General features: G+C 38.3%; 2 protein-coding genes across 5 annotated transcripts; both read left to right on the top strand.

The window, feature by feature from the left end:
* Positions 1-5,049: 5,049 nt before the first annotated feature.
* Positions 5,050-79,144, top strand: LOC132124167 (myosin-IIIa-like). 4 transcript variants are annotated; one of them, XM_059535048.1, is made up of 37 exons: positions 5,050-5,171; positions 9,239-9,422; positions 10,363-10,497; positions 23,490-23,594; positions 23,698-23,797; positions 30,908-30,984; positions 32,316-32,461; positions 35,039-35,104; positions 35,316-35,471; positions 37,577-37,615; positions 38,791-38,890; positions 39,621-39,737; positions 41,508-41,612; positions 42,107-42,190; positions 42,428-42,630; positions 43,292-43,390; positions 43,491-43,605; positions 45,783-45,909; positions 46,937-47,147; positions 47,359-47,506; positions 56,720-56,873; positions 57,333-57,421; positions 57,992-58,121; positions 59,598-59,683; positions 62,855-62,896; positions 64,368-64,439; positions 64,618-64,698; positions 64,793-64,998; positions 65,445-65,556; positions 65,650-65,812; positions 67,549-67,672; positions 68,363-69,518; positions 69,847-69,991; positions 71,964-72,055; positions 72,147-72,187; positions 78,558-78,725; positions 78,948-79,144. In XM_059535048.1, coding segments are annotated over exons 1-37 (5,304 nt in total). In that variant the 5' UTR covers positions 5,050-5,169; the 3' UTR covers positions 79,072-79,144. The 4 variants fall into 4 exon arrangements, with proteins under 4 accessions (XP_059391031.1, XP_059391032.1, XP_059391033.1 ...); XM_059535049.1 differs by lacking the exon at positions 37,577-37,615; XM_059535050.1 differs by lacking the exon at positions 64,368-64,439.
* Positions 79,145-81,318: 2,174 nt separating this feature from the next.
* Positions 81,319-94,801, top strand: LOC132124145 (glutamate decarboxylase 2-like). Its single transcript, XM_059535002.1, has 16 exons — positions 81,319-81,982; positions 82,249-82,311; positions 82,645-82,788; positions 83,177-83,410; positions 84,110-84,200; positions 84,810-84,922; positions 85,261-85,376; positions 85,612-85,691; positions 85,795-85,849; positions 85,972-86,088; positions 87,535-87,599; positions 88,203-88,281; positions 90,294-90,443; positions 90,900-91,007; positions 92,398-92,487; positions 93,630-94,801. The coding sequence occupies exons 1-16, from the start codon at positions 81,910-81,912 to the stop codon at positions 93,801-93,803; spliced, it is 1,752 nt and encodes a 583-aa protein (XP_059390985.1). The 5' UTR covers positions 81,319-81,909; the 3' UTR covers positions 93,804-94,801.
* Positions 94,802-122,585: the final 27,784 nt, after the last annotated feature.

Genomic DNA, 122,585 nt, shown 5'->3' with positions numbered 1-122,585 from the left:
TCTGTATGATTACCATCTATTAGGGAGGCAATCAGCATGTGATTACAGACTGTTTGAGTGTCTAACAGTGTAAATGCTGTATTTCTAGCTATCTCAGGATGTACTGTAATTGGCACAGGCCCATAGTTAATTCTTCTTATTTATTTATTTATTTATTTATTTATTATTACTCAAATTATTATTTTTGTATTTTTCTAGTGGTCAAATAAATCACTTATACAATGTTGCAGATTCTGTCTATTGTTTTATAATTGACAAACTATGCAGTGGTATGTTTAAGGACTAAACTAGTTTTCATTGGTAGATATTTACATGGGGGTGGGGGACTAGACATAGTCTCAGAAAAATAGTTGCAGGAATCTCATTTTTCATGGTATCTTCTTCAGATTTGAAAGAGAAACTCATGAGACATGTGACTTTCAACCCATTACTTTTCTGGATTGCTCCAGGAAATTTATGTGGAGTTTGCATGTAATCCTTGTTTTGGACTAGGTGCTCTGGTTTCCCCTATAATCCAAAAACATGCAGTACATGTATATGTGTGTATGTTTGTGTGTGTTAGCCATGTGATGGGCTGGCCATTCATCCTTCCAGAGTGTTTTCCTGCTTTTAGACCGAGACACTGGAACAAGCTTCTGCATCCCTACAATCCCACATAAGACAAATAGTCTTTTTTTTTCTTCTTCTTTTTTTTTACTTTAAAAAAAAAAAACAGTTTGCCCGAAATGTTCTATGAAATGATACAAATAAATACAGCAACTAACTATATATCTATATAGTGTTCCTGTAGCTCAAGCGCAAGGTTGGGGGTTTGATTCCCCGAGAACACATGATATGATATTATATGTAAAAATTGATAGCCTGAATGCACTGTAAGACGCTTTGGATAAAAGCGTCTGCTAAATGCATAAATTTAATTTAATTTAATTTAATTTAAAATTAATATCTAGTTACCATACTGTTACTGAAATAACCCTGTCTGCTAGGTAATGGTGTTGTCATTGACAGAAGCAGAGACACTAGATGTCTCTCTAAGATAGATTAGTCGCATTAAATCATCAGCAGTGTAGGCTTAAATGTAGTAGCAATCACAGAACCATCTGCTGCACTGTTAGTCATTGTGTTTTGAGTCAGAACAGAACAATAGTGTAAACCTCAAAGAAACCAAGCCTGTCCGTCCTTACCCAGCTCTTACCTAGTGCCTGCACTGTAGGTAGAAAAACTGTTATATAGCTTAGTGTCATTCCCCATCACAGCTATTACAGTATAGGTGTCCAAGCAGTTGCCTGTTTTAATCTGTCATCTGCAAGTGATTTTGCATGCCTTCGTCCATAGGTCACCTCAGCCTAACAGCAACACTGAGGTGACATTAAAGCAAGAGTTAGAAGCCTAGCATGTTGGGATATTGTACAATATTGTGTTACTTTTTGTTGATGAATAATACATAATACAGAGAGATAACCTAACTGTAGGCAGTAACTAGCACAGTCTCTTTCCTCAGTGATGGGAGACTATGACTGATTGATACCTAAGCATGTAGAAGCAGCGGCGAACTGTAAGTTGAAGTTTGTATACTTGCATGGTGTGGGCTTTTACCTTTTGTTTGAACTATTGCATCTTAAAACAGATTTTTCTAGGTTGTTGTAGTATTATAGGCACTGTTGTATTAGTTAAATACATTGTAATTCTTTGCATATAAAGAAAAACATGGTTTTAACTTTTTTTACAAAAGGCAAGCATTCTTCAACCATCTGTGGAACTGGCTTTATTGCATTTGAGTTGTATTAGTTATGTTAAATGCATTTCTTTGTAATGCCTTAGATTAACTTAGTAAGGTGTGGGGTTGGCTGTAATTCAGTGCTTTGAATGTGTGCGTGCATGTGCCTTTGTGTAATACACATTTTAGTCACAATGAGACTTTATAGGGATGTGGTTATAATTTGCATCTAAAGTTTCAGGTAAACATCAGTTCATGATTCAACAATCTTATTTGATTTAACCTTGTTTTTTTTGTTGTTTGTTTTTTTATTTGGCAGTAGCATGGTGAATGATCCTAATAATATAATAATAATAATAATAATAATAATATAACATGTTAAATATATTATATTTGGAGTAACATGAAAAAATACCAAAATGTTTTGTGTCATGTGCTATTGTCGACTTCTTAATATGCATATTCATAAATGGTTGGATTTTCTATTTGAATCCCACCATTTTGGTGCATGATACAATGCTTAAATTTATCTTGATGTTTATTTTTTTGGCTTAAGAATAATTTGATGTCGATATCTTAAAATGAGTCTTTCAACTTATTTTTCCTCTGCATGCTTTGCCCTGCAAAGGTTAAACTGAAACTTCAATCCACTCACAGCCTCGTAAATTAGCTCAGGTCTTCTTTCTTACCCTGGCAGACCTGTCTCCTGTTTCCTTACTCTCCTCAAGTTGCTTCAACTTTTGTTCTTTAAAAAGGTGAAATAAGGCGACTTAACATAGTGCAAAATGTATTATCTTGAAATGTTTCAGAGTGCTGAGCACTTTCATAACGTTGCTCTCTGGATGCAAAGCAGGCAAAGATGACATCTGGGCAAAACAGGTATGCCTGTATTGTATGCATTGTATTCACATTTGTTGAAGGTAATGACTGAAAAGTAGTTTGACCAATAGTGTTAATGGACTGATGAATTGTAGCATGCAAGAAGGTGGGATCTACTAAGAATGGTCAAAGCAATGCAAATATGCTTACATATAATGAATGAGGACTGAGTGAGAGAACGTCAAATTGTATAAACAAAGACAAAATCTGGACATTTTGGGCAATTTGGAAATCTTGGCCAGGAAATGTCTGGGGAAAAAAGGACATACGGTCAACTGACGGAATGTTGCTACGTAATGTTAAATGGATACTCAACCCTAAAATGAAAATTTTGTCAGTAAAATCACTTACCCCCATGTTGTTCCAAACCCGTATACGCTTTGTTCATCTTCAGAACACAATTTTAGATATTTTGAATGAAAATCGGGAGGCTTGTGACTATTCCATAGACTGCCAAGTAAGTTACACTGTCAAGATCCAGAAAGACATCGTCAGAATAGTCCATCTGCCATCAGTGGTTCAACCAAGTTATGAAGCGACGAGAATACTTTTTGTACGCGAAGAAAACAAAACTAACTTTATTCAACAATTTGTCTCCTCTGTGTCTCTCCGCTTCACCCTTTGCGTACAAAAAGTATTCTTGTCGCTTCATAACATTACGGTTGAAACACTGATAGCAAATGGACTATTCTGACGATGTCTTTCTTACTTTTCTGGACCTTGACTGTGTAACTTACTTGGCAGTTAATGGGATAGTCACAAGCCTCCCGGTTTTCATGCAAAATATCTCAAATTGTGTTCCAAAGACGAACTAAGCTTTAGAACGACATGGCGGCTAAGTGATTAATGACAATATTTTCATTTTGGGGTGGAACTGTCCTTATGTGCCAGCATAGTTTAAGCGAATAATGTACAAAATTAATGCATACATGCATAAACTTTCAAATTGTACTTTTTGAGTTACAATAGTTTTGCAATGGGGAAGTACCCTTAATAGTACCATAAGAGGTTATACTGTTATACCTTAAGATTACCTATTTATTCTCTAAAGTATTAATATGTTAATAGCCTTAATTTATAATTCTTGGCCTAGTTCTTTACACATATTATTTGCAAACACAATAATTTATTTATCTATTTATTATTACTATTATTTATTTATTTTTTGGGAAATAGTAAGTATTGCTTGCGAAGTCAAACTTTATGCCAAAATGTTAAGGTGGTCTAGGAGGTTGCTAGGTGGTTACTTTCCCGCTCAAATGAAAAGGGTCCATTATCCTTAATGCCTCAAACCTGTATGAGCAGTAACAGTGATGCTTGCTTGGCGAGGCCCACTTAAAAATTCATACACTAATGCACCTCATAACTTCTAAGTACCTTAGGTAGGGAAGGTCATCTTACACACTCACACCCAATGTCTTGTAATTTGTGAGTGATGAGGTGGGCTAGTCTTATCTTTCAGTTTCTCCTGTGTCTCTGTGTCATGGAGTTTTGTAACATATAGAATCTCAATTCATTATTGAACATCTGTGGGAGATCCTTGGGGCACTTTACATTGAGCTGTACTTGTCCTCAGTTACATGCTGTGTGGCCTCGCTGTTTAGAAGGCTAATGACTTGGCATAAGTAATGATGATAATGTCCTATCATGCTTAAATTTGATTTTATAACAGAACTTGTGCAGGTTTCTACCAGAAAGCATGTAGGCAAACATGCTCCTTTTGATTGTATATCCTGAAAGATAGTAACTTAATTACCACTTTCTGGAAATGGGTACAAAAATGTGGCTTGAAAGTAAAGGTGGAGTTTTGTTCTTTTAACAAAGGGTGAAAGGAACCAATGCCAGGAGAAAAATGTTGCAGGAGCAGAAAACAGGATTGAAGATTTAGATCTTAACACAATAACTGATGTTTGAGCTAGACAAATTCAGCCAGAAAGACAATTTGTCTGAAAATTTAGAAAATGGAATGAGATTATTTACTTGTCCTTCCACCACATATAAAATGAATCAAAGAATGCTCCAAATGCTGTTACTTCCTTTGCATTTCAAGTTTAAGAAATCTTCCAAAATACCTAATAGTTATTGCTCCTTGTGCCATTTTTGCAATAAAAAAGTAATAGGACACCAATTTCTACCATATTCATAGAAAAGATGTCAATTTCAATAAAAAAGCATAGATTTTTATAAATACCACAAAACAGCATGAAAGAAAGTTATCTGGTGTAAAACCCCAAACAAAGGATAAAGATTCTTCCTAAGCTACTCTGTCTAGTTACTTTATTTGGGTTAGAGAGGTAGTTCCCCTGGCATAGTATTCTTAGTTGTTGTTACTAGCTTGGCGCCTGTATCAATGAGAATCTAAATGAGGAAAGGCTCATGGCGTAGTCGACTAATTCCTCTTAATCCCAACATATCTTCTGCTGCTTAGCATTTTTTCTGGTGCAAGGCATGGTTCGCTGAGATTAGCTTTAGCTGTGGTTAACTCCTTCACAAGTGTTCACACACCACGACTGCTTCCGCGGGGTCAATATGGACTTAATCAACAAAATGTTCATCGACCATTTTAGAAAGGAATGTAAGTGATATGTTGAATTTTACAATTTTTATCTTGAAAGTGGGTTTAATTGCAATTAGAGTAGAGAAAGAGCTGGTTGAACTTCTACCCAGTAGGGTTTACAAGTGGTGAGTCCGGTTGAGAGACAGTATAATAAGATCAGTGATTACTAAAAGTAGTAACATAATTTCAAGTTTGATTAAATATTGTCTGGGATTAATGTGATTTTCATATTACTTTTAAATAATAGTGTTTACGACTGATTTTGCTGGCATGAATTTGGCTACGAGTTGGGTTGGTCCAAAATAATGTCATTATTTAAAAGAAAAAAAAAGTTTTTATTCTGTAGAGCACAACATCCAAATAATGTTTATACATTTCTTTACCACACAATTCTGTAAAGTAATATTGTTTATTTTTCTAACAGTAGGTTGTAATATTTAATGTGATGGGAATGGGACGGATGAGGAGACATGGAGATTTCACAGAACGAGAGTCTTTAAAGCCACATTTCCACCACTGGAATTTAACCCAGGAACTAGGGACTTTGGGCTGGTACTCGGTGTGTTTCCACCGCATGAACCAGGATCTAAATAAAGTTCTGGGTAAAATATTGCCCCTCAGAAAGTCCCTGCATGCGAGGTAGTACTTTTTCAAAGGTCTGGAACTTTCAGGGGCGGGTCTTGAGCGCTAAACATGCTGATTAGTTGAGTTCACGCAGCATTGTGATTTCAACCACCATTTATTAGGATAGTTTTACAAATATTACTGTTTATTGTGTCATGAAATTTAGTTTTTTTAAACTATTTCAGGCGAGAATGTTGTTAAAACTCAAATCTGTGGTTTATTTATAAAGACAATGTCTATTTAAAAATCTGTTTTGCCTATTTTGGAGACGATCAGCTCCATGCGATCAGTGGGAGCTTAGTGCTCATGTTTACCGATGAGAGCAGTCTCACCTCAGCTAGCCCTTCTGACATTTGCTGCTGGCTCTGATGTCTCTTTAGTGGTTAAAATACTAAGTACATTTCTGCGGCTATTATTCTGTTTAAAATGAAAGGAGGCATTGGTATTTGATATCCTATTCATCTTTTTGTAAATATACAGTAAGGACAATAGCAGTAGCCAAGACGAGCTGACTGATGTTATCAAGCACGTTGCTGTTTGCAGAATTACCGGATTTGCGTCATCCCGTCTGCGGGAGATCACACTCCCAAGTCGAACACGCAAAGTCCGAACTACTGAGGATGCAAGTCCGAAATTTGCATACTATGTATTGAGAAATGCGCTCAGATCTACGTCACCAGACTAATTGCCTAATCTTCACGGTACTTTAGACAGCAGTTGAAATGCAGAAAGCAACAGGTCAGGGGCAGGGGGGATAGTTCCTGGGGGAAAAAAATCCTGGTACAATTGATCTGGGTCATTTCAGTGGAAACGCGGCATAATAATCCAACTGGGAGCACAAGGAAGGCATTCAACAAGCATACCCGACGAAGAACTAAGGAACAGACAGGAAACAGGTCCATGATTCTGACACAGAGTGGTTCACATTGTACAGAAAACAAAAAAAAGGTCATAAAAGTAGCTTGAATCAGGGTCTTCGTTACTCTATCACATTAGAAAAGTCTGCCCGCATTCTCAATCACAACAAAATGAGACTCTTATTTACATTTATATTTCAATTTATTCATTTGCCAGCTTTTATCCAAAGCCACTTACAATTGAGGAATAAAACAAGCAATGTATCATAAGATGGCAATAAACATGAGAAATGTCTGTTATAGGTTTCAGTCACTGCTCAAAATAGTAAAAAGCTAAGACAGGAGAAAAATAAGAGAGCATAGAATGCAGAGATGTATTATTATTATTAGTAGTAGTAGTAGAAGTAGTAGTAGTATTGAAGGCAGTTAGATGTTTATGGAAGAGAGAAGTTTTCAGTTGTTTCTTGAATATTGTGAGGGATTTAGCTGTCCGGATGGAGTTAGGCAGGTCATTCCACCAACAGGGTGTGGTGTAAGAAAATGTTCTTAAGGGTGATTTTGTGCTTCCATGTGTGATGTGACCACTAGCCACCACTCATTTACTGACTGTAGGCTTCTGGAGGGGGTTCATAGGAGAGAGCGGAGGTAGGAGTGTGCAGAACCTGTTACAGTTCTGTAAGCAAACAGCAATGTCTTGAACTTGATGCAAGCCATGACTGGAGGCCAGTCAGGCAGTCTAAGATCAGAGCAGGTACCGCTGAATCATCTGGTTGAAATCATAGAGCATGTCATCAGAATAGCAATGATAGGAAAAACCATGCACCTGAGTTATGGGTACTATGAGTGATCAGTCTTATAAGGCACTTAACCCACAGGGAGCAAGAGCTTTGTTGGAACTATTTAAATGAAAGGAAGGGATGCAACAATCCTCTTATTTACTTCAGTTTTATCTTTGAATGTTATAACTAGGGCTGTCAAAATTAATACATTAATAATGCGTTGATGCACATTAATTTGAACAGCACTAATTTTATTAATGCGCAATTAACGCAGCGCACATTTTCTGTTTGACCCGTGGCCTAGCCCATACTCTTAGAAATGGGTGGAGATGCTGACAGTGTTGCCAAATTATGGATTTTCCAGACCCCTTTAGCAACCTTTTTTTTTTTTTTTTAACCACCTATCGACCAATCTTTAGGGTGTCCCCAAGCCTTATTTAGTTTCCCACACAAGCGCAAGGTCTCTCTTTCCCACTGCGCACACATCTCTCTTTCTCTCTGAATCTGCTCTGTTCTGCGAGCGACTGAGAGGAGAAACACTTTCACTTAAAACATATATTATGTTGCTTCTCTAATTTTGCAAGCAAATATAGCCAAAATCTCAGCACAGCTTTAGTCTTTATCTTATGTGTTTAATTTAGCTGCATCAAAATAGAGTATGTGGGCACAATCCTGCAACTGAAAGATTCCTAGCTGTGTCCCAATTCAGAGGCTGTATCTTTGTTTCCTTCATAGCCAAAGAAACATCTTTGTTGCAATGCTGTGATGCATTCAGTCTTCGAATACAGCCTCTATATTGGGACACAGTTACTTTCCTGTAGATTGTAGCTACAAAGCACCTGCTTGGAAGATCCAAGTGATTCTGAAGACCACAATTAGCTGGAAGGTAGCCCTCCAGCAGCAGAACTGGATGCCACTTTGGCAAAAAATGTGCATTGTACAAAGGACCTCCTAGTCACATTAAGAGACCAGAATTACATAAAAACTTGAAGATCAATTCTTTTTATTTAGGATAGTGAGCAACCACCTAGCAAAAACCCAGAAAACATCAGCCTCTCAAAAGCAATGTTCTGGCAACCATCAGAATACATAATGCTTTGCACAGACAAGCACCATTCAAGCTTTATTCAGAACTTTTGAAACTCTGCTACTGTGTTTCTTTTAAGAAGTATGTTTCTGTCAAAACGTTTTTGTTAATGTTTTCTTTCACTAAGTCATAGATACTGCTAAGATTTGATGAGCAGATAATGTTGTCTTTGAAGGAACAGAACTTTTCACCCTTTGGTAAATTGGTTCACTGGATCCTCAGATCTTTCACACTTGATCATATCTTTGTGCTTTTCTCAGCCATTGTTTTCTGAAGAGGGATTCACAAATTTTGATATCAAAACCCTGGAGATGTAAATTCAACCAAAGCATTTTAGTCCAAAGATTTCCATCCCCAATGACAGGCAAAAGGCTGCAGCTTTTGCAAAAATTCTGAGGGATATGCTTTGTCAGACATGATAAAGGGTAATCTTGTCAAGTAGGACATGTCACTACTGTATATGTGGATTTTTTTAATCCTGGAGCAACATTGCCATCATGCAAAAGTAGTCCTAACTGTGCCGAGGCTAATTTTAAAACCCTTTTATACATATTAGTGTGCATTTTCATGAGGTTCTTTTACTCATCACATGGTTGTTAAGATGTGTTATCTCTTGTGTGCAGGCATCACAAGTGAATAAAAAAACAACTTCCAAGTTAACTATCATAAGTCAAATGTAAAAAACAGCAAGCAATCATCTATAACTCAAGATTCAATAAATGTGCTCTTTTTCCTCAGGAGATCACTCGAGAAGATGTTTCCTCACTCAGGGAAATCCATCGTCTTTGACAGCTTTCCAGATCCATCTGACACCTGGGAGATCATTGAGACTATTGGTAAAGGGACTTATGGGAAAGTTTATAAAGTGCTTAACAGGGTCAATGGCAGCAAAGCCGCCGTAAAAATACTGGATCCAATCCATGTGAGTAAAACCATACTAGATCAAACTTGTGTGTGGTATATGTTTTTAGGTCGCAAAGAGAGACAACATGCACAACACAAAGTAAGATTTGCACAGAACTGAGGCTAAGGGCAGAGTCATGGTAGGCCCTTAAGGTTCAGTCATTTCACATTTGTGTGCATATGTATGTATTTGCACACTTGTGTGTACCCGTGAGAGTGTTTATGCCTTAAGAGAGGCCTTGCAGTTAATTACTGAACACTGAGAACAACTACTCGCCACTATCAGATTAAGAACATCTATATATATATATATATATATATATATATATATATATATATATATATATATCCTGCAGATAATGTCAAAAGGCTCTCTGTGCCTCTCTTTCTCATCATTTCTCCAGCCACACACTTTTTCTTTTAGTAATGGGGCAAATAAAAGCAGCCCTAACAGCACATACCCAGACTAATCATGAAGAGATGGCTTTTCAGAAAATGTGCAATTTGTGTTCATTTACTTCACCAGAGACTCTCCAGGTCACCCTTTCAAGGTCCAGAAAGGAGGCTTGGAAGTATTTCAATGGCCTTTGGCTGCCAGTATATTTAAATTACTCATCTAGATCGAATAAATCTAGGCTTAATTGAATAGACTGCAGCTGTTATGGTCATTGTACCTAAGACATTTACAAATATTTATTTTCTTTGCTTTCCAAGCACAGGAAATGCAGTAATCATGTTTAGTAATAGAAATATGGAGCACTTTTGAAGCCAAAAGGCATCACATAAAAGACCTGTGCACCATATCCATTAAAATTCTACACTCCTAGGTTCTAGTAGTATTCTATGGCTTTATTAATGCTGACATTTCATGGCCTTTCTGGTTTTGCTAAGTTCAATAGATAAAATGACTTCCAAAAGGAGAATGGAAGTTTGAACCATTGCCTGTGTTTTTCTTTCAGGACATTGATGAGGAAATTGAAGCTGAATATAACATTCTGAAAGCTCTCTCAGACCATCCCAATGTTGTCAAGTTCTTTGGAATGTTCTACAAAAAGGATGTCAAGATTGGAGACCAGCTATGGCTAGTGCTAGAGGTGAAGTTCTGTTCCATGTCATGCACATGGGCCTCATTTATTTAAACTTGTTGTACAGTATATCACATACTTGTTAAATTGGGCTAGTGACATTATCTGCAAAACACTTTTAAATGCCATAATCAATCACAGTTATTATTTCTGCACATACATATGCTGGTGTTTGTAAATAAGTAAAAGAAAAGTGTATTAAATGCTATTTCATCACATTATGGATTTATTGCTTCCGTCACAGTGTGGGCTGATGGGTATGTATGAAAGCAGTGGAAATCTGTTCATAGAGGATTAGCAAATTATGCTGCTATTAAAAGGTTATTAGTATCACCACCTCTGTGTTTTATAGGAGCACATTTAAATTGGAAGATACAGACAGAACATTTCTCAAAGCTGTGAAATGTCAGGGTGAATCTCTCTTTTAAAATCACATAAGGCCTACAGTAAACACTGTGACCTTTGTGTGGTTTGACTGCTTGAGAACAGATAACAAAAGTGTGCGTTGTGGAAATGCGATAAGATGAGTGTTATATAAGAGATTTTATTTCAGCAGTAGGTCAGCAGAGTTTTTGTGGAAAGATAGGTATGGGGGGTAAAGGGGTGAATACTAATGTGGATTGGCTGTGTCCTTCTAAGATGAGCAAGTTCAAATACCAATTTTGTATTGAGACACAGAGTTTTAGCAGGAAATAGATGGTCTGCCTCTGTAATGGGTTCTGACAGTGAAGTCGCTTTATATTGAACCAAACTGTAACTATGTATTGATGGATAATCCCCAGTAGTTATGTCTTTCAGCAGTAATTATCCAGCAAAGAATGTGTTCAGACAAGCCCATAGAGGCTTTTGCGCAGCTGAATCAGACCTTGGATTGTGTTTAGTATATTAGACCTGTCTGAAGAGATTAAGTCATGTTTACCTGGTGTGAAACTTTGCCTTGGTCTCAAGATGTAGGGTTTGAGGAGGGTTAGTTAACATGTCCACGTTGTCCTGTAACCTTATCGCAGAAGACCATGACTTTCTGAGTCAGTCTTTGTAAATTATTGATTGATTGATTGATTGATTGATTGGTTGGTTGGTTGATTTGTTGATTAAATGATTTATTTATTAATTGATTGATTGATTTGTTAATTTGTAGTTTTTTATGATTGATTGATTGATTGATTGATTAAAAACACCTTTCTATGAAAACGTGAATTCCAGAATTAAAATATAATAAATATAATAAACTTTTTTAAACAAATTTTCTATTTGTTTAACACAGATTTTTAAATAAAATAATTTTAAAAAAGGTTACGTCTCAGAGAATTGCTCTAGAATTATTTGTGTACAAATATCACTTGGTTTAAGAATTCATCCAATCAATCAAATCTCCAGCTAGATTTCATATAAAGCGATACCATTTAGAGTGTCTTGTTCAAATAGTGTCTGGATTCACTGGAGACGCCCACCCAAAAAAATAAAAAAATAAAAATAAAGTAAAATAAAGAAAATAAATCATTAAATCATTTGCTTATAAAGATTTCTGCATATTAGGGGTGTGCGATGCAATGCCATATAGCTAATTTACGTTCCCTAGAGTGCTCAACAACACCACCACAACCCAATAGGTGTGTTCGACTTGAAGCAGCACTGTGCAGACTGATCGGTGTATGACATCAAAGTATCGTGACAGCTGTTCTAGAGCATGTTCGACCGCACATTGGCTTCTTCGCCCGAAAACGGGCGAAAACTTGAACGTTTTGAAATGTTTAATTTTTTTGCTTCATCGGATGGGGATGAAACTTGGTGACTTTTGTTGTATTACCTATATGAACACACAAAAAAATCAAGGAGATGATTCTGATATGTTAAAGGGTCGTAAAAAAAAAAGTCACACTTAGCTTCCTCCCGCCCGAAAACGGGCGACATAGGAAATGAATGGGAAATACGAAAAAATAGGAAAACTCAGAGAAACTTTTGGTGGTACAAGCTACAGATCAGCAACTGTGCTGAAAAAAAGTGTACAGCAATGAAGGGGTGACACTCTAGAACATCAAGAGTGCAAATAAGACCCCCCCCCCCCCCACACACACACACACACACCCACGCACACAAACACACACACACATACACAGATAAACTGGCGACTGCAACAGCAAATTTGTAGAATATTCCACATAAAATCAATAAATGAAAAAAAAAACTTGCTCAAATGCACACACACACAGACGCACACACACAGAGAGAGAGAGAGAGAGAGAGAGAGAGAGAGAGAGAGAGAGAGAGAGAGAGAGAAAGAGAGAGACTGGTAAGACTGCAACAGCAAATTTTGAGAATATGCAAAAATAAATAAATAAAAAATACAAAAAGAGACTCTCGCTCAAATGCAAAACACACACACACACACACACACACACATTCACTCACACACACACATTCACTCACACACACACATTCACTCACACACACACACATTGTGTTCCCTTTCTAACCAAATGCTATAGTTTGATTGTAATCATAATGCAAAACCTGATACTTATCTAAACATTTTTGTTAAGAAAATAAAGTAATCATCTTTTAGAATATCTAAATGTATATCTAAATAAAAAAACGAATAAGATAGAGAAATCATGTCTAAAACAACAAAAGGAATCAAAAAGCCTTTCTATATAGGATATATAGGAAGCTATAGACAGCCTACAGGCTGGTACAGGACATTACACAAAAGTGGCTATTTTTTAAAGCCACTAGATGAAGTTCTTCTCCTGGAACATTTTTTTTTTAGGCTGGCACTCTATTTTGATGTGAAATGCTGTATTTATTGAATTTTTTTTTTAATAAATATAAAATAAAAAATGATATATTAATTCTAATGGAAAAAATAGCTCATAAAAATTATATAATTAATTCAAAGTATCATTAAAAATTCTAAATAATAATCAGAAAACATTATAGAACAAAAATATATTTGATTGGTTATCCTGGGAAAAAGTAAAGTACAATTTTAAGGCTTCGCCCGTTTTCGGGCGGGAGGAAGCTAAGTGTGACCCATTTACGAAGAAGCCCAGAGGGTTAAATCACTTTCACGCGTGTTTTGACGCGTTTTGACGTCATACACTGATCGGCCTGCTTCAACTTAGTCTCAACCTCAGATGTCACACCCACGGACTGTTGGTTAAACTTCTGATGCATATGGGAAACAAAAGTGGAAACACTTGAGGAGTGTCAAAGTCATCATTGGATTGGTTGAATTCTACAGGATTTCTACGCCTCGAAATTTGACAATGAATGAGACGAAATGATTGGTTGTTTGATGTCAATAAAATGGCCAATGAAAGCTGCCATGAATTCCAGACCTACAGTCTTAAGGTCTGGCTATGCGAGACTAGCTTCAAGTCAAACACACAGCAGCTTTTGTCACCTTATGACAATAGATTTACAAAGACAGTAGCACACTGGGAAAAAATGGAAAATGCCATTCATTTTGTTTGCACTTATAAATGCTGCTGCCTGCCAGCTGCAATCACCAATAAAATGTTGTTCCATATTTTTTTTTTATATATCATCATAAATATATAATTATCGCAAATGTTCTTGAAATATCGTGATATAATTTTGAGGCCATATTGCCCACCCCTACTGCATATTTCAACTGAATTTGAAACCTATTTTTGATTAACATGTAAAAGTATAGCACGTTTCTCTCACCCCCTGTGAAGAAACCACATTGTTGTTGTTGTTTTTTTCAAACACAGTTACCACACATTACAAAAGTTTTCTTCCTTTTCTAAGCTTTAGGCAAGTTTCTTAGGCTGCAGGAGAAGGAATTATATTTTTTTCTTGTTTGTGTTTCCCTAAAAACCTTTGCATTTATGTATGCAAACTCCTTCATGCAAAATCCGCTGTCAGCAATCCAAATATGTAAGTTAATCCTCTGGCTGGAATCACAGCTGAGCACTGAAGCTGTCAGCAGCAAGTTAGCAGCCAAGGAGATGAGGGAACGCAGGGGGGTAAATTGCCATGCTTACAGTCGTCCCCTCAGAACTGTAATTTTTTGTATTTCAGTAGGATCCGAGAAGAAGGCTCCTCCACACTGAGTGACCTCTGATTACAGAGAGGACTCGCATATTGCATCCTCCACTTGCTGGCTGCTCATCAGGCCTGGTGCTTGTTTTAGTTCTCTTTTGTGTTGTGCGTTATAATTGTGGATATAAAGGGAACCACTTTCATCTGTACTTACCCTGTTCCTCGTCATATAAGGAGCTGTATATTCAGTTTTGTTCAAGTTGGCTCATAGGCTTCAGTTGGTGGTTAATGGCTGGGATAGGACTGACAACAGCGGTTCATTGCTGTAGTTTCAAATGAAACATAATGACTCTGTGCCACTGTTATTCATATAGTTCATTTAGAATGCCTGGCTTTTTGCAGATACTGTATGTAGTTTTTAAAAGCCTGCTTGTGGATTTTTTGACTGGATTCTTAAAATCTGGAGACAATAAATATAAAATATAAAATAGTTATTTGCAAAAATTTAATATGATTCTAAAGGTAACATTAGTTAATGCAATGGCTAACATGAAATAGCAGTGAATAGCAATGACATTTTTGCATATGCGTTTTACACATTTTAACATTTTTATCTGCATAAATTAACATTAATGTAAAAGAAAACACTAATTATAGCAGTTGGCAGTGGGATATTTACACCGTTTTTCAAAAAAATAATTTTGTTAATTATTTTTTTCTTATACTACTGTTCAAATGTCTGGAGTCAGCAAGAAATTTGACAGCAAAGTATTTTGACAGCAAAGACTTTTTCATTGTTATGAGAGAGAGAGAGAGAGAGAGAGAGAGAGAGAGAAAGAGAGAGAGAGAGAGAGAGAGAAACAATATTATAAAAAAATGGCTGCTAATAAAATTCAGCTTTGCCATCAAAAGGACAAGTTGCATTAATATAATTATATATATATATATATATATATATATATATATATATATATATATATATATATATATATATATATATATATATATATATAATTATTTTTCTTTTTATTATTGTAGAAAACAAATATTTTAAATTGTAACAATATTTCACAATTTAATATATTTTTCCTGTATTTTTAATTCAAATAAACACAGTTTTGCTGAACATGAGTGTTATTTTTATTTTTTTATCCATAAATAAAAATACTCACTGTAAAAAATTGTTATTTGTGTTTTGCCCCCTCAATAATTTTCAGTGAAAGAACCCACTGATTTTATGCATTTGTGAAGTCAAAATAGCTTATTTTGCATCCCATTTTCATAAAGTATTTTTTATGTCACAGGCACAATGCATCTCAGTGATGCTTGTCTATGTAGTGAATCAGCTCAAAGGGGAAATATGAATAATCAATCATAACTAGTTATGTGTAATTATAAATATTTAGATCTGCTGTAAGTATTTAGTTGACCTCTCAGTATCAACTGTCTGTCAATTCTTAGAACGTTATTTTCCTGTTTAAGGAAAATAACTTTCTTACTGTACAATACTACTCAGAGCATGTAGCTAAAATCTGCATGATTAGGGACTTCAGTTATGAGCAAACAATGAACAACCTCCAGTGTGATACAAGTTAGACTTTATTAACTACCTAAACACTTAGTCTAACATATACACACATACACTCGCATACAGTACGCAAAAAGGGTTAAAGCTTAAGCAGTGAAGAGAAGAGAAATACAACACATTAAGCTGTCATACAATGTGATATTCAGCAGATCTACAGCCTGAAGGAAACATCAATTCCTTAGTTCAAACACACCTTTGTAAATGGTGCATATGATACTTAAAGTATCAATTCATAAGAGTAAGTTTGATATTTGCTCGTCTCGCTTGTTTTAAAAAGAGTCCTGATGCAATTTGGGGCTCTAGTTGGTCTCTGATGAAGTGAGTTGGTGAGACCAGTTTGAATCAGAGGATATTGATGAATGGAAAATCAAGTCTGAAGGCCTGGCGCAAGCTTAGGCTGTTTTTTTAAGGCTCTTAGCTCAGCATCTTCTCCCAGAATTCCTGAATCTAAAAGAACCACCCTGATCTGGTGATCAGTGATCTATATAGGCTGGTGATGTCACACCCTCAGGATTTCAGTGAGCAATGAGTACTTTTTGGAGGGAAGTTTTACAACATTTTGTCCTCAGGCATATGTTTCACATCTTGGTCTTTGATTGGATGTTGTTGAAGAAACCATTAAAGATTCTGTTAACACAAATACCTTTCATAGGTACCAACACATAATATAAATAAACATTTAGACCATTAAAAATGCAGCCGAAAGATACCAAACATGGCATACCTGTGACCTCTGTTAACAATAGTATGCAATTCTAAAATGTTAATTTAAAAAAGTTTGTATCAATACATAAGTGAAACACTTTAAGAGGAAAAATAATGAAATGGGGAAATTGGGTACATGTACCTACATTTCTCAAGTGGTTAAATCTAGGGGGAGATATAATTAGGATGGACTGTATAGTACAAGTGTATATTTGTCTGTTTCAAAGTGAATTTAGAGTGAAAAGGAGGTCTTTGGTTAGATGAGGGGATGTTAGATATTATTTGTTAAATATAACAAATAGTTGTGTGTCTGATTGGTCCAAATGCTAGATCTATTAGTATGCCTCATCAAGACACACTCACATTCATACACTTCCTATACTCTGCCCCAGTGCTAAGGTGTTGTGAGTAGTTGCCAGTGTATTGTTATGCTATGTGTTTTTATAAAATTACTTTGATGTTCAAGTCTCTATTATTAAAATGGCTGGGGTACATCCAATATATTTAATAAAGTACTTAACATAAAGAAGAAGAATTATCTGAAGTTCAATCATCATTGACCCTTGGAACAACTCCAATGTAGTTACTATAGGTCAGTTTTATTGCAACACATTGTTTCAAACTGTTATTGCCAATGTAATATATGTAATTATATTCAACCTAACACATTGTGGTTAAAGCAACAGATCAAATGGCACATTGCCCTTCTGTTTAATAATATGGTCAAAGTGGTGGCTGTGTTTTTTTTTGGCCTTGTCTCCTGTATTGAATGGCAGGTTCTTTGGCACACCCTTTGAAACAAAGCCCTTTTTGAACCATGTCTGATGTGTCTAGCTTGTGCCCATCATTAATTCACAATGAGGTTTAAAATCCCAGTGTTTGTCAGGGCTTTTTCATTAAACGTTGAGGGAAAGCAGACACCAAGCTCATTATTTGACTGTAAATGATAAGGTTTCTTGAACAAAAGAGGTGTTTTTCTATGAAGGTGTGAGGGCCACACACAGAGAGCTTAAAGAAAGCTATGATTTGATTGTCTACTGCACTTAACAAAACATTCAGCTCAAATTAAATATTCAGTCAGAAGGTCCAGTTATGTTACTCCAAGTAACTAGGAGGACTTAAGGGGATATTATTATTGAGTCTTCTCATCGGTATATAAGGAATTATGTTGATGAAACATCAGTTGATGACATTAATAACGTCCTTTGCAGCCTGAGGTATTCCAGAGTGATACAGTTAAAAAAAAAAAAAAAAAAAAAAAAAACCTTATCAGGAAGAAATTAAATGAACAGGTTTAATTTAAAAGGTTCCACTTTTTAATTCCCGTAAGGAATAAATTATTTTATTATGTTATTTCAAACCAACATTTCTTTTTTATGTGAAACACAGCATAAAATTGTTTAGCAGAATGTTCATACTCATATTTTCATTCAGTGGAAGTGAATGGAGGCTATTTTTTTTTTTCTATTAAACATGAACACACAGGAGACTTGCTTTATAGTACTAATTGAAGTTGTAATGGTAATTGAAAGTAACACTGACACTTTGTCCATGTTTAATATTGTAAAGCGATTTGCTTTAAATCAGTCTATTGAATAAAGTGCTATAAAATTAAATGTGGCTTGACATGACTGCCGAATTGCTATGATCAGATGCTTTCTTAACTGCTGTTTTCTCACCACTGTCATTTTGTGTCTGTGTGTGTGTGTGTGTGTGTGTGTGTGTGTGTGTGTGTGTGTGTGCATTTATCTCTTAATAACCTGTCCTCTTCTTTTTTCATGCAGCTACTGATTCTCTCATTGCCTCCTTTGGTAAAGCACAAAAAAGTGTCTCACATTGATTACATTTTACTCTCTTATTTATTTATTTTATTTTATTCTGTTAGAAAAAATTTTTATGAGTACAGTCTTTCTATGAATGGCACCATTCAGATAACTATGGTGACCCAACAGTGCACAACACAATAAAATGTCCACAGCACAATGGAAACAAGCCGCTATTAGCACAACATAATGGTAACTTTTCATTTTCAGCAGTTCAATTCCAGACTGCAGCAAAGTCAGATTGTGCAGAAGAATTCTCTGTTTCCTGTGGTCTTGTCCTGGTGGTCGTCTGAGACAAGGTCTTTACAGGGAATCTATATCTTGGGCTCATCTAGTTGTCCTGGTCTACGCTGTCTTTCAGGGCTGTAGAGGTCCTTTCTAGGTGCTGATCCACCATCTGGGCTGGATACGTACTGGATCCGGGTGACTGCAGTGACCCTCTGATTTAGATACAGACTAGATCTGGTGGCTATGGTGACCTCAGAATAAGAGAGAAACAGACTAATATTAGCGTAGATGCCATTCTTCTAACGATGTAGCAAGTACATCGAGTGTTATAGGAAGTGTTCCCGGTTCCGGTTTACTTAATTAATGAGGTCAAAAAAATCCTTTAACAGATTTGGATATTAGAAGTGTATTAGTGTGTTATGTGAAGGCTAGGTTAAAGACATAGGTCTTTAATTGAGATTTAAACTGCAAGAGTGTGTCTGCCTCTCGAACAATGTTAGGTAGGTTATTCCAGAGTTTAGGTGCTAAATAAGAAAAGTATCTGCCGCCCGCAGTTGATTTTGATATTATACGTATTATCATATTGCCAGAGTTTTGAGAATGCAGCGGACGTGGAGACCTTTAATGTAACGAGAGCTTGTTCAAATACTGAGGTGCTAAACCATTCAGGGCTTTATACGTAATAAGCTCTTTTAGGAGCTTAGATTGAATAGGGTCTAACATATCTGTTGTTGGTTTAGATGATTTAACAAGTTTATACAATTCTTCCTCTCGTATAGTAGAGAATGAGTGGAACTGTTCCTCAGGGGATCTATAGTGCAATGTCTGATGCGATACTGTAACTGACGGCTGCATGGGTACAATTTTATCTCTAAAGCCCCTTTCACACTACGATTCCAGCAAATACACGGGTAAAGTGTTCCGGTAATTGTTCCCGGGTCGCTAGATTTTGCACTTTCACACTGCCAGTGATTACCTGGGATATGTGCGTGCTTTCACACACAACGCGTAAAGGTCCCGTAATGACATGTGACATCAGGGCGTGACATGTAATGTACGAGTCGAAAACGTTAGGCACGTTATACTTTCACTGATGCAAGTGAACGATCTCGGTGTCAGCGCGGTAAGTGAGGAACTAACTGATCTCTGCTTCATTACACATTTTTGCACATATTTTTTTGTGGCGAACGTTGATCTTCCTTCAAAACAGCCAGTAAAAGAGTCGCGCGATAACGTGCGTCATCACTAAGACACTGCATTAGATCTGGCTTTTGTTCACACAGCACTCGTCCCGGGATTTAACCTGGCAACGTTACTAGGTCCCAGACCCGGGTTCATTGCCGGAATCAATCCCGGGACGTGTTTGCTTTCACACAGAAGGCGACCTGGCAATGTTCTGGCAATTTGCCGGGTCCGACGTGCAGTGTGAAAGGGGCATAATAGTATCGATCTTAGAAGTAAAGTAGTTCATAAAGTCATTACTGCTGTGATGTTGGGAAATGTCAACACTTGTTGATGCTTTATTTTTCGTTAATTTAGCCACTGTATTGAATAAATACCTGGGGTTATGTTTGTTTTCCTTAATCTTCCTTAGTTGGAAAGGAGCAACTGTACTAGAAAAGAAAGAGGCCAATAGTTTCTGTTACATCATCAATTTGTTCTGAGGTTTTGGATATGCTAAGGAATTTGAATACATCAGGAAGATTACTTAAAAAAACAGTCTTTTTGTGGAAGAAGTAATGGTTCTAACATACTTGTAACAAGAAGTAGAATTTAAAGTTTTAGCTATATGAAGTTTGTACAAAACTAAATAGTGATCTGAAATATCATCGCTTGGCTGCATAATTTCAACACAATTGACATCAATTCCATGTGACAGTATTAAATCTAGAATAGACCTGATCCTGGTCATTAAAGGGTTCACCCAAAAATGACAATTTGATGTTTATCTGCTTACCCCCAGGGCATTCAAGATGTATGTGACTTTGTTTCTTTAGTAGAACATAAAAGAAGATTTTTAACTCAAGCCATTGCAGGTTGTCAGTCATGTAATGGAAGTGAATGTGAATCAGGGCTTTGAAAGTAAAAAAACAAACAAAAACAAAAAAAAAAAAATTAAACCCTGTGGCTCATGACAATACATTGATGTATAAAGACATGAAATGATCAGTCTGTGCAAGAAACTATTTAGTTTTTGTATCGGTTTTTTTTTTGTTGTTGTTGTTGTTGTTTTTTCCTCTGATTCACCGTGATGTCCAAACTGTATTTGAAAAATTTGTTTGTGTTTTACTAAAGAAACAAAGTCACCTAAATCTTGGGTGCCCTCGGGGTAAGAGGATAAACATCAAATTGTCATTTTTGGGTGAACTAACCCTGTTGCAGTCCTGAAGGAAGTGTTTAGTAAAAAAAAAAAAAATCAAGTTGCTCTCTGTTAAATAAATGTCTCACTCTCTCTCTCTGTCTGTGTCAGGGTGAAATTTAATGATGGCAGGTGATCTCTGGCTGATGTGGCCATGACATGATAAGGTCAGCTTTGCTTTTTAGTCTTCATGGCACTCTGAAGCACTGTACAAGTTTAACAGTAGGAAATGAGATTCAGAATAATTTTGAATGATTTATGTCTGTGATTTTAGTGCTGGCATTATTATTATTATTTATTTATTTATAAAATTTTTCTAATTGTGGATATTTTTAATGACTGTGTTATGCAGGTGCTTTTCAATAAATTAGTGTGTCAAGGAATAGTTCATTTATTTGAGTAATTCAACACATCTCACCTTTCTTTAACCCAATGATAAATGACCCTTTCAGCCCACCACTTACCAAACTTGGATGTCCAGAACAAATTAAATTGAATGCTTTGTTGCCCTTTCTGAGAGGTTTTATAAAGGAAAAAAAAAGAATAAAAGAGACATCCTGTCTTTTCTTCTTCTTCTTCTTTTTTAATGAGTAATATGGGGTCATTCACACAGACCATATTTTGTGTTCCAATGTACTGCTTTTCTATTGTTTTTCTATGTAAATATGCACTAGACGGATGTTTGAACATTGCGCTTCTGTCTTGCATCTTCTTGCACAAGTATTCACAGCATTCTAAAAACATGGTGCTCAAGTTGATTTTAGGGAGGGGTAGGGGGATGGGCAAGAAGCACATCACTAGACCTGTTTCTTTCTATTTCTATTTCACTTTCTTGCACTTTGTGTTTTAGAACACAAAAAAATTATTTTGTGTGCATGGACACCAAGTACTACATTTTGAGATGTAAATCCATACAGGTTTGTGCTACGGACATAAATGATACCTCAAACTGGCTTAGAGTGCTTTTGCAAAAATTGTATCAAATACAGTTTTCCCCTGACAGAAAATGTAAAACGTAAAATGAATATCATATATATCATGTTTGAATCCCACCTACGAACAATGCATAACACCCTGGCAATCACATAGCAATGTGTTAAAACAACTCAAAAGCAGCTCCTTGCCCACAATTATGTTTGGTGTTACCGTGACACAGAAATGACCAGCTTCAGCTTTACATATTTGCAGTTCTGCAGATGTTTGAGCTTTATGCATAATCAGGGAAATCAAGTCTATCCACCCACTCATCAAAACCCCTTGGGATGAGTCTTGGCAATAGAAGTAAATGTTTTTGAAAATGTAAATGACCTCTCAGGACATAAAGTGATGTGAGTCATTGATGTTCCCTTTGAAGTGATCAGTGTTCTGCTGAGAGGAGGGATCAAGCAGATTGTTTTCAAAGGTTTTGTAATTGGTTGCATTAATAAATGTTTTTTTTTTCTTTTCTCTTAAATTTCAAGGTGCACATCAATGCCTCTTTCAAAATAGGGAATAGATTTTGGGATATTGTGAATAGGAGACTGTTTGTCTTTGGTCGATTAAATGGCTCTAAATAAAGGGGTATTGTTGTTGCCTTGGCAACAAGCTAGACAATTTAATTTTAAGGGGACTTGCTTTAGGAAAAAAAAAAATCTCTCTACATTACAAACAGCTGCAACCTTTGTAAACTTCCCTCTGTATATTTCAGAACTTCCATGAGGAACCTATTACTTGACCTGCTTGGTCTCTTGATGAAAGGGGGAAATAGATGTAATGTAGTGTTGAATTTGTCATGAAAAATCAGAAATGGGAGGCATTTTAAAAGCAAGTGCTCTGAAGAGTGTTTCACCTTTTAGGATTGATTGATAGATTGATCACAAAAAGGATTTATTGTTATACATAAGTTGTGCCTTTTGCTTGCATAACTGTATTTTTGTGTATGTCTGTTTTCCTTTCTCTTTCTTTTTTTGTCCCTCCCTCCTTCCCTAGAAATAGATTTGTTTGTTTATTGAAAAAATATATATATTTATTACCATATAACGGGTTGCACTCTATATGTTTGCATAAATATTTTTAAATAATGTACATATACATTTTTATTTTATTTAAAAATCGCTTTATTTTATTATTTTCCATGTGATTTGATTTTTCCATTTGATTTTATTATTATTATTTTACCAAAGACAAGTGGTATTACTATATATATATATATATATATATATATATATATATATATATATATATATATATATATATATATATATATATATAATTATTATTTTAATGAATTCATGTATTCAATTGTTTGCAGTTGTGCAATGGAGGGTCTGTCACAGATCTGGCTAAAGGTATGCTGAAAAGAGGAGACCGCGTGGAAGAACCCATCATTGCCTACATCCTACACGAAGCACTCATGGTAAAATCCCAAACCAGCCTCGATCCTCTATTTTTTAAAATGTATACACAAGTGTATAATTTCAGTGAGCTTTTGTCAGTAGCATGTGCTCTTGTCTCCAAAGGGTCTCCAGCATTTACACATCAATAAGACCATCCATCGAGACATCAAGGGCAACAACATCCTGCTCACCACAGAAGGAGGAATCAAGATGGTTGACTTTGGTGAGGAAGTTGTTCTTTTATTGGGAAGGGACTGCTGGCTGTGAAAGAGAAAGCCTGAATGATTGATTGTGTGTGCTTGTGTGTGAGTGAGAGCCCAGATAGCTTGAAAACAGTGTTTTTTTTCACGGGTCAAAGCCATTACATTACATTCTGTGTCTGTCACACGACTCTGTTCCCCTCTCGGACTCGAACTGATCATAAAACTAAGGCCATTATTAACGTCTAAGGTTACGTATGTAACCCTGGTTCCTCGAAGGAACAAGACGCTGCGTCGAGAACGAATCGGGAACGCGTGCAGCGTGACGTCTCTAAATAACGTGTATAATCAGTCCAATGGAAGGGCGAGACGTCATAGGCAGGCGACGTCAGAGACCAGGAAGCATAAAATCATGAGTGGCGAAGCCGGTAATCAGCTTCAAAGGATGAAGCAAGTGCCGGCCAGAGATGCCGGAAGTGTGGCACTGCGACGCAGCATCTCGTTCCTTCGAGGAACCGGGTTTTACATACGTAACCTTAGACGTTCCTTTTCAGGAACTCGAGCTGCGTCGAGAACGAATGGGGAACAAGAATGCCCACGCCACCAGACTTTCAAATCTCTGCCAATGTGGAAGAGCACAGCTAAAGCAAGAGAAGGAGCCTGACAGAATTCAGGGACAACCTGTCCAATGGCCAGGAGTCTTGACCCCCAGGAGAGGGGAGATAAGAGGACTCGAGGCTTAGGATAGCATCCTGATCACCGCTTAGCATAAGCTTCTTCTGGCCGGAGGCCTCAGCCTCAGCGCAACATGGAGTAAACATGTAATCAGAGGGTTTCTGCTCACTGACTGGCCACCGAGAGGGGCGCGGTAGGCCACCATGGCCGCCACGTAGACCTTCAGGGGGGAGTGGGTCAACCCTGCGTAGAGCCTGCAGGAACTCCAGCACTGTACCATCCGGGCAGTTAACTGGGTCGAGCTGGCGGTCTCTGCACCAAGAAGTGAAAAGCTTCCACTTCAAGGCATACAGTTTCCTCATTGAGGGAGAACGGATTGGAGAACGGTCTTACAACCTCGGTTGAGAGACCGGAAGCTAGGAGTTGTGCCTCCTCAGAAAGAACACCTACAGCCTCTAAGCTCCATGCGGGGGTGCACCCTCCGCCTGCGAGAGAAGATCTCTCTTGACGGGAACCTCCCATGGAGTGCCGTCAAAAAGAGAAATCAGGCAAAGGAACCATACCCGGCCCGTCCAGAACGAGCTACTAACAGCAGCCGGACTCCGTCCCGGCGCACTCTCTCCAGAACTCCCGAGAACAGAGCCCTCGGCCCCTGCCTCAACAGGATGTCTGCTCCCATATTAAGATGCCCAGGAATGTGAACTGATCTGAGCGAGAGGAATTCGTCCTGGGCCCACACAAGGATCTAGTGCAGACCTCCTTGGTGGTTGATATAAGAGACCACCGCTGTGTTGTCGGTGCGCACCAAAACATGGTGACCTCTTAGGTCTGGGAGAAAATAACGAAGTGCACGAAGCACGGCCAGCATCTCCAGGCAGTTGATGTGCCATGTCAGATGGCGACCACTCCACAGACTGAGGGCAGGTTGGCCACTCATGACCGCACCCCAGCTGGTGAGGGACACGTCCGTCGCTAGCATCACGCGGCGACAAGGAGCTCCCAGCACCGGGCCCTGAGACAAGAACCAAGGCTTCCTCCACATATCCAAGGCACGTAGGCAGCGCCGCATGACCTTTAGCATGTGAAGTGGGTTTCCCCTCAGGGAGAACCCCTTGGTCTTGAGCCACCACTGTAGGGGTCTCATGTACAGCAGGCCAATAGTATTCACGTTGGACGCAGCTGCCATCAGACCCAGCAATCTCCGTAACTACTTGACAGTGAGTGACCAGCCTTCTCTCACTCTCGCGACTGCAGTGAGGATCGACTCGATCCGAGCAGGTGACATACGTGCCTGCATCGTGGTCGAATCCCACACCATGCCCAGGTAAGTGGTTCTCTGAACTGGAGAAAGCACACTTTTCTTGGCGTTAAGTCTTAACCCCAGCTCTTTTTTATGTCCCCTGACTGAGAGGTTCAAAAAGCACAGATCTAGAAAAGGACACAACTAATCATCCTTCCTCGGAACAGTGAAGTACCGGCTGTAGGACCCGGACTCTCAAGACTTATCTCTGGTGGCATCAGAGCAATTAGCTCGGTGCCCTGAAGCGGCGCACCGGCAGGAGACGGCCGAACTAGCTGCTCTGGAAACCTCCCAGGAGGTTGCGAGCCTCTTAGCACCGCTACGTTTCGGGGCGGTAACTGAGAGAAGCGCTCGCTGGAGACCGCTGCGCCCTGGAACACCGGCAGGGTTGGCAGATCGATCTCCTGAGGGCACTGAGGAGAGACGGGCACCGTGGAATGCGGTATACACTGCTCTTCCCCAGAGGGGCCTGCCCTCCGAGGTCCTGAGCCGCAGCATCAGGACTCTCGTAGCTGAAGTCTCCTAAAAACGATGGTCCTCAGACCCACATCGTCTGCTAGGAAGACTAGACCAGAGCCTGCTCGGGGCAGGACCCCGTGAAGTACACTTGGCAGGGGCTCCCACACCGCCATGTGACCTCCTAAGGGAACCAGTCTCGCGAGACTGGCCGCTGGTGCGCCTAGAGCCACTAGCTCGGTGCCCTGAAGCGGTGGACCGGCAGGGGATGACCGCACTAGCTGCTCTAGGGACCTCCGTAGAGGTAGCGACCCTCTCAGCACCGCTAAGTTTCCGGGCGGTAACTGAGAGACGTGCTCGCCGGAGATCGCTGCGCCCTGGAACATTGGCAGGGTTGGCAGAACGATCTCCTGAGGGCACTGAGGAGAGACGGGCACCATGTAATGCGGTGTACACAACTCTTCCCCAGAGGGAGCAGGCCCTCAAAACGTCTTAGGCCTAGGCGTCAGGACGTTATGATGAAGGCTATCCAGCGAAAACAATGGTCCGTAGAACTGCTTTCCACTAGAAGCCTTCGGCCTGGGAGCACCACTTTAACTCTGGCGTCTGCGGAGTACAAAAGTGACACCCCCGGTACGAGGGGCTGGAACACGGTTGGGACTGCGCCGCCCAGCAGCCCCCTGACCGCCTCAACCTCTTCAGAGGAAGGGCATAGAGGCAAAAATTTGAACTTAAAAGTCTTAAACAAAAATGTGAAATAATTGCACACTACATGAAAATAAGCTAAAGCTGAAGTACAAAAATTACAAATAATAATAATAATAATGAAATAAAAATAAAAATAAAATATTTTTAAAAGAACTAAAAACTAAAATTTAAATATCAAGTTATACTAAAATGATACTAAAATAACACTGGTGTATATATGTTATATTTTACAGTGGCTTTCAGATTAGTCTGAAGTCATTACCCATTATATATATATATATATATATATAATTTTTTTTTTTTTTTTTTTTCAGTGAAGTGTTACATTATGGCTGCACTTGCACCAGATTCAGTCAGTCAGTCAATCAATCAATAAAATTTTCTCAATATCTCAGTGTATTTGTGTACAGTGTATGTGTAGACTTTACAAATGTACTATTCACAATATAACACTGCCTCTCATTATTTATTACTTAATAAATCTGTCCTCATCTGTGAAAAAATCTGTTAATCTGTCCTTTTTTCAAAAACTATTCAAATTAAAGCCATCTCTTGATTTCCAAGCATAAATATAACAATGAAACAGACCATTCCTGAACGCCTCTTTTCAATACTCATGAAAAAAAACAAAAAACTTTTATTGAGGCAGTAAGTGCAGCATTTTTAAGAGCCTCTTCCAGAACAACGTACGGGAGCTTATAAACCTTTAGAAAGCCAGTAAATGCTTTCCCTGGGAATAAACAGCCAATCACATGCTTCTGTGATGTGACACAGACTAATGTTTGCTATGATCCACATGTTCCCTTCATCCCCTTTATTATTAGTTTCCCAGCCTAAAATCCACTCTAAATGTAATCTCTTCTTAGGTTATTCTCTATTCTCTGATTTAGCTCCTGAGAAGCAATAGTTACACCTCAACAGTTCCGAAGACCCCCTCATAAGGGTATCAGCCCCAGAGCAGGGGCACATAAAGGACATAATTACTCAACTGCATCCAAGGGAGATAACAGGACCTCCTCCTCTTTTTAGGGAGGGGTAGGGGGATGGGCAAATATAGAGAGAGAAGAGGTGAAAGCGAGAGAAGAGAGAATAGATGAGAGTGATGAGTCATGCCAGAAACTCAAAACTGTTATAGCAAAGTTACTTTCAGCAGAAAGAGCTTGTAAAGGACATTGACTTGAGCTCCTCAGTGACATCACAGAAATGTGACCAATATATATATACATATATACACACATATATATATATATATATATATATATAATAAAAATCTCTTTATTACTCTTTCTTAACACATTTGAGTATACTTTAACATCAATCTAAAACTATATTACATTTTTTTCTGTATTTTTGATCAAATAAATGCAGGCTTGATGAGCAGAAGAAACTTCTTTCAAAAACATTAAAAATAGTAATGTTTCCAAACTTTTGGTCTGTACTGTATGTATATATATATATATATATATATATATATATATAGCTATGACTATATTCACAACACAGCAAGTCATCGATTATAATATACAACATTGCCAAGAAAATGCTAGTGAGTGATTTTTTTTTTTTAACTAAAACCACTGTTGTTTTTGTCTTGTGGCTATGCTATTGAAACAGTATATATATGTGTGTGTGTGTGTGTGTGTGTGTGTGTGTGTGTGTGTGTGTGTGTGTTTACAGATTTCCCCATTTTGTTTCCATTGTAAAGTGCCTCAGTGCAACTCAGATTTTCGATTATTTATTTATGTAAAAAAAAAAATATTCTTTGAAGTCCCAATGAAACTGAAGCAGCAACAGAACAAAGTGTGAAGTATATCTTAGTGAAATGGGAAATTATGAAAGAAAAAGATGTAGGACAGGGAGTATTTATCGATTGTTGATTGGATGGATGCAGATCTGATATGAGCTTGCAGTCAGCTATAAAAAAGGGGCGGGGTTTAAGTTGAGGATACATATAAATGAAAAAGAAAATATATTGGACATAATGGAGTATGTTTTACAAGAAAATACTATTTCAGTCGTTCTACCTCATTTTCACATTTAATTCGATGTTGATAGTCGCTGTTCCTTTGTAATTATTGGTTCAATTTACTAGCAATTTCTGAGTGAAAAATAAGTCAAAGTAAATCCTTCATGATTTATTTATTCATTTATTTATTTATTCATCTGAACTCAATTTGCCAGCTTGGAAAACAATATTGACCAATACGCATTAAGGATCACAACAATCCATTTTATAATTGACTATAATCTGTATAACCTTAAATTTAAAAATAAATAAATATTTATTTATTTAATTTGAGAAGGTATTGATTGATGCCAACAAAGCAGGGAATTAATTATTTTCTATTCTCTGTCTGCATCAAACCACACAAATCTAACTAGAACATTGCTCTTTTTTTACCGTCAACCTAATTTTTCCAAAAAGAGTGCATTTGTTGAGTGCCTGGCCGGAGACATGCTGGGGGCGATGTATGTCTCCCACTGTCAGGAATGGAGCCACTGTGGGTGGGTGGCTGTTGGACCACGGCTGTATGCAAAAGTTCCTTGTGCCCATGTCTCAGAGCACTCAGAGTCACGCTGGGCTAATGTGTTATCTGTGTGAATGGACTCACGCTATCCTGAGCAGATAAAACCCCCACACTGACTCATCTGAGGGGAAAAAAATCTCAATTATTAGACAAAAAGAGCGAGAGGAAGGGGGAAATGGAGGAGGGCACTTTAGTGGCTTTGTCATGAATATTCTAATTGGAAGTGTTATCTCTGATGATTAAAACTGGCCCCGGGGCCCTGTGCTGTGCAGATCTAATGTAGCAGAAAGGGAACAGCCACAGGAGACTGTTTAGTGCTCGCTCGCTCTCTCTCTCTCTCTCTCTCTCTCTCTCTCTCTCTTTCTCTTTCTCTTATTCTCTTTTCTGTTGTCCATTTACAGTCCATATGTGAATCCATGTTTCTTTATTTGTCTCTGGCCTAGTGGGGATTTGATGTGTTTGTGAGTCTTGGGAGTGCAACAAATCATTTTTGATACTGCCAAGAATGGGTTGTTTGCTGGTGATTCAAAATATAATCCGATCAGAAATTGAAAGAAGATTACTTTGAAAACATACCAAATATGAATCATGTGTTCACAGTTAAATTCAGCTCTAATCTAAACATTTCAGATTCTTTGTGATTTACAGGTTTTAATTAAATTTGTGTTTCTTCACAACAGAAAACCAATTTTCTAATAATCTTGTTTCCCAGGACAAATATTTACATATTGATGTATGTGCTTGGAACACGTGACACTACACTGTGAACACACACCCAGAGTAGTTGTCAGCCATTTTTGCTGCGGTGCCCAGGGAGATGGGGGTTCGGTGTCTTGCTCAAGGGTCTCACCTTAGTCTTGGGTATTGAAGGTGGAAGAGAGCGCTATACATTCACTTCCCCCATCTACAATTCCTGCTGTTACTGAAACCCGAACCATTGATTTTTGGGTTACAAGTCCTAACCATTAGGCCATGACTGCCCCTAAATACAATATGCAAACAGATATAGGAAGAGACCAATCAGATGTTGGTGAGATTTATTTTAAAGTAAGCACATAAGAGCCTTACAAAATTCAGTCTTCTTTCAAAATTCTTCCTTTACGATCCATCATGTCTTTTGAAACCCTTTTGACTTATAGCATAATGTCCGTTCTGCTCTTACAGTGATAGGGAATGGTGACCACAGCTCTTGAAAAAGATTTTGAAGTCAAGTTTTTAGGTAAATAATGACTTCAGTCTCAGAAGGCTTAAGTGTCAGTGCTGGGTTGCTATGATCACTGCATCCAAGACAACACATTATTCTTTCTTTGTGACCTTGTTTGATCTCAATTCAAATTGTGTTTACATTGCCTCTCAGCTAAACGCCAAAACAGACAAACCAAAGACATTCCTTAGTTCCATAAGTCATCCATTGAATCTGTACAGATAACTACCTTACATAAAGTAGTGTTTCTTCCTCTCATCAGGGGTATCAGCCCAGCTTACAAACACCCGGCTAAGGAGGAACACTTCAGTCGGAACACCATTCTGGATGGCACCTGAGGTAGGAATGTCGGCAAGTAGTTTGCAAAGTATCGAGGTGACTTTGTAAGTGCAAATGTTTTTCTTTACTTAGTTTTTCCATACTATTTCCATATGAGATAGGGGATGAGGACTACAGCTCTGAAGTTGTTTTGAGAGTCAACATTTTCATATGACTCAAGGGTAGAGGCTTACCTGCCTCAATTGTCCTAGGTGTCAATACAATCAAAACACAGAGATTTACTATTAGTGCACATTTAGACTTCTAAACATCTGCGGTGAACATTCTGAGTTCATTTCTGGACTAATTGGATGAAATACTAAAGACACTGGAAAGTTTATGTTTCTGAGGTAAGACCACCTGTATTCAATTTCGTGTTTTTTCTATCTGCATAAGGTTTACTGTACAATAATATAGGTTAATGTAGAGGTCTATCTTAACAGATTTTTTAAATGGAGAAATAAGTTTGTTTTGCAGCGTTTTTGCTTTAGATTTTTTATATTTCTCTCGTCCCTGATTAGTCTCTCTCTCTAAAAATATAATATCAACATCGTTTTAGTGTGTGCAGTATTCTTATGTATTTTCTGTATTATTAAACTATTACTAATCTGCACTATAAGGTCCTAGTTTCAGTTGCTTCTGTAGTACAACATACTGAATGTGCAAAACATAATATAAAATATATGGTGGAAGAACAATTTATTTCATAGAATTACTTTACTAGTGTAGAATCATTTAATTTAATAAAATCCTTTTTCTATCATTCTAATTCTAATTCATTATTCCAACTGGTGCCACCTCTTAAATTCTGAATTTTATCCAGGACTGCACATTTGAAAACTGGCTTTTATTGACGTTTTCTATCCCCAGTTTTAAATATAAAAATATGAACATTTAATTTTATGTGACTTCTGTGGTAGCTAGTTAGATTTAAGATGGAAATGTATTTTAATATACATATTACAAAAAAAAAATGAATTCACTGTGCTCAACCAATGCTTAGGGTCAATAGATCCTTGTAATAACACCAAATGGAAAAAAAAGGATCAACACTCACTTGAAAAAATATTTTATTGTATTTTTTATTACACATGAAGCACAAATGGATCATCAGGATCATAAATATACATATTACATAATAATAATAATAAAAATAATAATCATAGAAATATGCTCTTCACCTTTTGGTGGAAGTCATTTTTTTTAAAAAGTGTATTTATTGTCAGATTATGACCAATACATAAGACAATAAAATATGTGTTATTTCTGTGCTCTGGTGACAGTGTTCAGCAGTCAGTGTCCGTTATAAACATTTGCAGTTCAGTAATGACTGTGTTTGTGTCTTTGACCAGGTCATAGCCTGTGAGCAGCAGCTCGACTCCACGTATGACGAGCGCTGTGACGTGTGGTCTCTTGGTATCACAGCCATAGAGCTGGGTGATGGAGACCCGCCCCTGGCTGATCTTCATCCAATGAGAGCTCTCTTCAAAATTCCAAGGTGACCCGCCTTCATGTTTGCATGTTTGACTCTTGTTGTACACAAACGCTGATTTGCGTGTCTACTGTACACGATATTCAAATGATATTCAAAAAGGGACAGGTTTTTTCCAGTATATGGAATAATTTGTGATTTTAGCATGCTGATGGATGGTACTGTTGCTTATTTGGGCCTTGGAGCTCAGAATCCAGGCTGATTTCAGTCAGATCTTTTTTGGAGGGTTAAAGCAGCTTGAAAGTATGTCAGGTTTTTTTTTTTTTTTATTATTATTTTTTTTAGACGCTTTATCTGTCAGGTTTGTTTCGGTATATGGAATCATTTGTGATTTTAGCATGCAGATGGATGGTACTGTTGCTTATTTGGGCCTTGGAGCTCAGAATCCAGGCTGATTTCAGTCAGATCTTTTTTGGAGGGTTAAAGCAGCTTGAAAGTATGTCAGGTTTTTTTTTTTTTTTTTTTAAGACGCTTTATCTGTTTAAGTTTTACTAGTATCTGATTTTACAGATAAAAAAGTTTACACAATATAAAGTACTTGCTCTGGCTCTTGTTTTAAAAGATTTTTGTTCCGTTGTTGTCCTTCTTGTTGTCTGTAGCTGTAAAAGCAGGATGTGGAGGTTGGTAGCTGTGGAATTTGTCCCGCCCCTCCTCTACTGTGATTGGATGCAGAAGCGTCAAATGTGTGGCTACTGTAGATCATATGATACACTGGTACCCACCCACCCCCAATACTAAGTGCCTGATGCCCCTGATTGGATGGCTGACTAAAAAGTGATAGTGATGAGTGCTGTGTTTAACCAAAGTTGGACATTCTTCAGCGCCTCATCACACTTCTGCCATTTTAAAAACATGGCGCTCCCACTGAAAACAACTGAAAAAAAATATATATATTTATATAAATAAATAATAATACACTAACATCTCTGAAACTATTGGCAGATGTTATGATAGACAACATTTTAGTGATTGGCTTTTCATTCAGAAGGCGGGGCTTCCTGTGATTTAGTTGGCATTTTGAGCGTTTCATTTTTCCCCATTCAAAACTTTATGAGTGACACGTCTTGGGTATTCTATAGTCTTTGATTTAGGTCTGTGCCGGCAGAATGCATGTAGTGGCATCGCCACTCAGGATTGGTCACTTGTTTGTTGTATGGCTAGTTATTATTATTATTATTATTATTATTTTATTGCAAAATCTGGCAGAATTTTGTCTTTTTATTACTAAATCTAGAATTTTTATTAATTTATTTTTTATTTTTTTGCTAAATCACTCTCATGTTTCAGGATGACATAAGCCAGGTTTGAACTTGCAGCACTTATGTTGAATGATTCTGTCTTGGGTAGAATCAGAGGAGATCTGGTAGGACTTTGGTGTTGTAGGTTTTGAGAGCTGGTACATGCCCAGTGAACGGCAGTAGGCCAGTGGCACATGCTGATGGCATATTAAGTGTTACATTTGTGTGACCTAGATTAAGCCAGACAAAGCCTCGAGCCCTGGGCCCAAAATATCTGTTTTCAATCCCCCTCCCACCAACAGACAGGAATACACACATTTAGCCTACGGACAGGAGAAACATTAACCAGAAATAAACACATCCCATGATAGAGCTGATACACAACCTGAATATGCCTGTTGTTGTTGTCTCGTGGGTTTTGAATGCTGTGCTTTTAACATTGTGCTTTAAATTGCAGAAGGCTTGTTGTTTTCATCTGTAATGTTCTATTTTTGCTGCTGCATTTCAGATAAGGATCCAATTTAATAGTGTTTCTCCAGCCTCTTCCATCTAAGCGTCTAACATCCGCTGTTTGTGTGGGGTGCGGCGCCTGATAAGTAGAGATGTATGCCCCCCATTAGGGTAATTAATCACCGTCAGAGGCACAGAGTGCTCATGACGTGCTAGCCGTTGGGCTGGAGTACACCTCCTCAACCCTGCTCTCCCTCTCCTAAAAGCCCCCTTCACCAGGACACCAAATGATGGCTAATTAGCTCTATTGTTCCAGAGCAGGGAACGCTTGTCAGGTCCTCTGTGACAACATTAAGTGTCTATCTACTTACTTATCTACATGTACAGGGAAAAGCTTTCTGGCAGCCTTCATAGACAAAGCTTTTTCACATCAGCACACACTTACTTAAAAAAAATAATAATAATCATTTTCATTCGTGCAACATCAAATAAAAATAAAAAAACGACAAATAAAAACACACAGAGACCACAGAAAAATGTCTGTATTTTTACCTCACTGAATAATATATATATATATATATAATTTTTTTATTTTTTTTTTAAAGGAGACAAACCATTAAATAGTAGTATTAGCAGTAGTAGTAGTCTGCAGTTTTTATTACAATATAAACATTAAACAAATCAACAAAGAAATATTGTAAAAAAAGAAAATACTACTACTTTTAATAATATATTATTTTATTCTTATTTTAATAAATTAATAATAAATTAATCTTGTCAAGTGAGAAGTGTCTTTTCCCTTTAAAGTTAATGGGATCAATTTGATGTGAACTGTTGTCTCCTCATTTCTTTCACACACTTATCTTTGTCTATCTATTTGTTGTTCTCTGAACAGAAATCCTCCACCTACCCTACACCAACCAGAGCTCTGGTCAACCGATTTTAACGATTTTATATGCAAGTAAGTAACATAGGTTAAATGTATTTGTATTTATATGTACAGCAGTGGCAAATCCAAAGTTTCTCTTTTCAACGCTGATTTTGTGAGATAACTACTCTCATAAAGAGCCATGTCTGAGTTTCTCATAATGCCTCTTCATACTCCTCCTGCTGTTTGACCAGTACACTGTTTGTAACTGAAATCTCCCATTTTTTGACTGTGTCCTCTTCAGGTGTCTGATAAAGGATTTTGAGCTCAGGCCCAATGTGTTTGACCTTCTTCAGCATGTCTTCATCAAACAGATTGTGGGCCGAGAGAAGACGCTGCAGAAGCAGCTGATGGAGCTAATCGACCTCAACCAACAAATGGGCATTATCGAGAAAACCAGGTACAATAGTTAGACACGAAAATCAGCTCTAGTGCTTTTTCAGAGTCATACAATGTGTTTAATATGACAAAAAACAAAGTGTTTAAAATGCCACAAGTTTTAGTAAATTTAAAAAAAAAGGAGAATAAGATGAAGCCTCCAGCCATGTGACCTAGAACAAGTATCATTCTACATTTTCTTTTGAAAAAGAAGTGCACTTCATTGTATTAAAGTGTTGTAAAAGTATACTACTCAAAACGTGAGGTATATTAATGAAATTACTAGTTTAGTGTTTCTAATGGGAGTACACTTTCTTAACACACTTTAAGGTGCACTTAGCATTTTTTGCCAATCAAAAACAAACAAACACGCCCATACTGTACCTTAAAAGTACCTCGTCCCTATTTCAATAACTCCGCCCCACGACGATGGTGCTGCTGTGCTATGCCTGCCAGTTGCAGGATATTCAAGCAAAAGCCAAAAAAGTATAGTTGCGTGAAAAGGCAAAATCATCTCCCCTATCAAGAAGACACCTTGCAACCTCTGACCCCACGCCTTTCTGCTCCTTGAGTTTCTCCACCACTGGATGTTGCTCCAATATTTACACGGGTCCTACCTCTTGCCTGATCGTGATCCTTCTTTTTAATGTTTCGTTCCTCCAAAATTTTGTTGTTTATTTTTTTATCTGACTGTCTATAGTCGATCTGCTAATATCCATCCTGTGTACTCAATGAGCGCTCTCTTCGACCTATGATTACTAGAAACGTATGGAAGTAAAATAATGACTTATGTCTTTGAAACAAAAAAGCAAAAAATGAAAAAATAATGCATTGAATTAACAGTACTTGCATTTTAATGCCTTGTATTTCCAAGGCTTGCATCTTTAGGTCCTGAAATTTAATATAGTTGTTCGTTTAAGCTGTGAATAATTCAATTAAAAATATTTCACCTATTTTTTCATAATTAAAAAGTCAATAATTCATATTCACGTTCCAGAATTCACTTCCAAAATATGAAATCGGTAAAAAAATACGATGTATAATATTCGACAGGCAAATTTCGGTCCATTTTATTTCACTTTCCAAATTCGCTTCCACAAATTCAGTGGTTAAAATTCATTATTTTACTTCCATAGACACGCCCCTTACTGCTGACTGGCAGCAAGTGTGTTTTGGGACTCAAATGTCAAATGAAAAGTTATACTTTAAAATTCATTTGAACTTTCATTTGAAATAAGTACACTTGTCTGACATTCTATTGCACATGTGATGTGCTTGATTATCATTTTAACTGTAGTGCATTCAACATTTAAAGATAATGTATTTTAATTGTAATAAATCACAACTTCATAATAATGTGTAATTAAATATTTTTTAATACCTGACATACAAGTTTTATTAGAAATTAATTTACAGTGTTTTATGTTTGTCAGGGCATTCAGCAGTATATTTTATCTACAATAGAAGTAATTATGAAATCACATGTAACGATTGAATTACTTATGGTATGTCCTACTTAAAGGGATAGTTCACCCAAAAATGAAATTTTGATGTTTATCTGCTTACCCCCAGGGCATCCAAGGTGACTTTGTTTCTTCAGTAGAACACAAAAAAACAATGATGTTTAACTCAAACGCTTGCAGTCTGTCAGTCATATAATGAAAGTGAATGGGAATCACGGCTTTGAGTGTCAACAAAACATACACAAATAAAACCGAATTAGACCCTCCCGCTCGTGATGATACATTGATGTGTAAAGACATGAAACGATCGGTCTGTGCAAGAAACGAAATAGTATTTATATAGTTTGTTTACCTCTGATTTCCCGCAATGTCCGAACTGTCCTGAGCATGTTCGCGTCTCCTTCTTCAGTCGGCATGTGAAGCGTCTTCTTCTTCTTCTTCTTGCTTTACGGCAGATCACAGACTTATAAGTGCATTATCATCACCTATCTCTCAGATGGACCATTGACACTATCTACAATCTCAATTAGAAGTGTCAATGGTCCATTTGAGAAATAAAGGATCTCTGCTGACTGCAGTACTAGCCATTATGGCTGTACCAGAGACACCTCACAACAACCACTGCTATGCCTCTAAGATATTAACATCATTTTTATTATTTAAGCCGTCTTGGAATAACTCAAAGGAGAGACAGTGATTCCAGGTATGATATATTTATGGTCAGTCACATGGGTTAGATCGAGTGGATGTACTTCCTGTGGATGTAGCAGTAGCAGCTTCCTGTCTCTGAACATTATGTTGTGGCAACTTCCCTTGAAACTTTCCCAAAAGCTTTTATTGTGTACCCAGTGGTGTGTTCTTGTGTTTCGCAAAATGTCTTGTGAGGCAGCTAGTTAATGTACAATAACAGTATCACTGAGAATATTTGCTTGTATCTTGTGCTTTTCTTGGCTCTGTAATTTCTGATCTTAAGAGTGCTTAGGATGTAGGGGTTATTCAGGAGTTGCTCTTTCAAATGTGTAATTACATGGTTTGGACCAATGTGCTGGGCTTTCTTACTTTACCTAACATTTGTTCAATAACATCACAACCATAAGCTCTGTTCATGTTTGCAGTCAACTGTCTACATACATTGGTAGCTTCCTTTTAAGACAACATGTGTTAATCACAAGAGGCATGTGAGGGCTTTCCATTAGCATGTTGCTAAGCTAACAACATTCATATTTAGTGTGAAAGGTCTTAGCAAGCATAAAAATACATAACACAGATACTGAGTAAATAAGTTCATCTAGGTTATTCATGGGTAAATCTAGTTTGAACTATTTTTAATAATACTTTTTATTATTTAAAAATGTTGGTTAGTCTGCATTTCTTTGTCAGTCATTTGAGAAGTCTCTTACGGTAAAAATATGGTAAAAAACTAAATATTATTATGAAGTAAAATAAAATGTTTCTATTTGAATGTATTTTAAAATTTTATTTATTCCTCAGATGGTAATTGTGAATTTTCAGCGACCATAACTCTGGTCATCATTAAAACAGTTGTGTTACTTAATATTTTAATGTAAACTGTGATAGAAACATTTATTAATTAATTAATTAATTATTTTTTTATTATTATTATTTTTTTGAACAACATAAAAGTCTTTGCTGTCATTTTTATTTTTTATAACATTTTGTATTTTAATTCAAAAGTATTTATTTATTTTGGGGAATTAAAAAGGGCTTTTTGAATTGTGCAATAACTACCTATTGATTTTTATTTCATCATTCCCTTTAATGTCTTTATCAAAAGATTCAACAAGGTAATTTGTGAGTAATTTCTGTAATTTTAACTTTCATGGTTGCTTTTCAAAAGACTATAATCTTGTGTTGCAGGCATGAGCGTATCCATACCAAAAAAGGCAGCTACATGAAGTCTCAAAGTCAAACTTGTGATGACGTGGAGGATCTGGCAACCCTAGAGGTTCTAGATGAAGTAAGAATGTATAGAGGCCCCACAAGAGAAAGGCCACAGTGAACACACACACACACACAATGGTTTTAAACATCACAGACTCAGGAAAGTCTTCAGGAAATTGTCCATCCTTTTGCCAGACTTTTGTTCATTCCAGCTGGATTTGTTATTATTATTATTATTATTATTATTATTATTATTATTATTATTATTATTATTATTATTATTTGTACTAACATTTTCCAGTAACATTTTCAAAGAGACTGTCAAATGACCATAACTCATCCAACCAGTCTCATATTTTAACTGTCAACTGATTAAATAACAAGATTAGAGAAAAATAACAGAGTTTGTATAGAAACACATTAAAGGTGATTTATCAGTGAGGAGGGCTCTCATTGACACTAGATATATTTTTTCATCAATTATGGTAGCAGTGCTGACAGAAAGGACTTGTATTATGCCTGTGTCCTTGGACTGATATCACCAGATGGAGACCTGTGATGTGTGTAACTGTCTTGTATAGCCATATTAGCAACATATGGCAGCAAAATGTACATAGTGTGCAATAAAAACAATGTAAATCCATGAATGCATTAGTCTAGATAATGAATCATCTCACCGTGTCTAGGTTTGGTCATGCATGAAATCTGAGACATTTGCATGGTATTAGATGGTTATGTTGTTGTGTATCGGTGTGCAGTGGTTTGATGAGATGGCCACCTGTGATGTTTAATTGTCTCTCTGTTAGAACACAATCACCGAACAGCTACAGAAACGTTATGCAAAGGAGCAGATCTACACCTACGTTGGAGACATCCTCATAGCGGTTAATCCATTCCAGAAAACGGAACTGTACACGCCGGAGGTGTGTGTGTGTGGGGGGGGGGGTGTATTTCATTATGGATGCCATCAACCTTTCATAGTCTCCTATATTCCATTTACTACCACTCGCATTTGCTTTCTTCCTCACCTGTCAATTTATTGTCTGTTTACTTTAAAACATGGTTAAAAATGCTGACAAATTTACTTACAACCATTTCTGATAGCCTAATTTACACTTTCATGTAATTTCTATTGAAACGTGAATGTTTTGTATTTAAATATATTTGTAATTAAACAATTGCAATGATGAAATTTCAATTTTGTACATTTAAAATATATCAACTTTAAATGTAATATCCAAATAACACATTACAGTTAAAATTATAATCACGTACTTAACACGTGCTTTAGTACGTTTGTCAGCAAATCAAAACAAGAGTACTTATTTAAAGCACAACAAAAGATTTTTATAACGTGATTTAAAAAGTACATTAAAGAAAAAAGAAAAATTACAAAGTCCACTTTTAAAAGTGTACTTAAATGTGTTAAGAAACATTTACTTAAGTGACCTTTTATTTAATTAATTTCATATTATTTGAAAGTACTGTTTTTCTAATATTCTTTAAAAAATGTAAGTGCATTACAAGCGTGTGTTCAATACAATTAAGCACACTTCTTTTTCACAAGAGTTTCCCAGCTTATTTTATTAATTAGTGGTGTTTGCTTTTTGATTTCAAAGCAGTCAGGCTTATGATTGTAACCTTGCAGAAGAGCAAAAATAAACTTGCATTAATGGCGAGCCCATTACAAACACAATGACAAACACTCAGAACACTCAGAACACTTGTCCAAAAATATAGACTTAACCCAATCCCTACCCCTAAATCTAACCATACCCATAATTTCTCCTAAAATCAGTGCAAAATGAAAGATGATTAACAAGGGCGTAGAAGCACCTAACCCTGATTGTAAGCCTAAAACAAATATTTCCTGAAAACTTATATCTCAATTCTGATTGGTTGATTGAATTGTTGTTCCAGGATCAATAAGGATGTTGATCCAAGAACATGTTGTGCTTAGTGAAATCACGCTCACAATGCCCTGGCAACCTCCTTGAACACCCTAGCTACTGCTTAGCATAACCCCAGCAACCATTCAGAACATCTTCGCAACATCAATATTAAGGAGCTAACAACTACTTCAAACATCTAAGCAGCCATATAGCAATGCTAGATGCACCCAGAATACCTGAGCAACCACATGGGAACATGCTAAAACACCTTAGAAACTGCTTAGCAAAGTGCCAAAAACCACTCAGATCACCCCAGCAACCGCACTGTAATACACTGACGTCATACATTTCTGTCATCATTCATTCACCCTCAAGTTGTTTCAAACTTGAGTTTCTTTCTTCTGATGAATAAAATAAAAAAAATTGACTTCCATACAATTTGTCCTCCATGCTATGGGAGTCAATGGGGACCAGCAACTGTTTGGTTACCTTCAGTAAGTTCTTCAAAATATCTTCTTTTCTGTTCATCAGAAGAAACCAAGTCATACAGGTTTGGAACAACTCGAGGGTGATTAAATGATGACAGAATTGTAATTTTTGGGAGAACTATCGCTTTAAGAAACTGCATACAAATGCAATTTATGACATCCTAGAAACCACATAGCAATTCCCTGTCAACAACCTATTCAAGGATCATAGGGATTGCGTGTTTTGTATGGACAAGCACCACTTTTGTTTCATAAAATGGAAATGATGAATGATGAATTAGTCAAACACGGTACTCTTTTGTCTCTCTGACAGCATTCTAAGATTTACGTTGAAGCCAAAAGAACATCCAACCCTCCTCATATATATGCAGTTGCAGACATTTCATATCAGTCCATGGTCTCCTATAATACTGATCAGGTAGAGTATGTTCCTCAATGAACTTCTGAACTGTATACTGGAAAAGTGCTAAACTGCAACTGTTCCTTTAAAGAGATATTTCTACCTGATTTAACCCATAAAAGAGTAATGCATTTAGGTTGATTCAGTGATATTAAATAATATTTTAATATTTAGATGTTACCATTTTTTTTTTTTTTTGGTAACACTTTATTCTTAATAGTCCAATTCTAACTATTAAATACAACTTCTGTCTCAAAAAACTCCTAATTTGCTGCTTATTAATAGTTAGTATGGTAGTTGTTAAGTTGGGTAGGATTAGGGATGCTGAATATTATGTTCATGCAGAATATGTGCTTTATAAGTACTAATAAACAGTCATTATGCTAGTAATATGCATGTTAATAAGCAACAAGTTAATAGTCAAAGTGTTCCGTATACTAAAGTGTTACTTTTTTTTTTTAATGTCTGAGTATATCAATCATGTTCTGAACTGCGTTTGTTTCTGTGAGCAGTGTATTGTCATCAGTGGAGAGAGTGGTGCTGGGAAAACAGAAAGCGCCCACCTATTAGTCCAACAGCTGACCGTCCTCGGAAAGGTTCGGAGGCAGCTTTATGTTCTCAGTCTTATGTTATGATATGTTTTTGTCATATCACTTAATGCTTTATTCTTCTCACATAATAAAATAATTTCTACTGAATTCAGTTTTTGCGATGTCTGCTGTTGATTTTTTTTTTGGGGGGGGGAGTATCTGTGGAATAAGAGTGTGTTCGATCTTGATCACTTTTGTTTAGCAATAATGGCTAAATGACCAGTTCTCTCTCTCTCTCTTCAGGCAAACAATCAGACCCTCCAAGAGAAGATTTTGCTGGTCAATAGTCTGGTGGAGGCCTTTGGAAATGCCTGTACTGTGATCAATGATAACTCCAGTCGCTTTGGGAAGTATCTGGAGATGAAGTTCACATGTGGAGGCACAGTTGTGGGAGCTCAGATCTCAGAATACCTCCTGGAGAAATCCCGGGTCATACACCGGGCCGTGTAAGAGACCATCTCTCTGCATATGACATATTAGCTGCAGCAAAACCCAGCATGAATACTGAATTAAATATCAAATGATTAGGAGTGACTGAAATGACCAAACACATTTTTATGTTTAATAGTTATCCTGTTTTATCAATTAGCCCAGTAGGGTACAAATCATTTGCTGAAAAAAAAAAAAGATAATTTTGAGCAACAACAAATCAAGCATAATGGAAAAAAAAAAAAAAAAAAAAATTTACAATTGTTTACAGAAATTGCAAATTAATTTCAAAATGATCTATAAATAAATGGAAGATTACGCATTGTAGTAAAAATTAGATGTTGTAGAAAGATTGAAGTAGTATTTTTTTTTTGCAAATCATACTGAAATAATGTGTTTTACTTATAACTTAAATATATATATATAAATATATAAATATATATATATATATATATATATATATATATATATATATATATATATATATATATATATATACATATATATTTTTTTTTTTCCAGTGCTAGTTTGATGGCAAATGCTTGTTTGTATTGTTGTATAGAAGTATATGCTTTTCTTTTCATTGCGTTTACTTGCCATTATTTTTCACCAGCACTTTTTCTCAATTGCTTGGATACCAAAATCCCTTTTATAACCAAACATCTTTCTTTTTTTCAGAGGGGAACGTAATTTCCACATCTTCTATTACATCTATGCCGGTCTGGCAGAAAGGAAGAAACTTGGCCACTATAAGCTGTCAGACAGCAAAACACCAAAGTAAGTTCTTGAGCTCCTGATAACAGCCTGCTGTTTTTATCTGGATCCACATCTGACGTGCTTATTTCTATTTTGTACTCTTTGTTTTTCTCACTTCCAGGTATCTCCACAATGAGAATGTTAAATTAGTGCCTGACATTGTGGGCAATGCCTTCTATAAGGAGCAGTTTGAGACAGTGGAGCAGTGCTTCAAAGTCATTGGCTTCACACTAGAGGTACACAAAACTATCACAATAGTGCTTACAGTCTTTAAAATAGTGGTTCAAGAATACCATATTGACTTTTTTATCTCCAAATAACTTTTACTTTGTACTCACTTCAAAGTAGAATTACCTTTTTAATAATTAGTGACATTTAGCATGTTACTTTAAATTTGACATAATTAGAGTTTTTAAATTGGAGATTGGTGATAGACTGTCATTATACTAAAATGCAAATGTAGTTTCTTTTGGATAAGGGGCTAAAATGCCTTTTGATTTCTATATAATTAAGTGCACTAAACAAGAAGCATGCTGTGGTGCAGGGACCGTGAGAATAGCCTGCCTGTGCATTCAGGTCCAGTGCTCTGAATGCTGCTGATGGCCTGTGTGAAGGGTGGTGTAGAAGCTGTGACCCAGTGCTCTAATGCCATCAGTCTTCACAATTAGCATCAGGCGAATCAATAATGCATGTCAGAATACATTACAGGGGCCCATTTTTTCTGGATGGCCGCATCAAAGCTTATAAGTAAAATAATATATTAGATATACCTAGATTGTGAGCGCAACGTCTGGTTCTGGAAGTAACTTAATTAATTGTCTTTATAGAGAAAGTGATGTTTAACCCTTTACTGTAGATGCACCATGAATAATGTGTTTAAGTTAAAAACATAATCTGTAGAAGCTACAAATAAGAAATTAAGTTTAACAGTCAATTTTTTGTGAAGAACAGCACAGTCCATAATTTTGGCGAGAGATCAACCAATCTGAGAAGTTGCTGTTGCCATGAAAACAGAATTCACTGCAAAAGCACAGCCGTAAATGTCCTCTACCATAAATTTTCAAATGTGTAAATATATATATATATATATATATGTATATATATATATTAGAAAACTACAACCTAATTTTCAGACCATCCAAGATGCAGATGATGCAGATTGTTTCTTCATCCGAATAGATTTAGTGAAATGTAACATTTAATTACTTGTTCACCAATGGATCCTCTGCAGTGAATGGGTGCTGTCAGAATAAGAGTACAAACAGCTGCTAAAAACATCACAATTATCCACAAGTAATCCACACAACTCCAGTCCATCAATGAATATCTTGTTAGGTGAAAAGATGTGTGTTTCTACAAAACAAATACATCATTAAGGCAAAACAAGAGTCCATAATTCATAATACGGCTTTCTCCTTCGCAAAACGTCAATCCCCTATTGTCCTCTCACATCAAAATATGCCAACATATTTGTTTATATCTGTTATCTGTTTCATATCTGTTTCAACTTAGGTTTTGGACTGTTTTCACCTGTGTGTAAATGGTGCTTCATCTGTGTCAAAATCTCTATTGATTTAGACAGCTTTTTCACTGAAGAAAGCAAAATAATGGATAGAGGGCTTGTATTTTAGCCAGAAGCTTGTGGATTATTGTGATGTTTTATCAGCTGTTTACACTCATTCTGACGGCACCCATTCACTACAGAGGATCTTTTGGTGAGCAAGTGATGGAATGCTAAATTTCTCCAAATTTGTTCCAATGAAGAAACAAACTCATCTATATCTTAAATGGCCAAGTCTTTAGCAAATTTTCATCTTTCAATCTTACAAAAGCCTGTACTTGCAGATTATCTAAAATTAATGAAATAAAAAGCCACTTAAGTGTTTTTTTTAAGTGAGTACACTTTCATCACTATTTTTATGTTACATTTAAAACTATATTATTTCCCTCATAAATATTCCTTGATAAATGCTAAGATGTACTGAGAAACCACTAAAGAAGTGGTCACTCATTCTTGTGAATTATACCACTAAACTACCACCAGGCCAACATCTAAATCTTTTTAGAGAACTTACTCATGTCAGTTTAGTTTCCGATTTCTCGAGGGAGACAGGACTAATCAGAGGCCTGTGAGTGACATGACTTTGACATTATGGAACACTTTACTCTTTAGGGAATTAATCTAATGGAATAGACAGATGTGGCAGTGTGTCACTAGATATTAACCGCTTTGCTACATTTGCAGAAATATGAAGCAGTTTCATTCTTCTTAGCTGGGATGCTTAAACATAGATGTTATTAGATGTGATGTGATAAATCATTCTATTTATGCCTGGCATCTCTTCTGTGGGTTGTTCATTGGAATGCATTTTTTATCCATTGATATGACATTTTTATGTCATAATTTCATTAGGAGCTTGGAAGCGTTTACAGTACCTTAGCCGGGATCCTAAATGCAGGTGATGTTGAGTTCACATCAGTGGCTTCGGAACATCAGACGGACAAAAGCAATATTTCCAACATGGCAGTACTAGAGAGTGGTAAGTTTTTTATACTGTATAAGTTTTCAGGCTGACATTTCAATCTTTTTTATCTGAGCCAGAGCACAGTTATATAATCAATCAGTCATGAGTGTTGTGTTTATGTTGACTTTTTTTACACCGTTAGCATGGTACTGTTTGATTTTAAATAGTATGCCTTTTTAGGGTTTTAGTGCATATGAAATTATACTGTGATGATTTCATAAAGTGTCTTGGCTAATATAGCTCACAACCCCTGGGGGAGCGGAGCTTGCAATACTTTCACCATAGACATTTCTGTTGCAGGAAATAAATAAAAAAATATTGTGAGGCAGGAGAGGCAGTTTTAAATGTACTAGTGACATGCACAATTACTGATGAGTGTACGTATGTAAATTGGTATGCAGCCCCAGCCATGTACTATATAGAATTCCGATGTAAGATTATTGTGTCCCAAATTTAGTGCTGTTATAGTGAACTAAATGTATTAAAAATAGTTTTCGTAATTGAAATAAGATAAAATATAAATATAAACCTAAAACCAAAACTTGGCAGCTAAATAAAATAAATACAGAAAGTTGAAGATGAAGAATGAAAATGACTAAAACCAAAACTGTAATAAAAACAAAATAAAACTATATAGAATTATTTGAAAATAAAAAATATGACAAAAAACATAACAAAGTTGCTAAAAATTTAACTAAAATTAAAACTATAAATATAAAAATAAAAGCTAATTCATGTTAGTAAATACTATGGTAACACAATAAGTTCCCATTGCATTCATTAACAATGGCCAATGCATTTGTTACAGTATATATTAATCTTTGTCAATGTTAGTTTATAGTGAACTTTTGTTCGTTGTATACAATTTTGCTGCAGTTTCATGAAATGGTAGCAAACTGGTGTTCTCACTTGTTACATGTACTAAAAGTGTACTTTAAAATGAGCAGTGCAGTACATACTGTATGTATTCAGTAGAAGTGGCATGCATTCCTGTATACCTAAAGAAGCACATTGTTATGTTTCTATGTGTTTGTATGTTCAGCTGCATCGCTGCTGTGTATCCGTGCGGATGAGCTCCAGGAAGCGCTGACTTCTCACTGTGTGGTCACACGGGGCGAAACCATCGTCAGGTCAAACACAGTGGAGAAGGCCATTGAGGTTCGGGATGCCATGGGCAAAGCCCTCTACGGACGCCTGTTCAGCTGGATCGTCAACCGCATCAACTCTCTCCTGAAACTAGATAGCCTGTCAGGGTAAGAGAGAAGAGAGTCTTCTCAAACTGTTTAGATTTGACAATATTTCAAAGTTGCAATCAAAGGTCTCAATGTATCGCATCCTAATTGATCAGAAACTAGAAGGAAATAGTTCCATCCAGTGTATTAATGTGTGAATGACAAAACCAAAAAAATTTTTTTTTTTAAATCTTATACATTTTTTAAATTTTATACTTGAATTTCTCTCCAGGGAGGAAGACAAAGGTCTGAACATTGGTATTCTGGACATTTTTGGCTTTGAAAACTTTAAGAGGAACTCTTTTGAGCAGCTGTGCATCAACATCGCCAATGAACAGATCCAGTTCTACTTCAACCAGCACATCTTCGCCTGGGAACAGGTACATCATGACTCTGATAAAGTCATTGTATCTAATCTGCAATGGTTTGGGAGCTGTTCTATGCCTTTTGGGAGCATTTTTATTTGTCTTCCTCAGCACAACCTTATTTCCATCTTAATGGTGGTAACACTTCATCATTTATTGTATTACAGTGTTGTCAAAAATGGAGGGAAGGGGTTTTGAATAATCAGTTTTCATTTTATGCAGACAAGCATGGCAATTCCCCAGACTGATGAGGCTAACTGTAGCCTTGAGGGGGAAAGTGATTTTATGCCTCTAAACGTTTGCGACAAACCCACATTAGTGTCTTCATAATTCATCTGAAACAAGGGTTACGTCAGTTTGCTATGCAGTTCCTAGGGTGTTCTATGAGGGAGCAAGGGCATTGCTATGTGGCTGCTAGGCATTGATATAATAATTTTACTATTAAGTAAAGTATAGTGCTTTGCAATGGTAAGCACCACTCACACTTTGTGTACATACATTTTTATCTAGTTATTATTATTATTATTATTATTATTAATAATAATTAAAGTTATTTATTTATTTATTTATTTATATTTTTTCTAAGTGATGATTCTCATAAATTCCCAAAGAGTCTAATTAGTGTAATACAGTATTACACAATCTATTAATATTGTCACATATCATTCAGTTTGGACTTTCTTTTCCTCTTGCACCATTGCCCTTCATTGTGTTAATTGTATCATTCTCTTCGGGTGTGTGTAGTTAATTGCTGATTTTGTATGTTTGCCATCTTACAAAGAAATTAAGGGTCTGTAATTTTTTTTTTCGGTAATGGCCCGAACCTAGAGTACCCCCTCCTCCCCGTCTAGTTGTAATGTGAACTCGAAGTGAGGAGATGGGGTGGAGGAGGGATGCTGATAAACCATCAATGGATAGAGGTAAGTCAGTGGTATTTATATTATGGTATTAATTGCTTGATTGTGGTCCACCGGTGTTGATTAGGCTAAGTATCTGAACCTCATTTCACAAGTTCACGCTTACATATAATTAGCTGAGGTATGGTGTGCGTATTTGGCGTGCTGTCCGGGGAAGGGCTCCGACTGGACTATGTGTTTAGGGGCGCCCAGTCGCTACCAGCCTATGAGGAGGAGCAGCGTGGTTGTATAGCCCAACCGGGAGGGCCCGAGTTGCCTCGACTGGAATAGGTCACAGTGTTGGCGTACGGGCCCTACCAGCTGAAAAGCCCCTGCTATTCACTGGGCAAAGGGCACTGGCTGACTGAGAGGGCCCATGAAGCCTCCGACTGGAGATTAACATTTAGGACGATGGATGTAGGGGTCCTCAGTTTGGCAGATAAAAAGGTTTTTGGGCTGACTGACAAGGAGACTCTTGCGACATCCGACGGGAGGTTGATAGTCAAGGCATCGGATGGATGAGACTCGCTTGCGGGCAGCAAATATGGAACCCGACCAGGAGAACTCTCACCGACGTCTCACGGGAGCACACGCATCAGACGGGTAAGCCTCGCCGGACGGGGAGAGGAAAAGAAAACCCGTGCTGGGAGGCTCTCGCTGCATCTGATGGGGTATCAACTCATAACATCGAATGGGTAAGCCTCGCCAGGCGGGGGAAAAAGATGTGAGGATAGTGAGAGAGAGTTTAGACAGTATTTGAAGGGAGGTCAAGACGCATGGCGTCGGACGGTTAAGCCTTGCCTACCGTCGAATGGGAAGGTAAAGTAATGTGGCCAGGAGACTCTCGCTGACATCCAACAGGAGCACACACGATCGAACAGGTAAGTCTCGCCAACCATAGATTGGAAAAGTAAGATTGTTTGACCAGGAGGCTCTCGCCGACATCTGACGGGAGCACACATGATTGAACGGGTAAGCCTCTGTGACCATAAAAAAGGAAAAGGTAAGTTTGTCTAGCCGGGAGACTCTCGCCGACATCCGACGGGAGCTTGTACTCACGGCATCGAACGGGTAAGCCTCTCGGGATGTAAGACTGAAAGGAAAAGTTGTTTGGCCAGGAGGCTTTCACCAGCATCCAACAGGAACTTTATGCTCGCTGTATTGGCTGGGTCAGCATTGCAGGCCGTAGGATGGAAGAGGTAAGTTTGGGTGGTCGTGAGGCTCTCACCGATGTCCGATGGGAGCTTGTACTTGCGGCATCGGACGGGTAAGCCTCGACGACCGTAGAATGGAAAAGGAGGTTCTCACCGGCCTCCCAGGGGAGCTGGATATTCGCAAAATGGATAGGTCAGCTTGGCGGCTGTAAAAAGGAAAGGAAAGGTTTTCTGGCCAGGAGGCTCTCGCCGGCATCCAATGGGAGCACACGCATCGAATAGGTAAGCTTCACTGGCCGAAGGATGGAAAAGGTAAGTTTGTCTAGCCGAGAGGTTCTCGCCGACATCCGATGGGAGCTTCCTACTCACGGCATCGAATGAGTAAATCTCGCTGGACGTAGGAAAGAAAAGGTAAGGTTATCTAGCCTGGAGGCTCTCGCCAATACCCAATGGGATCACACGCATCGAATGGGTAAGCCTTGCTGGCTGTAGAGTAGAAAGGTAAATATGTCTGGCCGGGAGGCTCTCGTCGGCATCTGGTGGGAGCTCAATACTCGCAGCACCAGATGGGTAAGTCTCGCCGACCAATAAAAGGGGACAGTTGTGGTAGACTAATTGGAAGGTCTCTCCGACATTTGATGGGAGCCCACGGCATCAAACGGGTAAGCCTTCTGGTCATAAAATATGAAAAGGTAAAGTTTTTTAGCCGGGGGGCTCTCGCCGGCATCTTGTGGGAGCACAATACTCTCGGCACCAGATGGGTAAGTCTCGACTACCGTCAAAGGGGAAGATAAGGTTGTAGCTGGGAGGTTCTCGCCGATGTACGATCGGAGCACACGGCATCGAACGGGTAAGCCTTGCTGGCCGTAAAATAGAAGATGTTTTCTAGCCGGGAGGCTCCCGCCGGCATCTAGTGGGATCTCAATACTCGCGGCACTAGATGGGTAAGTCTCAACGACCATAAATGGGAAGTTAAGGTTGTTTAGCTGGGAGGTTCTCACCTACATACGATGGAGCACGCGGCATCAAAAGGGTAAGCCTATGCTGGCCATAAAATAGAAAAGGTAAGGTTGTCTAACCAGGAGGCTCTCGCCGTCATTCGGTGGGAGCTCAATGCTTGCGGCACTAGATGGGTACACCTGTAGTCGGACGGAAAGGCCAAGAATGCTTGAACGGGAGTGCTCTTGCAGCCTTTGACGAGAGTTCAATATTCGCGCACGGACGGGTAAGTGATGCTGTTAGTTGAAGGGAAACATTCACTCCACAGTGAAAGCTCTTGCGGCATCTGACGGGATTTAAATACTCACTGTATCGGATGGGTGAGCCTTGCCGGTAGTTGGAGAAATATTTACTATGCTGGGAGCACTTTGCAGCACCTGACAGGAAGTTCAATACTCAGAGCAATTTGGGTGTCTAAAGGGGATGCTATGAGGATTACTTGCATTGTTGTTTTAGCAAATCCAATAAGATGCTTCTGATAACGTCAGAAAATCTTTGATCAGCATGCATTCGAAGTTAAGCGTACGATGAAATAGAATTTCCTGTCCTGTCAGTGTACCTCAAATAAGTGCCCTGAATCTGGATGCATGGGCATAGCTTAAAAGCTGAGGTGATGTCAAATTTTGTCAGCCAAGAGCTTAAGAATTTAGTATTTTATTTTTATTTTGTTTTGCCACATATAGGGGAAATCTGAACAGATTACTTCAGTGAATAGCTGAAATGTAATGAAAAAATGGCAACATTTGAGGTCACGTTCAAGGACTTTGATTGCTGTAGCATGCCTGTCATAAAGAATTGTCCAATATTAAAGATAGTGTACATTTGAATTAAATGTTTAGCAAAATGAGGACTAGATTGTACAGTGACATGTAGAAACTATTGTCGGGACGTTGGTGCCCTTGAAGGCTTTTGATATAATGAGCATGTACATTAGATTTTTAGCGATGCATTACGTTAAGTTTGTTCCATGGAACAGTATAATTAATTGCTTTTCGGGGATTAGTGGTGTCGTGCTGGTTATTTTTTCATTTATTTTTTTAGAGGCTTCTGAGGGAGCAAGAACTGCTGCAGCAGTAGGGAAGGACGGAAAGGCTCCTGCGGGAGCAGCAACTGCTGCGGCAGTAGGGAAAGGCAGATAAGGCTCTTGCGGGAGCAGACACTGCTGCGGCAGTGGGGAGATACAGAAAAGGCTCCTGCGGGAACAGACATTGCTGCAGCAGTGGGGAGATACAGAAAAGGTTCCTGCAGGAGCAGACACTGCTGTGGGGAGATACAGAAAAGGCTCCTGCGGGCAGTGAGGAAATATGGGAAAAGGCTCCTGCGGGGGCGGACACTGGTGTGGCAGTGGGGTAAAATCAGATAGAGGCTCCTCCGGGAGCGGGCACTGCTGGGATGGCTGGAGTGAGGAAGGGCTGTTATACATGGATAGGGGGATGTTAAAGAGGGTTGGCTATGGTAGATCATGAGTTTGAGTGAACGGGGATGGGCTGACGTTAGAGGGGTTGGCTGATAAGGGTTCGGTGAGCTTCTTTGATATGGAATCGGTCTGACAGATAATAGGTCTTGGTGCCCTCTGCATTCTGACAAAATCTGTGCCCTGATTTTGCTGGCTACAGTGGTGGGGGGGAGGTGTTCGGAAGGAATCGTCAGGGTGTGGCGGAACATAGAGAAGTAAAGGGGAGCATGAGAGAAGGAGGAGAGATAGCTGCTTGAGCCACCTGCGGAGCTTGCTTCGGCTGCTGTAGTTGTTGGCTGTGGGAAAAGTAGAAGGGTTATTTACATTTGATGGAGCAAGATAAAAGTGCCAAGGTAGCCTACAGTGTTGCCAGCTTAGCAATTGGTTGCCTGATTTGACAATTCCTCAAGTCTTGTCCGCATTAGTACATTCCTGTTGGAAAAACATATTTTCCTCTCGTTTCTCGTTCCTTTCGTTTTTTTTAACGGCCTCCAGAGCGGATAAATTTGGAATGTTGTTTTCACGTTGTAGTATGGACTGTGGAAACAGTGGCTTTTGTAAACGATGACGCATGTTTAGTCTTTTGTACCAATAGACATTATTATAGCAGTAACATTAATTGCAGTTATGTGCTTATTCACTTTCAAGTGGTTTCTAAAGATATTTACTTTGCATGCTTTTCGTATTACAGTCCTAAAAAGACAACAGAAATTTTACTCACACTTGCTGTCCTGCGGCAAAACACGAGGGTCGTTGCGTTTTAGATCAATTCTGAGTGATCATGCCAGTAAATGGTGAAATATGTCCCTAAATAAATTGGTCCTTCCAGAATAATTGCATGAAACCTATGTCTGTATCATCTCAGTGAGGTTTAAACATGCACAGTAAGGCAAATGTAATGTCTTCAGACATTTCAGTGTGGATGACGACTCTGGAAAAAAATGCATTGGCTTTGTGGTTAAAAATAGCATCGTCATCCGATAGAATTACGTCATAACGTCATTTAACAAACTTTAGCCGCGAAACCTGCATTTAGCATCTTCACCTGAAAATGTATTGATTTATAACATGTGGTCTGCGCAGCTAGTGGAGGCAGCCTCAAACTGCGCCATGGCCGGAAAATGCTCAGCCTTTCACCGCGGCGGGAAGCGAGAGAGGCTTGCTGCGGTGAGAACTGCCCATGTGGAACACAGATTAGTCCTGTCACTTTAAGAAGTTACTCCAAACAATCTGTATATTCCATTCCAACCTCAAGACCAAAGAGCTGTCAAAGGATGTCAGAGACAAGATTGTAGATCTGCACAAGGCTTGAATGGGGTACAAGAAGCTTGGTGAGAAGGCGACAACTGTTGATGCGATTATTCAGAAATGGAAGAAATACAAAATAACCATCAATCGGCCTTGGTCTGGAGCTCCGTGCAAGATCTCGCCTCATGAGGTAAGGATGATCACAAGAAAGGTGAGAGGTCGGCCCTGGACTACACAGGAGGAGCTTGTTAATGATCTTAAGGTAGTTGGGACCACAGTCACCAAGCAAAGCATTGGTAAAGCACTACGCCGCAATGGACGGAAATCCAGCAGCGTCCGCAAGATTCCACTGATCATAAGTCACATATACAGGCCAGTTTAAAGTTTGCCAATGAACATCTAAATGACTCAGAGAAGGCTTAGGAGAAAGTGCTGTGGTAAGATGAGGCCAAAATTGAGCTCTTTGGCATTAACTTGACTCACCGTGTTTGCCCATTGGGGCTGTTTTTTTGCTAAGGGTACAGGATGACTTCACCGCATTGAGGGGCAAATGGATGGGGCCATTTTTGTCTTGGACAAAAACCACCTCCCCTCAGCCAGAACACTGAAGATGGGTCATGGATTGGTCTTCCATCATGGCAATGATCCAAAACATATTGCCAAGGCAACAAAAGAGTGGCTCTAGAAGAAGCAGATTAAGGTCATGGAGTGGCCTACCAGTCTCCGGACCTAAATTCTGAATATTTGGGGTTTGTATTCTGTCCCTATCCATTAAAATAAACCTACCATAAAAATTACAGACAGTTTTTTTTCCTTTTTTCATTTTTTTTTCAATTGACCACTTTGCCACTGTCCAGCTGCTCCCTAGAGAAGCATGATGAGAAATTCCTTGGTCTCGCCAATCAGACCCTAGACAACTGTCTGAGCACGTTTCTGCATGCAGAACTGAACACCGCCACCAAGAAGCAGAGAGGGACCTCAAGGGAGCTTTGCTGACTATGTGTAGTGGGTGCTGTTATCCTGTCGATCATCTCTGACTGTCAGACCAGCTGATGACGACACCAAAACCACTCCTAGTTCAGCGCCCAGCCAGAAACCCTCCCGCTGCATGGAGCGACAGGAAGAGACAACCGCAAACCAAGAGCCAAACTCTGCCGCTATATTTAATGACGCACCAAGAGAATCATTTGAGCAGGACATCACCAGGGAACCTGAGCTATCCGCACCTTACCAGTTGTGTGAGGTGGCTGCCCCATCCATCACCATGGGAGCTCTTGTGTAGTACAAGGTAAAGGAAGTGAATGCCACCCACCGTCCTGCCACAGATAGTGGCTGTTTGTTGGACTTGGACACTGTTTTTCAGTTTGAAGAGGTAGAGACTTTGCTTCTCCTAAGCCTGCCTCAATCTATTATTCTGTATGATTCTCTGGTCCTGCTTAGCCTCCCTCTCCCATTTCCTCTCCAAGCTGCTTTAAGACACTTTATTTTTGTTTGGATCTTGTGCATTTCTTCATTCTCCTCAGTCCTCAGCCACTTCTGCTGTCCAGTCATCTTTATGCCCTGTCAGTCCCTCTATGTCACCTCCTCTCAGTGGTGGGTCTCCATCTCAGGCCTGCCGGGAGTCTTCATCTCCTGGACCTGAGGAGCCCATGGCTCCGTCTCTGGCCTCGGATGGCTCCACTCTACCTCATCCTGCCATCCTGACTTCTGCGCTTCTCCTACCCTCGATTCCGGAGTGGACCATCAGCCATTTGGCCTCACTGGATTCCCTAAACCAGTCAGCTCCATCTGAGTCAGAATTCTCCACGGAATTCTGGTCCTCCACCTCATCGGAGACGGCTCGCTCCTTCCTCAGGCTTCGCTTCTTTCCTCAGTCACTCCAGCTCACCCTCTGGCATTCGGATCCCCACCTCGGTGAATATCGCTCCACCTCTTCTGCTCTCTGTCTGCATAGTGGGCTCCATTGCCGTCATCACCTCCAATCATCCCCATGGTGGGGTGTGTTCCTGTCACACCTTGGCCCCTCCCTCTATCGAAGCAGCCATGAAGTGCAGTCCTGTCTGTGGCCTGGGAACATGCCATCACGCCCCTGATCAAGGCTTCTCCCTGGCTATTACCACAATCATCACCACCCTATGCCATCCCTTCACCATCTCCTCATCATCCTCTCTCTATGGTTCTATGTCATGCCTTCCAGTAGAGGGGGCTATATGTCACATGTCATTCAGTTTGGATTTTGATTTCCTCTTGCACCTTTCCTCTATATTGTGTTAATTGTGACATTCTGTTCAGGTATGTGTAGTTAATTATCGTTGTTTCATCTGTGCATTTAAGATAATTTGTGTTGAGTTTTAGTTTGTCCTGTCTCGTGTGAGTTTATGATGCCTGTGTGATGGATTACCTGTTTGTTGGATTGCCTATGTGTAAGATTGTTTGAAAACTTCTTAAATAATATACATATTAATGAGATTTAGATTTTTATTAAACTAATAAGAATACAATGTCTTCTTCTTCTTCTTCTTCTTCATAATAATAATAATAATAATAATAATAATAATAATTCCGGACTGGAATTTGACCCAGACATTGCTTTGTGAACTTTACCTGTAAAATTTATTTATAATATATTTGTAGATTTGTATTCTCCTTATTATTATTTTTATTTTATTTATTTATTTATTTTTGTGCCCATGTTACTTCAAATTTTGTTTTCTTGTTTCAAGTTTCTGTATGTGTTTTGATGGATTTCACCATTGAATAATTTAGGTCCATGTGTGTATTGTAATTTTTAAACATCTAGAGTCTAGACACAAAACAGACATGACATTTGTGCTTTGGGTTGAGTGCTCTGCTCATAGAAGTCATTGTGTAGCAGCAGGAATTGTCTGACACTGTGCTCAGATTTAGGAAGTTACGGAGCTCTAGGCAACAGCTAGCAGAAGTCAGCAGTGTTTTTGGGAGCTTACAAATATTTGTGGAGAGATGAACATAATTACTTTCCCCAAGGAGAAATTCAGATGCAAAACAATAGCAGTGTCAAGTGTAAAGGTCACAGATTGATGTTTTGTTACAATTCAAAATAACTGTATTCTATTTGAATATATTTTAAAATGTTATTTATTCCTGATGGCACAGCTGAATTTTCAGCATCATTGCTCCATTCTTAAGTGCCACACAATCCTTTGAAAATCATTCTAATGTGCTGATTTGCTGCTTAAGAAGCATTTATTCTTCTTATTATTTTATTTGTTTATTTATTTTGAGGATTCTTTGATTAATAGAAAGTTCAAAGAAAAAAAATTACTTATGCTTTTGGTGACTTTTTTTGCATCCTTGCTGAATAAAAAACATTAATTGTTAAAAAATAAAAATAAAAAAGTAAGCCCAAACTTTTGAATGGTAGTGTATAAATCATTCAGAGATTTGATCCCGATAACCTCATGAAAGTTCATCAAATCATTTGGTTTCTCTGCAGGATGAGTATCTGAACGAAGATGTGGACGCTCGAGTGATTGAATATGAAGACAACCGGCCGCTGCTGGACCTCTTCCTCCAGAAGCCCATGGGCATGTTAGCACTACTGGATGAGGAGAGTCGCTTCCCTCAGGCTACTGACCAGACCCTCGTCGGCAAGTTCCTCCCAACATCTGACCTTCTTCCTGAAACATCATAGAGCTTTTAGCTTCAGTGTTGTTCACCTGGTGTCCTATGACCCAGGATACTTACGCTGTCTCTCACAAAAATGCACACAATGTAACTTTTGGCTGACAGCTGAATAATTCAACATGCCAAGACTAGACACCTAGCTGTTTTTCCATGACTTAGCCTTATTGCTTTATACTGAAGGAAATGGGTGGATGAATCAATTCAGGTGTATCTCATGTTACCAAGAATGGCTAAATTCGCCATGAGGGTTGGGTCAGTAAAATAACAAATTTATGAACAAATGAGCAAATGAATAAATGAACTGATATAAATGATGAATGATTAAATGTACAAACTAAGTACACAAGCAGATTAATTATTGAAATAATGAACTTCAATTAAATTAATTGCAATTAACAATCAGTTGTCATTTGTTCATTCAGAGAAATTTGAGGACAACTTAAAATCCAAAAACTTCTGGAGACCAAAGAGGGTTGATCTTGGCTTTGGAATTCATCACTACGCAGGCAAGGTAGAAATATTTTTTCAATATTTATTTATGCATCAAACACATTACAAAAACAAAGATATGAAAGAGAATTAAAGGAATTGTTTACCCAAAAACAGGATCTTTCTGACATCATTCACACAAATAAAGGATCCAAACAGAGTTTTCACAGCAATGCCATTAAAGAACAATTTTGGGTTCCCCAAAGAACATTCTATTGAACAGTTATCAAAAGAATTATTTTATTATTATTATTTTTATTAGTGTGAAGAACATTTTTAATAATTTGAAGAACGTTTTTCCACTATAAAGAACTTTTTTTCTGCAATGGAAAGGTTCTGTGAATGTTTTACTGTATGATTTTCTTTTTTCTTCTCAAAAATTTCATATTTTAAACAATGTTAGTAACCAAGCAGTTTTTTGCCCAATGTATAGAAAAAGAAACATGTTTCTTAAAATATCCATTATTTTATGTACGTGGAGTGAATGATGATAGAATTTTTATTTTTGGTTGAACTAAACCTTTAAGTCAAGTTCATCTGTAAGGATAATAGCCTATTGAATGTAAATGAGTCTTGTTTCTTGTGTGGTTAGGTGATCTATAATGCCAGTGGTTTTCTGGCTAAGAACAGAAATGCTCTGCCCGCTGATATTGTTCTCTTGTTGAGGTCTTCAGAGAATGAACTGATCCGTAAACTGGTTACTCACCCGCTCACCAAAACAGGTTTGCTTTTTCCTCTGTACAAATATTTAATTCCTTTGGTTTGTCTTCTGTTTAGTTTCTGTATTCATATATATCTATATCTATATCTATATCTATCTATCTATCTATCTATATATATATATATATATATATATATATATATATATATATATATATAGATATATATATATATATGTGTGTATATATGTATATGTGTATATATGTATGTGTATATATGTATATATATGTATATATGTATATATGTATATATATATATATATATGTGTATATATATATATATATATGTATATATGTATATATATATATATATATATATTTATTTATTTTTTTAATGTTGCTGAGGAACTTACAAATCCACGCCATTTATCCAGACTTGCACTTATAAAGCTTTAGGCGTCTGTATATCATTAGCCCTCTCTGTATCAGTCCGAATTTCTAAACGGTGACCTCTAACAATGGGTCAGTCAACCCGATCATTGTGTAATTACCTCAGTCAATAACAAATTTTTGTCCAAACCTTTTGAAGAACATTTTCTTGCTTTGAGTACATCCACCAGTTACTTTTCATTGGCAAAGCAAGAAACTAACTGAAGCCTGAAACACATGACCCCTAGATTTGGATAGGCGATACATCCATGAATATTTATTTGAAAAAATAAATCCACAATGTGATTAAAAAAAACAAAAACAAAAAAAATAAAAAATTACAAATTTTTGTACATTTCTGCTTTTAAACCCTCTAGTCAACATGCGCCTTAGGCTATCATTACAAGCACAAACATTTATCCTTTCGACTAAGGGGCAGGTGACGAAGGTTCCTAACAGTATGACACATATGCTGTTGATAGATCTTAAGTTGCATTTAAACCTAAATATTCTTCTAGCTGGTGCTCCTCTACGTGACCCACTAGTGAAAGCAATATTACTGTTGTCTGACTAAGCATAAATTTCATGAGCAGCCAAATGATCAGTAAAGTCACATTCTATTAGATTACACTGCATTATATGCCACACCTCAATCTCACAGAATGGAAATGACCTTCCTGCCTTAAACGTTAAAAAGGGATTTTTATTTATTTGTCAAAGCGAATGTATGTAGCACTCTCTCTAGAAAAGAAAACGTGCTCACTCCCATGTGATCTGATGTGATGAAAGGAGGTCATCTGACTGACACAGTCCATTACGTCCAGTGAGATTCACTGGGGATTGTTTCCAGGAATTCTGCTGGGATTTCAAACCTAGGCTTCATTTGTTAGGTTTTTGTTAGCTACTTGAACATTGTGAATCTTATTTATCTGTGAGCACTGACCTCTAAAGTCTGTATATCTCAGTGCCCTTGAAATGGTTAACTTTGCAATAAATGGTAAATTATCTTTGAAGAACATCTAATCTAATGAAGTATCAACAACAGATTTCTAATATGTGTGGTTATCGCATTGAGAGCAGATATTTCCCCTGACCTCTCTCTTTGTGCAGGTAACCTGGCTCACACTAAGGGCAAGGCTGCTAGCTCTGCTCGTATGTGCACACAACAATCACAGCCCACCATTAACTTTGCCAAGGTATGTTGTTTTGCCCACTTCTCCTCTCTGTACTACAGAGCTCCTAAGGGTGACATGGTGATAAAAAATGAGAGAAGAACATATTTCAATGTTTTTGCATTTCCTTGTAAAACTTTTGTGTTTGTTCACAAACCATTGCATTCTCCTGATAAACTTCATATGGAAATAATATGAGGTGTAAGGGAAAATGAAATAAAAATTCACAATATTCAGTTTTGTGAGTGAATGCAAAGTTCCTCAGGCAATGCAATTCTTTTGCAAGAGAACGCACGCACGTCTATCTGGTGAACCAATAGTTTTGCAAGAAAATGTAAATCTTTTGTGAGTAAATGTAAAGTTTTTCAGGGAAATGCAATAGTTGCAATGTAATGCAGTCTCAGCACTATGATATGGTTTAAAACCTGACTGGAAATCCTCACAGATACCATTTTTTGGGGTATCTGAACATAGTTGAGAGGATACTGCCTTTTCTAGTATCTTTGACAGAAATCGGTCTGTAATCAACTAATTGTCTAGGATCAAGTTATATTTTTATAATGAGAGACTTTAATAGAAGCCAGTTTTAAGGTTTTGGGGGCATATCCCAGTGGCAGTGACAAATGAATAATTCAGCAGAGGGTCTATGATTTCCGGAAACAACTCTTTTAGCAGCTTAAATGGTATCGGGTCTACATTAAAAAAGATGTTGTTGGTTAGAAGATTTAACAACTTTATACAGTTCTTCCTCTCCTATAGCAGAGAATTAGTGGAATTTTTCCTCATATGACCTATATTATAGTGCATATAGTTGATACGTCATCTGATGCGATACTGTAACTGATAGCTGCAAAGTTATATTTTTATCTCATATAGTATAGATCTTGGAAGTAAAGAGTAAAAAAGTAATTACCGCTATGCTGCTGGGAAATGTTAGAGCCTTTTGATGCTTTATTTTTCATTAAGTTAGCCACTGTACTGAATAAATACTGGGGGTTATATTTGTTTTTTGCTTAAAGAGATGAAAAGTAAGCAGATCTAGCAGGAGGAAGTACTTTCCTTCCATGCAATACAAAATACCTTTATTTTGTTTTCTTCCATCTGCCCTCCATTTTCCAGACTGCTCTCTTTAGATCATGAGTATGCTTGTTATACCATGATGTCAGAATGTTTACCTTAATCTTCTTCATGTCATAAAAGTTTTTTTTTTTTTTTCGGAGGAACAGACACAGTGTATTTAGTATGATATCTAGGTGACATGAGGCAGCTAGCAGACGGTCGGCTTAGCCAGTCTGTCTGCTTTCTGGCCTTGAGCCCAGCTAGTTAAGTACCAACTCTAAGACTATGTACCATATTTCTAGAAAGAAAAGTGTCATTGCCCCTGTAAGGATTAATACCATTTCTTTTCAACATGTCAGGTTTGTTCCCCTAAAACTTTACCAATTGTCTATGAAACCTATGCTATTCTGCAGACACCACTTAGACTTCCATACATAGCAGCGTTTACTTGTTACCACGGTAAACAAGAATGCGTGCAATGCCTACACATCAACTGCCTAGAGATCCTATGGGCACAGCGCAATCCACTCTCACTGAGGAAAGTTCACGTGCCGGCCAGACTGAACCAGGGAGTGGACATGCTTTCCTTGGACAATGAAGCTCCAGGAGGATGGAGACTACATTCCCAAGTGGTTCAAACTATTTGGTCTGCCTTTAGGCAGGCAGAGGTAGACCTCTTTCCCTCAGAAGAAAACTTTCACTGCCCAACATATTTCTTGAAGGAGTAGAATGATCTGACCCACGAATGGCTCAACTCTCACTTGTATGCTTTCCTTCTGATTGCTCCCTCAGGTCATCAGACAGGTCAGGGAAGTCAGGGGCTCGGCCCTCCTGGTGGCCTCACTCTGGAGGAATTAGACGTGGTTCCCCTAGATGATCCAGATACTATTGGCAGCCTTCACATTTGCCCCCTTAATAGGCATCTTTACAGCTTCCATTAAGGGTGACTAAACCCATTCTGGAGGCTAGAGTCCCATCTACAAGATGCCTCTATGCCCTGAAATTGTGAGTCTTTTCTGACTGGTGTGCGTCACATCATGACCCATCCTCTTCCACTAGGGGAATGGCCTCCTCCTGGGCTTGATCCAGCAGCATTTCTATTAGTGATATTTGTGTGGCTGCCAGGTAGTCTTCACTGTCTACCTTCACCAGGTATTATAACTTGGATGTCCCTACTGGTTACTAAAGTAACCTCGGTTCCCTGAGATAAGGGAAAGAGTGTTGGATAAGCTGCCATTCTATGCGGCTGCATGGGAATGGATGACTGTCTCTATCAGTTGAGAGATTCTGATGAAATGGTGCTCAGAGCCGACTTATATAATAGTTTGCCCCACCCCTTTTGGTGGGCTGAAGTGCCATTTGTTTGTGCAGCTACACAAATGTGAACAAATCAGGCTTCGGTATTCAGAGGAGTTTCACCAGGAGTTTCCAGGAGCATGCTACACAGTGCTCTTTCCCTTATCTCAGAGAACTGAGGTTATGTCAGTAAACATAGCATACTGTATCTCTTAGGAACACAATAGTTTTAGAAGATAATGCATAGGTTTTGGAGTGAATACGAAGTTTCTCGACAGAATGAAAATGTTTTGTGAGCGAGCGCAAAATTTATTGTTGAAACGCAATAGTTTTAGAAGAGATTGCAAGTGTTTTGGACCAAATGCAAAGTTTCTTGAGAGAACGCAATAGTTTTAGGAGAGAATGCAAATGTCTTGGAGCAAACAATTTCTCAGGGACACACAATACTTTGGCAAGAGAATGCAATTCATTGAAATATAATTTTTTCTCCCAACTCTTTTTTTTCCATCACCATGTCCTCTTAGTGGCTATGATTTTTTCTGTTGATGTTACTTTACATTTAAGACTTCCAAATGTAAATGACTTCTGTTATGATTGGCTTACCTCACTGCATATAAAATGATCAACAAGAAGTTGCTGAAGTTGCTTAGTGTTGATATATAAATGTAGGCATTCATAAGTTAGTGATTTTTTATTTTCTTTGATAGGTGTGTCAGTAGTTTCACTATTTTGAATGAACTAATTTTCTTTCCACCTCTGTTTTATCTCTCCATCTCTCCACACTCCATACCCCTCAATGACTTATCCATTCCTCCTTCCTATAATGTCTTCTGTCTAAAGTTGGAAGGTCTTATGTTGTTCAGTACTGTATCATTCAGTGAGGTAATGATCATGTAGTATTTGTATTGTACATTAGAGATGTGCACATAGAGGATAGGCAGCTTTTGCGAGTCAACACTGTGCTCACATTTTAAATGTCTGTTTGTCTATATGTGGGTCTTTCTCAGAAAGGACGGCATTTATGTGCCTGTATATTTTACAGGTTTTAAACATATATTGTGATCTAATATAGGGATATAATGTTAATTATTTCACTATATTATAAGTGATGTAATGTTATTATACTAATCTACCTATCAAACTAATCAACAATTCGACTATTCTGCTTTCTATCTTCAAATGTACTGATAAAAAAAGTGGTAACTTGCTATTGTTATTTAAAGATCTTTTTCTACCTGTGCACAAAGACAAAGCACCATCAGGGTAACACACATGACACTAAAGTAATGCAATAAACAGTAACTAAATTACAGAAAGTGTAACACAAAACACCTCATGTACATTACAGATAACAAAAATGACAACAAACTAAACCATTATGGGTGATTCTGTAAAATATATTCATATTGATATTAATATGTTTAATGAAGTCAATAAACAATAAAATACTGATAAATACTAAAAGACAAATTCACAGTCTGGTCAAAAAGAAATGTATAAGGTTTATGTCAGCAGACCCAAATATGCATATTTTGAAACATATTTTAACGACTTATTTTATGAAAATCAAACAATTATCAAGTAAAATTTTGTTTAGTTCAGTCAGTAAGATCTATCAAATAATGCAACTAAGGTCTGTTAATTGCATCAGTAATCACAGAGAGACACGCTTGGCACCATTTCCTGAAAATGACCCATGTCTGTGAGAATGAAAGACCAGATCTTCTCATATGACCCTACCGGATATCTAATGGCTAATGCTTGTGTAGACTGACTGATTTACAGCTTGATTAGTTAATATAGTACACGTTAGAATTGCGTGTCCCTGTGTGTTTTTTTTTTTTTTTTTTTTTTAGTTTTTTTTGTAGTTAGTTCATTATCCCTAATGGAATTATTAAGAGAACACATACGCTACTTAGAGCTCACATTCAGTTTGCACTCCGAAATGAATAAGGGTTTTCAACATATTAAAAATACATCTTTGATGAAGACCTGCATACATTTTTTTTTTGCATATTTAAGCATACTGTCTTTAGAACATTTAAGATGAAATATTCCATCCATTTTAGCCCACATAAAACAAAAGCACCTCTGTCAGTGTGTGATTCTGCTTTGTGTTCAATGCTGAAACACCTTGATAATATAACTTGGTGAAATATTCATAACTTTTAAAGAAGGATTTTGGCCCCATTGATGACTGGCAAAAGTTCCACATAAATAAATGCTTTTTAGATTGCTTTGCTAATGAATCCTGCAATTAATTGTATCTATATTATTCCTTTACAAATTAAAAATAAATAGTATTAAACAAATCTTACTGTCTTATCACAATCTTTATGTATTTCTTTTTCAGTCTTCCTCCCGGAAATTAACTCCCACCAATGACAAAACAATGCTTGCCTTGCCAGTTGACACTGTACAAACGGTGATTGTGTGTTTACCCTGACCTTTGGCTCTGTCGTAAAACTTTTCTCCATGAAGCAACATGCATAAATTTATTATAAACAGACAATTTTATGTTTATAAAAAAGACCCCAATATCCCTTCTGTAAATTTTCATGACCACAAGTTTTCAGCATGCTGAATATTTTGTGTTTGCAAAGGCGGAGAGCACGGGAGACACCATACATCACCCCAGAGAGACCACCAACATGAAGACTCAGACTGTAGCCTCTTACTTCAGAGTAAGTCTTTTGAAGACCTAATAATGAAAAGAACAAATAAAAACCATCACATTCATGTTCACAGTCTTGCTTTTTTTTCAACTATACTTTGCAGTATTCTCTAATGGATCTGTTATCAAAGATGGTGGCGGGCCAGCCTCACTTTGTACGTTGCATAAAACCCAACAATGATCGTCAAGCCCACAAGTTCGACAGGGAGAAGGTTTTGATTCAACTACGCTACACTGGTATTCTAGAGACAGCTAAGATACGCAGACAGGGCTACTCTCATCGCATTATCTTCGATAACTTCATTGAGAGGTTGAACAGATACTACGTATTACTATAAATCCATGTGCATGAACCCCTTTTCCACCTAAATGATTTCTATGTTAGTGCTGGAGCCAATACTCTGCCAAGGGCCCTGTCTCATAACTGGCCTGTTTTTTTTTTTCAAATTATTTGAGAAATGAACAATGATATTATGTGTCTACATAACCCCACCTACAAACAAAGCCATCATGGAACCCATTATAGCTCATCATGATCTTTGGTCTTAGTTTTGAAAACTTATTTTAACATCCAATGTAACAGCCATCAAAAACTAGCAAAAACCTACATGTTTGTCTGTGGAAATGCATAGAATGGACCACCACTTCAGATACCAGCACTAGCACATTGCTGGTGGAAAAGATTGCCTCCTTAGTCTATAATTTCTCAGTTGTTATGTTCAGTGTTGCCTTTTACTAACCATTGGTCTATTTCAGGTACTCTATATTAGCATTTAGAGCCAATGAGGAGCCACCAATGAATCCAGAGACATGTGTTGCTATTTTGGAGAAGGTCAAACTAGAAAACTGGGTTCTGGGCAAAACAAAGGTTTGTGAATGAAAGGTGTTAATGTTCAGCTGTTAATGTTGAACTGCTGTTGTTGTTCAGCAAACTTCATAAGTCTGATGGTTATGTGTTCAGGTCTTTCTTAAGTACTATCATGTAGAGCAACTGAATCTGATGGTGAGACAGACCACAGACCGGATTGTTCTAGTCCAAGCACATGTACGAGGCTGGCTGGCATTCAGACAATACCGTTTGATGCTTGAAAAGAGAAAACAAAGTGTGGTGCTTTTGCAGTCAGGTAAGTTCATGTTGTTGACTAGATGTTAAAAAGCTGAATACTCTGCTTAACCAGCTCTAAAATCTTCTGATGAGCAAAGCAAATTTAGAAGCTGTTATTACACTATTACAAGCAGGTAAGACAAAAAAATCACAAAAGTATTGAGGACACTGCATTAAGCAGTGGTGGTAAGTAACGAAGTAAAAATTCTTTGCTACTTTACTTAAGTATTTTTTTGGGATCTGTACTTTACTTGAGTATGTTTTATTTGCATCTACCTTCACTCTTACTCCACTACTATATTAAAGACAAAGTTTACTTTTTACTCCGATAAATTTCCCCATGCCCGCTCCAAGTATTTATTACACTGATTTTACAAACCAATAAAAAACGTGGTTTTCTTTTGAAAAAAAAAAGAATGCGCGACTTCGCGAGTTCTTTGCCAACATACGCTCACGCAGCAGTTAGTTCGAGGTGGAAGATGACCGCTAAAACAGGTGATAGTGCAGCGCTTGCTGCCCGCAATGATCCCGAGATTCCCGACAGGGATCACCCATGGCCATATCTCAAGGATATGTTTGAATTCACTGAAGTCAAGGGAGATTCTTATCGGCTGAAATGTCTTCTTTGCCTGCCACGGGTGAATGAAATTTCAGTAGGGCTGTGCAAAACATCAAATACGATTTTCATGCGCATCTCATTAGTAAAGATGCTCCTGTAATTAGTAGTATATCTCCAGCACATGCGTTCAGATCAGGGTTGGCAGGTTTTCACAACAAATCCTTACCAGTTGCTTCTCAAAACTAGTCCAAAACTAGCCCAAGCGCGTTTCCAAGAGGTTACCTGATAAAAAATGGCTTCCCGGGGTTAAAAATATACATTTGTTGGAAGGGTTGCCTTTCTAAAAATCACATTTTAGGAGCTAAATATCAAGTTATTGGGATTGTGGTTTCTTCGACCCGCGGACATGAAAAACAACCACGGACTTGGCAACACTGGTTCAGGTGGAGCGGCAGTTACTACACAGAGCCGTAGTCCACCGGCGACTAACAAAAAATTGTTTCAAAATTGAGAAAAAAATCGATTTTGTGTAGTTTGTCAGTGAATTATGGCTCTGTGTAGTAGTATATGCCAACCAGCGTTGCCAAGTCTGTGGTTGTTTTTCATGTCCGCGGGTCGAAGCGACAATACCAATAACGTGATATTTAGCCCCTAAAATGTGAATGACAGAATTTTCATTTTTGGGTGAACTAACATTTTAAAGAGGTGGTTCTTCCTCATTGATATTCCGAAACAGTCTTACCTTGTATCTTGCACATCTTCTGTTTGATGCAGCTATAATGTTATGGATCATGTCTATTGAAAGTTCAACACCTATACTGCGATAAGGTGCTTCATTGTCTCTTTTGATTGTAAATGTAATAAATTCTTAAGTATCTAATCTCATCATTTGTTCAATTAAAACACTGCATATCACTCCCAAACTCCACAACTGATCTGCTTAATTAATGATATTTACAGTTAATTTGAATATTTACTTTTTACTTCCGGTACTTAAGTATGTTTTAAATCGGTTAATTTTTTACTTTTACTCAAGTGATGTTTGAATGGAGGACTTTCTACTTTTACTGGAGACATATTTTATTTAGATACATCTACTTTTACTTGAGTATTACTTTTGAGTACTTTTACCACCCCTGGCAATAAGTGAGTTTTGAAGGCAAAGACTTACACTAAATCATGATCTCTTCATACAGTGTGCAGGGGATATCTAGCAAGGCAGAAATACAAGGAGTTACAAGAGGAGAAGAACAAAGCTGCTGCAAAAATCCAGGCCCATTACAGGGGACACAAAGAGAGGAAAAGCTTCAAGAGGAAAAAGTAAGTCCCGTTCTTCTTCTAGATGAATTAACCTCTTACTTGGATTTTATTTCTAAGCTAATCTACATCATTTTTAATCAAAGGTCTGTCAGTTAAATTATCTCTTATCAAGCTTTGTCCTACTGATTCCTTCTAGCTATCTAACAAAATGCTGACCATAACATTAATACTGAAGTCCTGCAAGGCAATTTTACCAAATTTGCAGGATAGTGTCACTTGCAAAACTATTCCAACTTGTGTTGGTATGAAAAGGGAGAAGGCGTGAAGTGATACAAGAGGCAACAGGACACTGGTATATTGACATGAACAACTTTGAAGGGTCATGAAGGTCATTGGTTTAAGTCCTGGTTGAGTTAGTGTAGCTTTCACTTTCTGCCCTGCATCCTGAGAGTGGTCTGGTTTCCCTGAGAATACATCCAATACGTTCGGGATAGGTGAATTGGTGACACTAATTTGTCCATAGATGTGAAGGTCTATCTGTCTGCATGTAGTGGACTAGCCTACCATCCATGGTGTTTCCCTGGGATGGGCTCCAGCATCCCAGCAACCCTTTATTTGACAAGTGGTTTGGAAGATAGATGAATATACTGGAATCTTAGACTGCTTAATGCTGCAAATGACCATTCAGAGCAAGGTAGAATCAAGAATTCAATAGTGCTATGGATGTATAAACTGATTTATTTTACACAGGGAAGCCATGCAAAAGGAAAAAGCTGAGAAGACAGAAGAAGTGGAGGAGACCCCATCAGAAGCAGATGGTCCAGTTTCCGAGGAACTTCCACGGGAAGGAGATGAAGCAGTAACGGATGATGCTGATGAAAAGGCTGCTGTGGTACTCCAGAGCAACTACCGAGGTTACAGAGAAAGGAAGAAATACAAGGAGCATCAGGAACGGAATAAGACCTTGACCGGGGATGAGCTGGCCATTTCTTCATCTACCCATGAAGAAGTCACTTCGGGAGAAAATTTGGATTATGTTCAAGAGGTAGTACAGGAGAATATGGAAAAGGAAGGGAGGGAGGCTGAGGAAGAGGCTGCAAGTGGAGAAGATGAGAACAATGAACAAGAAACCAAGGCAGCCACTGTTATCCAGAGCAACTTCAGAGGTCATAAAGAACGTAAAAGACTCCAAGGGGAGGGGAAGATGCCAGTTAGAGGGAAGAAGGAGACAGAGAGTCCTCCAGTTGATGAGGAGTTTCCTATTCCAGATCCACCACCCCCAGAAGAACTGCTGGAATTCACTGAGGACATGGAACAGGAAGATGAGACTCCAGCTCAACCACCAGGAGAAGATGAAGAAGCCAAAGCCGCTGTGGTTCTTCAGAGCAACTTCCGTGGCCACAAAGAGCGTAAAAGACTCCAAGAGGAAGGCAAAATCCCCAAGAAAAAGACAAATGTAGAAATGGCTAACCCAGACACTTCAGAACTAGACATTTCTCTTGAAGAACTTCCACCACCTCCATTAGAATTTGAGCAAGACCAAGAGCTAGATTTCAGTCAAACTCCAGATGAAGAACATGCTGCAACTGTTTTACAGAGCAATTTCAGAGGACACCAGGAGAGAAAGCGATTGAGAGCCGAGAGAGAAGGAGCCATAGGAAATGAACAAGAAATGGCACTAGAGGTGGAGGAGCAGGTGAATGACAAAGTTCTGGACATCACAAATGTTCAGCTGGAACGGAAGAGGGTAGAAGAAGAGGAGAACACTCAGGCAGAGGACGGCCAATATGATGAGGAGCAGGCAGCCATTAAAATCCAGAGCAATTTTAGAGGTTACAAAGACAGAAAGAACCTGAAAGCTACATCACACAAACAGGATGAGGAAGTGGAGTCACTCTTCAAACAGGTTATTGTTTTTTTGTGTGTGTTTATGTAGGTTTATCCTCAAATTACAAATCTGTCATCATTTAATCACCTGGATTATCAATTCAAGATTGATATGAATAATTAAATTGAGAATTTCTAAAAATGAAAAAGAGTGGTATTGTATTGGTAGATAAAATAATATCTATGAATAGATATGAAGAAGTGTAAATGATGACCTTTTATTTTTCAATGGACTAATCTGTCAAAGAGTAGCATAATATAAAATGTGATTTAAGATATACATTATTTGCCTCGTCAATTTTGAGGCTTTTACATTCAGTTGATGAGCTTCTTTGTAATTTGCTCAGGTAACCAGTGCCTCTGAAGATTACTTATCACTGCAGAAGAAGTTAAATGAAATCATCCTTGCCCATCAGCTCAACCCCAGTGAAAATGGAATGTTTGTGAAAGGAAAACCTATGAATGGCTACATGGGCGGTTACCAGCCACCAGGTAAAAGGCCTTCATGAATTATTTCCATTCATATCTGAAGTTTCCTTTTCTCCGACAGTGACTGATCTTAATGCAAGTTGGGCTCAACAAGATGTGTCATAAAATTTCCCCCAGCTGAGCAAATCTGCTGTTCATTTGATATTTCTTATAACATTTGGGGTGATAATTTTTGCAGATTCGATTATTCCTGATATTCACATTCTGTCTAAATGAAACCAGATTATTATGTCAGAAGTGATTATGGATTCTGGGTTAACAGAAATGACCTCCTGATCTGTTTTCTTCCGTCAAATAGTCTTAATCTCATCTGTGAAAGCTGAACTTCTACAAAAATCTTGCTAAAGGGATTATATTTGCTTCGTAAATACTATGGTCATCTGTCACATGTTTATTAATGATTTATTGTCATTGTAAAATGTCTTTGGAAGCTCCACAGTCATAATAAATTAAAGTTTTTCTGTGTGGAAACAATTATTATTGTGCCATTATTATTGTTTCCACATAGAAGTGGCCTTTGAATTTCAGTCACATTTCCATGTACTGTACATGAAAGGTCTTTAAATGCTAATCGCATTGCATGCAAAAGTGCCCCAGCAATTACAGAAAGCATTAATATAAGAGCTGCAAATTGGCTTTATACCTCTGAGCAATCAAGAATTGCTGATGACCTTTCAAGGGACACTTTCAATAAATATAACACACTCTCCAGCCGTACCCACTGGTCCTGGTGGACATTGATTAATTTTCTTTACACTGAAACTTTCTACATGATAAACAGTGCTTGAGTTAGCAGATATTATTCAAATAAACCAAAGGTCATTTGTGTACCTTTTGGTGTTGATCACTAAGAAAAATCATATTTGATGAGGAAGTATTCTTATGCTTGTATTTAAAGTGTACTTACTAAGAAAATACTGGTAACATAAGATAACTTAAGGTTAAGGTTAGTTTTAGAGGTAGCTTCAGGGTTAGTTCCTAATTAATATTACCCAGTTATTGTAAATACTATAATAAGTACGTGCACGTGACACAGGATTAAAATGGTGCTATTTGTTGCTGTATTTCGTGCTGCATTTAAATACATTTATGCCTAAATTTAATGTATTTTAAGTATTCGCTTATCCATATTTTAGCCTCATTAAAAAATAATTTGATTTAATGCATTCTGAAAATATTATTTATGAATTATGATTTAATTGCAAAGAGTTAATAATAAACTAAGGGTTTTTTTTGTACATAGATTACATAAAGTACATACATTTTACCACATATTGACTGACAAATATTAATCTCATCAAGTTTATTAGTTTTTTTATTTTAAAACTGTAATCCATATGGATGGAAACTTTATATGCAAATACATATATCTTAAATTCATATTTTTTTGAGTGGATGGTGGACAAAGGAAGAGGAATGAGAGAAATTATAAATGTATTTACTATGCAGTTCAAGTGAGGCCACATTGAGCGTTTCAATTCAGGAATGTATGAGGTTCAGTGCTGGGGAGGTTAGGATTATTCCATGGGCCCGGAACGCAATTTCTACTGAGGGGATTTGCTGTTTTGGGGGCCCAGAAACCATAGCTGTGCCCCTGCTAGGGTTTAGAACAGAGCTTCATTCTCATTCTTACGTTTTCATGTGTGTGTTAGTATAGGAACACGCTTTGACTAGTAGGGCATTTCTGATTGATTGTTAGTGGATAATTACAAATAGCAAGCCCCAAGGGTTAAACCATGCCTTATGGTTTGTTTGATAAAAGCAAAGGGGTCAAAGGTCAGTTGTATGTTGTGTGCTGATCCTATTCTTCAATGGGGCTCCCCACCAGGAATCTATTTTTTATATTCTCTTTGCATAAGAACAATCCTGAATAGGTTTAAAAGTATTGGATTCAAGGTCAAATATCACAATGCACCATTTATTTGTTGATTGGATTTTCCTTTTGTTTTTCACATTTTATTTTTCTGATCCACAGCCGACACAATGCAGTCACGAACATCTCGCCGCACACAACAACCAAAGACCCTGAACACACCAGAGGACTCCACATACTACACACTCATTCATGTGAGTCAGCAACACACAATATCACTCACTTTATCTAAGGATTATCTGGGCTTCAGTTTTAATGATCTTTCTAATGCCGGGTCTTTTCCAGAGGTCTGTCCAGGACAATAAAAGGAGGTCAAGAAAACAAAGGTAAATCAATTAGCAGAAATGTTATACTAAACAACAATGTGCCCTCTCTCGTAGCAGCTTTGCAGACAGATTGACAAAAACTGTTTGGGAAGGACTACTAGTGTACCACATACTGCATATGACGCACTAGTATTTGAAAACAGCATGTGGTTTGCAATGAAATCGTACTCTATTTATTTTTCATATGCTAGCCAATGCTCCATTCCAAAATATTATAACAACTTAAAATAACTGTTTTCTATTGTAATATATTTTAAAAAGTAATGTATTATTTTGATGGCAAAGCTTAATTTTCATCATCATTAATCCAATCTTCAGTGTCACATGATTATTTTAATGCAAATCGCACCCTGTATATATATATAATATATATACAGGGTGCGATTTGCCGGTGGGGGATGTGTGGGATTTCGCCCTTTCTGGTCAATGTATCCCTGCCTCTGCTTAATTATTTTTATTTTTAATTAAATTTATCCCCCCCTCAAAGTGATCAGTGCTACTACACTAGTGGCGAGACGAATCACGGATCCGTGGTTTGATTAAAGTACATTTTATTTTAAAATGCGCTACTTTGGCTGGCTCTGCCGTGCAGCCTCTCTGTATTCTAGTGATGTGTCGTTCTTGAACGATTCGTTCATTTTGAACGAATCTTTAATGTGACTAGGGAAGAACGAGTCGTCTCGGGGAGTGATTCGTTCAGTCGCGCATGCGCATTATTCTATAGGTTCTGTTCTAGTAGTAGTGATTCACCATACATGTCTATGGATTCACCTGTCAGTCAATGGAGTCTTGAGCCGGAAAGAGAATTGATTAGTTCATAGTTCGGGTCTATCGGGTTTTTGACTCGTTCCTTAATCACGTGACAGCCCCATACGCTAACCCAATGCAGTCTGAGCCGGAAAGAGAATTGATTAGTTCATAGTTCGGGTCTATCGGGTTTTTGACTCGTTCCTTAATCACGTGACAGCCACATACGCTAAAACCAATGCAATATGAGCCGGAAAGAGAATTGATTAGTTCATAGTTCGGGTCTATCGGGTTTTTGACTCGTTCCTTAATCACGTGACAGCCACATACGCTAAAACCAATGCAATATGAGCCGGAAAGAGAATTGATTAGTTCATCTCATGAGTCTTCGGGTCGGGTCGAGTCATTCCTTAATCACGTGACAGCCCCGTACGCTAAAAAAAAAAAAATAGTGAAGTGACATTCAGCCAAGTATGGTGACCCATACTCGGAATTTGTGCTCTGCATTTAACCCATCCGAAATGCACACACACAGAGCAGTGAACACACACACACACACTGTGAGCACACACCCGGAGCAGTGGGCAGCCATTTATGCCCGGGGAGCAGTTGGGGGTTCGATGCCTTGCTCAAGGGCACCTAAGTCGTGGTATTGAAGGTGGAGAGAGAACTGTACATGCACTCCCCCCACCCACAATTCCTGCCGGCCCGGGACTCGAACCCACAACCTTTCGATTGGGAGTCCGACTCTCTAACCATTAGGCCACGACTTCCCAATAAAAACAGCTGGCCAGTACGGGGATCGAACCCACAACCTTGTCGTTATTAGCACCACGCTCTAACCAGCTGAGCTAACCGGGGCCTTACTGTCTAAAACCATAGACAGTAAAAGAATGCAGTATTGAGTCGGAGAGAGAATTGATTAGTTAATCTTTCGGTTCTTCGGGTTGTTCGTTCTTTTGTCCCGTGATGTGACAACATTGGCTAGAGTAATTATTAAATCAGATTGTCTGTATAAACCATACTTTTGTAACATATGACACTTTATAAACATTAAAAAACACTGTGTACATACTTTTGAATTGTTGTTTATTGTTTATTTTTGTGCCATTAAAGCTTTGTAACAAAGAGGACAACTATTCCAAAATAAATCAAAATAATAAAAAAGTATAATAAAGATAAAACTAAAAGATAATAAAGCCACAGGGTCTAATAACCTTAACAAATGAACTTTAAAAGTACAATATAAAAAAAGAAAAAAAAGAAAAACTAAATATTGCACAACAAGCTTTGCTTTTTTCATATATAATAATTTAAAATGAATACATTTTAAAATAAATAACACTTTTGTGCCAAAATAAAAACTTTATATCAAAGAGTATAACTATTCCCCAAATAATTTTAAACCATTTAAATAAAAATAAATGAAAATGAAGAGATACTAAAGCTACGGAGCCTTATAGCAATAACAAATTACCTTTAAAATCACAACAACAACAAAAATATTGCACAACAAGCTAGTCTTTTTCTAAATAAATAAAAATAAATAAGCTTTAAAATAAATAACACACTGTGGCTATATTTTTAGGACTTGCTTTAAGGCATGTTTGCATTAAAAAAAAACAAGCTCCCTGACCTTGGATGGGCTGAGTCTGTTTCTTCTATCTGAGATAATCTGCCCAGTTTTAGAAAAAATTCTTTCAGATGGCACAGATGTGGCCACAATGCAAAGTCTTGTCTTTGTGACTTCAGAAAGGCTTTTGTATACTGGTGAACATCTCCTCCACCAGGCCAGGGGGTCTGATGTGTGGGGTAAGAGTGGCTCTGCAAGGTAGGCCTGCACCTTTATAGCATCTGAGGTCTTAGAAGAGGTAGCAGAAGGCCTCAAGCTTGCTACCCTCTCGTCAAAGTCTTCCCAAAACATGGCCCCTGCACTGGCAGTAGCACCAGGATCTGAAGTATCCTCCTCACTCTGAGCTGGGTTAAAACTGTTAAAGCTGAAGTTATCATAACCTTAATGTTTTAAACTAACATTAATAATTCAAATTCAAAATTTTATTTGCTTTTAATGTATATGTCATTATGTCCTTTTTTGAGCAATCTTCTTATACATATATTACACCAATATGTCAAGTCTGCCTAGGAAAAGCAATTATTATACTAGCAAACTCAAAATTGGAGTAAAAATGAACAAACTAGTATAAATACTTTTTATTGTAAGCTTGAATTATTATATTATTATATAGCCTAGTGTTTATTTACCGATAGACAGTCAAAAAGACAAATTAATCAATATTTTATTTATAACAGGGTTTTATTTATTTATAAAATAATAACAAACCACAGATCCTCAACAAACAGTAACAAAAACACAGTGACAGAAATGTCAGAAATAGCGTATGGGTCTGTCACGTGATTAAGGAACGAGTCAAACTCGACCCGAGACCGGAAAGACTCATGAGATGAACTAATCAATTCTCTTTCCGGCTCAAGACTGCGTTAGTTTTGCGTATGGGTCTGTCATGTGATTAAGGAACGAGTCAAACTCGACCCGAGACCCGAAAGACTCATGAGATGAACTAATCAATTCTCTTTCCGGCTCAAGACTGCGTTAGTTTTGCGTATGGGTCTGTCATGTGATTAAGGAACGAGTCAAACTCGACCCGAGACCCGAAAGACTCATGAGATGAACTAATCAATTCTCTTTCCGGCTCAAGACTGCGTTAGTTATGCGTATGTGGCTGTCACGTGATTAAGGAACGAGTCAAACTCGACCCGAGACCCGAAAGACTCATGAGATGAACTAATCAATTCTCTTTCCGGCTCAAGACTGCGTTAGTTTTGCGTATGGGTCTGTCACGTGATTAAGGAACGAGTCAAACTCGACCCGAGACCCGAAAGACTCATGAGATGAACTAATCAATTCTCTTTCCGGCTCAAGACTGCGTTAGTTTTGCGTATGGGTCTGTCACGTGATTAAGGAACGAGTCAAACTCGACCCGAGACCCGAAAGACTCATGAGATGAACTAATCAATTCTCTTTCCGGCTCAAGACTGCATTAGTTCTGCGTATGGGTCTGTCATGTGATTAAGGAACGAGTCAAACTCGACCCGAGACCCGAAAGACTCATGAGATGAACTAATCAATTCTCTTTCCGACTCAAGACTGCGTTAGTTTTGCGTATGTGGCTGTCACGTGATTAAGGAATGACTTAAACCCGTGGACTCTTGTCAGATAAGAGGTGAGGTGAGCTAATCACAGACTGAAGACCCAGGTAAAGAAGGAATTTTTTTTTTCTGTATCTTATAGCATTTTAGTTTTGTATTGTTTTTAGTGGGATCAACGTTTGCATAAGTACTAGATGTGTTGGGGAAGTAACACATAACATTTTCATTAAATTTAGCTAAAATGAACGAAATGACTCGAAAAAAGATTCGTTCATTTTGCTGAACGAGACTCAAAAGTCCGAGTCGGTAAAATGATCCGAACTTCCCATCACTACTGTATTCACCACTCTGCAGACTTGCTCAATGTCCCGCCCATGGCGCTATCTGATTTGCTTACACCTCACGAGTAATAGCCAATCAACACTTGCGAGACGGTTGAAGCTGGTCCACTGGGCAGTAGAGTTGCCAACTTAGCGACTTTGTCGCTAGATTTAGCGACTTTTTTCCAAAAAAGCGACTAGCGACAAATCTAGCGACTTTTTGGACAATCATTATTTAGTCTCTGAGACTCTCTGGTGCTGCCGCATGAGCGCGCGGTCTCTCTTTCCCAGCGCGAGCCTCTCTCTCTGCATCTGCTGTGTACAGCGAGCGCAGAGAGGAACAGCACTTTCAGTAAAAAAAAAAAAAAAAGAAAGATATTCTGTTGCTTCTAACTCTATTTTACAAGCAAGTATAGCAGTCACAGCACAACCACTGACTTTATCGTATGTGTATTTGATTTCATTAGTGCAGATAATGTTTGAGAGCTGGTTAATGGACTGTGTTTCAGTCATTATAATATTCATTCCGTTGTCTGACAACAGAAACATAAAAATTTAGCAATAAAAACAGTTTTATTGAGAATTAAATTAAATGGCTGAATTAAAATGCAGTATGTGAGCAAAGGGAGGCAGTGTAACAGTGTAAAAGTATTCACTCTTATTTTTGATCAGATTAATGCATCCTTGCTAAATATGTTTTAATTTCTTAAAAAATTAAATAATAAAATATCTGACCCCAAAATGTTGTACGATAGTGTACATTTCACATTTTAATTTTGTACTTTTAAATTTATTTTTGTATAACCCAGTAATCCATTGTCTTTATTTTGTGGGGTCTGATCTAATGAAGAGGTAGAAGAGAGATGATCAGTCTAATCAAACACAGGTCTTATCAAACTATGCATAGTGCGATGTTGTGCACAAAGTAGAAATGTAACATGTCTTTATTGCGTATGAACATTTGCATACTTGCACAATACTAAAACTTGTGAAATAATGCAGGTGGTATTATAGAATGCTTTTCCTAATTTAAATTTAATTTAATTTAAATTTAGGCATTTAGCAGATGCTTTTATCCAAAGCAATTTACAGTGCATTCAGGCAAAAATATTTTACCTAACATGTGTTCCCTGGAAATCAAACCCACAAACTTGTGATTGCTAACACAATGCATTACCACTTGAGCTACAGGAACACTTTTCCTAATATAGCCCATAAAAATATAGCTGTCTGATAGCAGATGTTCTGTCTGAGAGAAATAGAGGAAGAGATTGGCTGTTGAAAGAGAGAACGCAGAGAAAGATGGGGGACCAATAAGGTATCTTGAGAGAAAAAAAGGGGCAAGCTGAGCACATACAGTTGATGAAGGTGTACTGCAATACAAATGTGCCGAACTAGAGAGATAGAGCAAACAGATCTAGCAAAACACTGTTTTCCCAGGACTGTGAAGCTGCCACATGAATGAGTCACCTCAGAACAATACCCAAGTCACATTTTACCTCAAAATCTAAATAAAGTAAAAATAAATTGTATTCTGCTTTGAGAAAATAAGGATTGTTTAATTTTGGCATTAATACTATTTATTTATTTATTTATTTATTTACTTATTTATTTATGTAACTGTTTGTTTGGAAGTGCATCACTAGGCCAGTGGGGCTGACTGATATAATTGCATCAGCGTTCTGGCTGGCAGGCCTTGGCTCTTATCTTCACTGGTTTCATAGATGGCTGTTTTCATTACATAATGTTTCTGATAAGCCCTGAGACAGTCAGTAAAGTCCAAAGTCTGAAAGAACATTTCCATTTGACACTGCCGAAATACCGGTCATGAATCAGAGCCTGTCTGAAGGCCAGCTCTTACATACTGCAGAACAGCCATGAAATACAGTCAATACGGCATAATGGCCACGCATTAATAGAAGCCTGCTATGAGCAAATAGATTTTATTTATGTTCAAGAGCAATAAACTTTGGTTGAAGTAAAAGGTGTGTGTGTGTGTGTGTGTGTGTGTGTGTGTGTGTGTGTGTGTGTGTGTGTGCGCGTGCTTGCGTGCGTGTGTGTGTGTGTGTGTGTGTATATGGTTCCTCACAAGAAGCTTAAAGTTAGAAAATCATCTTTTTCTCTGTACCCACCAGCCCCAAAAGGCTGGACAATGATGACCAGTACTACCAGGGCTTGTCCAGCACTAAGTCCACAAGCCTTTTCAGTGACAGACGGCGCTCGAGCAAACGCAGATCCTCTTCCGAGAGACCACTGTCTGATGTCCCTAAATCTGATCTCCCTAAGGACCCGACTGAGAAGAGGTGAAAGAACATTACACATTTGCATCATTCTGTGAGTTTAACAAATAGCATCTTCAAACCATTGACCTCAGTGCAGTACACAGCATAGTAGACATGATAAATGTGTTTGAGCAGAAGATGCAGATATCAAAATGTAAAAACCTCTGCGCTTTCTTTCCCTTTCTCACTTGTGTCTTCATTTCCTTGTGAAGTCATGCTTTATCTGCCCCTTTCTGTCCACAGGCACTCGTTCTCTAGAATGCCCTCTACAGAGAGTCAAAGTGAGGACAACCCTTATGACTACAGAAAGATACTGAGGAAGACCTCCCAGAGACGAAGGCTTATAACACAGCCTGTCAGTGACTGATGAGGTCAGCGAAAAACATTTTACTTAAAGCTCGGGTTCACCCAAAAATGTATTTTCTGGCATAATTTTCTCGCCATTATGTAATTTCAAACCCACATGAAAGGAGTTCATGTACCACCCACTCTTTTCCATTGAAATACTATAATCTAAGGCTTTCAGTCTTCAAAAAGAGCACAAAGTAATGTTTGATTCCTCAAAGAATCATTCGTTTGAGTCAGATCTGAATCAGTTGGGAAGATTGTTCACAAATCAGACTGATCTGGTTCAACTCCGTGATCCAGTACAGCTCACTGGAGGGATGTCCTATTTCTTTAAGTAATACATCATGTTTTCAGTTCATTTTGATTTGGTTTCCCAAAGAACCTCAGCATTATTTCAGAAAGCGCTGACTTTAGTTAAAGTAGTTACATAAATAACCGATAGCGCCGAAGAGCTGATAGTGACAGGACTTGTGTGCTGTCCTTGCTTGATTTTTAACTCTGGTTTAGCAGTTGATGTTTTCTGAATGTTGATCTTTCTGTGAATAAAGATGTTTTTTAAAAGACATGCATTTGGACCACTTGGGTTATATTGGAATTAATGTCTGTTCTGGATTCTTTATTGAGTCAGACTCGCTGCATCATTTCTGCATAAAACAATAACAGATGCATTATAATAATTTCCCACTTGTATCTACACTTGTATCTGCACATCTAAATTGTATCTTAATATATACTTTTTATTTAATATGTATATGTATAGATGTGTATTCTTGAAATGTCACATATGTAAATATGTTTTTCTAACTATTTAATTATGTAATTAGTCTAATTAAATGATAAAATTCTTAAATTGTACATAATGATGATGTTAAACCCAGTTCAGATTAAAGTTACAATAAAATGTGATAATTACTAGACCAGTTTCATTTTCTTAAGCCCTTCTCAGCTCATTCCATTTATATGCCCTTTTTGATGTAAAATACATTATATGATATTAAAATGTTCTGGATAAAATGTTCATGTTTAGGTAACAATGATGAAATGAAAATATGGTTTAGGGATGTAGATTATTATATTAAAAGCAGCTTCCTAACATAAATTCTGAATTTAATTTTATAACTGATCGACTGAATCAATTTATGTTTGTGTCTATTTTAGTGTGATGCTGATTTTATAGACTAGTGTCCAAATGGATTGCCATTGAGCAACGTATTATATTTTATTTTTTAGATGCAACTTTCTTGACCTGCTCTTTGTGATTTGTCTCATTTGCTCCACACCAATCTAACATGAGTGGGAAAAAACTATTACTTTCTATTTTTATTATTATTACCTGTTATTTTCTACATCCTATAATATAATTTCAGACAGAACCACTTTGGCAAGTTACTTCAGTTTATTAAAAACAATTTATCTTTGGCGGTATGGTTCCTTATGGGGGTTCCTGCTCCCAAATTAATTGAACATACAAGAGCTTAAACATTAACCCCTGGAACCATCAGCTTGAAAATACATGACAATTAAGACACTTAATAAATGTCTTTAAAAGCAAACAGTGGTAATCATGTAGATGTGGCAGTGGGACCTCTATCCTGTAGCCTGGTTATGAGGATGAGTGTTTCTCAGCAGTGAGGTCCATGCCAACCCGGACTTGAAAGCCTTAGTGATCTGAAACAAAGAGACGACAACCAGAAGGTGCACAGTAATATGCTCATGCTTAAAATAGGGAGTGAGGGAGGGTTGCAAAACATTTGAGCATACTTACGGAGCAGTAGGGCCATGTATATATGTCCCGTGTCTAATTGGAGAATGGTAGTGATTGGAGCTATTTGACAGCTGACCGCATCAGCTGGTCGCAGCATATGCATCCGTGGCCTGACTGAACTATTATTATTTTTATTAATTTATTTATTCTTTATTTAGGCTTTCATTTTATTATATGCATGCGAGATAGACGACTTGAGCCATAGCCACACACAATTGAGAATGGTATTGAGAATAAATACATTCACTGTTTTTTTTTTTATTAATCATAGGTTTTCCTGTTCAGGTCTGAACTGGATCACCAGTTTCCTTTTTAATTATAAATGGTTTGATTATAAAAAACGGTCATGGCATGTGGACCGCAGATCTGAATGTCATGGTCCATTGAGCAGCCCGGCTGCTCCTCCTGCTTCTGATGAAGTCTGTCTGGAGTAAAAAAAATAAAAAAAAAAACCACACACACACTTTTGCTTTCAGCACAGATGCGGGTGGTGCGCCAGGAGGGGCATAGACTAGTGTGTGTGGTCAAGATTTGCTACGCAAAATAGTTCGTCATGACCTAAATCGCCTCGGAATTTCACTGGTGACGTGAAGCGGATTATCTTTATGCAATAAGAAGCTTGTAATACCACTAAAGTTGCAAATTTGCATGTTGGAGAGCCCGCGCAAGGTATTGCAAGTGTTTTGTGTACCTTCAACTTGCATTTGCACCTGAGGTATGTGAAAGAGAATGAGAACCATTGGATGCCTGTATCTCCATCAGTACCAGCGTTTCTTCAAGCGTTCAGTGACGGACTCTGGCTGCTCCAAATCATTGCGCACGGCACACCACCTGAATATAGAGGCTCTGTTTCGGCTGTTCTCCGTCTGAGGGATTTGGATATCTTTTAAGAGCTACTTAGCTATTAAAGCACATTATTCGACGCATTTGGACAGGTGTGAGTGTTAATACATCGCGCACGCAACTGGATTTCCGGCGCGTTGGACAGGATTCAGCACCACGGCTGCGGACAGCTCCCGTTCCCCCGTGACACACGTCTGGATGGCTGCTGCTCGGGTTTCTCTGTCGCTGCTCTGATCCACTCTGTACGCGATGGCATCTCACGGGTTTTGGTTTATGGGTGCTGAAAACGCGTCTGGAAACGGCAGTCAAAGCCCGAACACTCGTAAGTGACATGACGTTCAAAAAGAAGCTTGAAAATGTGCAGCAAGATTGTGTTTCATGTATTAGTGGCTGTGAGACAAAGAAATGCGACATTGTTTTGTCAATGTTAATTTAAAACCTTAAAATGTCAGCTTTGCCGTATGATAATGAACAACAGAATTTAGCTCGGTATTTTAAGGCCAGTTCCACGCCATGGATTACTGGTGTTCTTAATGGAAGTTTTACGATGGATATGGTGTTCAAATCACACGCGCTTGATCGTTTCAGCCAGAGCATGGTGTCAGGCGGCGGCCCAGAAATTCTCCGGAGGCATCAGCTCCAAATTATGTGGTAGGTTTATTTTTAACATGTGGTCTAAATGTAAAATCTTTATTCGTCTCTTACCTACCTTCCCAAAAGGTGATATGGTTGTAAACAGCGCGAGATTAGAACATTTAATGTTTTCATGGTTCTACAGTGAACATTTAAAGCTTGGTTTTTGTTTTGTTTTGTTTTGTTTCTTATTTTTTATTTATTTCTTTATTTTAAAAAAATCTAGACTCTGAAAGGCCCGAAACAAATTAGGTGCAGTTAAAAAAAAAAAAAAGAAAAGAAAGAAAGAAAGAAAAGAAAAGAAAAGTGTGTGACATTTTTTAATTAATAGAGTAATCGTTTCTTCTGTAGCTCTGTTAAATGTCGGGGAGGCTGAGAAAACAGCTCAAGCTCCAGTTAAAGCAGAGGATGGGTCTACAGCCGAGAGCTGCGGCTGTAATAAACCCTGTAACTGCTCCAAAGACACCGTGTGTTTCTCTGATCTCTATTCAACAGGTAAACTATATCACGTCGCTATCACAACTGAAAAAAACGGGCCAGATTTTGGTTTCATGGTTGGTTATATTATTCGACTTATTTATTATTGTATTTCTAGTTATTTTTGTTTTGTAGTATGTTTATTCAGACTTTATTATTCGTTAAAAAGCGTTGTAATATATAAGCCAATATTTTTACATATTTATTGATTGTGCACGTCGTCTGTATACTGAAAAAAAAAAATAGACCCTGCCTGTGCATTGTAGTGGATAAAATTGTTATAGTGTAAAAATGTAAACTAACGATGCATCTCGGAAATGTTGTCCTTCGTTTCTTTTTCAAGGTTAAATGAAGCTGTTTTACACTTGATTCAGTTATTCTAATACAACTGCGTTGTTGTTTACAGATCTTTTACCTGCACTGAATGGGGACGCGAAGACTATGAATTTTCTGCAGGAGGTTGTGGATATAATGCTGGCTTATATAGTGGAATCTTTTGACAGGTCGACGAAAGTGATCGATTTTCACTATCCAAACGAATTGCTCCAAAGGAATAATTGGGAGCTTTCGGACGAACCCGAGACTCTAGATGATATTCTGATCAGCTGTCGAGCCACGCTAAAATACGCAATAAAAACTGGTAAAAAAAAAAAATTCATCTGTGATTTGTAAGCAATATACACCGTAAAAAGTGGCATCCTGCGAATGTTACCTTAAAATAGTTTATATTGTATCAAACCAATAAAATGCGTTTTGCTGGTATAAATCAATGTATTTATGTTATATCAGAGATGTTAAGATATATTTTTAACTATATCAATTAATACAGATGTTAGCCTACCATATCCCCCCAGCGTACAATAGTTTTAATACTAGGATATATGTTATTGTGTATTGCATTATTCATCTTCATTACATATCTATAGGTAAAAGCGAACATACATTACATAAATTCTGCTTCTCTATTGTCTCGCAAAATATATAGGCTTTATTTATATATATGTCTGCGCCTGAAGGCGAAACGAATCAGACCAGAACATGACGTGATATTAAATGTATGCGTCTAAGGACAATTTTATTTGTCTCTGATGACATTATGACTGGGGGCATTATTTTAAAAAGTGATTTTCTTTTTGGGAATAACTATGAATGATCAGAAAGACTGATTGATTTCCTTGCTGTCTGCGCCGGTCAGAGATTCATTTGAGCTCCTTCTGAAGTGGTTCACATCAAGCCGCAAGTGAGCCATAAATAGATTATAGATTAGCGGGGCATGAATATTCTTCCATGTAAAATGTATTAATTTTGCATTTTTTCACTATGTTATCTATACCTTCAGCACACCCCAGATATTTCAATCAGCTCTCCACTGGGTTGGACATGGTTGGGTTGGCTGCAGATTGGCTAACCTCCACAGCCAACACCAATATGTGAGTGTGTCTCCATCCATTAAAATACAAAGAGCATTCCCGTTTCCATACGCATTATTTTGGCTTGGTCTTTGTGGTGGCTTGCTTAACCTCACAGATATCAGTTGAAAGGAATAAAATGAAAGGCTAATGAATTAAGACCAGCAAATATAAACTCCACTCTCTCATCTTGTGCCATTCATAGAAAGAAAATGAGATTAGATTTAATCTAAGGAATTAAAGGTTAGATTTAACAGATGCTTAAAAAAACAATGTGATAACATTGTAATAACAATGTAACAGTTTTGTTAAATTGGTTATATTAGAAATCAAATGTTATATACAGTATGTAATTTTATGGGGGGAAAAAGTATCTATCTATATATATATATATATATATATATATATATATTTTTTTTTTTTTTTTATTATTATTTTTTTTAATTCACGCCAGAAATAATTAAATTTCCACCGTTGTCTTAAGCTGACAGTCACACCCTGCTGTATAACCTGCAGACTGTTGCAGAATCCCCTCAAACATCAGAGGCGAAACAGGTTATTGTAATGTTTGCTTATCGTGACATTTTTTCTGGCTTGTGTAACTGAGTCACGTGATCTCTGTGCAAAAAGGTTTACCTATGAGGTGGCTCCAGTCTTTGTGCTGCTGGAATATGTCACGCTGAAGAAGATGAGGGAGATCATTGGCTGGCAAGATGGCCATGGTGATGGAATATTCTCCCCGGGTAAGCAGCTGTCAATCTGCGTGACCTGCCTTAATATGCGCTCTGTGAGTGCAAGCACAGGAATTGACTAAAGGTGTGAAGTTATTAGAAGAAAATGTCTCCATTAATCTTTGATGATCTTAAAAAAAGGCAATATCTGTTATTTGTGTTCTTGGGTTGTAAAATTATTATCCAACAGTGAATATGATTCCAGCCACACCAGTAAAAAAAAAAAAATTATATATATATATATATAGTGTGGGCAGTTACACCAAAGTAAATCAGGGCCTGAGTAAAAACTGAACAGAGGTCAAGCTTTACCTGTGATGGAATGAGAAGTTTAGTTTATTGTCCTCTAGGTGGCGCCATTTCAAACATGTATGCCATGCTGCTGGCTCGCTATAAAATGTTCCCTGAGGTCAAGGATAAAGGAATGTCATCCGCACCAAGACTGGTGGCCTTCACATCTGAACATGTATGTCCGTCTTATTCTCTTATCATATTTTATTTTTCTTTAAAGACAGCACAATTGCATGGGTGTGTGTGTGTGTGTGTGTGTGTGTGTGTGTGTGTGTGTGTGTATATATATATATATATATATATATATATATATATATATATATATATATATATATATATATATATATATAGTGACAGAGATTTATGTTTATGTGCAGTTTAGTGCATTGATGATTGATTATGCCTTTCAGAGCCATTTCTCAATCAAGAAAGGAGCAGCCGCACTTGGAATTGGTACAGAAAGTGTCATCTGTATTAAAGCTGATGAAAGGTTAATCTGAATTACCTCTACTTGATGCACAATTGAGAAATGCAAGTCTTAACATCATAATCGCTAAACCATATGACTTCTTTACTTCTCTCATTTCTTCTAGGGGTAAAATGATTCCTTCCGATCTTGAGAGGAGAGTTATTGAAGCCAAGCAGAAGGTAATTTAAGTGACCGTGTCTCCATGACCACCTCATGTGTCTCTTTTGGGTTTGTTTAAATAATCTTTGTGGTTCTTTGGCAAAATGGACCCTTGAATAATGCACTGATTTCTTTCTCACAGGGATTCGTGCCGTTCTTTGTCAGCGCCACAGCTGGCACCACGGTTTATGGTGCCTTTGATCCCCTGATGTCTATAGCGGACATCTGTAAGAAGCATGATATCTGGATGCATGTGGATGTGAGTAGATCTGCTTCCCTGAACTTACATGAACTTCCTGAATGCTTCACCTGTGAAATACAGACAGTGGACAGGGATCCAAGAGTGATCTCAGTTTTGGCACAGCCAAATTATTGTTCTTTTGGGACAGAACTGAGGACCTTCTCAACTGAACTCCTTTAGTTCTCTTAAAGGGGTTCTATTATGCCCTTTTACAAAGTCTTGATTTGGTTTTTGGTGTGTACTAGAACAGGTTTTCACTCTTGAACCTTTGCAAGCATGAATTTAACAGGACCATTCACTGTTTTTTAAACAGTCTATGGACTCTTATGCAGCTCAACCAGACCTCGTCCCCCTTTTTGTGTATTCTATTAGCGGGAATTATTTAAATGAGTAACATTACGACTTCACAAGAACACGCTGTAGTCTGAGCAAGCCATTTCTTTTAATTCTTGAAAAGTGTTATCTGTTAAAGAAAATATCTTCTTTTAGAATGGACTTTGAGCATTGCAGATCTTTTTTATGCTCAAATCGTAACATTACACTCTAAATAAGACTAAGTTGAAAAAGTAAATTGAATCCTAAAAATCAGCTTCCTAACAACCAATCTGAACAGCCTAGAAACTGCATAGATATGTCATAGTAACCACCCAGAACAACAGCACCCTAGCAGCTGGTTAGTAATGTAATAGCACTCAGAACACCATAGCAACCATATTGCAGTGCCCTAACAACCAACAAGAACACCCTAGAAACCACCTAGCAATTCACTGGAAAATACCCAGAACACCTCAGTTAGCAAGGAAACACTTTGCAATCCTCTACCACCACCCAGAATTTTTGGTTGCAGCATATTTTGCACAAAAATAATCTTCAGGAAAATTTAAAAATAATTTGGTAATGTTGAACCAGCCGTGTCTGAAAGGTGGCATGGCAGGTGAATTTAGCAAGCATGTATTAAATGGCCTCCTTTAGATGTGTAGCTAGCTCTTAATATTTCCTATTAGAGGAATTACATTCAATTAGTCTGTGTGAGTCTGTACATGTGTGTATTCATTCCCATGGGGCTGACAAGATTAATAGCGATATCCTATTCCTAATTATTATTCATTTTTCCCTGGTGATGCTGTCGCCACAGACATATTATGGCGGCATGTTGAAGCTCAAACACATGCATTACTTTTGACTCCACTCAGCATCATTAATCTGACCTAAAGGCTGCAGCTGTACGGTCTCAAATGGGCTGAGAATATAATGTACACACACACACATATATATATAGCTGAATGTACTGCAAACGAATGTACTATAATATCTACTTTTGAAAATATAATTGAGATCAGTATTATACTTTGGGTCAGATCTCATATATCTGTATCTAGTATCTATTAAACCTTTTTTACCATGAGAAATACCTACATGTTTCTGTTTAATAAAAAAATGAATAATGTCTCTGTGTTTATACAGGGAGCATGGGGCGGAAGTTTGCTAATGTCCCGGAAACATCGGTGGAAGCTGAATGGAGTCGAGAGGTCAGTACATTCTGCAGTTTCTATGGATTAAATGGCTCAGTCATGAAACACTATCACATATGAAACACATGCACTGATTGGTTCTCTCTGGACTGTTGCAGCAGCCTATCAGCTGCACTTCTTCATCTACATAACTCTTTAGTATTCTAATTTAACTAGCCGTACACGGTCTCTAGGAATTCTCCTTTTTAGCCCTCCTCCTCCCCAGCACCACCTGTCTAGAGCTGCTATGTTTGTTTTTTTTCCTTTACAGTTTGCCGCAGACTATTTCCTGATATCTTTATGTCTAAGCAGGTTTAACAGAGCAAGCATTTGTACTTGCTCAGCACTGTAGCATATCTAGTCAGTCAAGACCAAACACAATTAATATTCACCTCAATTCTTATCAATAAATGCTTGTGAAATTTATTCAGAGAGTAGTCATGGCTGAAATATTAGTCCACCTGTGGGTTTCTTTTGACTTGTTTCACTGCACAGCACAGTGTCTCAGGAAGAAATCTTAGCAGAATCAAGATAAGTGATAATATAGCTATTCATTTATTTCAAGGACAATGTCTTGGTATTTTAATTATTTCCTGTCTAAACCGAACATGACAATTTTAGGGCTAATTCTATGACCTGGAACCCTCATAAAATGATGGCTGTACCCTTGCAGTGCTCAGCTCTACTGGTTCGAGAGGAGGTGAGACTGTCTGCTTTCTTCATCAAAACCAAAACATATTAACAAATCAGGGACCGGTTCCCCGAGAACGGTCACTCTTAGCGCGCTAAGAAGACCTCGAAAGATATATCTTACCAAAGTTGTTTATGTTCCTAAGTGTGTTCCCCGAAGTGTCCCTTAGGAAGCTTCTTAGCATGCTGCCTCTTACGTCCGACGTTACAAGAGCGCTGTCCAAAGTGAGGGTGCTGAATTAGTTGGCATCGATTGCTCAGTAATCGATTTTCCACTTCACGCGACGGTGCAATACAGCGTTAAGAAAGACAACACGTTCTATACAAATGAAACATTCCTCAAATTATTACAGTAACATTTATTTTAACATAGTTTAAGTTATCAGTAGAATATAGACTATAAATTAAATTATCAAATGGTCAGTAATATGTTCACACGATATGTTGTGAAGGTTAGACGAACCGGGTATCCCTCACTTATCATCCACCCTCCTTATCCCGTTGTGCCACTTGTACCGCTTCTTGTCATGGGTTTAACGACTTCTAAAAATTATATAATACACTTTTATATTAATGGTAAGGTACTTTACAATCAGAATTGATTGGCAAGCAGCTGCAGTTACTTCTATTTAATGCGGTATTAATTGCCATTGGTAATTGTTTTCAATAAAAAGCAACCTATCTACAATGAACAGAGAGAGAGAGTTATATACAGAATATGCTGGGGAAGCAATGTAAAAAAGGGCACCAAGCTTCTCGTCAGAGGAACTTGAAGTTTTGCTGGACCTTGCCACCAAGTCGAAGATCACACTCCTATGGTCCACTATAACCTGCACGTTTATGGCTGCGTATCCCTTTCGCGATATGTACGCCTGATCAATCACTGATGAATTGGCGATAGGGATGAAAGTGTGTGCCATCCACCAGGATGTCCCCGGCATGGTGCACAAGGGCGTTGGTGACAGTGTGGACGCACCTCCACACCTAGGTCTTGATTAGGCCATAGCCCTCTCCCACGACCTCGATGAAGCTCTCTGTAGCAAAAAAATAAAAAATAAAATAAATTAACATAATTTAGCAGCTGGACTTCAGGGCTTAAAGCAAAATTTTGCCGTGTTAAGCTGGCAAGCGCAGGTCTGAGAAGGTCCAGCAGCTCCATAATGAGCTGTCTTTGAGGCATTTTTTTTTTTAATATAGCCACATCAGGCAAAATGTCAAAAGGGCTTAAGTTTTGCCGAATAAAAAAATTGACATGGACTAAACAGCTCCGCGTCCGGCTCCGTCTTTGATTCAATACAAGGACACGTTGGAACTGGACACCACCATGCTTACCCATTTATAAATCTTAGCCATTTAGAGCCAATTTTTGTTTTAATTTTAAATATCAAAAGTGATTGCCAATTCGCTTTAATTACATTATGAAAAAGCCTAGGCTAATTACCACCATATTAGTTCTGATACCACATAAAGTCAACTTCATAAATAGGCCTGTATCCATTGCGAACATAATTTATTATGAGTCTTAAAATGTCCATAACATAAAATCATTGTTGAGCCACAATATTGTCAACATACCATAGTTTGACTCGTACTGCGCTGCGCTGATTTCTAAACACTGCTTCACAGTGGCGGAGACTAGCGTCTTGAGCTCAAACAATGCTAAGAGAGAGCTTACGAATGGTCCAGACCAACCTTACGAAATTGTGACTTACAAAAGATATACTTAGCGTACGAACGTGTCGGGAATCGTGCCATAACGTTAAGAGAGAGGTTAAGGAATAGGTTAAGAACTACTTAGCGATAAGAACGTTTTGGGGAACCGGGCCCAGATTATTACAGTAGCCAGTATTAAACCACTAAGTCAAACTTTAAAAAGTGTGAACACGTGACATCTGCCAGCAAATGCTGCTGGGGGACTTAAAGTCACTTTCCTAAACAACTTTTTTAATGACTTTTAACTGACTATGGTTAAGCCATTTAATTATTTGTAATTTTCTGCCCTTTTCATGTTATGTGTTCCAGGGTCTGATGCAGGGCTGCAATCAGATGCAGGCCTGTTATCTGTTCCAGCAGGACAAGCACTATGATCTGTCCTATGACACAGGGGACAAGGCCCTGCAGTGCGGCCGCCATGTGGACATCTTCAAACTATGGCTAATGTGGCGAGCTAAGGTATTGTAGAGGTTTATGTTTTGTGTTTTACAGCTGCAAAATATAACATGGGCAAGTTATTAGTAATTATTATAAAGTTTCTAGTAGTATTCAGAGTTTTAAGTTATTTAGCAATTTTAATTTTGTGTAATATGATATTGTACTGCTGTATTAAGTAGTATGCTAATATGACTATTATTTGTATTATTGCTGCTTCAGCATGTGCACTGTACACAGGAATAAAATAACCAAGATAACTGGATGCCATTTACTGAATTAAAGTAGTAAACCAATATTCTATTCTCATAAAAAGTGAACATTTATTATCAGCACATTTACTGGGCTGCTAGCCTGCCTTAAACAACTGCTATAAGGCATTTGGGACAGTAGCTCATCCATATTGTTTGATTGCATAGTGAGGTTTATTTAGGTTTATTGTGTTATCAGAATGGTCATCCTTTTTCTTCTCTTCTAAAGGGCACTATTGGTTTTGAGGCTCAGATTGACAAATGTCTGGAGCTTTCAGAGTATCTCTACAACAAGATCAAGGACAGGGAAGGATACAAGATGGTGTTTGATGGAAAAGTAAGTCTTATTAGATATATTTAATTATTTTGGCATTCTGCTGCATCTTGTCATCAGTACTTTTTATGTGGTAGAGACTGAGAAATTAGAAAGTAAAGGAAATTGGGCGAATGTTTAAAGGAGTAAACAGGCCTTTTCTGCTGTTGTTTAGTTTGAGTGAACAGAACATGTTATCTCAGAGGGCACATAAATGTACCTAGTGTTATAGTCTGAGTACCATCAGCATATTACCCACAATAATGCCAATAATAATGTCACAATATAGCCATAATAATGGACAGACAGAAATTCTGACATTTTCTCTTTTGTTTTGTTTTTTTACAGTGAGGTACTGCGATATTATCACAATATAATATAACCCACCCCTATATGGCATATATTAAAGTGGGCTCTTGTTTAAATATGCTGCAATGTTGATTAGACTTCATGTTGATGGTCAAAAGTGAATGGGTTGAACTAAAAATGAAAATCAAACAATAAATCAATCAAATCTTATTCTGGAATGTTCTGGAATTATTATTATTATTATTTTTAATACGTAAAATTGAATGTGGTTTATTTAAGAATTATTTAAATGTATGCTGAATGATAAAAAGCTATTCAAATTAAAGCAGTTCATTTCATTTATTCCATTTATTCATAAATTATTATATTAAACAAAGATCCTCTCTGATTTTAAATGCAGGTCCTGTATTTCTAATAATTTTGTCAAATGCAGAACTGATTGTGTGCACTAATTCATCTATCATGAGATGTTTCACCCTTAAAATGACTGAGCAGTCGTTCAGGACTCATTTCAATGTAAATTGTGCCTGGAACAACAAAATGATTTGGCTGGAGGCTCCTTGCTGAACTCAGGGCAGTGCAGGGCGAGGAGGGTTGCAGTGTTGCAGTATGATCGAATAGCATTTAACAAAACAGTTCAGCTTTCAATTTCATGTTTATCCAGCTCTTTTTGGTTTCAGCAAGCTGAGGTATGACTCAATCTGTGTTTTGTCTCCGTGTCCCACCATCTGAATTGCAAATGAGTCCTTTTCACTGGTGCATAGAGGCATTCTTCTCTACTGTATCCCCTAGAGCCTCACAATGAGGATGAGGGCCTCTAATGGACTGTAGTGTCTGTCTATGAGCTACCTGCTCAACCGCTAAAAGTCCTCACAGCAAAGCCTTTTGATTGAACAGATTACATGGCTGCTTCCAACCTGATGGCAACAAAAATTCCCATTATGGCCCCAGACAGCCCGAAATCACATGTTCTTTCACGGATCTTTAATGGACTCCCCAGAGTGCTCTATTTATGCAAGTGTGTGTTGTATGTTAAATCGAGTGATAGGTGTGTGTATTGTGTGAATTTAAGCTGATGCTATCTGGTGTTCTTATGTCCTTGCAGCCTCAGCATACCAATGTGTGTTTCTGGTACCTTCCACCGGGTGTACGCTACTTGGAGGACAAAGTGGAGAAAATTAAGCGTCTGCACAAGGTGAGAAAAATTGGATTCGATCAGTTGATATGAACTGAGCTTTGCCATTTCAGAAGGATGGCTTGTTTCATAGAGATGGAAACGATTATAAGTGCTGCTGTTGATAATAGCAGGGCACCTGCCAAGGTTTTATGAGGAGGTGAGTGTAATTATGTGGAAATGAGCAGTTGTGTGTTTATTCAGATTACAGTCCCACATACTGTACAAAGCTACTGATCTAATCAAGCTTGTTCTGCTCAAGCTAAGTCAAGGACAGAACACCAGGAAGTATGCTTATAAGGAAGAACTGGAGTGATATTACTGGTTGACATTCTGATTAGGCTTTAGTCTAAAGGACTAAAGTGCTGCAATGAATTTAGCTGGAACTTATTAATGTACAGACTCTGCTTTGTTATGAAGATACTTTGAGTCTTTATACAATATTAAACTATTCTATTAATATAACTTTTATTATTAAATGTACAATCCAAATAAATGCAAATTTATCATGTGCTTTGCATTATTAAAATATTTCACAATTAAAAAATTTACTCATGCTTATGTTGTTCCAAACTTGATTCTCTTTCTTTTTTGGAACCCAAAATAAGATATTTTCAAAAATGTATGTTTGTTATTTTGTCTATACAATGAAAGCAAAACACATTCTGGTGTTGTTTTGAGACCCTTTTGACTATCATTATATAGGCAAAAAAAAAAAAATATTAACCAACTGTGGAATGACAGGAGGGTGAGTGAATAATGACAGAGTCTGAGTGATCTATCTCTTTAAGTATGAAGATTTTAGTGGTTTCCTTGAAAGTATGCAGAAAGTACATATCATTGTTACATACAAGTAAAACACATCAAATGTTTGGGATTATTTGTCAGTTTTTTTAGGAACTACTTCTTTTATTGCCATCACAGGAATAAATTACATTTGAAATTATGAAAAACTAATAAAATCTTAACAAACCCAAGCTTTTCAATAGTATAAAGATGTAGTATAAAGTGTGTGTGTGTGTGTGTGTGTGTGTGTTTATATATATAGTACAGACCAAAAGTTTGTATATATATATATATATATATATATATATATATACATATATATATAATTTATTTTATTTTTTTATTGTACCCAAAGCTAATAAAATTTTCTCTTAAAGGTTGCCCCTTTAATTAAAGCCAAAATGATGGAGTATGGAACGACCATGGTGAGCTATCAACCGCAGGGAGACAAGGTCAACTTCTTTCGTATGGTCATCTCCAACCCAGCTGCTACCTTTGCAGACATTGACTTCCTCCTTGAAGAGATTGAGCGACTGGGACAGGATCTTTAAAAACTTTAGATGCCAAAACTTCTTATTCTTGTGTCCTTGGAAGGAACGGATATTTGTTGTGAATGTAACGGTAAAACTTTGATTCCTCTTTTCCAAAGTCATATAAAGGTAGTATGATATGAAAAAAAAATTATAATTAAAAAAGACAATTTGAAAATATCTAGACTTTAATATTGTAGCATTGTTGTGAGCCTCATGCTCTAAAGCCCTGTAAAAGTGTTAACGTCTGCTTTTACTGTCTATCTTAGTGACTTTGACATGACTTTGTTTGTTTTTTATGGAGAATATAAGGAGTTATTTGCTTCTATTCAGTGCAGGATTTAAGTTTCTATTTGGACCGTTATTTAAAGTGTCAGATTACAGACTATATTAATAGAGACAAAACCACTTAATCAGACCTAAAACTTTTGCATTCACAGGGAATGTGTGACTTTTATCGATTTAACAAGATACAGAACCATAGGAAGAGTTTTTAAAACAGTTTTGACCAGCTATATTGAGTGTGGACATGAAGTTTGCAGTTGGAACTAATTAACATATGTGCAACAATAAGCACAAATATAATGGTGCACTTTAAAATTATATTAACAAGAGGCTGCCAGCATATATAATGAACATTAATATTATATAAACGTGTCTATACATTAGCATATTATATGCTACTCTAGTTCTAAAATTTGACAAAATTTTAATTATAATAATAAATAAGAACAAAATTAAAATAATCTTAGTATAAAATGAAAATATTCTTGACTACTCCTGTTCGCAGAATAAAACGCTCTGTAAAAAGGGAAATTTCCTTCCCTATAATAACGTGCAATATTCTTTATTTCTTTACTGGGAACTTAATATTTGGAAAAGTGCAATCGAGCGGCATTTGTATGGCAGTTGATTTTGGAAACTGTTTAGGTAGATGTTCACATTTAAGCAAGAAAAATTTAAATAAATCAAATATTCCTCTTTTCAACAATGTCCCCTGCAAACAAACAATAGCACTTACATATTACCTACTGTATTTAACATGGGTTTAAATGACAAATTTAGCCTATATAGGCTTTGTAGTAAAACAGTTACTACATAATAATAGCAATATATTTCTTCATTTACTGACCCATTCATGTAAAATTATAGATATTTCAGGGTATTAAAGAGCTAGATTTAATGTTATATATAGATTCCAAAAAGAAGAAAACATAAGCATAATTAGGGTTCTACCCTATGATAGTATGTAAATAAACTTTTTAGATGTTCTTGACCAAGTACATATCTATGTGAATACATCACTGTATTGTAAATAAGGCAGAGTCTATTTGTGTGGTAAATAATATTATTTTCTCTATACAACAAATATTTAATTTTAAATGGTAGATACATTTTGCTTGTGCGTGCGTGTGTCAGATGTGTTGAATATGATGACTTATGTAACTGCAAAGATGAAAGACTAGGCTTTAAATCTACTTGAAGCCACTGCATTTTAACTCCAAATGATTATTATTGCACAAATGTTTGGTGGAGTCATTTATGAACCAATGCTGGTTGTATTTGTGCCCAAATGATAAACTTGACATCCTGTGTATGTTTGTATTTTTGTGTGTTTGTAACTGTATTGACTTAGTATTAATAGTCAGTATTGTCTAGTTCTCCTAAAGAGGAGCCTGTGCACTTTAGCTTATGTGATGATCTGTCCAATGTATGCTCTTAGTTTGATGTTTTAAAAACAGAGAGTTGTCTGAATTTGTCCCAGCTTGGACATCCATTTGAGATGAGAGTTGCTTTAAAGCTGAAATCCTTTGTAGACTTGTTAATGCCACATTACTACCTGTATCCTTACAGAACGTAATAGTCAACCAGCTGAGAGTCCCAGCTGTTTCTTGTCTTAGCTGGTCTCCCAACCTGAGTTGTGTTTCCCAAAGCATCTTAGTTTGAACATAGTTTGTCTGTATCAACATTTTAGTGTTTCCCAAATCTATAGTTCAAGCAAACATTCACAAACGGCATCACAAAATTGTGTGGTAGAACTACGGCTCTCGACCTGTGGTTAGAAGCATAGTTTCTCGTTAGTTTGACACAAGGACTTGGATCATGTACTTGAGAAAAATCTGTAAGCTTACAAATGCTACAATCTATATCTTTCATTCCACACTTATACAAATTTCATTCAATGTCTTTTAGTTTGTTTAGAGAAATAGAGCACCATTTTTGAAGAATGTGCATACCTGCTCTTGTACCATGAAGAGAAACTGCGAAATAACAGAACAGAAAACAATGAAGCAGTCCTCAGATGCTATGTGCATTATTTACAGGAATAATGAAATTAATTTGATCTCAATCTGATCAATTGCCAGAAATTATCACTCCACCACCTACCTGACATTATTTATGACAGTTACTATGTGCTTAGAAAGACTTGTCTTAACTTTTTGGGAAAAAGTCATGACTAGTTTCTACAATGATTGCATCATCCAAAGGTGGTTAAGCAATGAGTTATGTCATTGTACGGGAAACGCCCCTGGTCAGGCAGGAAGACCAACTTAAACAAGATAATTAACCATGGTTTTATTATAGTGAAAGTGTAGTGACCATGTTTTTTGGTAGATTGATTACCAATTGTATAACCACAGTTTTACTGCAGTTACCATGGTTGGTGTAGCAAAACCATGGTTAATTTGTGGTTACCATGATTTAACTACCATTGTTTTTTTGTTTTTGTTTTTTATCTGTAGGTAAAGCCATGGTTAATTTTCATAATGGTAGACCTGTTTTTTTTCAGCATGTAAGGAATACCAAGTTCGTATTTTTCGAGATATGAGTGTTCTTTCTGTCCCTTTTCAGAATTAGCAAGCTGTGTCAAATAGCTGGTATATCTTAAGCTCATGTAATCATGACCACATCCTCACTATGGTAGTCTTGGAACGCCAACTGTGCCGTCTTTCCCCGCTGCTGCTACAAACCTGCTCTCTTTGCACGTGCATGAACTCCTTGCCTTCTGAGCTTGTGAAACACAATCCCAGACACACACACACACACACACACATATATATATGTGTGTGTGCGTGCGTGCATGCGTGCGTGTGTGTGTATGTATGTATGTTTAGTGCAAACTTGTGATAGTTTTAGTGGCAATATGGATAGCTTAGCTTCAAATATATAATACACTGTCGCTAGCTTGCTCACTCCTTGTTAGCATTATCTGACATATTTATCTGCTAAGAAAGCATGTTCAGTGTGGCTAAGTTGTATGCTTTCGTGACCGAATCTCTATCTTTCTCTCTGTCTTTCGCTTTGGTTGATTTCCGCAGCTTTAATATTAGCATGTGTAGTTCCTTGGCATGTATCTATAAAGTCTTTATGTCTGTCTATCGCACTCTCTTCTTCATGTTTCTCTCTTTCTCTTGCTTTGCCATGTAGCAGCTCTCCGACCTTTAAGAGCACCGTTTTCCCTGCTGTTTCATGGCTACCCATCATGTCCATCAGTTTGTCGTATGAGGAACTCATGTGTTGTCATGATAATGACTGAGTGAATTCTTTTTTTTTTTTTTTCTCACCCAACATTGGTTGAAAGTACAGTGATTGTCTGAGGAACTGACGTTCAGATGAGATACAAACAATTAGTGTGTTGAAATGATATAAAGAGAGGCAGATAAAAAATATTAATGTGTTTTACTTTATTGGGAAACACCAATAAATGTTACTGCCAAACAAGCTTGTCTGGATTTTTTATAAACATCATTTAAAAGGCAATGGGCTCTTCTGACTAAGCGTCCTCCCAGAATGGCATAGGAACCATCTAAAAATGCCCTTATTTGTTCTCTTTTATTTTAATATAATAAATAACCTCTGTAGTTATACATTTGTAATGAAATTGCACATTTAAAATATACAAACTTTGCATGTGATCTGTAACGTGGAGTCAGAGACGTTTGGATCCATATGCAGTAGTTTATTATAGAGAATGGTCAAACAGGCAGTCCTGGGCCTAACATGAGGAACAGGAGCCCTTCCTGAGCCTAACATGGGGGAACAGGAGCCCTTCCTGGGCCTAACATGGGGGAACAGGAGCCATTCCTGGGCTTAACATGGGGGAACAGGAGCCCTTCCTGGGCCTAACATGGGGAACAGGCAGAGCTGGGGCCCACCAGGGCGGAGCAAGGGGGCCCTCAGCTCAGCAGATGGGATAGAAGCTCACCAAGGCGGAGCAGAGGACCACCACAGCTGAGCAGATGAGACAGAAGCCCACCAGGGTGGATCAGAGGACCACCACAGTGGAGTCGAAGGCACAGGAGAGCACGTCTGGTTAGGTGGGACTGGAACAGATAACATAAACTGATTAATGGTTGCCTCGGTGGCCATGATAAGGCAGGTAGAAAGTTCACACATGGCCTCCATAGCCATGACAGGGCAGGCAGAGAGTTCACAGATGGCCTCCATAATCATGACAGGAATGAACGAGAGTTCCTAGATGGCCTCCATAGCCATGACAGGACAGAACGAGGGTTCATAGGCGGCCTCCATGGCCGTGACGGGACAGGCGGGGAATTCAAGTATGGCCTCCGTGGCCATGACAGGACAGACAGTGAGTTGGTGGATGGCCTCCGTGGCCATGACAGGATAGGACGAGAGTTCATGGATGGATACTACTGACACCTCCGAAGGTTCTGCAGCAGTTGCCGCCACCTCTTGAGTAGATCGGTAGTGATTTGACTGGGCTCATAAAGATCAACTGTGACTTGACTTTGCTCTTGAAGATCAATGGTGACTTGATATTGTTCACGTAGATTAACTGTGACTTGACTCTGGAAGGTCAACAGGGACCTGACTTGACTCTGGAAGGTCAACGGGGACCTGGCCTGACTCTGGAAGGTCAATGGGGACCTGACCTGACTCTGGAAGATCAGCTGTGGCTGCCATCTTGTGCAGTGGCGCTGGGCTGGCGGCCATGATGCTATGACACTCTGGAACGGCAGCCATTTTTTGGAAATGTTCTCCACTGGCAGCCATTTTGGGAAGACATTCTGGAGTGGGAGATACTGCAGGACTATATTGTTCCTCATCCACAACACCCACAGTAAATGCAGAGCCACTTAGTTGAAGTGCCAGATCTATGTAAAACTCCAGTGTCCAGTTTGGATCATGCAGTGGCATAATCGATTGCAGCGGTTCAGCTAGGCCTCCTCTGAAAAATATTATGTGGCACATCTAGTCCATAGATGTTAAATGGGGCAGTTCAACAAAGTCCATCACATAGCCCTCGATAGGCCGATCTCCTTGATGTAGACACATAAGTTGCTGACTGACCTTGATATATTCCTTAAGATTGCTGGATCCTGGTTTGGCGAAGTTTTCTGTAATGTGGAGTCAAAGACGTTCGGATCCATATGCAGTAGTTTATTATAGAGAATGGTCAAACAGGCAGAGATGAGAAAACAGCGTCAGGGGAAATCCAAAATCAGCAACAGTAACAAGCAGAGGTCGGGGCAGGCAGCAGAGAATCACAGTCAGTATAAACAATCCAAAGTCAAACACGGAAGGAACAAACACTAGGAAAACGTCTGGAAATGCCAGATAGAACTAAACAAGACTTCGCAATGTGAGTGTGGATGAGTGCAACCTCTATAGTGTCACTGATAGGAAACAGGTGTGGTTCAATAATGAGTTCCTAGGCAGGGGTTTGTTGGAAATGTAGTCCAGGGTGTATCATGACATGACCAATGCTGGCAAAATGAGTCGCAATGTGTACGGCTGATTTTGAGCTACAGGCAAAATAAATTGTCAATTTTGAGATTTCAATAAAATTTAGTTAATTAAGCCCTCATCTAGCAATCCTAATTCTCCAAATGATAATTTTAGATTTTTAATTATTTGTACGTTTTCTTAAACTAGTACTTTTCTCCGCTTGTTTCTTGCGCTTACTCTCATCCGAAGGGCACACATAAAGGCGTTTCCAAATATGCAATCCCGATAAATATATACACAGAGTTACAGTATTTAAGCATTCACGCAAACATAATCTGTTATGCCTTAAGTGAATGTTTGGGGAACTGTTGGGTAAAACATCTGATGTGTAACATTATAATTTGATATGTGCGTTACAGTGGGTCTTAGGCCGCCACATTAATGTTTATCTAACAAAAAAAGAATCACTTGCTGCTCTTGATTGAACTGTTTTTGTAGTTTTAATATTTAGTTTATTTTTAATGAACACACTTGGGATTTTTACATTTGATTAATTGTTTTTTTCTTAAATACCTTTTAGATTTAAAATGAAAAGAAGTCCATGCACTATTTTTATTAGTTATTTTTTTTGCATTTGTTTTTATTTATAATAAAGTAATTTTGCTCAGTCATTTTTGTTCAATCAAGCCAGATACACAAATCTACCAGTTACAGAATGACTGGAAGGAGAGAAATGACCAGCAGGGGCCTTTTGGATTTTCACCTCACAACAACTCCACATGGTTGTGAAAGCAATACAATTGGCTAAACACCTCACTACATGTGGACACGCTAAAAGACTGCAACCACTGCTTTTAAAGTTTCTACTTCTAAATTACAACAGGGTTAACTGGTACAAACTTCAAGACACATAAAAAAATACAAAACTCTCACTTTCATAACCGCAACAAAACAGTCTACTCCAAAAGGAGTCCACATACACAGAGTCGACATCTACTCGTACAAACAAAATGGAGAAACAAAATGGCCGACCACGGCCAATATCTTACTTGCCTCCCAGCTAACTCACACACAAGTTAATGAATGTCTGCTCATGAATGAACAAAAGAAAATAAGAGAAACCCCATTCAAACTAAGTCAACCAAAATAAAACCAAGACGGACAACAAAAGTTAAAACAGTCACCCAACAAACATTAAAAACAAAGCAGCAATGTGGTCACATCACTGATGTACATTATTTTCCAACCAAGTTACTGGAAACCCCTGCATGTGCAGTTACACAATGTAGCAAAATGCATGGATGCTCACCACGCAAGACCACAGACACTAGCACGCTGGAAAAGTCCTTACAACTAAAATGCAACAGGAAGATTAGATTAGATTAGATTAGATTAGATTAGATTAGATTAGATTAGATTAGATTAGATTAGATTAGATTAGATTAGACTCAACTTTATTGTCATTGCACGTGTAAGGTACAAGGCAATGAAATGCAGTTAGCATCTAACTAGAAGTGCAATAAGCAGTAAGTACAGAATATGCAAGGTCTACAATATGTACAATAAGTATAGAGATAAGTATTATGGACATAATTTACAGATTTTAAATACTATCCGCATGATATACAGATAGGTGTACTATGAACATTCTATACAGATGGATTATGTAAAAATGTATGCACACTATAGGCAGAAACTATGAACATATGAACATCATTTACACTAGTGCAATGGACAGTAAAGTGCATAGAAAATATTTCAGTGTCCAAATGGATTACTCAGTGTTTCTGGATGAACAGACAGTAGTACACAAGTAATAACAAGTTTACTGTTTTTTGCTTGTTGTAAATAAATAAATAAATCATATGTAGTGATTAGGAGGGGTGAGGAGTCTGTGTGTGTGATGTGGGGGGGGAGGGGGGGTGTTGAGGGGTGTGAGAGGGCAGAGTTCAGCAAGGAGACAGCTGTAGGGAAAAAGCTGTTCCTGAATCTGCTGGTCCTTGTCCGGAGGCTCCTGAAGTGCCTCCTGGAGGGCAGGAGGTTAAACAGTTTATGGTCAGGGTGAGTGGAGTCCTTGAGAATGTTGTAAGCTCGACGTAGACAGCGTCTCCTCTGGATGTCTTCAATAGCAGGACGTGTTGTCCCTGTGATGCGTTGGGCAGTTTTCACCACCCTCTGCAGTGCCTTGCGGTCAGCAACTGTTCAGTTCCCCACCAGACTGTGATACAACTGGTCAAGGATGCTTTTAATTACACACCGGAAGAAGTTCACCAGGATGGCTGAAGACAGCTGGTTCTTCTTCAGTGTCCTGAGGAAGAAGAGGCTCTGGTGAGCCTTCTTGACCAGGCTGGACATGTTTGTGGTCCAGGACAGGTCCTCTGAGATAGTGGTTCCCAGGACCTTGAAGCTGGAGACATGTTCAACAACCATCCCGTTAATGTGGAAGGGGTCATGCGTGCTTCCTACCTTCTTCCTGAAGTCCACAATGAGCTCTTTTGTCTTGCTGGCGTTAAGGAGCAAGTTGTTGTTGGCGCACCATGCGGCCAGGTGCTGTTCCTCCTCCCTGTAGGCAGTCTCATCGTTGTCATTGATGAGGCCAATCACCATGGTGTCATCTGCAAACTTAGAGGAGTTGGATCCATGCACAGGCTTGCAGTCGTGGGTGTAGAGGGAGTAGAGGAATGGGCTCAGCACACAGCCCTATGGTATGCCGGTGTTAAGTGTGATGGTGGTGGAGCAGGTGTGGCCTGACCTAACATGCTTAGGTCTGTTGGTCAGAAAGTCCATAATCCAGTTGCAGATGGTTAATGTCCTGGTCTCCAAGTTTTGTGGTCAGCTTGGAGGGAATGACGGTGTTAAATGCTGAACTGAATGATGGGTGTGAGTGCTACGGGGTGGTAGTAATTTAAGCAGACTGGGGAGGAGTGTTTCGGCACTGGCACAAAAGATGTGGACTTAAAAAATGTTGGCACAGTTGCTTGGGTGAGGAACAGGTAGAAAATGTCTGTGAAGGCTCTTGCAAGCTGCTCTGCACATCACCTAAGCCCACGTCCAGGAATTCCATCCGGGCCAGCAGCCTTATGTGCGTTGATCCGGCTCAGTGCAGTGTGGACATCTGTGGAGATGAGTTTGAGGGGTTGGTGGTTTGCTGAGTGTGTGATTTTGGTGGCCGTCTCCTTGCTGTCGCTGTTGAAGTGAGCATAAAAGTCATTTAGCTCGTTAAGGAAGGAGACATCTGTGACCGTTGGAGTGGAGTTGCTTGCTTGAGATGCACCAAGCCCTATCCTTTATTCATAATGACTTACTTCCACAAAGGTCTAATACCAAGGATTATGCATCCCAAGTAATCAAACCCTTCCCTTTTTATAGAATCAATTCCAACACTGGTTCATAGGCTTTAAACCATGTTAACCAATCACAAAGGAGTATGATAGGTTGACAGGCTGGCATGACATCAGCCAGTCATACCTGGGGTATACCATACCCTGCTACACACATATTACTAAACATGTTATTAAACATGTATAAACCACTTATTTTTCTAAAGTGACTCTTCAGAAGTGATTGTCCTAATTGTGCTAATTGTGGATAATTGTGGACTGATCAGCTATGAATGGTTCATGCAATAAATCCCGCTTCTTGTTAACACATGCCTTCTGTAGGCCTGTTTGGTTATCGATGTAAATGCATAAATGATGGAAGACTAATTAAAAATTAAGTAAACATTCAGCCACAGATTTCACAGCTTTATGTCACATCAAAATTAAACTTGAGATGCTTGAAAACATGACCTGTGAGGCTTTTCAGTGAGCTATGGAGAGCTACATCTCTGTGTCTGTGAACGTAGTATGACACCTGCAGATGATGATCTGACCGAAAAGAACAGCTGAACATCAGTTCACAAATAAAATATAGATTTTAGAGGAATCTGAAATTTGTTACTGTAGGCTAATTATTATTTGGGAAATAATGTAAAAAAATGCATAAAACGCGTGAGCCTACATTGTCATCTGTCAGTCAGCTGTAGTCTACATAATTCTGTTGTGACTGATAGTGACTTGTAGTGGTAGATTATTAATAAAATAGAAAGTGAAAACGAGATTGCAATGATTATTTGAGTCATTGGTGATGTAATTTCACATTTCATCTGGGTGTGTAGGATGTATTGTGATGTAGTATGGCTCCCAGAGGATGTGACAGGAACATTGAATTGCTTTGTGTGTCGAATCAGTGACTGCTATCAGCCTACAGTGGGCACCGTGGCCTTGCTAGTGCTACTGTGAGGATTGCACACGAGCTCAGTCTTGAATACTATTCATGTTTCTGTTTTTAATGCTATTATGACGTATACTCATTAAAAATATGGCCAAAGAAGTATGTAAATATCCATATGCCTGTATATAAGTGAAAGAATAAATGTTCCTTTCAGATGAATCTTTCAGATGAAAGGTTTTTCTCTACTTCCTGTTGGCCTTCTGTAGCAAATTGTAGCTCCGTGTAGCTGTTTTTATTTTATTTTTTTCTCTAGAATCTTTATCTCTCTGTTTTTTAAAGTGGTAAAATATAACTTAATTCACACCATATTTCTGATATTATCGATCAATCTTATCAGATTAACTTTGATCGTTCACTTTTATTTTATTTCCGTGAGTGCAGTACACCTGCAAAGCGTTAGCACTAGTTAGCTTGTCATTAGCGTTTTCATTCGAACCTATCGCTGTTTTCTTTTCTCCTCTCCCTCGCTCCAGTTTTTCACAAGTTCATCAAACAACCGCAGTAAGAATTTTCATCAAGCACGGTGAGTAATGGCTTCTCCTATCATTGTTTCTTGCACCTCTTGCCACATGTACAGTTTATCTATCTCTGTCGCAGATGAGGGATTCACATGTGATAAATGTAGGGAAATAGTTAGGCTGACAGAGAAGATTTCAGAATTAGAGACACGCATCCAAACTTTAATTGAGGACAGTAAGAATGTTAGGGCTCTAGATACGGCTTTGGATGCGTCTAGCTCAGGGATTCCTGTACATTGTTCGGTTCCGGAAACAGAGCCCCAGCAGCAGGGCAACTGGGTGACGGTGAGGCAGCGTAGTCGTGGGTCAAAACACCGCTCTTCTGTTCCGATCAAAACATTAAACAGGTTCTCCCCACTCAGTGATGCACCCACTGAGAAACCTGATGAAAGTGCTCTAGTTATTGGTGATTCTATTGTATGGAACGTGAATATAGAGACACCAGCCACCATAGTCAAATGTTTACCGGGAGCCAGAGCGCCTGACATCTTGGCAAATTTAAAAGTGCTGGCTAATGCTAAACGTAAATACAGTAAGATTGTTATTCATGCCGGCGCTAATGATGTTTGACTTCGCCAGTCGGAGATCACTAAAAATAACATTAAAGAGGTGTGTGAACTTGCAAGCACGATGTCAGACACTGTAATATGCTCTGGTCCCCTCCCTGCTTACCGTGGTGATGAGATGCATAGCAGATTGTCATCACTCTATGGCTGGATGTCTAAGTGCCGCCCACAGAATAACATAGGTTTCATAGACAATTGGACGAGCTTTTGGGGCAGACCTGACCTGCTTAAAAGAGATGGTCTTCATCCCTCCTGGGGTGGCGCCACTCTTCTCTCTAGAAATATGGCAAATAGTCTTAGTGTTTATACTTGACTAACTGGGGCCCAGGTCAGGAAGCAGACAGACTGGCTAAACCGACTGTCTGCTAGCTGCCTCCCATCACAGAGGTCAGTTAATTCTCAGCACATAGAGACTCTTTCACCTAGATATCACACTATAGAGACTGTGTCTGTTCCCCGAACTAGAAAATACAAAAAACGTCCAAACCAAGTTAAGATTAACAATTTAATTGAGGTTCAACAAATAAAAAACAGAAGCAATATGGATAAACAAATGATAAAGCTTGGCTTATTGAATATCAGATCCCTTTCTACGAAAACACTTTTTGTAAATAATATGATCACTGATCATAATATAGATGTACTCTGTTTGACAGAAACCTGGCTAAAACCTGATGATTGCATTATTTTAAATGAGTCCACCCCCCAAGATTACTGTTATAAACATGAGCCACGTCTAAAAGGCAAAGGTGGAGGTGTTGCTTCAATTTATAACAACGTTTTCAGGATTTCCCAGAGGGCAGGCTACAAGTATAACTCGTTTGAAGTAATGGTACTTCATATAACATTATCCAAAGAAACAAATGTTAATGATAAATCCCCTGTTATGTTTGTGCTGGCTACTGTATACAGGCCACCAGGGCACCATACAGACTTTATTAAAGAGTTTGGTGATTTTACATCCGAGTTAGTTCTGGCTGCAGATAAAGTTTTAATAGTTGGTGATTTTAATATCCATGTTGATAATGAAAACGATGCATTGGGATCAGCATTTATAGACATTCTGAACTCTATTGGTGTTAGACAACACGTTTCAGGACCTACTCATTGTCGAAATCATACTCTAGATTTAATACTGTCACATGGAATTGATGTTGATGGTGTTGAAATTATTCAGCCAAGTGATGATATCTCAGATCATTATTTAGTTCTTTGCAAAATTCATATAGCCAAAATTGTAAATTCTACTTCTTGTTACAAGTATGAAAGACCATCACTTCTAACACAAAAGACTGCTTTTTAAGTTATCTTCCTGATGTATCCAAATTCCTTAGCATATCCAAAACCTCAGAACAACTTGATGATGTAACAGAAACTATGGACTCTCTCTTTTCTAGCACTTTAAATAAAGTTGCTCCTTTACGCTTAAGGAAGGTTAAGGAAAACAGTTTGACACCATGGTATAATGAGCATACTCGCACCCTAAAGAGAGCAGCCCGAAAAATGGAGCGCAGCTGGAGGAAAACAAAACTAGAGGTATTTCGTATTGCTTGGCGGGAAAGTAACATATCCTACAGAAAAGAATTAAAAACTGCTAGATCCGATTACTTTTCTTCTCTTTTAGAAGAAAACAAACATAACCCCAGGTATTTATTCAATACAGTGGCTAAATTAACGAAAAATAAAGCCTCAACAAGTGTTGACATTTCCCAACACCACAGCAGTAATGACTTTATGAACTACTTTACTTCTAAAATCGATACTATTAGAGATAAAATTGCAACCATTCAGCCGTCAGCTACAGTATCACATCAGACAGTGCACTATAGACCCCCTGAGGAACAGTTCCACTCATTCTCTACCATAGGAGAGCAGTGGCGCCCCCAGAAAATGTTAACAGGGGTGGCCAAATGAGGCCACAGTAAATTTTGGGGGTGGCACATTAAAATAAAGAAAAAAATTAAGGGTTTGCAATATAGACAAAAAGTTACATCTCTGTGAGTTCTAGGATTTTATCGATAATGATAATTACACTATTTTGCTGAGTGTTATTGTGCCGATATCTTGTTTTTAATTGTGCTGACACCTGATTTTTTTTTTTTTTTACCTTTACACCATTGTTTCTAAAAGTGTGCACCATATTTTAGGTCAAATACTTGCATTTGGGCTGTTACCAAGCAAATGCAATCAGTATCAACAAAATTGATCTTTGCAATGCAGATAAAACAGAAGCTGCATCTGAAGTGCCATTTAGATGTTTTTACACACTGTTTAATGCAGCTCCGTGGAACATGGAATACTTTAACCTGCAGTTACAAATGAATAAATAATGTTTTGATATTTTAAAGATAAAACATTGAAAACTGATGTTTGAAATTATTTAAAAAATGAAAAGGTTCCATTAAATGTGAAATTAAGACCGCCAATGGGTGGCAGCCAGTCACTGTTAATAAGTGAGTCATTGCGATTGAACCGAATCATTTAAACGGTTGATTCATTCAGGAACGAAACATTTTAATGTTGCTCAGAGACGCAAAACTGTGGCTGCAGCAGGTGCTGCACTTTTTTTTCACTTAAACTATTGTGAATTTACATTCTGCATTTAAATTAATAGGACCCACTGCAAATAATCCTAGGGGTGGCCGCAGGGGTGGCCAGAGTTTATACAGGGGTGGCCGTGGCCACCCCTTGGGGGCGCCCCTGTAGGAGAGGAAGAATTGTATAAACTTGTTAAATCATCTAAACCAACAACATGTATGTTAGACCCTATACCATCTAAGCTCCTGAAAGAGGTGCTTCCAGAAGTCATAGATCCTCTTCTGACTATTATTAATTCCTCATTGTCATTAGGACATGTCCCCAAAACTTTCAAACTGGCTGTTATTAAGCCTCTCATCAAAAAACCACAATTTGACCCCAAAGAACTAGTTAATTATAGACCAATCTCGAATCTCCCTTTTCTGTCCAAGATACTAGAAAAGGTATTCCTTCTTAGAGAAAAATGGTATATGTGAGGATTTCCAGTCAGGATTTAGACCGTATCATAGTACTGAGACTGCTCTTCTTAGAGTTACAAATGATCTGCTCTTATCATCTGATCGTGGGTGTATCTCTCTATTAGTTTTATTGGATCTTAGTGCTGCGTTTGACACAATTGACCACAACATTCTTTTGCATAGACTTGAATACTTTGTTGGCATCAGTGGAAGTGCATTAGCATGGTTTAAATCGTACTTATATGACCGCCATCAGTTCGTAGCAGTGAATGAAGATGTATCCTATCGATCACAAGTGCAGTATGGAGTACCTCAAGGCTCAGTACTAGGGCCGCTACTCTTCACGCTTTATATGTTACCCTTGGGAGATATCATCAGGAAACATGTTGTTAGCTTTCACTGTTATGCTGATGATAGTCAGCTCTATATTTCTTCGCAGCCCGGTGAAACACACCAATTTGAAAAACTAATGGATTGCATAGTCGATATAAAAAACTGGATGACAAGTAATTTCTTACTGCTAAATTCTGAAAAAACAGAGGTGTTAATTATAGGACCTAAAAACTCTGCTTGTAATAACCTAGAACACTGTCTAAGACTTGATGGTTGCTCTGTCAATTCTTCGTCATCAGTTAGGAACCTAGGTGTGCTATTTGATCGCAATCTTTCCTTAGAAAGCCACGTTTCTAGCATTTGTAAAACTGCATTTTTCCATCTCAAAAATATATCTAAATTACGGCCTATGCTCTCAATGTCAAATGCAGAAATGTTAATCCATGCATTTATGACCTCAAGGTTAGATTATTGTAATGCTTTATTGGGTGGTTGTTCTGCACGCTTAGTAAACAAACTACAGCTAGTCCAAAATGCAGCAGCAAGAGTTCTTACTAGAACCAGGAAGTATGACCATATTAGCCCGGTCCTGTCAACACTGCACTGGCTCCCTATCAAGCATCGCATAGATTTTAAAATATTGCTTATTACTTATAAAGCCCTGAATGGTTTAGCACCTCAGTATTTGAATGAGCTCCTTTTACATTATAATCCTCTACGTCCGCTACGTTCTCAAAACTCAGGCAATTTGATAATACCTAGAATATCAAAATCAACTGCAGGCGGCAGATCCTTTTCCTATTTGTTCGGGGGGCAGACACACTCTTGCAGTTTAAATCTAGATTAAAGACCCATCTCTTTAACCTGGCATACACATAACATACTAATATGCTTTTATTATCCAAATCCGTTAAAGGATTTTTAGGCTGCATTTATTAGGTAAACCGGAACCGGAAACACTTCCCATAACAACCTATGTACTTGCTACATCATTAGAAGAATGGCATCTACGCTAATATTTGTCTGTTTCTCTCTTGTTCCGAGGTCACAGTGGCCACCAGATCCAGTCTGTGTCCAGATCAGAGGGTCACTGCAGTCACCCGGATCCAGTACGTATCCAGACCAGATGGTGGATCAGCACCTAGAAAGGACCTCTACATCCCTGAAAGACAGCGGAGACCAGGACAACTAGAGCCCCAGATACAGATCCCCTGTAAAGACCTTGTCTCAGAGGAGCACCAGGACAAGACCACAGGAAACAGATGATTCTTCTGCACAATCTGACTTTGCTGCAGCCTGGAATTGAAATACTGGTTTCGTCTGGTCAGAGGAGAACTGGCCCCCCAACCGAGCCTGGTTTCTCCCAAGGTTTTTTTCTCCATTCTGTCACCGATGGAGTTTCGGTTCCTTGCCGCTGTCGCCTCTGGCTTGCTTAGTTGGGGACACTTCATCTACAGCGATATCGTTGACTTGATTGCAAATAAATGCACAGACACTATTTAACTGAACAGAGATGACATAACTGAATCCAATGATGAACTGCCTTTAACTATCATTTTTGCATTATTGACACTGTTTTCCTAATGAATGTTGTTCAGTTGCTTTGACGCAATGTATTTTGTTTAAAGCGCTATATAAATAAAGGTGACATTGACATTGACATTGACATGAATCTCTTTAACTCCGATTCTGCTTTGTCTGTCATTAGTTATTCAACTGAATTGTCAAAATACAATTTTTAATAGAATAGTTAAATGATTTTGTATTTTATATCAATGGAACTTTAAAAATATACAAATATTAATAGGAATGTTATCAATAGTAATTCATACAATCTGTAAAAGAGGCGTTTATTGGCCCAGTAGTGCTTCTTTGAATCATTTTACATTTTGTGCTTTAAAAACAAAGTTAGCAGATATTTGTTTCCCTTAATAACACACTGGCTCATGCATTACCATCCTGCACATGCTAAATTTATACTGTATTTAAATATTTTACAATTTATAATTAAATGCACATTGTTCTTAAGAGGGTGTCTTACCCCATCTCACCCTACAATGCAGGGTCAAAGCTGATGAAAAAGCCAAATATTTCAGTCTATTTTCTTTCTCTATATAAACATGAAGAACATTTTCTAAGCTGTCCTTTGTAATTTTTTTATTATTGTGTCAAATTGTTCTTGACAGTCAGTCACAATGTTTACATCCAGTGCACTCAGTTTTCCTCTTTGCTTTTCACAATTTTTTTACTCACTTTCTTTTTTTGCTGCTTTCAAAAGCAAATTTGCCCCCTATATAGTCATGCGATCTGTCTCAGCTAAAGATAGAAAACCATTAGTTCCGCTGGTATCTGTTTAGCCCTGTATCTTATCATGGCACTGCAGATGAAATGCATCAGCTATATTTGAGATGTGCTCAGATAACCTCACAGAGCTTTCTGCCGAAGTGTTTCCTCTCACATTTATTTACTTTGTGAGTCTTAATTTAAGTCCAAAAGGCTTTAATCTTGTTTATCCACATCAACTCTGGGGACCCACCGGTGGGTCCAATATTGCATATGCCTACTTCTCAAAAAAATCTAAATAACAGCTGAAGTGGTTATTCTAGATTTCATCTTTGGCGGGGGATGACAGCAGGCCTCTGCAGTTAAAGCAGCAAAGGGTGTTCTCGTCCTGTTGTTCAGAGAATAGTACACCAGGGTTCTTAACACCTTCCAAATAAAGTTCAAGCACTTCCAAGGACATTTCAATTTTCCAGCACTTTACAGCTGTGGTAAATTACCTGTTTACATACGTACTCCTACCTTAGTTAAAGCACACGCACAGATACAACACAGACACACCTTACTTTATAAACCGTTTGGATTTTTGAAGGCACATTAGCAATTTGAATTGTTCTAAACAAAAATCAGCAAATTGCCAGCAGGCGGTGCATTTGGACCGGTACAAACATTTTTTGTATGAACATCCTTACATTTGAATATCCTTAGATTGACGAATGACGATTAATGTTGATTATATTTTTGGTGGGGGAATGAGACGTCATATTCATTCCTCCTTCAATATGTAATTTTAGTAACATGAAAGAAGATAATAATCCATTCGGCATTTAAACGTACAGAACCGAGCAACAAACATTCCTGATTAATGACTGATGATTCCACTGCATCTCGGGGACTACACCACAAATTTATTTCTAGTTTACATCGTTTACGCTGTTTATGATGACGATATTCGAGAGAGTCCAGTCCAGTGAGCGCATGAACACAACTGCTGAAGCGCACGTTCTCCCATGGAAAACAAAACCAAGCAGACTTAACAGGGGGCTACTCAGGTATTTAGTTCTCGGTTTACCATAATTTGTCATTTTCGAGCCATTGCTGACTGAAGGTTTTTTTGTTTTTTCTCCTTCCCTCTCCTCTATCAAAGGGTGCACTTTAATAAAGAGCAAATTACAGCCACGTGCGCAGACTCGAGCGGAGCTGCTTATTTTATGAAAAACAAAGATTAACCATTCAGTAAGAAAGTAAATTATTATGAACCAATGCACTGAATTTTCAAGCACTTTATCTAAATCCAATCTTTTTTTATTTATTTTTTTATTAAACCCTGAAAAAACTGCGTTAAATTTCAGGCATTTTCAAGCAACCATATGGCCCTGTACAACAGCGACACAAGCAGAAGGAGCACGCACTGTCATCGGAGGCTCGCAAGTGGAGCCAGCGAAAGCATCAATCCTGCTTATGCAACGGCAGGTCTAGCACAATATGGTACTGGACACTAGATAAGCCTCAACAAGCAAGAAGTCCTAATACCCTTATGGCTTTAAGCAAAGACCTTCTGAAGCTTGTTGTTCTGAAGACCTTCTGTAAGACCTTCTGAAGCTTCAGTTGAGCAGCATCCCCTTACAGAAGAATAGAAGTAGTGAACTGTGCTCTTTTATAACAGCTAAAAAGATCAGCATGTCCCTTTAAAGAAGTACGGCATGTGGTCAGTACTCGAATTCAGGCAAAAGCATTAGCCCCTTGTTCAGATAACGTTTAGCATTGATAGGACCAAAATGTATGATCTTTACATTAAAGTATCAAGCACTTTATCGATCCACTAGTTAGCTTGAGCAACAGCATATCACTGATTTAAACACAGTATGTTGGCAATAGTCGGATAAGTTAAATGAAAGCATCCCCAATAGATGAGCCTTAAGCAGCAGCCCGTTCATATAGACAGCCTTGACAACAGATTAACAAGGCTCACTGGTAAATTTAACTGGTAGTGTTACCAGGTTATACGATAGCATGCCTAGTAAACATAACTGAACAATAAGCCTTGGACAATTAGCAATGTATGAAGCATGTTCACCCAAAAGAGCACTAGGCAATAAAAATGAAAGAAACTTTGCTTAGCTTCGTGAAGATGTCCCGAGATGAATTAAAGGTGAAATGGCCAGTTGTTCGTGGATGCTTTGATTATTCTTGAATATATTGCTTCTTCCAGCGGGGAAGCAGATCTTGTGTAAATTTGTTGGGCTGAACAAAAGCCGCCTTTAGCAAATTTATGTATTTTTGTTAGAAAAATATCCATATTCAACTTAATAATCATTCACTTTAATCTAGCTTGCGCTCACAGTTGTAAGCGAAGCCGTTCCTGGGGAATGATGTATGAGGTCAGCTTTGCACATGCACTGTTTAGAGATCAAAATAAAACAACGGTCACTAATTAGAAGTACAAAACGAGGATTTATAAAGAAGATTGTCAGAGGATTTCGATATACCTGTAAGCCAAGAGGTAAGGTGGTGCTTATAAATGATAGTATTGTGTATCGACTATAGTAGGAGATATCGACGATTGTCTCTGTCGATAGTCAAGACGATATTAGGCTCATTCCTACTATAAATGTATTAAATAATAATAATAATTATTATTTTTATTGGGCAGCCTATTATAATTCTGCTATCCAACTGCCCAGCTATTTCACTTCAGCACCGCATTTCACACACACACACAGCACGCAAATGAGGATTAGAGCCTGTAGCCGGTGAATGAGTCTTCATCCACAAACAGATGTACATCATATCCAGATATAAGGTATTTCATTGCACTTTAACAAGTAATCTGAATGGCCTATATATGCACAATATTTTAAACAAGCCCTCACTAACTGAGTTTAATGCTTCAGTTATTGTTATTGTGTTACAGTTATTGTGCATCTCATTCTGGTTTCTCTGGCGATGCAACGGTCTCGTCACGAGACGCGCGGTCTGGAGTGCTGTATGACTGATGCAGCAGTTCAATTCAACTTTACACCAAATATATGAACTTACCTGTTTTGAATACTTTATATTTAACATGTTCGTTTGTGTCCAGTATTAGATTATTAAATGAAAGCTACTATCGATTTTCACAGTTGACTGATTTTGCAGAACGTTTAGACTGATAACTTCCGTGCTCAGATTTGGCAGATTTGTCACAGGACGCGCGATATGACAATTGCATCCGACTATATATATACTAGATGTTTCAAATACAGTATTTTTATATTTAACATTAGTTTATCAGTATGTTTGAAACTATATTTTTCTTTTATTGGTTATTCCATAGGCTCTCTCTCACGCACCTGTGCGGTTTAATAGTTATGCTATGACAAGAACAAAGAGTCTCTCTTGCCCTACCCTATCTTCGAGCTCACTGGCTGCAGTATGACGATTTGAAAAATGATCATATCGCCCAACACTACCAAGAGGAGACTTTGTTTCCTTTGCTCCCATTTACAAACGTTGGTTTTCACGAGACTCACCAGCGCATGTGCAATGCTGGCCTCATATATCATTCCCCCAGAACTGCTTCATTTACAAGACTTAGCGCATGCTAGATTAAAGTGATTATGCGATTATATGTCTATGGGGGATTTTATGTGGTCGATATTTGTTTCCATTCCTGTACTTTTTATGTAAAACACTTTGGTTTAACCTTGGTTGTGTTTTAAATGGTGCTATATAAATAAACTAGAACAAGATTATTAAAATTTGAATATGGATTTTTTTTTTTACAAAAACGCATTGATTTGTTACAGAAGGCCTTTGCTCACACCCCGGAGTGCAACACCCACCGAGTTGCATCAAACAACTATCAAAGACAATTTTGAAAATAACTCAAGAAGAAAGTCACCTAGGATGATTTCAAGGTGAGTAATTTATGGGCTAATTAAAATTTTTGGGTGAACTAATTATCTGTACACTTTTTAAATTTTTTTTGCCAATGTTCTAAGAGAAATCCAAACACAGTGTGAAACGAGTGCCATCACATTATATCTGGATAATGATTATAATACCGGTATAATATAGTAATGAACTCATAAAGAGGAACATATTGTGTTTCCTACCTGTGGTAGGAAACACAATATGTTCCTCTTTATGAGTTCATTGGAAAATGTTGCTGAGTGGGAGGAAAGTGTTTGTGGTTGGTGAGACTGAAAAGTCTTTCTTGAGCTGCAGACTGTGAATTTCTCTTGACCTGCTGGCCTTCATTAACATGCCTCACTAAACAACCTAATGAGCAAAAACAGATGAGATTGAGGAGATGAGGGAGAAGATGAAATTGGCGATAAAAGAGAGTGGAATAATTCCAACTTTCAATTTATAATATTCGTTTTTCTGTTCTTTTTGTCCTAAAATGAAATACATATGAATCAAATTAATTTGTTTTCATAATTCACTGTGTGCGGAAAAAAAGTCAAAAATATTATGCATTCTTTTTATTATTATTATTCTGCAAAATATAACTTTTCATTTAAACAGACATTCATCCAGATATGTAAGTCATGTAAGAGAAGTGAGTGGATGCTGAGTTCTTGTATATAAACAGATTTATTCTCACGTTCTTTACAGAATAACATTTATATTAATTGTCCCCAGAATTATATGATCTGTAGAGCGCCGTCTGTTTTCTTCCACGTGTCCGAGTGTTATGGGTCAGAGCACGTTCACTCATTTTCTACACATGAAATATGAATTATGACGATATATTTACAATATGATTATGAAATTGTGAGTAAAAAAGGAATGAATAATTAAAAAATCTCATAAACTTATATCTTATTCACAATAGAATATAGATAACATGTCAAATATTGAAAGTGAGACACTTTGAAATGTCATGTCAAATATTGGCTCATTTTGGATTTCATAAGAGCTACACATTACAAAAAGTTGGGACAGGTAGCAATAAGAGGCCGGAAAAGTTAAATGTACATATATGAACAGCTGGAGGACCAATTTGCAATGTATTAGTTTGGCAGCATGATTGGGTATAAAAAGAGCATCTCAGAGCGGCAGTGTCTCTTAGAAGTCAAGATGGGCAGAGGATCACCCATTCCCCCAATGCTGTGGCGAAAAATAGTGGAACAATATCAGAAAGGAGTTTCTCAGAGAAAAATTGCAAATAAAGTTATCATTATCTACAGTGCATAATATCATCCAAAGCTTCAGAGAATCTGAAACAATCTCTGTGCGTAAGGGTCAAGGCCGGAAAACCATACTGGATGCCTGTGATCTTCGGGCCCTTAGACGGCACTGCATCACATACAGGAATGCTACTGAGATGGAAATCACAACATGGGCTCAGGAGTACTTCCAGAAAACATTGTCAAACATTTTAAACATTAAAATGGACTGTGGCAGAGTGGAAAACTGTTCTATGGGCAGATTAATCAAAATTTGAAATTCTTTTTGGAAAACTGTGATGCCATGTCATCCAGACTAAAGAGGACAAGGACAACCCAAGTTGTTATCGGTGCTCAGTTCAGAAGCCTGCATCTCTGATGGTATGGGGTTGCATGAGTGCGTGTCTTGGACATGTGTGGCATACACATCTGGAAAGGCACTATCAATGCTGAAAGGTATATCCAAGTTCTAGAACAACATATGCTCCCATCCAGACATTGTCTCTTTCGGGGAAGACCTTGCATTTTCCAACATGATAATGCCAGACCACATACTGCATCAATTACAACATCATGGCTGTGTAGAAGAAGGATCCGGGTACTGAAATGGCCAGCCTGCAGTCCAGATCACCCATAGAAAACATTTGGCGCATCATAAAGAGGATTATGCGACAAAGAAGTCCTAAGACAGTTGAGCAACTAGAAAAACTGTATTAGACAAGAATGGGACAACATTCCTATTCCTAAACTTGAGCAACTTTCCTCCTCAGTCCCCAGATGTTTGCAGACTGTTATAAAAAGAAGAGGGTATGCCACACAGTGGTAAACATGGCCTTGTCCCAACTTTTATGAGATGTGTTGATGCCATGAAATTTAAAATCAACTTATTTTGCCTTAAAATTAAACATTTTCTCAGTTTAAACATTTTATATGTCATCCATGTTGCATTCTGAATAAAATATTGAAATTTGTAATTTCCACACCATTCCATTCGGTTTTTATTCACAATTTGTGTCCCAACTTTTTTGGAATCGGGTTTGTATTTTCTGTATGTGTTTTGTATCCAGCTCATGGTATTTTTATAGCCATAAAGAATGTTTATGACAAATATTAGCAGGGTAGCATCAATAAACATACAAAGAGTGCATATGTCTGCTTATTACCCAAAATCTATAGTTGTTTTTACAAGCACTTGGTGATGTTTTAAAGTGGGTAAGCAAATACATAAATAATTACATACATTTCCAAGTGTAGCCTGATGCTAATTTTACTTGTAAATACAGTCGTGGTCAAAAGTTTTGAGAATTACATAAATATTGGAAATTGGAAAAGTTGCTGCTTAAGTTTTTATAATAGCAATTTGCATATACTCCAGAATTTTATGAAGAGTGATCAGATGAATTGCATAGTCCTTCTTTGCCATGAAAATTAACTTAATCCCAAAAAAACCTTTCCACTGCATTTCATTGCTGTCATTAAAGGACCTGCTGAGATCATTTCAGTAATCGTCTTGTTAACTCAGGTGAGAATGTTAACGAGCACAAGGCTGGAGATCATTATGTCAGGCTGATTGGGTTAGAATGGCAGACTTGACATGTTAAAAGGAGGGTGATGCTTGAAATCATGGTTCTTCCATTGTTAACCATGGTGACTTGCAAAGAAACGCGTGCAGCCATCATTGCGTTGCATAAAAATGGCTTCACAGGCAAGGATATTGTGGCTACTAAGATTGCACCTAAATCAACAATTTATAGGATCATCAAGAACTTCAAGGAAAGAGGTTCAATTCTTGTAAAGAAGGCTTCAGGGCGTCCAAGAAAGTCCAGCAAGCGCCAGGATCGTCTCCTAAAGAGGATTCAGCTGCGGGATCGGAGTGCCACCAGTGCAGAGCTTGCTCAGGAATGGCAGCAGGCAGGTGTGAGTACATCTGCACGCACAGTGATGTGAAGACTTTTGGAAGATGGCCTGGTGTCAAGAAGGGCAGCAAAGAAACCACTTCTCTCCAAAAAAAAACATCAGGGACAGATTGATCTTCTGCAGAAAGTATAGTGAATGGACTGCTGAGGACTGGGGCAAAGTCATATTCTCCGATGAAGCCCCTTTCTGATTGTTTGGGGCATCTGGAAAAAGGCTTGTCCAGAGAAGAAAAGCTGAGCGCTACCATCAGTCCTGTGTCATGCCAACAGTAAAGCATCCTGACACCATTCATGTGTGGGGTTGCTTCTCATCCAAGGGAGTGGGCTCACTCACAATTCTGCCCAAAAACACAGCCATGAATAAAGAATAGTACCAAAACACCCTCCAACAGCAACTTCTTCCAACAATCCAACAACAGTTTGGTGAAGAACAATGCATTTTCCAGCACGATGGAGCACCGTGCCATAAGGCAAAAGTGATAACTAAGTGGATCGGGGACCAGAATGTTAAAATTTTGGGTCCATGGCCTGGAAACTCCCCAGATCTTAATCCCATTGAGAACTTGTGGTCAATCCTCAAGAGGTGGGTGGATAAACAAAAACCCACTAATTCTGACAAACTCCAAGAAGTGATTATGAAAGAATGGATTGCTATCAGTCAGGATTTGGCCCAGAAGTTGATTGAGAGCATGCCCAGTTGAATTGCAGAGGTCCTGAAAAAGAAGGGCCAACACTGCAAATACTGACTCTTTGCTTAAATGTCATGTAATTGTCGATTAAAGACTTTGAAACGTATGAAGTGCTTATAATTATATTTCAGTACATCACAGAAACAACTGAAACAAAGATCTAAAAGCAGTTTAGCAGCAAACATTTTGAAAACTAATATTTATGTAATTCTCAAAACTTTTAGGATGTAGCCTATTCTTGTAAGCATTATAGATAGTTTGTTTCTGGTATAAAACCTTGTTTATCTTAATTTGATGCTGTTTATTGAGCAGCAGATGATGTTAAATCCATTCACGAGATACATATCTGAGGAAAAAAATCATTGTTGTTCGGCGCCACCTAGTGTGCAGGTGTGAATTAGCAGAAGGTGAACAATTGTTTCACGTTAGGTTTGAAAGCACCATTCGTCTGCGATTCACATCGCTTTTTCGCATCTCACTCAGTATGGAAAGGCCTTTAGATCTAAGATTGCATAATTGTGATCATGACGCCACCCAATGAATGGAGATGTTGGTGCCTCCCTCATGGGTGATCTGGTTGATCCGGCCATGAATGCAGTCCAGAGAAACATAAATGGCAGTACCCTTCTGCACTTTTAAGGAAGTTCTCAGCCTCGCGCTGGCCCACTCACTACCTTCAGGCATATGTCCACCCACCTGCTGGGCCAAGTATGTGGCCTGAGCTCCATTTGTACCTTGCTGGTAAAGGGTCAGCTTCACCACACTACAGGAGTGGAAAGTTTCTCTGAGCATGCGGCTCACCTGACTTAGCTATTCACATTTGGTCTGTATTTGGGCTCATCTGCCTAAAAAGCAGGGGGTTATTTCACACTGCCACAGAGGGTAGACCTGTTCTTAAGACAGTGGCTGTGAACATGGAGGAGACAGCAGTAGGGATCCAGATCAAGCTGAGCATACTAATTTAGGAACTGTCAACAAAGTAGCGGACATTGCATTGAGATGGGGCAATAATTTCAAAATTGAGCCAATCTTCGCTGTCTACACTTGTGGCTCCAAAAAGGGTGATGGAGGTGTATCTGTAGTTAACGCCAGACTTAAAGGAGCGTAGCACCTCTTGGTCAGTGCCATTTTTGTTAATGTAAGCAATCAGCAGGAAACCTTCTCAATGCAAGAATGACCCATTGAATAGATGGCCTGTTGGAGTACAAACTTCACCACACACAGAAAGTGGCTATAAGGAAGTTGGGACGATAGTCACTCTGGTAGTGGGCTGCTGTGGACATCTGAGCAGCCATTGCCACAGCGCCGGTGTCATAGGATAGCCAGAGCAAGCTCAACAAAGCTTCTCTTAGCTCATAGGCTTGAATATCTTTACTCCAGTTGCAGTATTGGTTGGAACATTTCAGCATGAGTGTCAGAGTATGGTTGGTTTCCACCTCAACTGCTGTACTTGCAGTCACACCCTGGAAGAGCTTCCTTTCAGGTTGCTCAATTCGAACTCTGCTGAGGTTTCTACCTTCCTCTTCACTGCCGTTTATCCATATCCCAACTTGGAGAACGTTCCTGCAGCTATGCTTTACTGCAAAGTTGTAGTCTATCCAGACCAGTCCATGTTGTTGGAGGTTGAGGTAATCATAATGGTCAGTCAGCAGGTTGTTTCCTTCTTTGCCTCGAATATTGAGCTCTAGCCCTGGATATATGGAAGTATTCTTTGTTTTTGAAGGCAATATGGCAACTGAAGCAGTCTAAGAGTGTGAAAGCATATTCTCAATCACACTTCCACGTACAGCATCACTGGTGAAAGTACAAGGAATGCCAACCAGCTCTCCATCACAGTCTAAGAAAGCCTGGCACTCCTAAAGTTCCTTATTGAAAAGTACTCAAGACCACAGAGTCCAAGACAGCAAAACCCTCCTGAAGATGGAAACAAAAAGAAGCTTGGTGCTCAAGGGCACCTCAGTCGTGGGATTGCCGGCCAGAGACTCGAACACTCAACCTTAGGGTTTAGAGACAAACTCTCTAACCACTAGGCCACGACTTCCCCATGATACATTTGACTTGCTCTCCACACAGGCTTGGTAATTGTAGGCATTACCCCCTGTCCTGCTGATAGATTGCATGCTACTCAAGGACATGTTAAAGATTAAGATATATAACCTTGTCTACTCTTCATTGAAATCTTATGTGTTGCATGCATAATGCAATTGCTGCCACACTGTCACCTGGCACATCATATCAGCATTGGGGGAGCATTGCAACAACAGGAAGAATCCAGGGAGACACATAGTGCACCTTTCACACTGCGGTGGATCCTTCTGGAAGTCGCAGTATTCTTCAGGCCTATAAGAAATTTGACAGCCCAAGACTGGGTGAGCTGCATCTCCAACTACATTCACCACTTTTTTTATCTACGTCAATCCTATGCACAACATAGGACTTTTGCAGGTGGCTATGTGATTGGTTCTGAAGGCCAGCCAGGTGTACAGTACGCCCCTCCCCACAGCCCGCTCCTGAGGGCCGAGGACCCCAACGACGTGGTGGACACCACATTGCGTGGGACCCATGAGCGTTCCTTTGGACTGTATCCTTCCCAGTCCACTAGGTACTCAAGTTGTCCACCACGCCGCCGGGAGTCCAGGATGTCATGAACCTCGTAGGCAGCTCCGTCATCAAGGAGGAGAGGAAGGGGGGCTTTGGCTACGCCAGGCTCTGTGGAGGGAGAAACAGAAGGATGGTAAGGTTTGAGGAGTGATACATGGAAAGTGGGGTGAATCCGGATTGATCTGCTCGGTGATGGTGAACGGGCCAATGAATCTGAGACTTAGCTTGCCGCCTGCATGGTAGGCGCAGGCGGATGTCACGGGTTGACAGCCAGACCTTCTGTCCAGGTTGGTATTCCGGGGTGTCTGAGCGGCGAAGGTCGGCTGTCATCCTGAGCCTATGTAAGGCCCGTTGTAGTTGGTGGTGGGCCGCGCCCCAGACCCTCTTGCTCTCTCGGAACCAGTAGTCAATCGATGGGATGTCCGAGGGTTCACCTGACCATGGAAAGAGCGGTGGTTGGTAGCCGAGCACGCACTCGACAGTAGTGACTCTGGTGGTAGGTTGTCGTGGGGAGTTCTGTGCATACTCGGCCCACCCTAGGAACTGGTTCCAAGAGTCCTGGTGACCATGGCAGAAGGTACGCAGGAAGCGGCCGATCTCCTGAATCTTCCTCTCTGTCTGCCCGTTTGTAACGTTTGGGATTGTAACCAGAGGACAGACTGATGGCCACACCTAGGAGTGAGTGGAAAGCTCTCCAGACCCGGGAGATGACTGGGGGCCTCTGTCAGAGACGATGTCTTCGGGAATGCCAAAGTATCTGAAGACTTGGTTGAACATTAACTCGGCCGTTTCCAAGGCCGTGGGTAGACCTTTCAAGGGGAGAAGATGACATGATTTAGATAACCGGTCAACTATAACAAAGATACAAGTGTTGTTATCAGAGGGAGGCAGATCCGTGATGAAGTCCACCCCTAGGTGTGACCACGGGTGGTCCGGGACGGGCAGAGGGTGGAGCTTGCCTGATGGTAGGTGGCATGGACTCTTGGAGATGGCGCAGTCCTTACATCCGTGCACGTACCTTCTGATGTCAGATGCCATATTGGGCCACCAGAAGCGTTCACTCAGCAGCGAGAGGGTTTTATTGACCCCCAGGTGACCAGTGCCAAAAGAAGTATGTCCTGGAGTCGATTAACGCATATACGTGTTATGAGTCATTTTCTCCTGATAACCCCGAAAAGAACTTAAATTACACTTTCAGTTTTAATCATACAGATAAGAGCAATACATCAATTGAATCTGTAAAGCAGGGGTGCCCAACCCTGCTCCTGGCGATCGACTGTCCTGCAAAGTTAAACTAGTTTAACACTCCTGCTGTAAAGGGTCATCTTTTTTTGGATACAGATATAATAACAACAAAACTTTGTGCACTTATAAAATAAAGATAACAAACAAGGTGTGCTGTTTGCATCCTTTGTCTGCGCTGATCTTCATTTACAAACACGTCATTAAAATGAACTGTAACTTAGTGAATACTCAATGAAGAGACATTAGAGAGATATCTATAGAAAGCTTAACATGTCTACTTTTAAACTAAATAAGTGCTGCCGAAAACAGATATTCTGTGTTAAAGTAATCCATATGAAAACAATGCGATGTCCGTTTTTCAAGTCTCCCTTCATTATATCTAATGTGACCACGCCCCCGCGCTGAACCCGCTATTCAGATTCAAACTGAAGCGCGCGGCTTGAATACGCCCATAACAGAAGAAAAAGCAGTGAGGCTGTTCTTCAAGTTCTTTTATTTTACTGTTTGCTTCGCGATGAGAGGAATAAGACATAA

The sequence above is a fragment of the Carassius carassius genome, chromosome 42 (genome assembly GCF_963082965.1).
Source record: "Carassius carassius chromosome 42, fCarCar2.1, whole genome shotgun sequence".
NCBI classification, from domain to species: Eukaryota; Metazoa; Chordata; class Actinopteri; order Cypriniformes; family Cyprinidae; genus Carassius; species Carassius carassius.
This window is presented reverse-complemented; position numbering and strand designations above follow the sequence as displayed.

What these genes read in the sequence shown, in the direction of transcription:
- LOC132124167 (XM_059535048.1), top strand. An exon ending in CGGGTCATACACCGGGCCGT is followed by an intron (nt 42,631 to 43,291) that starts GTAAGAGACCAT and finishes TCTTTTTTTCAG; the next exon opens with AGGGGAACGTAATTTCCACA. An exon ending in TCAGACAGCAAAACACCAAA is followed by an intron (nt 43,391 to 43,490) that starts GTAAGTTCTTGA and finishes TCTCACTTCCAG; the next exon opens with GTATCTCCACAATGAGAATG.
- LOC132124145 (XM_059535002.1), top strand. Translation starts at nt 81,910, where the DNA reads ATGGCATCTCACGGGTTTTGGTTTATGGGTGCTGAAAACGCGTCTGGA. An exon ending in AAGCTGAATGGAGTCGAGAG is followed by an intron (nt 87,600 to 88,202) that starts GTCAGTACATTC and finishes TGACAATTTTAG; the next exon opens with GGCTAATTCTATGACCTGGA. An exon ending in AAATTAAGCGTCTGCACAAG is followed by an intron (nt 92,488 to 93,629) that starts GTGAGAAAAATT and finishes TTTCTCTTAAAG; the next exon opens with GTTGCCCCTTTAATTAAAGC.